Here is a 142,448-nt window from a genome sequence, read left to right as displayed (position 1 = left end):
ATAATACTCTCTAAAAACGTATAAAAAGTTTCTCCTCGTACAGCTCAAGAAACAAATTGATTAATTAAAAGTTATGCCTATGTATGAAATTAGAATCTATAAAATTAAAATGTCAAAAGATTCATAAATCAACAAATTAATTAAACATTTAACTGTTTTTATCGAAAAAAAAAAGGAGGAAAAAGCATTTAAATATTTACTATATTTTATTGATTTCTTTATTGAAATAATCAAATAGCTCAACCAATTGCATTTGGATTTTTTATTGGCTAAAATTCATATAAGCTTTGTGGTGAGAGTTAGGTCTTTACATAACTTTTTTTAAACTAATTTTTTACTTTGTGGATTCCACTAAAAGTTAAAATTTGAACTCATAAATTTAGTCTTTTAATCTCAACATCAATCTTTATTTCATTATGAAATTATTTGAAATCATTAACTTATATATATATATATATATACACTATATATATACACATAAACAATTGATTTTCCATTTTTAAAGACTACCAACTTATATTTGCTCCATCAATAAGCAATTTTGTATTGTAGTTAGCTTGACATCCAAGTAACGTCTACTCATCAAACGATTTTTGAATGTGTATAAGCATATGATCCTCGAAATATACAAAAAAAATGCTAATATGTATAATATATGACATGTATCTGCATCCAACATTCACACCCGACATAGGGATAGCTTTAACTAAAGACAGTTTCTGCCTCTTCATGCGGAAATATGGTATGATCACATTCGCCTTAATATCTCTTTCTTCAAAGGACTTTCTATGCATTTGCATTATGTTCATTTTTCCTTCTATTTGCAGCCATTTAGATAGAGCTGTTGAAACTTCGAAAAAGACTCGAGAAATAACCGAGGCCAAAACAAGTACAGGATTTATTTGGTTACCTGGACTCCTAGTTGAAACATGTTGATTCAATATGAGAATAATCATCTTCAGTTCGGGTGTTGTCGGAGGCAGCTTCGAGAAACTGCAGCAAATCTTCAATACATTTATAGTCACTTCTACATATGAGAGTCTTGCAAACTGATATCCTACCCGTGCGCGGTCCAGACACCCTGTTAATCTGCAACCCTTGCTTTCTTGTTACAATTGGGGCTGCTGCAAAACCATTGAGAATGACACATTCGGAAAATCAGGGCAGCACAAGCAAATGCAAGCACTGGTTGCTGTTCGGAAATGAACAGCAATGGCAGTTGTCATCGAGTTCTTCGTACTAATCACTATCATTCAGGAAACTTACTCAATAAACTAAATTTATATACAAATTAACAACATCGAACATTTCGGAGGAGGGGGGAAGGTAAAAATGTTGTGAACGAAGAATCATTGAACATCCTCAAATTGAATGGTAATGGATGTCCATGGCTCTCAAGAATTTCAAATGATTGATAACAATTCAGTACATCTCCATGAAAGAACGTGGAAAAATAGCCTCTAAAAGATATGGAAAAGTACTCCTATCGTTTACAATTATCGTAATGAAAATTAGGAACAAAAAACCTAAGATTGGCTGCTTTTAAGCCGAACTCATTCACTGAAATCACCAGTGTCTCCCTTGAGAACCGCCTCCCTTGTTCCTCCCAAAGAAGGCATTCTTGGGTTTTGGTAGCTCATGAATGTCCATAACCTGTACCGTTCTTTGCTTTTTGGCTTCAAAAAGCACAGAAAACCCGCAGATAATTGTATTTAGTATAAACCCAAAGTGAGGGATTTAAGATTAAATAAAAAGTGGAAGAGAAGAAAAAGCAACCATTTTCAGCTTCTTTGTAGCTTTCTTGAAGCCTTTTTCTTGCCGAAGCTAGCCGTTCGGCGTCAAAATTGGTTTCCTTTTGTTCTCTTTGTCTCTGCGAAATCCCAATAAAGGCAATGCAACAAATAGATGTGACAAAAGCTTATACCGAAATCAACTCTACCCAACTGAATTATTAAATCTAGGAAGCAAAACAACTACGAATTCTAGTTCCGTGAGAATCATAAGGCTTGACAGTAAAGGAATTTGTCAAAACGCCGATTTTGCAGTAATCAATCTTTTTCAAAGCATGTGCTTTTATATTTGGGACTAGACCTCGATATTGATCGAACAAACAATGATGGAATCATAGGCTCTAATTTGGTATGTACTTTATACCTGTACATTTTGTGGAGGAGTCAAGTGAGTAGCTCTTGACGGAGGATCTTTTCGAGGAGGGATCGGCTTTGGTTTCCTTTCAGGTTCCGAATTATTCTTTTCGGAACCAGAACCGCCATCTATCATTTGTCATCCAGAAGAAGCTGATTAATTTAATGCACATAAAGAAAGAAACAAATATCGAATCCAACTTGGAATCAGATTCAGTACTCACTGTGTGGATTCGGAGAGTATGCAAAATCAGGAACCTGTAACAAAGCATAATCTAAGAATTATAAAAGAAAAACAAATCTTCGAGAAACTTCCACATGAAAAAAAAAATGCATAATCCTTTTCACCTGCTGACGACCGTTTTGAGGCGGCTTTTGCTGCGGAGAATCTCCATCTGTTTTAAATTCAATGACATCAAATTTGGAAATATTTTCTCAGGAAACAAACAAGCTTCATGTTACAGTTCATAGAAATAGTTTTTACCCATAAGTGCAGCAGGCTCATGTTCTCCAGGTTGATTCACCCTTACCCATTCATCTACAATATCTTTCCATTTTCTAGAGAAACAAACAAACCAAAATTAATATAAAAAACTTTCTTTCAACAAACATTTATGAACACATAGAATTTCAAAAAAAAGCTTAATCAAAACCTGACAAGATGTTTCACTAATCTTCTAACATCATTTGATGAATGCTTCCTCAATTTGTTCACATGTCTTCCAATATCGGTCTCCTAAAATATAGAATCATATATCATGAAAAAAATGATAAAAGTTTAAAAATTAAAACCCAAAAATAATAAATTGGACCACATAATTATTACCTTGAGAGCTTGAAATGTTATATCCATATCTGCCAAACTTTGAAGCAAATCAACTAAAGTATCTTCTGACTGCAAAAAAATATACAAACTCATATTAAAATCCAAAAATAGACACAAAAAGAAACCAACAATACAATATGAATATATATAGATTGAAAGACCTGATCAGGTAGTTCAAGACGCTCTTTAATCTCAAGAACCCTTTTTTGCTCATCATCAAATAAGCCGCCATAAGGGTCAAAATCATCGTTTTCATTATCAGATTGAGGTGAAAAAGGTGACCCTTTAACACCTTCTTCTCCTCCTTCATGGGGATTGGATTCATTATTAAGTTGATATCCATTCGAACCCTCACCAAAATCACAGCTTTTACACTTGGTAACCATGGAAGTAGCATAAAGCCTTTCAACAATCCCATCCCTCCTTTGCTTCAACTCTTGACCATAATCCAAAGAAGCTACAAGGATTGCTGTATCAATGAAAGTCCAAACATCAACACCAGCTGTTTCAAGTACCGATCTGAAATCATCCAAATCCATTACTAAAAACTGAAAAACAAAAAAAAGAACAAAGGGATGATTTTTATTGCAAAATTTTTCAGGTGTCAAATCAATATTGGAACTTCAACATAACCAGATCTGATTGAAAACAGAATGACCCAAAGCTTGAATCTTGCAAAATTTTCTAACCCCCAAAAAGAAAACCAACTCTTTGAAGTCAAAGCAGAATTGAGTTTGGGGGTTTCTTTTTGTTGGTTTTTGAAGAAAGTTGATGGTTTTTTATTTTGTTAATGGAAGAGGATTTTATTGTGGAATATACCTAATTGAATTTTAATTTCTTTTATTTATATTTTTCCAAAAAAAAAACTACTTAATCCTTCTTTTTCAAACTTAATCTTTTCTAATTCATTATCTAGAAAAAAAATAATATTTTAATTTTTTTTCAATTTTTATTTTCTTTCACCTAAAATATAAAAAAAAGTAAAAAATCCTAAATTAAGCTTATGAAAAAAAATCAATTTTCATTTTTCAAGTCATTTATTAATTTTATTATTATAATAATAAAATAAAATATTAACAATATATAATTAAATATTTTATAATGGGACATGTAATTGAACTTTGAAACCTAACTCAACATGTAATTGAACTCCCAAACCTAATACCAAATTATGGATTATAATTTATTATTTTTGGACACTTAATTGAAATTAAGAGATTTTTATAAATATATTTATATAAATGAATAATGTTTTTCCTGCCAAAAACTCCCTTTAAAGTACTCAGGCTCTCTTTTTAATTCTTTTCACAATTTTATAAAGAAATAATGGTCTTCCGACTTTACAAAAAAATATTTTAATTTTTCATATAAATTTTTAATCTTTTTAACTTTTAAAATTGTATTATTTGTTAGATCAGTCTAAAATGAATAAAAAAATTAACGTTTAGCAATTTATTCGTATGTCATGTAAGCAATTAATTAATTTTAAAAAAATTAAAAATATTTTTGTAGCTTTTTATTTTTTAAAAAAATTTAAATTTAAATTAATTATTGATATGGCATGTCAGTGGTGATCCATTTGTATGCTTTGCAAAGTTAACAAACATTTTTTTTTGTGATTTTACAAACAGCGCAAGAGTAAGGACTAAAAGAAGTGAAAAATTAAACGGATTGTTAAATTGACTTTTTTTATAAAATTGGAGGATATAATAAGTAATTACACCTTTTATATATTTACAAGTATTCCACAATTTTTTTTATACAATTATAAAGATATCTTATTAATTCAATGATGATACATGAAATTTATATAGTAATGACAAAAGAAATACTATTTTTAATCCTCCTAAAAATGAAATAGTTTAATTTAATTTCTTCATAAATAATAAAATTACACTTTAGACTCTAAATATTAAAAATATTATTTAATATGTTAAAAACAATAAAATTACATTTTATTTTTTCTTTAAATTGCTATATGTAGTATTATTACAAGCTTGAGTAAAAGACTATACTAATCTCGAATAAAATATTTTTTTGTGAATTATAAAAAAATGATAAAATTTTAACAATAATATAACTAACGTAATTCGAATTCAAATTACATTTAAGACTATAAATATTCTAATCATTAGGCCAAGAGACGGGTGGATTCTGAGTAAAATATTATTAATCCATGATTTGGGAAATGAAATCATTACAAAATTTGGGGATAATATGGATTAAGTGCAACAAATGGTGCGTCAACACGCCAATCTCTTGCAAGGCAACGTCAAGACGCGTGCTTGTCCTATTTCTCCTACGTACCTTGTGATTGCCAGCAAGTACAACAAATGGGACAGCCTGCTTTTGAGCTGCAACCACCACCTGCTATCAAATTAGTGGTCTTCCTATATTTTAAATTTATTGAAGTTTAATCCTTAAAAGAGTCTAATCATAGCCATTAACAAGTAAAAACAACATTCCATTAAAAAAAAGTTAAGGAATTTAAAATCAACCAAATTTATGGTGTAATGCAAACCACTTCCACTGAGTGTTAATTTCTTTATCTATTTCACACATAGGTTCTTTTTCGTGATCTATTAGGGGTAATTAAGTGTCGTGTATGGCGATACGTTATCTTTTAAAGGTGACACATATCTTTAAGTGTTCTTGAGAGAATTTTAGTAAGAGTCGAATTTAGTTTGGAGTAGTCAATTTTGGTCTCAATTATTTCAGTTACTAATTGTTAAGTGCAGATTTCCGTTTATTTAATTAATTTTAATCTAAATCATTCAAGTTTTTAATTATTTGTGATAGTTGTGCCTGTAATACATGTATATGCATTTGTCCAAAGTATGATATATTGTCATCAGCTCATCATTACATTAGTATATAGAGTCACAATTTTCACATGCTTTTTCTTTTGTTTGGTGCATGTTATACCCAATTATTGAGGTTGTTTTTAATTAGTGTTTTGGGTTAGACTATTCAAACTACATGAATTTTGCATTTGAAGAGATAAGTTTGAAGATAGCTAAGCATTGTCTTTAATTATTGTTTTACAAAGGTTCTCTCCTATTAGGTATTAGTTTAATTCAACTTAAATAAAGAAATAAACGTGTCATAATTCAGACGGATAACTTTAAAGTAGTTCATGCCTTGAGCGATTTAAGATTAGAAGATTCAGAGATTATTGTACTTAGAAGGACTCAACGTATCATAAGATCTGAAGGGCAGTAGAGAATCAATCACATAACGAGATAGCAGAAATTGGTAGCGGATCAGCTTGCTAAACTTAACTTAAATTCAAAATCAACCTTACATGTCTTTAACAAAGCACCTAAGAAAATTTTAGAATTTTTACAAAAAGATAAACCCAATGATAATTTTATACATTTGATGTAATTCATCTTTTCTTTCCAAAAAAAATGACTTATTAATATTTATGTTATTTTGTGCTTGTTTAAAATATATTGATGTATATAATTTTTTAGACATTAACAACTTATTTCATATAAATTTTGGAATGTTCATGTATTCATGTCGTGTTCGTGTTATTTTTCGTTTTATATTGTGTCTAAACTCACTCTACATTTACATGGGCTATGTATTTTAATATTAACTTCAAATTTATTTACTCAAATTTATTTTATAACATGTATAGACCCATTCACAATATTTATGTCCGATCGGTTCATCTAGTTTAACTAAATAAATTATTAAAAATTCATATAATTTAAAAGATATTTAAAATATATAAAAAAAAGGTTGATTCAATCAATTTAACTCCTTTCTTCAAATAATACTCCAATTGATTTTCGGTTCAACCAATTTATTCGATGAAATTAAACAAAATTGGTTAAAACATAACTATCGAGTTCTTTTGTAATACATATAGATAGAGATGGGTAAAAGATTGCATTTTAATTTTTTAATTTAAAAAAATGATAATTTAGCTCCTATACGTTAGATGAGTGAGCAAAATAGTTCTTTCGTTAAAATTGTACCGTTAAATATTTATTTTGGTGTTTATATATGAGGTATAATAACAAATTTAACCCTCAACCTTTACACATTTATTCAATTTGACATCTACTCTTTTATTGAAATTTAGAATTTTTTTAAACTAATAAGGCTAAAGAATGATAAGAGCCTTAGTAACAAATTAAAAAATAATTAAACCATTTTAAAATTAAAAATTTATTTAAAAATCATAAAAATTATAAACAAAATTTATAAAAAAAATTAAAATTATAAAATTTTATTAAATAATAATAATATTAACCCAATAAAAGAGCAGGGTCAACTTTTTTTTTAAATCTTATAACCATTAGATTTTAATAAGTCAATAATCTTATTCTTTAATAAAAAATTTATAATTTCAAAATAACTTTGTTTATGATTTTTATGATTTTTTTGATAATATTTAAATTTTAAATTGACTTAATTAATTTTTTTTAAATTTGTTACTAAGGCCTTTTTTTATTTCAAAATTTGCTAATTTATTTCTAATAAAAATGGAAGGGTCAAATCGTATAAATGTATAAGGTTGAGGGCTAAATTTGTTATTATATCTTATATATAAACACTAAAACTTGATAGAGAGGTTGTTTTGCTCACTCATCTAACATGCAGGGCCTAATTTACCTATTTTTCAATAGAGGAGTTAAATTGTAATTCAAAGTATAGTATAAGGAGTTTTGTGATATTTCTACCGATAGAGGTCACGGGTCAAGTTAGGTAATTTTTTAAGTTTACATATTACTCATTTAAATGACTTATTTGATTGTTATACTCATTTAAATGACTTATTTGATTTTTTAAACTGTAAAATAAGTTGGGTCAAACTAGTTTTAAAGACTAAAAATTCTAAGCTTAAGCCCAACGTGTTTAATAAACACGTATCTTTTTTTATTAATATAATATTGGTTTGAGGTTAAAGGTGCATGGTGTTTAAACTCTGCCAAACAAGTGTTTCATACAAAAGTTAACCACCACTCCATATAAATTAAGAAAATTAATAAGCACTTCTAGGTATCTATATTTAGAGGTGAATAAAATTTAATTCGATTCGAAAAATTCGATAAAATCTTTAAATTTTGAATTTAATAGTTCGAGTTATTTGAGTTAATCAAGTTATTTGGATTAATTCGAATAAAAAATTAAGTTTTTCAGTTTAACTTGAATATAAATTATACAATTTGAGTTATCCGAAAATCCTTATGAGAAAAGACAAAACTAAGCAATTTTAATAAATGTTTACCTTTTGTGAAGTTAAAAGTCAAAATCATTAAGTTAAAAGACAAATCTATGTTATTTTGATAAATGTTTACTCATTAAATTAAAAGGCAAAACCATTATATTGTTTATGTAGTTAAATAATTTTATGCTTCGTTTACTAGTTAAATAATCGATTCATGTAAATGCAACATTGAGTATAAATAATAGGATTCGTTAACTCGACTCGACTTGACTCGATTCGATCTGATTCGAAAAAAATTCAAATTGAGTTCGGTTGCTAAAATAGGATTTGTCAACTCAACTAACTCGAAATTTTTTTGACTTAATTCGACTCGACTCGATCGAATACTCAGCCCTATTTATAATAGATATAAAGTGACTGCCTGAATTAGTATCATGAATCAACTCAACATCAATTTAATTGGGAAATTATTAAAATAGATTTACTTTAAAGTATAGTTAATATTATTACATGCTATTTTTAACTTTATACTTTTATATTTTTAGTATACCTAATGATGGATTGAGCCAGGCTAGGTTCAGGTTGGGCCAATGTAAAATTTTAAGTCCAAATCCGACCTGAAAAATGGACATAAATTTTTCTCAAGTTCGATCCAAATAAAAAATACTAAACCCGAACTCAGCTTAGACTGCTCATATTATTTTTTTATATAAAAATAAATTTAAAAAATATAATATATCAAATATACTAAAAATATTCAAATAAATGTTTTTCAACAAATTAAAATAATAACAAACAACATCAAAACAACGAAACAACGTTGAAAAAAGAATTCAGGTAAATTTAAGTAAGGACCGAACTAAAAATCTTACCCTAAGCCCAAACAATTTAAAAAATGGTTCTTATTCTTGTTGTTAAAATCCATTTTTAAGGTTTATATTTTTCACTAAACCCAATATTTTCCTTTTTTGGTAGAAAACAAATGAAACATATACCAACTAAAATACACGTATATATATAAGGAAAAAATTGAAAAAAAAACAAACATAACTTCACAATTCACAAACCAGATTTGTAGATAACACCAGCATCTGAAATCCACTTTCCACCATTAATGAACTCTTTGACAGTAAATTTCTTGGCTGCTTTATCACTAATATTCCTCAATCCTTTCCATTTAACCCTATCTTTCATCGAAGAACCAGGGCCAACGTTCTTATATTCCGAGTAAAATATGGTGCTCGGAGCAGTATTCCCTGTCCACGGCAGCCATCCGGTGGGATGTACGAGACTCCCGATTTGTGAATGCATGAAAACGGTCGTGGAGTAATTCTTCCATGGCCGACCGAGGTAAGTTTTCAACGAAGAACTCAAGTTCCCGTATGGTGAAATGGTGCAATTTTGGATTGAAATGACAGTGTTTTGGTTCGGGTCGACTTTTCCTTGGGCGGTGATGGTGTTCTGTTGGTTTGCCATCGGTTGCCGGGGGACGATGTTGCAGTTTTGGAAGACGACGGCGGAGTTACCGAACATGAAATCGACTGTTCCAATGATGTCGCATTCGCGGTAGAACTGGCGGTTCGAGTGTGCGTAAAGTGTGTCTTGGAAACCGTCGAATCGGCATCGGTGGAAGACTGATTGGTCGGCAGTTGACATTAAGGCGACTGCTTGATGTTTTTCCGGTCCGGCGGTGTTGACGAAGGCCATGTCTCTAGCAACAAAGCCTTTTCCAAAGACAGCTGTAATGGGAATCACCAAGTTAATTAGTACCTCGTCGACAACCGAGTTTCCAATAAATATATAGTGGATAAAACTTTGACACAGGGAGATCTATTATTCGAATTCACTTACCAAATGTTGCGGTTGAAAATGTTGGAGTGCCATCAACAACATTAAGTTTTCCGGTAACAATGGTGGAATTCATCCCATCACCAATCATCGTAACGTTCCATTTATTCTTCTCAACCTTGACATTTTCTTTATAAACTCCGTTCTTCACATATATTACTGTTCTTTTTTTCTTGCTTTTCTTTGGCACAGCTTTAATGGCTTCCATTATAGTTTTGAACTTACCCGAACCATCTTTCGCCACTATTATATCAGCTTTCTTCTTCAACTCATTCGAACTTTCAAGCAATACCCTTTCACGATGAGATCGCCATTGCTGCTCCTCTCGAGCTTCCAAGTTCATTAAACGTCGTCGCCTTAAGTTAAACGCTGTTTTAACCTTCGAAATCCATGTGATAATGGCGAGACAGTTGCTTGTAACTTCGGAAGAAAATTTCAGATGGGTATCAATATCGTCGCGGTTGATGACGCCGTTAAACTCTTCAAACCCATCAATGCAGGTTTGGTGGTAAGTCACGGCGGAGCTCAGCCATGTTCTGAGATCGTCGACGGAATCCGTCGAGGATGATAACGAGCTGTTGAGATGATCAATGGCTAAACCAAGCAGCTGACGACAATTCTCCATTGCTAAATTCGTTATATTGTCACCAATATTATTGAAGATAATAAAATACTGAGATGCTTTCAATATCTCGGAAACAGCGGCTTCCATTGATAATCTGAAGATAACTTCGGGTTCGAGCTCGGTGGAGTTAGCCATAGGAGAAAGGCTCTTATAACATGAATCTTTATACAACGTGACATCACAAACGGCTTTAATGGAGGTGGAGAGGGGCTGTGTTGGGGTGTTTCCGCCATTGTTGGAGTCTCCTTTAGAGCTCCGAGTACTTCCCAAAACGGCGGCGACAATGATGACAGCGAGAACTATGAAAGATAGGGAAATAATGGCGATTCTTTTCCTGGTTTTTCTACGAGCTTGGAGTTGGAGCATCATTGCTTGGTCGGATTCGTTGACTTTGCCATAAGATGTCAAGGTTGACATGGTTGAAAATTTGTGTGTTTCTGGTTTTTGGATTGTGATTTAGAACATAGATAGATTGATTATATATAAATATACGAAGTAATTTACGGAATGTCAAAAGGGGGGTTGAATGTGGGCAATTATGATATGGTAACGTGCTGCCCACTTTCATTACACGTTTTCAAGTTGTTATGCCACTCATGTTGGTGAATCAAACTTCAGCATTTTAAGGCCTGAATAAATTGTTTTCGCCTATGTCAAATAACTCCAATGGGAAGAAAAAAAAAGCTCTACCCTAAACACTCTAAAATACTTTTTCAAATCTACTCTCGTTTCGAGTTAAAAGATAGATAAATAGACACATCCCATTGCACTGATCGGGGATGTTCATAGTGACTGAGAGGGTCGAAGATTAAGAAGTGAACTATTTATCAGCTAAGCATTCTTCTTACGGCTAGACCCAATCTCTTAGTCACTGTGGAAAGAAAAAAGAATTTCAATCTCTTCCATTCGAGAAGGGAGGATTATTTTCGGCTATATCAAGATGAAATTGTTGATGCGGTATTAAACTATTGAGAAGAGATAATATCTATGTTCATACAATCTTTTTCTATCAAGTCTATTTTTTTTTAATTTAAATACTAAAAAATAATTAAATAAAAAACTACAATAAAGGCTCAATTTATTATATATCATCTCAAAAATTATTTAAAACATAGCGTGGAGTTAATGAGAAATGATGACATGATATATTTTATTATATACCATGTCAACAAATATTTAAAATTTAGATGATTTAGTGCAGCGATCTCATCATGATTATTTGTATATTTTTTAACTAATTTAACAAATAAAATTATCACATGCTCATTTAATAAATCTCTGTATGATTGTTTTTATTTGTTTTTGCATGAAAACAAAAAATATTTAAGTAAATATTAACTCTTTGGTTAGCTAAAGTTTGACTAAAGATTAGTTGTATTATATGGATGTATTATAGTTTGAAAAAAAAAACTTATATTAGTATATGTAATCTAAATTCACTACACCAAAACAGGTTTTTAGCGGCGTTTTTTTAGGCCTTTAGCGGCGCTTTTTAACGCCACTAAAGATATTTGCGGCGCTTCTTCAAGCGCCGGAAAAAATGCCGCTAACGAAAACGTCGCAAATGTTTGCAGCGTTTACAAACAAAAACGCCGTTAAAGACCATGTTCTTTAGCGGCGCGTAGAAAAAAACGCCGCTAAAGATCATGTTCTTTAGCGGCGCTTAGAAAAAAACGCCGCTAAAGAACATGTTCTTTAGCGGCGCTTAGGAAAAAACGCCGCTAAAGAACATGTTCTTTAGCGGCGCTTAAGGGAAAACGCCGCTAAAGAACATGTTCTTTAGCGGCGCTTAAGGTAAAACGCCGCTAAAGATCATGTTCTTTAGCGGCGTTTTTTTTCTAATCGCCGCTAAAGAACATGTTCTTTAGTGGCATTTTTTACAAACGCCGCAAAAGAACATGTTCTTTAGTGGCGCTTTTATACAAAAACGCCACTATTTTGGGGATTTTTTATTATTAAATTTTTCATTTTTTCTGCCCTCCTGTAGCAAAAATTCAAAAGCAACATTTCAAAAGCAACCAATAGCAATAAATTTATATAATATTATGCTTTAATATTACAACATAAGGGAATAAAATAATATTAATATCAATAAATAAAAGTGAATTCATATTGTTTTTGCAAAAAATGTTAAATGTTAAATGTTAAAATGATAAAAATATTTATGTCATACACTATGAAGGTGGAAGTTGCGACTTAAACATCTTCATCATAATCTGAAGCTGCTGCTGAAGTTCGTCGTACTTTTTGCTCTGCTCTGCTTCTCTTGCTGCAGCCTCCGCTTCCCTCGCTGCAGTCGCTGCTTCCCTCGCTTCCGCCTCTGCTTTAAGTTGTAGCTGGAGTTCTTCATATTTCCTTTGAACCTCAATTGTAGTCGCTTGCATCTGAGCCATTTGGTCTTTTAACCTCTGAACTTCAGCTTGAGCCTGACTCCCCGAAGCCATGTATTGGTGGGAGCTGGATCCAAAATATTAGGTTGGGCTAACAAAAGATCCTTGAAATCGAACCCGACCATACCTTTCAGGACCCAAAACTTCAGTAATAATCCGATTATCAATATCTTCAAGATGAACCGAACTATCACTAGAAGCAATTGCTTCGTACTCCGCCTTTTTATCATTTAGTTTTTCCTAATAAATATATCACATAGTTAGGAACACAATATTATATATTGAAAAACATATGCAACATAACAATAGTCGCATTAACTGCAATGAATTAAACCATTAGAAAATAAACACTATAAATAACTAAAATAAGTCAAATCGTATTAAGTAAACGTACCATTATTTCAGCAGCTTCAGGAGTCATGGGAGATCCATATTTCTTCCTATGTGTAATTTCAAAAAGTTGAAGGCGTCCAACTTTTTGACCGGACGACCGTTCCTACAATATAGTAGTATAAATATTATTTAATAGAAAGTTATACATATTCGACAACATTAAAAAATTTAAAAATACCTCCGCCTCAGCTACACATGCGAAACTTCTCGACCCGGCTGTGTGGGTGAATTTTTGTTTCTGCCTGCTGCTTATTCCAACTTGTTCACGATCCTACATTATGAAATTTTTTAGTACGTAAATAGAAAATACTATAAACCAAAATAATTACAATAGTTTAGAAGGACGTCAGACCTCGCCTTTATTCGAATGCCAAAATCTAACCGCATCTTCCCATTGGTACCTCAACATACCCGGCGGGACATTTTGCAATTTCTCATCGAGGGTTGTTTTTGTCTTATAATAATTTTTCTTCAAAGTACTTTTGTTGTCTCTCCATCTTTTTCCCAATGCCTTCTTTACATAAGCATCCGAGACCTCTAAAGCAAACCTCGCCTGCAAAAAACAAAAAACACAAGTTAATAAAATAAATATAAATGAAACTATTTCCCAAGCATTATAGATGACATTAACATTTTGTTACCTTAATATTATCGAGGGCTTGGTTTTTGTTGCTATCGGGCATTTGATGCCATGACTCGTAGTTTATAGGTAACATATTCGGATTTCGTGCTAAAATGCCCATGTATCCAGCTAAAAGTCGAGCTTCTGATCCAACAGGCTGACCAAAACTGTTTCGTCCAACTTTGACACGCTCGACTGAATCTAACTCGTACAACTCTCTAAGTAGCGTACGTCCTCGACCTCTGCGCGTCCCACCATTTTCAGCTACAAATGGTATATTATAATATAAGAATTTGAAAAATAAATCAACTATAACAAAAACACGCATGTAAATTAAATGAAAAATTACTTTGAACTTCTGTAGGATCCTCAGCTGTAATCGGAACATTTGAAGATCCAACTGCTGTCTGTTGTTCAGTACTATTAGTTTCTGTCGAGTTTGGATTATTTTGAACAATGCTTCCCCTTAGAATTTTTCTTCTAGGCATTTTATCTACAATACACATAAAATAGTTAATAACTTAATAGCTAATTACAACAATAACAGCACATATAAAACAGTTGAAACATATAATAAGACGAAGATTTAAATTATGATATTATATATAATTAAACAATCGTAAAATCTTACTACATCATTATTCGTAAATATCTTCATCGGTATCCTGACGAACCCATCCAAATTGTGCACTAGTACTAGGGATATTATCGTTTAAGTTTAGTTCTGGAAAGGGTAAAGTTACTGATCTATCTTCGATGTTATCTCTACTTCCACTGCCCATATCAAACAAGTCTCTAGGGATGTTACGGAGTACAACGTACCAACCCTCATCAGTTGGATCTTTTGAGTAAAAAACTTGTTTGACTTGAGATGAGAATACATACGGCTCATCTATCAGTTGTTGTCCTGTGTGAATCAATCGGTCAAAGTTCACCATTGTAAAACCAAATTGATCTTGCTTAATTCCACGAGCTGTATTAACATCGGCCCAATCACCACGAAATAAGACAACTTTCCATTTGCCGTAGTAATCCAACTCAATTATGTCAGTAAGTTGTCCGAAATATTCCACATTTCCCTCGACAGGATTATTGTCCCTAGCACTAGCATAACTCGTAATTGCAGAATTGACAACAATTCCACAATTTTGCGTTCTCCTCAACCTCTCGCGATATTTTGTATGAAATCTGAATCCGTTGATGAGGAACGCACTATATCTTTTAACCACTCCATTTGGACCTTGGGAGAGCCATTTAACATCGTCGTTTACGTTCTTCCCGCTCCAAACCTATTGAATGGAAAGTAAACTGAGTAATTCATTTGTTATGAGAAAACATTATTATTTGTAAGCGGAAGCTCGAACTGCATACCGTTTGGCTTAACCATTCATAAAATGATTCTGTAAACAACTTATTGATATCTCGATGTTGTGTTCTTCGGGAGCGCAAACGAGATCTCAATATTTGTTTGTACTCACTGTGTTAAAAAAATGTGATCTTTGTTAGAAGATAAACAATTATTAGTTTGATAAATATTTATCAAATTTGTAGAACTTACTTCCGTAAAGGTTCCAATAAATCGTGGTGAAACAGAACATATCGATGTGCTTGTACCCACGATAAATGATCTAATTCTGTAATTTCAACTTTTCCGATTGGTTCTCCAAAACTTTGGAACAAATAAGTATCGGCTAAGTTATGGTCCGTGAGTCCAGCATTCCTATTTGGTCTGTTTAACCTTATTTCAACATCTTCCAAATATCTTGAGCAGAAGGTCATACATTCTTCTGCCAAGTAGCCTTCAGCAATCGATCCTTCTGGATATCGCTTGTTGCGGCAGTAAGACTTTAATTTGGATAGAAACCTAAACATAATATACAACATTTCTTAATTATTGAAACTAAAGGCATAAAGGTGAATGAAGGAAAACCCTAAAAATTTTAATTAACACCTTTCTATGGGATACATCCATCGATAGAAAACGGGTCCGCCAAGAATTACTTCGTGCGGGAGATGGATTATCAAGTGAACCATAATGGTGAAGAAGGAAGGTGGGAAGATTTTCTCCATGTTGCATAAAATTAAAGCGGTTCGATCCTGTACCTTCTGAAGTTCTTGAACGTCCAAAACTTTGCCACAAATGGCTTTCATTATGTTGGATAGTTCAATTATACAAGACGTCACCTTCTTGGACATACAACATCGTAGAGCCACTGGCAGTAAATCTTGCATCAAGATGTGATAGTCATGTGATTTTAGCGAATATAATCTTCTATCTTTAACACTAACACATCGAGATATATTTGATGCATACGCATCTGGAACCTTTATATCCTTCAACACCGTGCAGAACAATTCTTTTTCCGTCTTTGACATTGAAAAAATAGAAGGCGGCAACCGATATTTCCCATTCGGAAGTGGATTGGGATGAAGATCAGGTCGGATTTCCATTTGGACTAAATCAAGTCGACTCTGAAGATTGTCTTTTGATTTTCCGTCGACATTCAAAATTGTACCCACAATGTTCTCACAGACATTTTTCTCAATGTGCATAACATCAAGATTGTGTCGTAGAAGGTGATGCTCCCAATAAGGTAACTGAAAAAAAATACTTCTTTTTTTCCACAACTCCGCCTCATTAGGATCGTCCTCTTCATCAGAGTCATCATCAGCTTCATCATTGGATCTTCTATTTCTTTGCGTGTTTGGCGGTTGGTTCATCTTCCCATAAATAAAATTCATATCTTCCAACATGAACAAGATTTCAGATCCACTGGTCTGCGAAGGAGCTTCTCTGAACTCTTCAGTACCGTCAAATACAGAACTCTGAAATCTAAATCTATGATTTTCCGGTAACCACCGACGATGCCCCATGTAAGAGAACTTCTTCCCATTGTATAACCATTGCGAACATGTTTGTGCAGCACAACAAGGACACGCATAACGACCCTTGGTACTCCAACCGGATAAATTGGCATAAGCGGGAAAGTCATTAATTGTCCACATTAAAGCTGCACGTAAATTAAAGTTCTCCTTTCTCAGCACATCGTATGTCTCAACACCAACCCACAATTGTTTTAACTCTTCAATAAGTGGCTGCAAATAAATGTCGATATCATTCCCGGGCCCTTTCTCTCCAGGGATAATCATAGATAAGATTAGGGAAGATTGCTTCATGCAAATCCATGGAGGCAGATTGTAAGGAACAAGCACTACTGGCCAAGTACTGTAGGCAGTGCTCATGATCTTGAAAGGATTAAATCCATCAGATGCTAGCCCAAGCCTCACACTCCTAGGATCGCTTGCGAAGCTTGTAAATTTATTGTCAAATGATTTCCAAGCTAAAGAATCTGCCGGATGCCTTAGTAATCCATCAACGGTTCGTCCATCATGGTGCCATGTCATTGACTCCGCTGTCTTCGACGATAAAAAAAGCCTTTGAAGCCTTGGTATCAACGGAAAATACCGTAAAATCTTGGCTGGCTTCTTCCGTGACTGTGCATCATTTTCATCGTTGTTCCCATCTTCTGTGTTTCTACTTGTCCAACGAGAGTGGCCGCATACATGACAGCACTGTTGGTTTCTCCGATCGCCCCAATACAACATGCAGTCATTTGGGCAACTATGGATTTTGTTATACCCAAGGCCTAAATCTTTTATCATCTTCTTCATATCTTTGCAGGACCGAGGGATTTTTGCAAACGGGAACATTTCTCTCAAAAACTCTAACAGCATCGTCAACGAGTTTCCCGTCCACCCTCCCAAACACTTTAATTGAAAAAGACGAACACAGAAGGACATCTTTGAAAATTTTGATCCCTCATACAGTTCTTCGTTCATGTCATTAAGTAGCGCGTAGAACTTCGCCGCTTCTCCATTCGGCTCTTCATGACGTACACTACTTCCCGGTTCGGTAAAAGTATTTCCACCAATATTACAATCATCAGAGGCCATAAAGTCCGCTGGGAATGATTCGACACCATGATTGTGCATATTAAATGCATCCCGCAACATACCTTCCATGTCATCCCCTCTACCAGACTGATGGTAAGCAGTATCAGGATAAGTTACATCCATACTTGAAGAGGAAGTAGTACGCGGGCATTCACCATGAAATAACCATTGTTTATAACCCCGAACAAACCCATCAACAATTAGATGCTCGTATACAACCTCACGATAATGCCAATTTATGTTGACACACTTCTTGCACGGGCAAAGAATCATGTTCTCTTGGCTTGCATATTGAAATGCAAAATTTAGAAAACTCTGCACCCCATTTCGATAACCGTCGCTTACCCTTGACAAATTCATCCAAGACCGGTCCATTTTTTAATTCTTGAAGTCTGACGTTGACAATAAATTGCACGGGTTTAGGATTTGACAACAAGATATACATTATGTAAGTTATGTAAGTTATGTAAGTTGTGTAAGTTGCGTAAGATGTGTATTATGAAACTTATGTAAGTTATGTAAGTTGTGTAAGTTGCGTAAGATGTGTATTATGAAACTTATGTAAGTTATGTCTTATGTTAGTTATGTAATTTTTGTATTATTTACACATGTAAGTTATGTCTTATGTAAGATGCGTAAGTTGTGTATTATGAAAGTTATGTAAGTTATGTCTTATGTTAGTTATGTAATTTTTGTATTATTTACACATGTAAGTTATGTCTTATGTAAGATGCGTAAGTTGTGTATTATGAAAGTTATGTAAGTTATGTCTTATGTTAGTTATGTAATTTTTGTATTATTTACACATGTAAGTTATGTCTTATGTAAGATGCGTAAGTTGTGTATTATGAAAGTTATGTAAGTTATGTGTTATGTAAATGAATATATGTATAATATTAAAAATATAGTAATACTTATTTAAGTTATAAATTTATTATTAATAAAATTTAAATATAGCTTATATAAGCAATCTTTGCTTTTAAACTAATCTTCCACTGAATAATTCGTGGAGAGGTATATGTGTCACTAATTTGACAACAAAATATGTTTAAATATTATTAATAAAATTTAAATATAGCTTACATACCTAAATGAATATATGTATAATATTAAAAAAATAGTAATACTTATTTAAGTTATAAATTTATTATTAATAAAATTTAAATATAGCTTACATAAGCAATCTTTATTATTAATTTATTATTAATAAAATTTAATAAAATTTAAATAATTGTTATGAGACAATATATATATTATTAATAAGTTAAATTAAATTGTAAAAATATATTTAAAAATATAAAAAATTGAAATGATAATATATTTAAACAAGTTATGTAAGTAATGTAATATATACTTAAATTTTAGTAAGTAATATATATTTAAGTAATGTATTTAAAATTTAAACCAATTTCAAACAATCAAATATTTAAGTAATTTATTTAATTAATATATTCAAGTAAATTTTAGTAAAAAATATGTTTTAGTAAGTAATGTAAGTCATGTAAAATATACTTAAAAATATATATTTAAGTAATCTAAGATATAAATTTCAAAAAATTATTACTTAACAATATATATATTTAATAAGTTAAATTAAATTGTAAGTAATATATTTAAGTAAAATATTAATTTGGACTTGAAATTAAATTTTGAATTACAAGTTTTAGTAAGTAATTTTTATTTCGTGGATTTTGTTTAAATAATACACATACCATTGATTGGAAGCATTATTTAAAATAAGACAATCATCAAAAATTGGATTTTGTGAGGCATAAGATATTATGTTTCAAATATATTAAGTTAAAACATAACATATCTTCCAATATGTTATAAAGGAATATTACAAAAAAACAGAACAATTGATCAAATGGCTGTTAAAACAATTTGCATTCGATACTACTCGCATACATTTGATGAGAAACTGTGAGATACCAACTTCTACAACAAATAAAATATGAAAGTATTATGTGCATAACTAAATAAACAAAGTCCACTTGCTTAAAACCATTTCGGGATTTGCATAATACATGACAGGCTGACCAAAATGCAACGGGTATATAACTACCACGAACAGCAAGATGATTAACTAAAGATGATTAACTAAAAACCTTTTATTTGCAACATAAAATTTGCCTTTACAAAATTTACCTCCACGCCAAAGAATATCCAAATTTGGCAGCAATGAAACGAGCTCCAACCCAGCAAGCTAAGAAAGCAACGCAGACAAAAACCAGATCCAGATTTCAGAACCAAAGCATAATTCAGAACATAACAACATAATCAAAAACAAATTATTTCAGACTCAAAAATTATTTCAAATCCAAAGCATATTTCAGAACATAACAACATAATCAAAAACAAATTATTTCAGACTCAGAAATTATTTCAAATCCAAAGCATATTTCAGAACATAACAACATAATCAAAAACAAATTATTTCAAATCCACTCAATTATTTCTGCACATAACAACATAATCTAATTCTAATTGACCAACCAATTCGGATTTTACATCCTCAAGAGAATCCATAGCAATTCATTTATTTATTTTTATCCATCCCTTCCAATTCATGTGCTTTAATCTAAATCGGAATATAAATTTTGCCACCCTCTCATGTGCTATAATCTAAATCGTAATAGTAAATTGATACCACAAATCAATATTGTGGCTGTAATATAAATTTTTTCAATACCACAAATCAATACCAGAAATCAGAATATGAAACTCAAATCCATAAGTGGCTGTAATAACAGAAACGCCTTACCTATTTAACAGAAACGCCTTACATATTTAATCGGAATAGTACATTGTTGAAGTTGTTTAATCGAAACCCTAAAACCCCAAATAACTATGACTGACCTAAAACCCTAAAAATTTAATCCAAAAATAACAGAAACGCCTTACCTATTTAATCGAAAAATCTCGCAGTTGTGCCAAACTTCTTTCAAGACCGACCCCAACCTTCTTTTTTCCTTTGTAAGAAGTCTGAAATTTGTTCCCTTTCGACACTTGAGGTCTGCAGTTAACTTTTCTGCAAATTCACTCTTCTGTTTTTGGAGGACGACAGAAGGGTATATTAAGTTAAATGTCCCCTTAAGAAACGACGCCGTTTAAGAAATTTTTAAGTCAGATTTGCGGCGCGTTGAGAACAAACGCCGTTATTGAGTCCACACTTGCGGCGTTTTAAATAAAAACGACACTAAAATTCCAAGTTCAGAATAAAACAGTGCCGTTTTCACTTATATACCGTAACATTTTTGCGGCGCATTAGTAAAAGCGCCACTAATAAAAATAGGAAACGACGCCGTTTCCTCAACTCGTTATAAATTTTTGTGGCGTTTTCCAAATGCGCCACTAAATGAAAACAAAAAACGGCACCGTGTCTTTGTTACACTTAAGGAAATGGGCGGCGTTTCTTCATAAAACGCCGGTAATACATCACCTTTAGCGGCGTCTTTTGCTCAAGCGCCGCTAATGCCTTCATCCAAGATTCAAGCCAAATTGATCCAAAATTAAAACAAAATTTATAAAATGAAATTATCAATTAATAAAAAATGGGAGAATAATGCATTTTTAAAAATTTATTTCATGATCTATAAAAATTTTTACATCAAAATATATTTTTATATTGAATAAATATAAATATTTATGTATGCAATATACGTAAATTAAAATGATGTTAATTATATCAATAATTGTGTTAATATTTTACAATATTTAGATCAAATTAAAGTTCATGTATACAATTGAACATTAAACTGTTGTTCATGCACGCTTTTAGGATTTAACCCTAAACCTCTAAACTTTTAAACCCTAAAATCTTAAGTTGCTAAATCGTTAAACCCTAAACCCTAAAACCAACAACCAGACCCCAAAATCCGAAACAATATTAACCTATTAACATGACTAAAGTAGCCTAAACCCCAAACTTTAAACCTTATACCCCAGACTCCTAAACCTTAAACCCTAAACACCCTAATACCCTAACCTTAAACCTACATCGTAAACCCTAAACTTTAAACTTTACACTGTAATCCAAAAATACTAAACATTATATAATGAACCCTAATACCCTATACCTAAACCAAATATGATAAACTAAATATATAGTAACCTACATTACATAATGCATGGTTAAAACCCAAAAATCTGTTAAGATATTTTGCGGCACTTTCAACAAAGCGACACTAATTTTAGTATAAATTAAGACCAAAACGTTGCGTTTTGTTTATGGTAAGTCGCGGCGCTATCAACAAATCGCCGCTAATACTATGCTTTAGCGGCGTTTTACCGAAATCGCCACTAAATCAAGTATACATCAAGACCAAAACGATGCGTTTTGGTTCAGATACTTGGTGGCGCTTTTATCTAAGCGCCGCTAATACTATGCTTTAACGGCGTTTCACTAAGCGCCACTAATTCTACTATACATCGAGGCCAAAATTATACGTTTTGGTTAAGATATTTTGCTGCTATTAATATTCTTTAGCGGCGGTTTACCGTAAGCGCCACTAATTTTATATACATTAAGATCAAAACACTGCGTTTTTGTTAAGATATTTTGCGGCGCTAGCTACAAATCGCCGCTAATACTATGCTTTAACGGCGTTTCACTAAGCGCCACTAATTCTACTATACATCGAGGCCAAAATTATGCGTTTTGGTTAAGATATTTTGCGGCGCTTCTCACAAAGCGCCGCTATTAATATTCTTTAGCGGCGGTTTACCGTAAGCGCCACTAATTTTATATACATTAAGATCAAAATGCTGCGTTTTTGTTAAGATATTTTGTGGCGCTAGCTACAAATCGCCGCTAATACTATTCTTTAGCGGCGTTTGACCATATGCGCCACTAGTTCTAGTATAAATCAAGACCAAAACGATGTGTTTCGCTTAAGATAGTTTGCGGCGCTTCCATAAAGCGTCGCTATTACTGTACTTTAACGGCGTTTTCCTATAAACGCCACTAATTCTAAGATACCTCAAGACCAAACTCTGCGTTTTGGTTAAGCTATTTTGCGGCGTTTCCAGAAAGCGCCGCTATTACTGTCCTTTAATGGCGTTTCGCGTAAACGCCACTACTTTTAAGATACATCAAGACGAAAACAGAGCGTTTTGGTTAAGAGATTTCGCGGCGCATTGTGGTAAACGCCGCTAATGATGTTCTTTTATGGCGTTTAGGTCTTTGCGCCGCTAATGATCGGTTTTTAGCGGCGTTTTTCGTCCAAGCGCCACAAAATATGCCGCTAAAGACCTGTTTTGGTGTAGTGATTGTTTGTAGTCGATAGAATTAAGTTGAGCAAATAATTCATTTCATGAATTATGTCGTCTATAAGTCCAATTGAGAAGATAACTTGTCTTGGCTATAAAGTTGGTTTGATCACTAAAGACATAGATGTGATTGTTGTTGGAAAAATCTGGTTAAGAAAAAGGTTTACAGTTACAATGGTAGTTTATGAATTTTGAAACCTGAGATGGATCTGTATTGTTCCCGACTTTCAACTGAACGACCTTCTTAGCTATCCTCGTATCTCAAATTGCGTTGAGTGTGAGTTTGAATAAGAACCAAACACAAAATCACATGTTTACCAAACTCATACCATATCAACATCGTTACTCAATTCGTATTAGTCATTTAGCCTGATGAACTTTAATAAATAAATTCGGATACGCGGGTACTATACCACACCAGAAAGCATTGTAGCATTATACGGAGGCACCGAAGTGCAAATCGATACAAGTGCGCAACTAAACCTATTAACATGCCAACTGTATCCTATTCTTTACTATGTTCACACGGGCATCACTTTAAACATATATCAACATCTCTTTTCAATTCAATCTAATCTCACCTTTTTTACCATTTTGTAAACCATTCAAAATATAATAAACATACATCCATTCACATTACAAGTATGTAACAATTAAAAATACACATGTATCATATTAACTTATCAAACAAAATCAGCAATTAACGAAACTTCGAGGATTAATCTGCTAAAATGCCTTTTCCGCGATTATCAACAGTTTGGTCCAAATCCCAATCTATAATAATAATTCATTTCAATTATCAATTGCAAGTACTTTATAATATTCTATTTTATGCATATGAAAGTTCAGTTTCAAATTTCTAATTGATCCTTAAACTTTTACATTTTATTAAGTTTAGTCCCTAAAATCGAAATAACTATAACTTTTAAATTTGAGCTTCGATTTCAAAACCAATCCCAATTACATCCTTCTATAGCCCTATATTAACAATAATTATAGTAAATTCATGCTAATTTCAAAATATTCTCATTTTAGTCCCTATGCTCAAAACTAACAAATTTTACTTCACAAATTAGTCTTTTATCACATCTAAGCTTACAAACTAATCATTTAACATAAAAAAATTTAAAAATCATCAATAGAAACTTTTGAAAACTTTAACAGTTTTACAAATTAGCACTCGGGCTAGCTAAATCAAGCTTCTAGGACTTAAAAAACATAAAATTTACAAGAAATGAATCAAAATTGCTTACCAAATAAAGATTTAGAGCTTGAAAGAAACCAATGGTTTTCTCCTCTCCTTCAATCGATTTTAGATGAAAAAAGATGAAGATAACTCTAATTAGTAGTAAGAGTGGCAGTAGGGTCGAGTCCACAAGGATTGGATGTTATAATCAACTTCCGTGTATAGCTTAATTATGATTAGATTGTTTGTCGTGTCGAAGGTCGTGGCAATAGTCGTGCCCACGACTCCAATCATACCTGCAAAAATTAGAAATAAAAGTAAATCGGGGGTTTTTGAAATGTTTAGAAACTAGATAATTGAAACAACATAAATAATTAATTAAATATATTAGAAAATAAATTCAGAATTTTGCAACAGATAAAATAAGCCTTAGCCTTAGACTCGGTAAATTTCATATCAAGAATCGATCCTCGAAAATTAATCTTCTCCTCTAAACGATAAGCTGGTTATAACAGTTAAGAACATTCTAACCACTAATTCCTCCTTTAGTAGCTGGTTCCGGTACGACCTGCAAACCAACCCTTATTGATTATCTAACCGAGATACACGCGTTCCCGATTCAAGATTCAGGCAGCATTGCGTTCTAAAGAACCCAACTCGAATTAACGGCTTCAACCGCGTGGGTCATTTAAATCCGATCACTTCTTCCTCGATTTGTTCTCGGATATCCGAATATAGCACAGCTGACTCATTCCTCCAACTGTCAGCTAACACGACTCCAACTCAACGTGCACTTTTTGACTTGTAATTGAGTTAACCTTAAGGGATGAGTTGCCAATCCCAATACTTAGGAAAAGAATGAATACCTTGGATAGACTTTAGCATGAATTCGTATCTCACGATTCTCGACTGGAAAGAACACCGGCCTGAAGTTAAGATGAAATTTAGTGAAGCATGAATTTATTCATGCTTGTAAGTTGTGGAAGGTGATTGAATTTGTATGATAATGGAAGAAATTGGGGGATAAAAGAGCTTGGAAAGCAATTAGATGAATTTAAAAAAAAATTGAAATGAAATGGACAAAATTCCCACGTCAAATTGGAATTGGATTATTCTCTCTTTTCGTATTTCTATTTGGAATTGATCCTTATTTTTTATTATTTTTTACTTATATACTTATGATTAGGTTTAGTTAATTATTAATTATTCTAATTAAGCTTAATTAACTTATCCATAAGCCAAATTAACTTAAGTTAGTGGGTTCCATAATCCACCACCACCGAATATACATTTTCTATTGGCCCAATTGCATAATTGATCCATTAGTTACCCAAAACCTTCATAGCAATTAACTTTTACAGTTTAATCCTTATACCTTAATTAATTATCAATACAATAAAATTACTAAACTAAAATTTAATATAATATTAAAATAGACTCTTGAAAATTAATAATAATATTTACGGACTCACCTATAAAAAACTGAAGTTCCGAAATCACTATTTTTGACATTATTGAAAAATGGTTGTTACAATACAAAGTTGTTCAATGCAAATATGTACTTAAAAATGAATTGTGATGGTGATTTTAGGAGTAGGAAAATTGGTTTGGGGTAATACCTATAATTTTTAAATGGGTATTTTAAACGCCCGGTACTCCATTAGCTTTTTTTTTTAATTAAGCCCAATTTTATGTGTATTTTATAGTTTTTTTTATCATAGAATAATAGAGTGAAAAACAATATAGAATCACTTCTGGTATTTTTTTTTATTAGATGGTGGTTTAGGTAATTTGGGAAAAGCTAACCCTAAGGAAGAAAAAGTGCAAAGCTATCTTGAGTTTTAGCGATTAAGGTAAGATTTCTAGGAATCTTTGTGTTTGAACTATCTTTCATAAAATTCATATATTTTATTTGGGTTAATTTAATAGTGTGCAAAATTTAGTGACTTTCCGGTGAGATTTGGATGAAATTGCTAGTGAGAAATGAAAGTTTACTTCAAGATCTTTTAAATAGTATGTGTGGCATTCATTTAGATTTAATAATTCAAGAGAATAATTTTTGAAGTTTTTGATGTGTGGGGTTATTGACAATTTCGAATAGCCAATTTTGACACACTCGAAATTTATCTTTAGATATTCATTTGTTTTAAAATTTAGATGTTTTTCATAGTATGAAGTTTGTGCTTTCATTTAGTATTGTTATATGGATCATATGAGTCTTGTGCTAAAAGATATGAGGCCCTAAAGTAGGTTAGTCGAAACTATTAACCTGTAAAATCTGGACAAATTGTGATGATTTCTTATATTTTGGTTTTCAAAATTTAAGTTTTTGATAATCAATTTTGACGAATCAAGCTTCAAAGTTTTAGTATTACATCTATTCTTTAAATTCATTATTTTACACTGCCTAAATACTAAGTAAATTTTAAGTTGGAACAACTTTAAATAAGCCAAACTATCATAAAATTTAGTATTTCATACTTTTGAAATTTCAATTTCAAGTAAGCCAAACAACTTCAAATAAGCCTAAATACATAGTATGGACTTAATGACCTCTTATTCAGTAAATTTTAATTAATTTTTGCTATGTAAATATTGAGCAATAATAAATTTTTTTTCACAATTTTAATTCTAAACTTTAATTATGAATAAAATAGTATTTTTTTCTGCTAAAAGGGAATTTTTATTTATAAAAAAATCCACTTTTTGAAAAATTTAGGATGCTAAAAGTTTGATTTAATTGAATTAAAAAATATATTTAAACTTTATTAATTACTGATTATTATATTTTTTATTTTTGTGTTAAAAAAATTTTAACTAAAAATAATAAAAATATAATTAATTATATATTATTATTAAATTAAATTATAATTTTCAATTAATATATTTAAGTTTATATTTAGAAAATCATCACGAGTAGTGCTAATTGCTTCAAGCACTAGTGAAGAATAAAGTAAAAAGTGCAAAAAAATAAAGAATACCATAAATGTTTACACAGTTTGGTTATCACTATCTTCTAAGGACATCAACCAAGCGACTCACTTGATTACTTACAAAATGTATTTTGAAAAGCAAGTTTTAAATAACAAAATAAGTGTTAAAAATTCTCCATACTACTTTACCTACACAAGCCTTTCAATATATAAGAATTTGATGCTTGATAAGATAAAGATCAATTACAATTTAAGTTTTCATCAAAATAGCAAGATAATCATCAAGGAAAATATCTTCAATGTGATCGCCATATGTCTTGAAATCTTTGGAATATCTTACTAAGTTACTCGATCCAATCTCCTAAAAATAGGAAGTCAATTTACTTAAGTCAATCCAAACCAATTGTCAAGATATATTTTACACACGTTCACATAATCACCATATATCACAACCCAAAGATTTGTTAAAAAAACATATCAACTCTATGTAAGGCAAATTATGACGTTGAGCAAAAACATAGTGAGCACTAGCCGTGACACTACACTAGGCACACTTCTCATAACTGCCTCAACAATAAAACCACTATCAAGGTTGATCCAATTTCACTCAGCTAACTTCAATCTACCATGATTTGCCTAAATCTCATCAAAACAATTACCTTTTATATAGGAATACAAATATCATAAAATTTAGCCCATATATTATATATAAGGTAAATAGATCACATAAAAATTCTTAAAAAAACTACCTTATTTGATTAAATCTCTTTTCCAATAATAAACCAAAAATTGTTTACACAAAATCCTCAAAAAAATATAAGAGGATACTCAAGATTAGACTTGTTCATGGGCCAGGCCACCTGGTTTGAAGGCTTGCCTAAAAAGTGAGAGGATTTTTGGTAAAAATGTAGGCTCGAAAAATGGGCTTAGGCAACAAAATAACAGGTTGGGTATTGGGTAAGGCTTTTTTTTGCCTGAGCCCAGCCAGACCCGAATATGCAAAAAATCTGCTGCTTTTTTTACTGTTTTGTTGCTATTTCTTGTTGTTGCTATTTATTTTCACTATTATCTTGCTACTATTTTGTTGTTATTGTTTGGATATTGTATAATTCTTGTTTTATTGTTAATTTTGTTACAATTTTAGAGGCATTTATTTGTTAAATTGCACCTATTTTAGTGTTATTTAAGCATACATATTTTTTAAAAATTTATTTTCAATTTGTATTATATTTTTAATACCGTATTTTTTAAGTATACCATATTTTAGAGCCATTTCACTATTATCCCGTATTTTTGATGTATTATATTTTTTTTAAAAAAAGTATATATAAAAAATTAATATGGGCGGGCTGGACCCAAGTTTTAGTATTTTTACCTAGGTCGGGTTTGGGTAAAATTTTAAGCCTATTTTTCGGGTCGGGCCAAGCCCGGGTCCAACAAATGAGCCTAAATTTTTTATTGGACCCTGTCGAAACCATTTTTTTGTATAAAGGGCGTCGACTTATTTAAAAACGAAAATGGAGTCGCCACCAATACTTTTTATTTAGGTGTGATTGGATCACCTAGAAATTTGGTCGTTTTAATAAAATATTTCGATTTATTAAAACAAATGATTTTGGTCTACGGAAATTGAGAAAACGAGTTTGGGAGTCGGTTACGCGCGAGGAAGGGTTAGCACTCTCGTCACGCCCAAAATTGGTACCTAATCGATTAATTAACATCTTAATGTCGAAAGTTGAAAAGATTCTAAAATAAATTTTAAAATACGATCCTTTTTTATGAATGCTAATTTTAAAATGCTTGAATTACGTTGAAACGAGCATCAAAGACTTACTCGTCCCGAGATAGTAAGGTGCCACATCCCGTAAGTTAGAACGCGACGTCTAAATCTTCGGGAGCAAGTTTTCCTTTAATCTTTATCGAAAATTTGTGTATTTTGAAATTTAAAATGATATTTGGCATTTTAGGTTTAACAAGAAAATCGAAACCCAGTAAGTTAGGGTACGATTTCTTGAATTCTCGAAACGCGAAATATTGCCTTACTTTGAATAAAACGAATGCGACATTTAGCAATGTACGTTTATTTTATTTAAAAAGAAACGGCCCATTTTTGGATAAATACATTTGAGGTTAATGTGTGATGTGATTTAAACGAAATGAAATAAAAAAGAATATAGAGCACAAATTAATAATACATGAAGTAAATGCAAGGTCAATGAATGTCAACAACATGGATATATTAACAAATAATTTCTAGAGCACATAATGAACATATTCGCATAATACACTATTTTAAGAGATCAACATTAATAATCACAAAAGAATGAAACGAAATAATATATAAAAAAATTTGAAGCGAATAAAACGGTTTAAAACAAATAACAAATAAAGAATATAAAAAAAGGTTTCAAATGTATAAAAACTTAACATAAATAATAAAAAGAGGTTTAAAAATATATAAAAATTTTAAAATGAATAACATATAAAACAGTTTAAATTAAATACTATACATGAAAATTTAGAATAGAATATATATAAAATAATCTAAAATAAAGAACATATTAAAATAAATAATATATGGGAAGTTTAAAAATAATAATAATTAAAATGAATTTTAAACGATTAAAATAGTGTAATATATAATAATTTAAAACAAATAACGTATAAAAATATTTCGAAATAAGTAATATGTATAGGAGTTAAAACAAATAATATATGTAAAATATTTAAACCAATTTAAAATACATAAGACGTAAAAAGGATTACAATAACTAATAATAAAATGGTTTAATATAAATAATGTAAGAAAAACAAACTTAAAATAAATAACAATAAAATAGTTCCTGAAAAGTTGAAATAATAAATAAATAAACAAATTAAATAGATTAGGACTAGGGTAAGATTGAATTAAAAAATTAAGGTGCAAATCGTAAATAACAGAAAATTAGCCATCAAGGACTGAGATGAAAAGCACTGAAACAATGAGGGACCGACTAGGAAATATCCCTATCCCTCATACGCTACGTTTCAAGATGAACCTATCTGAAGCGAATACAAAAATATGCGGCAAAATTAAAAAATAAAAGAAACGAACAAAGGCCACATTGCAAGGCGTCGCAAAAGTAGAGGGGCTACGCGCGAATTATCCCATTCATCATAAAAACATGCGTATCCTCAAGGAAAAAGGGGCGGGTCATGGGTCAGAGCTTAAAACGGCGCCGTTTTGGGGTTGTTGGACTTAACCCCAAACGACGTTGTTCCATGGGTTTATACAGCAATTTTTTTTTTAAATTTCATTTCACTAGTACCTAAAGAAAAAAGAGAGAGAGAGAGGGAGGGAGGTTCCTCTGGCCTAGGCAATTTCCGGCCACAGGACCATTGGCGACCGCCGCATACGGTGGTCCGATTACAAGAAGGGGTCTTTAAGGCCATTTTGCCTTCCCCAATCCCGATTCAAGGCCCAAAACCCCGATAGAAACGCCTCGAACGAGCAAAGGGCCTTTCAGCCTTTGACCACCCTTCATCGGGATGGTTCCCTCATCTCCTCTCCTCTTTCCGACGGTGTAAACGCGAAAGGTGAGGTTTTATTTTTTTTGTTTTATTATTATTATTTAAAATAAATTTACAAACAAAAATAATAAAGGAAACAAGAAACCAAAAGGCAAACGAAAAGAAAATCGAATCAACATTTTTTCTCTGTTTTTGCTCTTTGATTTCTTAATCTCTGTCTGTAAAAATTACATTTTTTGTGTTGTGGCTATATAGCCGAATACAAATTTTCTGCCTCTATTGCCCTTGCGTGTTGTGTTGTTTTATTTCTTTTTTTGGGTATGCTTGCAGGTCGGGGAAGGTCAACGAAGGAGGGGCTTCCGTTTTGGTGCAACGAGACAAGGGGAGCCGAGCCTTGGGCGTTGAACGTACCAACGAGGCACGTGGGTTTCTGAGCTGGTTTAGTCTCTTGGGCCTATGTGGGGTTTGGGTTAGGGTAGGCTGGGCTTAGTTGGTTTAATTAGGATTGTGTTTAGTTTGGTTTAATTGGGTTGATGATTTAGGTTTGAGTTTTGGGTTTGTAATTGGGTTTAGGTTTTGGATAGATAGTTGGGTTTAGGTTTAATACTAGGCATCATGTCAAAATTGGGCTGTACAGACTCAACTTATGAATACCTCTACTCAAAATATTTTGGTTAAATATGCCATTAAAGGTTGGGCAATGATCATGATCATGACAATTCTGACAACATTTTTTTTAACGATATTTATTTAAATACATATCAAAAGTTTTAAACTTAAAATTTAATTCAATTATATATTAACATTACAATGAATTTATTTTTATTTCCTGAGTTATTTTTAATTACTTAAAATTTTCATTAAAACATTTTATGTAATGATAATTAATTTTGAATAAAATAATTTAATAAATTTATTTTAAATTTAAAATATAATTGAATTAAATATAAATTTAAAATACTTAGTGAAATATAATTTAACAATAATTTAATTTTGTAGTATTTTTTTGTTCATACAATATTGGTGATATCGGTTCCGTTCGATTTAGTTTTTTATTATATATTATCATTCAGCTTGATTTTTAATTTTTTATATTAATTTTTAGTTTTGGATTTTTAAATTTATTTTCAAAAAATAAACTTTGTTTAAAATTTTTTAATATCATTTAAAAAAAAACTCAAACTAATAAAATTTCAAGAAATTTTAATTTAATTCACTATTTTAAATATGAAATATTTATTTTTACATAATGAAACATAAAATTAATTATATTTTAAATAGAAAATAGAATTCGATTTAATTTTAGATAACCTTTACTTTTAAATTTATATTTCATAAATCATTCAAACACCTTAATTCAAGTCGATTTTTAATTTTTTTTTATTTTCTTTCTCAGCCCTCAATGATAAAGAACAGCAGTAGCCATTACTCCAATCAAAGTGTTGCCACATTTATAATATTTTAATATAGGTTTAAAATAATTATTTATTTATTATTATTTTTTAATTAAAATTGAAAATCCTCATTTTACCCTTTAATTTGAAAGCCAATAGAGCAAGACAAGCAAGGTCATTTTTCTTAAAATACCCCTCTCCAATTCTTAATTTTTTCCTGTTAATTTTTAATTTTTAAATTTATTTTAACAAAATGAATTTTATTTTATAGTTTTTAAATAATATTTAGCAAAATCTTAAAGATATTTTTTAAATAAATAAAAATAATCAATAGCTTTTATATAACATTTTAAATAAAATATATTTTATATAAATTTTTAAATCATTCACTATTTTCAATATAAAATATTTATTTTTATACCATCAAAAATAAAATTAATTATAAATTAAATAAAAATAAAACTTAATATTTTATAAACGGATCAAATACTTTAAATTTAGGGCTAGGTTAATAATACTTCTATAGAAAATTTTTTGAGAAAAAATAATTTTTTGAAATAAAAATATTATTAAATAAAACATTTCTAATAAAAAACTTTTAAATATTTTTTATTTAAAAAATATTTATTAAAAATATTGTTAAACTAAGTCTTAATCGAACCATTGATTTATTTTCGAGATCTAGATTTTTCTTACTCAACCCTACCAACCAACCCAAACAATAAAGTAAAAGCCATGTATACACCAACATGCTCAAAAATTCCCTCACAAAAAGAACACCAATTTCTTTAAGTCCCTTTCTCTTTCTCTCTCACTTTCACTCTCACTCATTTGACTGTCCAAATCTTCTGTTATTTCACTTCTTCTCCTCTCTTTCCTTCAGTCAGGGAGAGGAAGAGAGAAAAATTGTACAAAATCATGGAAGATAAATTTCTAATTTTATTTGAAAAAAAAACATTTTTTTTGGCTACATTTTCTCTTCCCTCCCCACTAGTTATATTTTTTGGGTTTGATCAGTCATTTCTGGCTCTAACATCGAGAACCCATTTGGTTTCCTTCTTTTTAAATTTTTTTTAGGGTTTTAGTGTTTCAAAATTTATTTGTTTTAGGGTCTCAGAAAATTCAGAAGAAACCAAAGACATTTCAGGTAATTTATTTTTTAAGTCTTATGGGCCTAAATTTATGATTTTTCCTTCTTTAACGTTTGGGTACTTAGAAACTGAAGCAAAGGCGAAGAAAATGGAGAAAAAGATGACAAACTTTTTTTTTGGGTATTCTTTTCCCAAAGTAAACACAATTTTTGAGTTAGAGTTTTTATTTGGTTTTTTGGTCTGTTACTGGAAATGTTAGACTGTTTCTTTTCTTCATTTTATCAGGAACCAAAAAAAGTTTTAATTTTTAGGCTTTTTTTAACTCTTTGCCTAAAACCCATTTCTTGGGTTTCGTTGTTTTTTCAGGGTCATTTCATTTAGGTAGACTAAAAAGACGAAATTTTCGAGGTAATATGCTTTTTACCCTTTTACTTCTACTTCTTGTTTTACCCCCTTTCTTGCATGTGATCTTTGCTGAGACAGTTGATTTAAAAAAAAAAAAGAGAAGAGTGCAAGGAATTTGGCCTTTTGTGTTTTGTTAGTCAACTTCAGTTTGGTTTTCAATTTTGGTTATAAGTTATGCATGTCTATGGTCTTGCATTTTCTTTGTCCATCTTGCCGAAGTAGAGAGTTCCTTGTGTAGTTGACCTTTATCAAGGCGAGTCTTTTCATATTCCAGATATAAGAGGAAAAAAATCACCCTTAATCTCTTTGCTGTTTACCCGGCATGATGACTTTGTGAAGTTAGGTGGCTAAAATTTCTTGTTTTTGGCTGTTGATTCTCATCATTATGGTTCAGGCCACTAGTTCATTAACAGAAAAAGCATAATATATATTTATAACATAAATGTAGCTACTATTTTATGATCGTCCATGCCTATGTTACTTGGACTTAAGTGTGAGTGTTGGCATGCGTCCGACACGGATGGGTATGTTCAATTTTTTTTTTCTTTTTTAAAGTTTGGGGGTGGGTGGTTTCATATATCCAGTCTCTTGTCTGTAAATGAGTTATACATAGGTGTTGGAGAGGGGTATTTTAAGAAAAATGAAGAGAGGGAATAATGCAGGTCTATGCTTCTTGGGTTTGAAATGGTTAGTTTTTAGTCCCCTTCAAATTAGTATATTCTATATTACTAAATGAATTGTGGTTTTACTGATTTTGTTAGTTGGTGGTTTTACTTATAAATTAATGTGTAGTTACTGTATTACTTTGCGTTTTTTTTTTGGGAATTAAGCTTAATTGACTGAACTTGCTATGTTGAACAACCACTTCCTTTCGTGATATGTACTGTGTGCTGGAATTTTCTTACGTCTTCTTCTTCTCTTGTCGACTTCTCTGTCATTCGTGTAATTAAATGTTATTCATGGAGAACTTGCAACTCGTTTTTAGCACATTGGCTCTGCTCTGATTTGTTCAGTTGCTATAGTAGTCTGGGAGTGATTATGCTCAGGCCATGTTACTTTGGCTTTTAATTTTCCTTGAAATACTATGTATGAAACATATTAAGACATGGATATGGAGGTATGACCCTCTAAAGAGTTGAGCATATACATCTCAAACACATACGAATATCCTACATGCATCCCTAGTCTGACTAACATAGGTATTAGGTTATAGCTATTCAACCTTAAACTAAGGTGGATTTGTAAAACAATTCATTTTGTCCTTATCATTAGTATCTAGGATGACCATATGATACTGGATGGGTTTTGGTGTCCAACTTATTTGAAAAGCATTCAAATGTAGTTAGAGGGAGAAAGTTGCCACTGGTTTTAAACTTTTAATATCATTAGCGATAGCTTTTTCTTTTCCCCCTGCATCGTGTGGCCTTTTTTTTTTGGTAATATTATTCCCCTTATCATTATACTTATTGGATGTTTATTTGCACAGTTTTGTCTTATAGTTTAAAGCGAGAGACATGGAGGAAAATTCTTCGTCAGTTATTTTAGATGGTGAGATAGTTGGTATAAAGTTCTGTTTGGCAAGCCCTAAAGAAATTGTGAGTTGAAATCTGTCTTTCTCATTTATTTGCTCATTAGTTTGTTTCTCTATGGCAATAATCTTCCCCTCTTGGTCTTTTGTCATTTGTATGACTGCAAAATGGTTTTTGGATGTTCCACTTATTTTAATGCTGTCTTCACCTCCTATTCGATTCCTGCAAAGGAGTTAACTCTGGTATCTATATTTGCTTCTTGGAACTAGTTTTAGCATCTACAACTGGGAAGTCGAATCATTTAACAACAATGTTTTCTGTGAACACTAATTTTGATTGATTAGGGTTTATCATTGATAATTACTTACCCTCAAATTAATAGTGTTGATGATGGACTACATTCTCTTATTTTTTATGCAATAGTTCATTCTTTGATGCTAATTGACTTTGTTCATCTTCCAAAATTTATTCACAGCTTACAGCATCAGTCAGTGGCTTTCCTATTAACCATGTTAGTCAACTCTCGAATTCCTACCTTGGTTTGCCCCTCGAATTTGGTAAATGTAGTGCATGTGGTACATCAGAACCTGGACAATGTGAAGGTGCTTACTTCTATTCTTGCCAATGGATAAAAGTTGAAAGCTAGAAAAACAAGAGAAAATTGCCAAACTTCTCATTTTTGTTGCTGCTTTCAGGTCATTTTGGATATATTGAATTACCAATTCCAATATACCATCCTAGCCATATCAGTGAATTAAAGCGACTGTTGAGTTTGCTTTGCTTGAAGTGCCTAAAATTGAAGAACAAGGTACTACCTTGTTAACTATTGCATTATCTATTATAAATGATCTTGTTTTGAAGTCACTTGTACAGAAAGCGGCTCTGATCTCTTTGGCTCTTTTTCATTAGTTGAGGAAGATCGATGAAAGGTCTTGTCAAAGGATGCTTAGCTTTTTTGGTTGAAATGTATATCAATCTTCCATGCTTCATTAGGGACAGATTAAATCTTGGGATACCGGGGTATAAACCTTGCAGGATATTACCTCTTATATCTAAAAATGTTTAGCAAATTATAAGCCTGGAAGCTCATCAAAAAGAGATATCACAATAAATAATGGTTTGACTCGTAAGAATATCATAAATATTGTTACCTTTTTGACTGCAGGAAAAAGTTTAAAGTCTTAAATATAACTATTCATCTCTTCAAAGTAAAATAAAGTAATCCGATGAATGGCTTACTTGTTGAGAGCTAAAACAGGATTAAAATCTTGCCAGTGGTTAAAGTGATTGAAGGTTTCTATTTCCTCACTGCTCCTAGATGGATGCACCTTCCCTTATTTCTCTCCATTTCAAGTTACTTTTCTTCCTCCATTTTACCAAATTTCTCTGTCTAGAACTAAGATCAGCAAGTAACTTATTGTACTTTGTTTAGCTTATATCATCCTGTTATTTGCACAAATCTTGAGTTGGCATTTAAATGCATAAACAATGTATTTGTAAGAAAATGTTTAATCATGTGGAAGTTTCTAGAAATGCCTTGATTTTTCCTCTGGAGAATTTGAAATTCAGTGCTCAATGCCCTGCAGTTTTAAATGATAATATTCCTTAATTTTTATGTAACATCATTTGTGAAAGGTTGGACTCTTAATTCTATACTTCTCACTAAATAGCAGGCTGATAAATCTGTTGATGTATTTACATGCTTGGTAGTTATTAGTGTTTCACATTTCAGTTTCAGATGAAAAGTGGCAGTGTCGCTGAAAGATTGCTATCGTCCTGTTGTGAGGTGAGTTTGATGTGCCTAACATTTTTTGCTTGTTTGATTTGCAGTACGAGTGTTCACTAATTGCAGTTTATCATTTCTGATGATGTTTACTATTTTGCATGTGATTGCCCAAACAAACAGTTTTCTGTCCCCAATTGAACTGTATGGTCATGATGGAGGGGATGGGGTTGTTTTCAGAGCCTACTCCTTCGGATGAAGGAGAGGCAAAATAGTGGGATTATGGTAATCGATTTTAATTTAAGGGCAACTTTTGGAGATATTTACATGGACTAACAATTGATATCGTGTAAATTGTGCATGATGGGGTTTCTAGTATAATACCTGATTTGTTAAATGAGAATTATTTCTCGAAATTAGCTGAAATTGGACTTATTTGTATATGTATTTGTTCTCTTTAATTTTTTTTGGAGGTGTGTTATTCTTTGTTTTCTTATCCTTTTCTCTCTTGATTTTCATAGAATACTCCACAAGTTTCAATCAAAGAGGTTAAGACAACAGATGGTGCTTGTTATTTGGAGTTGAAGCAGCCATCTAGACAATCAAAAACTAACTGGAATTTTTTAGAGAGATATGGTTTTCGCTATGGTGATCATCATACTCGAACTCTTCTGCCTTGTGAGGTTTGTCTTCAACTTCTCTCTTTTTTTGGTGTTTGACCTTGGCTTTCATATGTTCGTGTTTGTTGAGATTTGATGCTGAGTCATTGTGTGCTATTCTCTTTTTCCCAATTTTTTCATGATTTGATGTTTTATTTTGAGCTTTACATATGTAGCTTATTATTTTATTTTTATTATGCACAGTACATGATTACGCACCCATACATGTATTGACTTGTATTAGTATCATAAAGTTCAGTATAGTAGTAGTCTTTTAAAGCAGACAGTAGTGCGTTTGAGTTTGGCTGATTTTTTGTTCATATTTCTTGGTTTCAAGCATAATCTTATTATTTTTAAAGTTATTAATTAGTCTCTGAAATAATACCAAATGCGTCAGTTTTAAAAAAATTTTAGTTCCTGATACAAGCTGATATGAGAGTTGATTTGTTGGATGATTCTAAATTTTACTGAATCTAGAACAATTATCATCAGGAAAGCATTAGGTTTCCTGAACTGTTATTTGGCCTTGATATGAATATCTGTTTGATATTGTATCTTTGGTGAAATAACAATGGTTCAGGGCTAAGTTTTATTTATTTGAAAACGGTAACAGGTGGTGGAAATACTCAAGAGAATTCCTGCACAGACAAGACGGAAACTTTCTGGGAAAGGGTTCTTCCCACAAGAGGGATATATTTTGCAGTATTTGCCTGTTCCCCCAAATTGTTTATCTGTCCCGGACGTTTCGGACGGCGTTAGCGTCATGTCCTCGGTAAGTGTATTATGAACAAATGAGGTTGCTTATCTTGATTTTCATGTTGGATCATATTAGTGTTATCTCTTTCGTGGTTGACCTTTTTCTTTTGTCAGGATCTTTCTACATCAATGCTGAGAAAGGTTCTGAAGCAAGTTGAGATCATCAAAAGTTCAAGGTCTGGTACCCCAAATTTTGAATCGCATGAAGTAGAAGCTAACGATTTGCAATCAGCAGTTGAGCAATATCTTCAAGTTAGGGGTACTGTTAAAGCATCCCGCAGCATAGATGCACGATACGGGGTTAACAAAGATGCTAGTGATTCGTCAACGAAAGCATGGCTAGAGAAAATGAGAACACTGTTTATTAGAAAGGGTTCAGGGTTTTCTTCACGCAGTGTGATTACTGGTGATCCATACAAAAAGGTGAATGAGATTGGTATTCCATCTGAAATTGCTCAGAGAATTACTTTCGAGGAAAGGGTTCACATGCACAACATGAGATATTTGCAAAATCTGGTGGATAACAAGTTGTGTTTGACCTACAGAGATGGTGGTTCTACATATTCATTGAGGGAGGGGTCAAAGGGGCATACGTTTTTGAGACCTGGTCAGGTGGTACATAGGCGAATTATGGATGGAGATATTGTTTTCATAAATAGGCCACCGACGACACATAAGCATTCATTGCAGGCACTTTCAGTATATGTACATGATGATCATACAGTGAAGATAAATCCCCTAATTTGTGGGCCATTAAGTGCTGATTTTGATGGAGATTGTATTCACTTGTTCTATCCGCAGTCTTTATCAGCAAAAGCAGAGGTTTATGAGCTCTTTTCAGTGGAGAAGCAGTTGCTTAGCTCCCATAGTGGCAACCTAAATTTGCAGTTGGCGACTGATTCATTGTTGTCACTCAGAGTTATGCTTAAGACATTTTTGTTTAAAAAGGCAGATGCTCAACAATTGTCTATGTTTCTCTCTTCAGCTTTGCCAGAACCTGCTTTTTTAAAGGGTAATCATGTTGCTCCATGTTGGACAGCCTTCCAAATTCTGCAGACCGCTTTTCCTGCATGCCTAGATTGCTCCAGTGATAGATACTTAATTGGAAAAAGTGATATATTGAAAGTTGATTTCAATAAGGACCTTATGCAGTCTGTCATCAATGAAGTTGTGGCATCTATTTTCTATGAGAAGGGTCCAAAAGAGGTTCTTAACTTCTTTGATTCTTTACAACCTTTATTGATGGAGAATATTTTTGCAGAGGGCTTCACTGTTTGTCTAGAAGATTTTTCCGTCTCCAGGGAAGTTATAGAAAATATTCAGAAGGATATTCAGGTTATATCTCCCCTGCTTTATCAGTTAAGGTCAACTTATAATGAATTGGTTGAGTTGCAAATGGAGAATCACATTCGAGTAGCCAAAGCGCCAATAGCTGATTTCATACTAAAAACATCCTCTTTGGGTAATTTAATTGACTCTAGGAGTGATTCTGCTGTCAATAAGGTTGTTCAGCAGATTGGATTCCTGGGAATGCAACTTTCTGATAAAGGAAAATTCTACTCAAAGACTTTGGTTGAAGATGTGGCTCACCAATTTCAAAGCATATATCCTTCAGATGCAATCGATTATCCTTCTGCTGAGTTTGGACTGATTAAAAGTTGCTTTTTCCGTGGGCTTGATCCGTATGAGGGCATTGTACATTCAATATCTACAAGAGAAGTAATGGTTCGCTCTACTAGAGGATTGTCTGAACCTGGGACCTTGTTTAAGAATTTGATGGCCATCCTTCGTGATGTTGTTATTTGTTATGATGGCACAGTTAGAAATGTCAGTAGCAATTCAATAATACAATTTCAATATGGGCTAAGTGCTAGAACTAGACCTCAATTCCCCGCTGGTGAACCTGTGGGTGTCTTAGCTGCTACTGCAATGTCAAATCCAGCATATAAAGCAGTTCTTGATTCATCTCCTAGTAGCAATTCTTCTTGGGAACTGATGAAGGTAATCCACTATGGATTGTGTAGAATGAAATGATTAGATAGTAGTGCTTAAGCATGTCTGTTTTGTATATCACTTACCATTACTTTGTGATTTTCTTATTTTCAGGAAATATTGCTTTGCAAAGTAAGTTTCAAAAATGACCCAATTGACCGCCGTGTAATTCTGTATTTGAAAGATTGTGATTGTGGGAGAAAGTATTGCCAAGAAAATGCAGCATATCTTGTTAAGAATCATTTGAGAAGAGTCAAACTTAAAGATATTGCAGTAGATTTCATCATTGAGTATGTTCAATCTCATAATCACTCCGCTTTCTGGGGTTCCATCCCCCCCCTTCCCAATATTTTGTTTGTTGAAAAGGGGATATATACATATATGATTACTGATGAGCTTGAGTAATGCAGTAGTATAAGGCCTAACTGTAGCGCATTGCTTACAGATACCAGCAGCAGCAAATTGTGTCAGAAATAGAGGCAGGCCTTGTTGGGCATATCCTTCTCAATAAGGTTACTGTACTTAGCCTAACATTATTGTTTCTTTTGGGGTACATTTAAGACTTTAAATTGCATCCATGTTGCTTCTTTTAATATATCTCATATTAGAGGTGGTGAAAAACACAGGATCTTTTGAAGGAGTTGAGTGTTAGTGTGCAAGAGATTCATATGAAGTGCCAAGAAACTATTAACTCCTTTTGTAAGAAGAAAAAAACTGCTGAAACTTTTAAGAGGACAGATTTGTTTGTCAGGTTAGTTTTCTACAATGGAATTTGTTATGGCGGACTAAATGTGTTTTCTTTATTGTAGTTAATAGTTACTGCCAGAAGTTTGCTAAAATTTATTGTAGTTCCTCTGATTTGAAAAACAAATATATATTGGTGCGACTCTTAGCATTATGTTCTTTAACGGATGTCTAGGCAGTATATAACTTTTCAGTAATAACATCGGTATGTGAAATAGATACCAAATTCTTCTGCTTTACTGTACTCATTTCAAAATTTGACTAAGTGCCAACTATCAACAATCCAAATTCTTCTGATTACTGATCTCATGCCAAAATCGGACTAAGCACCAACTATTGGCAATCAACTATTAGTTAAAGTGTTCTTAGAAAATATTCCAATTTTACCACTTGTGCTTTTTCTCTGTGTTCTGGGGTCCTAAAATTGCTTATGCTTTTAATTACAGTTTAATTTAAAAACCTCTTAACAATTGGGCCTTAGCTTAATCAGTAATGGTGGGTGTGAGACATGGATAGAAATCCTAGGTTTGAGCTGTAGTGCTCTTCCTTTTAACAAAAACATAAAAAGAAGCCTCATACTTCATCTTTCAGCTGGTCAATCTAGAAGTAGTAGAGTTTGATATTCTCCCTCTATTGACCAACTGTGCTAGAACCCTTACAGTGTGTGATCTGTTTCTGTTATAACATTTATCTGGTTGCAATGGGACAAAGTACTGGTAAAACTCTTGCATGATAAGAATCACTGCTGATGTTGACCTTTTCTCGGGAAGGAACCTGATAGGTCACTAGGTTGCCACCAAAAAAGAACTTGGGAGGCTGTTTGGCATTCGGTTTAGCTTGCTTTGTCTGCTTTTATCTATTTCATTTTATCTGATTTCTACTTATTGTGACTTTCTCTTTGGTTGCATGTCTTATCATCGAGAATCTCTATTATTTCTTGATCCACTGCACTGTTCTGTTGCTATGTACATAAATTCTCCTCTCTTTGAACTTTTTGGCAGTGAAAGTTGTTCCATTCAGCAATCCTGTGTGGACAAATGGCTTGACATGCCATGCTTGATGTTCTTTTTTCGAAATACAAATGATGATAATCTAGATAGTGCGATACAAATCCTGGCTGACATCATCTACCCTGTTCTTCTACAAACAGTGATCAAGGGTATTGCCATATACTTTGTGATTTTTGGTTTCTCTTTTGATGAAATGTTATGTACGAATCCTACATATTGCTGAACAGATAAGGGTGACAGTGTGATTAGCTTTCTTTTTAAAAATTTTTAATATGTAATTATTATGTTAACAAGTTAAGGTTGCCAAGCTGTAGATATAGTCTCTTCCAATCTCTGTTCATACTTTTTGAATATTTTAATTTCTTTTTGTTACGCATATAGTAGCAGTGTATAAGGTCCAGAAAATGCTAGGCAACAAAACTCATATAGATATCCACACAATTATTGTTAGTTGTATCATTAATTTTCAACTTTGTACAACTCTCAAGTTGTTTGCTTTTCCAAACCTTATGATAGTTGGCCTTGAATACTTTCTCTGTCTCAATTATATTTAGCTTGTAATCTGAGAAACTGGTTATGATGGTTGCTTTCCGACAATGTTTGCATTTTGATATTTACTGTTTTGGTATCTTTAATGGACAGGTGACCCTCGTATCTGTTCAGCAAAAATTATCTGGGTTAACCCTGATGCAACAACTTGGATAAGAAATCCAAGTAAGACTCAGAAGGGTGAATTGGCTTTGGAAGTTGTTTTGGAGAAATCTGCTGTGAAGCAGAACGGTGATGCCTGGAGGACTGTCATCGATTGTTGTCTTCCAGTGCTAAATATAATTGACACCCATAGGTCTATACCTTATGCCATAAAGCAAGTTGAGCAACTGCTCGGAATTTCTTGTGCTTTTGAACAAGCAGTGCAGGTATATTTCAACCAAACATCAAGTGTAGAGTAGGGTTTGATGGTTGTTTAGACGTGCAGACTTTTCATTTTTGGCTTGCATTTTTTGCACACATGGCATCTACTATAACATAACTTACTTTTTCTTACTGTTAATGGATGAATATAGCAGCTCATATATATTTTTATCCTAACAAATAATCTTAAAGCTTCATTGTTTCATTCTCTGTTACTGAAAATGCTCACTTTTTGCGACATTTACAGCGTCTCTCCACTTCTGTGTCAATGGTGACAAGAGGTGTTCTAAAGGAACACCTCATGCTCTTAGCTAACAGCATGACATGTTGTGGAAATTTAATTGGCTTCAACTCTGGTGGTTATAAGACACTATCTCGCTCATTGAATATTCAAGTGCCATTTACTGAGGCAACACTGTTTGTAAGTATTTTGTTATTCTTTCTAAGTTGAGAAAGTACAAGAAGTCCCTTCTTGGATAAACCATTGTTCCTTTGAATTAATTAGCTATTGTATGGTTGCACAGACACCAAGAAAGTGCTTTGAAAGGGCTGCTGAGAAATGCTATGACGATTCCTTGTCGAGCATAGTTGCATCCTGTTCTTGGGGTAAACGTGTGGCTGTTGGAACAGGATCACGGTTTGACCTCCTGTGGAATCAGGAGGTATGTCATATTTGGAGTTACACTTTTTAATGATATTCCTAACTCTTATCCTCGATTGTTGCTTGAACTTGGTATTTTTGGTGGAATTTGGTGTCAACACGACTTGTCACGAACATGGTATGGGATCTGTGATGGTTTCAGCTGGAGATATCTGAATCCACCAAATTAGACCAAGTTGCTGCCCTAACCAGAATTAGTTTCTTCAGTTCCATACCCTTTCAGGTTTTAATTGCTATAGATCTTCATGCCACACAATAAGCTGACAATTTAGACTCAGTTACAGTAACGAGATACGAAGCTTGATGATCTGATGTCATCTTTGTTTTCTTGGTTCCTCTCTCTTCCTCCATCTTGGGTTATTACTGCCAACGCCCTTGCCCTTTTCATCTGTCCCATTTAGGTTCATTTACTAAGATCTTAATATTTTTACTTGACCAAAAAAAGGGGTCTTAATATTTTATTTTGGTTAAAGAATCCATAGAACTTTTTCCTCGTTTTGAACCGTCTATAACTGAATTGGCATGTGTTCTATTTCATGTGGTTGGCATGTCAAGCACTTAGATGCATACCTGCAGTTGACACCTGCAATTGAGTTCAAGTAACTAACTTCTTATTGGCTTTCATTGATTTCTAGTGTAGCATTTTCTCATTATCTTTTTTCTTTCCCAGTCTGGATCTGATCAAATGAGTGGAATGGATGTGTACAACTTTCTGCACATGGTTTGTGGTGCTGGTGGAAGCAATTCTAATACTGCTTGCCTGGGAGAAGAAGTTGATGATTTAATGGATGAGTGGTGCTTGTCTCCAGACCATAGCACTGGTTTAGATAAGCCGGTGTTTGAGGACGCAGCTGAATTTGAGAATAATTTAGACGGTCAGTCAGCTAGTGCAAATTGGGAAAAAGATGTGTCTTTGGACAAGGTGTCAGATGTTGGTTGGGATGCATCTGGATGGAATAAAAATGTTGAGGATGTTGACAAATTTGCTGCAGCTGCGACCAGTTCGGAGAAGCAAAATGAGTGGTCTGGTTGGGGTGCGAGCAAATCTAACTCTCAAGTTGTCTCTCCAAAAGTGGATGTTGGTTGGGATGCTTTGTCTGGATGGAATAAAAATGCGGAGGAAGGTGACAAATTTGCAGCTGCTGCAACCAGTTCGAAGAAGAAAAATGAGTGTTCTGATTGGGGGGCGAGGAAATCTAAATCACAAGATGTTGTCTCTCCAAAAGTGGATGTTGGTTGGGATGCCTTGTCTGCATGGAATAAAAATGCAGAGGATGGTGACAATTTTGCAGCAGCTGCATCCAGTTCAAAGAAGCAAAGCGAGTGGTCTGATTGGGGGATGAGCAAATCTAAATCACAAGATGTCTCTTCAAAAACGGATGGAACTTGTATGAAAGAGAAAACTGAATTGTCTGGTTGGGGGATGAAAAAGTTTGATACACGAGATGTCCTTCCTGTGGAAGAGAGAGCCTCCAAGCCCAATGGTTGGGATTCTGGTGCTAGTTGGGGAATAATGAGCAAAGAATCTGAAGAACTTGATGCTAGTGCTGCAGCGCCATGGTCTGGTTGGGGGACAAAAGATTCCACCCCTAAAAAATCTTTGGACGAAACTTCCAAATCTAGTAGCTGGGATACTGTTTCTTCTTGGGGAAAGAAGATTGCTGCAGTTCATGAATCTGGCTTCACTGGAAATGATAACCAGCCGGACCAAGGGAGAATTGAAAATGAATGGGATAATAAAGCAAGTCATGTAAAGCCGGTGCAGTCAGCATCTGGTTGGAATAACAAAGTGACAGAGGAAAAGGTAGTTCAACCGACATCTAGTTGGGATGAAAAAGCTTCTTGGGAAAAGCCAGTTCAGTCAATGTCTGGTTGGGTTTCCTCATCTGTTGCAGGCTCAGATGAGTCACCTACAAAAGGCTGGAGTAAGAATAGTGCTTGGGACCAACAAAAGTCACAGACAATGAATAATGCTTGGGACCAACAAAAGTCACCTGCAACAAATAGTTCCTGGGATCGGCAAAAATCATCTACGGCAAATAATTCTTGGGACCAGCAAAAGCCACCAGCAAATAGTTCTTGGGACCAAGAAAAGTCACCTACAATGAATAATTCATGGGACCAACAAAAGTCACCTGAATGTTCACAGGGTTGGGGCACCCTTAATGACTTAAACCAACCTGCAAGTTCTAGTGGCTGGGATATGCCACAGGGTGAGGATAACACTCAAAATGAAAAACAGCATCAGTGGGGACAGAGTAAGGGCTCACGTCGTTGGGCTTCAGATGCTAATAAGAAGAATCGTCCTGTGAAGCCAGCTCGAATGATGAATGATGATTCCAGTATGGCTGCAATGTACACTGTTACAAGACAAAGACTAGACATGTTTACTTCTGAGGAGAAAGATATTCTGTCGGATGTTGAGCCACTCATGCAGTCAATCAGAAAAATAATGCACCAGACTGGGTAAATTTTCACTTTTTCTCTTGAAATTTTTTGACAATGTTTTTAGTTACATCACAAAGTAGAAAGTAATTTCTTTATGTTGTTAATTGACATGGATCTGCATAAGTTAGGAAATTCTGGGAAATTAGATGCCCTTACATTTGATGATCTATTTGTATGGCATTATATGTTTTTAATCACCTTACAAGTGGGAAACAATTTGGGTTTTGCAAGAACAATCTTTGCTATCATAGTTCATGTCAAAAATTTCATGATTCTTTTAAGCATTAGGGTTCGCTCAAGTTTTATTAGATACATATGTAACAAAGCAGACACTTCCTATGACCTAGCCTACATTTATTCTCGGAGTCTAATTATTGTACTGCTTAATCTTTTTTTCTACTTTCCCATTCCCCAACACTGCAATCAATAGTTTCTGCTTTAAACTGCATGTTTTTATCTTATGCGAGTTTTCTCAATTGAAAATTCATATTTGAAGGTACAACGATGGGGATCCGCTGTCTGCCGATGATCAGACGTTTGTTCTTGATAATGTTTTAGCTCATCATCCAGACAAAGCTGTAAAAATGGGTGCTGGTATTGATTATGTCATGGTATGGCTTCTCTATCCAATTTTTTTCCCACTTTGCCTTTGAATGGTGTTCCTATCGTTTGTGATACATGGAAGAATTTTAGGCCATGGCTTGGCATCTGTGATTTGTGAGCCTTTAATAAGTGGACAAAGACATCCATGTAAACACATTCTCTTAATGGTTGGAGTTCTCCATTAGAGACATGAGTCACTCACTATTCATCTCTCATATTGGCTCGTACTTTGCATGTGTTTACATGTTACTGCCAAGTTCCAATTTCACCAATGATAAGATGTTTGCCTTGTTCTGAGGTGTCGGCTCTGACATTTTATCTCTTTGTAGTTTAAGTTCTTTGTTTAGTGATAGCATCAAATTCTCAGGCCTTTTAAAGTACTCTGGAAGTATTAGACGAAGGTGCCTTCAGCTTAGGGTGATGTTTTCTTGTTCTTTATTCACTTAAAGAACAAAATTCCCTTGATACAGCTTGTGTTGTTTTGGACTGTGCATTATGTATGCATGTTAACTCTTCCTGATATTCAGTGCACTTCTGTGACATCTAGATCCTATGCTGTCTGGTCACGTAAATTCGTCCCATGCTTCCTGGCCCTTGCCTTAGATTGGTTTTGTTAAGCATTGAACCTAAAACCGATTGGTAATAGGTGGAGAGGCACAATTTGAATGTAAAAGCACAAGAAATCCGAGACTTAATAGATGTCAGAAAACACACTTAACATGCTTAAAATTTCTTGTATGTTAGATATTTTAAAAGACTCGGGGAAAACATGATTGCATATAGTCATCAGCATAGGGTGAAGTGATCTTTTTATTTTTTTGGTCAGTTAACAGTTCCAATTTCAGTCTATATAAGATCGGTTCTGAATTTGCTTTTGATGCTTGATTTTGGAATGTGTTACCTATGAATGACGGTGTGCAATTTTATACTGATTTTAATATATTTTTGGGTACATAGTATTTATGGATTTTAATTATATTTTCTTTCAAAGAAGAAAAGAAAGGACTAATCAATTATTTGTTGTGTATCACCATTTGATGCAAAACAGGTAAACAAGCACAGCCTTTTCCTGGATACCAGGTGCCTCTATGTTGTCACAACCGATGGTCATAAGCAAGATTTCTCTTATCTCAAGTGTCTGGAGAACATGATCAAGGGGAAATATCCTGATTTGGCTGAAGCTTTTGTTGCAAAATATTTCCGAAAATCTCGAGGGAACCGTGAGCGAGGTGTTGCTCCAGAGAATTCTCAAGGGAACCGCGACCAAAGTGTTACTCAAGATGATAACTCTCAAGGGAACCGTGACCAAAGTGTTGCTCAAGACGATAATGAGGGGGAGGTTAAGCAGTAGGCATCTGTCTCTCCAAGTGTTAATATCATTCAGAGAGGTCTAGTTAGGTATTTTGTTCATTCCTGATATGAATCTTTTGATATGTACATGTAAAGCAGATGTTAGTGTGTTTATCCCCCTCAAAAATTATACTTTCATAGATCCCAATATGAACTGCCCTCTTTTAGACGCCACACATTAGCAGTTACATGTATTCTGGTTAAAGTGGTTTAAATTATGTTGCTTCATACTCTTTTCTTTTTTACCAAAGGAGGCAAATGCCTTAAAAACTAGTGAAATCAAATTACACAGTCCCGAGCATAGGTAAAATGGGGCCTAACAAACATATACAGGCCTCATCTTAGTTGAGTTGAACCCATCCTTCATTTGGAGCCTGCCATTCAATTTGCTGCACTTATCTACCAGGGTTTTTTTTGGGTATAACTCACACCATAAGAGCAAGTTATTGCTATCACGTGTAAACACCACAAGCAGACAATCCTTGCTGTTCAAAACCACGACGTGAATTTTGTAGGATGAATGTATCATTGCCAACATATGTGCGCTGGCAATCTCTGCGATTGAAACTCCTGATGTGAGTTGTAGGGTGAGTAACAAGTAGGCAATCTATATGATTTAAACCCATTGTAGGGTGAACGCTTGTAAAATAAAAGTTCCTGTTCAAAAGACCAAATCCACCAGGTTTGCTCCTCTTAAAATATCTCACAACTCAGCAATGCAATAGTCACCATTATTGAAAATAACTACATTCCTTTGTTTCCTGAGGTTCTAACAAATTATGCCAGAGATTTCTTCGCTGAATATTACCAATTTCACGGATACGACCATTCACTCGGATGGTTGGGGTTTCTTTTTGGATAAACTATACTCCTGTTGGTTAGATGACTTTCATAAATTTTCATTTTGGGTATCGAAAATTAAAAAAAAATTATAAATTGGACACTATTGTTAACAATAATTTTCATTTTAGTTACCTAACTTTAATAAATTTTCATTTTAGTCATCTAATTTTAATAAGTTTTTATTTTGGTTTTACCTCTTTATATTAATATTATTGTATAGTCATTTCAATCACCAAACTTTAATAAGTTTTGATTTTGGTCTTTTGTTTCATTTAAAAAAATTAATTATATTTTTTAGAATTAATTATATTTTTTTAATAAAAGGGAAAAACTTGAGGTTTTATAGGGAATTAACTTAGATTTTTACCCGAAAAAAATCTTTTTAATTTTCTTTATTTTCTCCCTTTTCAGGAATAATTTTACTTTTTTTTTCTAGTAAAAGGAAAAAAGCATGAGATTTTATAGGAATTATAAAGAAAACCAATTTATCTTTGTAATGTCCTTTAATTTCTCTTTTTTAAAGCTTGAGTTTTTTTTTTATATAAAGAATTGAGTTACAACTGAATAACTCAATTTTATGTAAAAACTTAATTTATTTTGGAGAAAATAAAATAATATTTTGAAAAGATGAAATAAGTGCCGAAATAAAAATTTATTGAAATTAATAACATTAAATTAACAACGGGTGGTCAAATAAAAACTTATTAAAGTTGAGTTAGTAAAATGAAAATGGTTGTCAATGGTAGTGCCCAATTTACAAATTTTTTATTTCTAATTCCCAGGATGAAACTTATGAAAGTTGGGTGATTAAGTGTAATTTACCCTTTCTTTTTCAGGTTTCAAGTAGATTTAATGAAAACTAATAGTTAATATCATTAGTTAATTATGAATTTTTATCTGATCAATTTTAAAAATAAAATTAAACATTAAAAAAGTTCGTGTATAATTTTTCGCCAACTACATGTACTATATTCAATTAAAAAAAAATCCAAATTCCATATTAAAAAATGGTGTCAAATTTGAATACTAAAAGACAGAGGACGGTGGTTGAGGTATATGCTAACCAATTTTTTTTTAAAATTTTAATTATACCCAGAATTTAAAAAAAAAATTAATTAAGCCTTATAATTTTAAAAAATTCTCATCAAATTTTTTTTTAAAAAATTCAATTAAACTCTTGAAATTTTTTTAGAATATTCATTAAAACTCTTAAAATTTTTAAAATTTCAATTAAACTCCTAAAACTTAATGGGACAGATGTGCTAAAGCCATATTTTTTCCCCTCTAAACAGCTGAGAAAAAAATAAGTTAAGAAGGATAATATTGGTCGGTCCGTACAACCTTTTTGTTCTGCAAGCAGCAAGTTAAAAAACGTGTCATAAGTGGCAATTAATAGGACAACATTGTCATATAATACCAAAACTCATCAGATAATATCTCTAAAAAAAGCAATAAATTTTCAGTATTTCACTTCACAGTCTGGTGTCTGCTGAAAAGTGAAAAAGAAAAATGGCTTCTTTGATATTAAGTCAACTTGTTTTTCCATCAGAAAATGGTTACAAAGTGTGGGAAGATCAATCTTTTATTAAGTGGAGAAAAAGGGACCCTCATGTTACTTTGCATTGCCATGAATCTGTTGAAGGTAGTTTCTTTTTCTTTGATCAAATTATTGATTTATTTTATTTTAATTTTTGGGTTTGACTCGATTTAGTATTTCATTAACATCTGCTTTTTAAAAATACATATTTTGATCTTTTTTTTTCCCTGAAGTTTTGACTTTTGACTCAGATTTATTGCTTTGGGTACTTTGCATGTACTAATACTGTGTTCGTGATTGTTTCCATTAAAATCTGCTACTTGGGTATGCTTTGTAGTATCTTTATCTTTTTTCTTTTACGATTAGATGTTGATGATTTTATACTGGCTTCATTTTTAGTAATTAGCACTTAATCATTATTAATATTTTTTATTGTGTTTTTTTTCTAGTTTTGGTTTTTAATTCTGATTTTATGATTTGGGTTCCATTGATTTTGAATTACAATTGAATGATTGGTGGGAGTGAGCTACTATAATTCAGTGGGAAATTGATTTGAATATTCTTGATTGATTTCAGATTTTCTTTTCATTCAGACTGTGTTTTTCTTATTAGTTTCTTTAGGTATGCAATTCAAGCTGTTGAGTGTGGAATTTAGTTTTAGATTGATCAAAGTTGATACTGTTAATCTTTGTAAGGATCTATTTTTCTCTCTTCAGATTTTTTCTTTTTTCTTTTGTTGATTATTGGATGTTAGCAAGTGTTCGGGATGGCAAAACTCGATCCGTGGTTGTATGAATCCACTTAGAATGGATTTTATTTTTATTTTAAGTGGATGCACGCAGTTTTGGTAAATGCTTGTTCATGTATATTTGTGTTATATACAAGCAAGATATATACTAAAATCACATGTATATGAATTTATATGTACTTTATATCTAGTATATTATACATGTGAAAGAATTATATATGCTGTAATTATGTTCATGAATGAATTATAATATATATTTACGATAGTAAATAGTACAAAAGTAAGGTGGAGTGGCATGAAGCCGGATGTTTTCAATCATTCATATAAGAGTGGGGAAGAGGTAAATAAGGCAATCCTCACCCTTGCCGTTCCCTTGTGATCCCTTAGTGGTTGCCAAAGGACTATAGCTTCTTGTGAACTTGTTTCCTTTTCTTGCAGAAGTGTTGGCCCAATCCATTGTAAATGGTTGAAGTTACTAAGTATAATTTAGTCTGCTGTTCTGCAAATTCAATTTACTTAATGAAAATATTGTTGTTTACATGGACATATGACCTGATATTCTATTAGTAAGTTAATTCAGCACTTTCAATTTCTAAATTATGTTCTCTCATACAATGTTGTATCTATAGGATCTCTTAAATACTGGTATGAACGCAATAAAGTGGACCTTTCAGTATCCAAATCGGCAGTTTGGAATGATGATGCTGTTCAGAGTGCACTTGACAGTGCGGCTTTTTGGGTCAAAGGCTTGCCTTTCGTCAAGTCTTTGTCTGGTTATTGGAAATTTTTATTGGCTTCCAATCCTGCTGCTGTTCCGAAAAATTTCTATGAAAGTGCATTTCAGGATTCCGATTGGGAAACTTTGCCGGGTAAGATTGTTAATACATATGTTATATATTTGCAAACTTTTCTTGCTTCACTCTCACTTTTCAACTTTAGTTATGTGTTTCAAGACTTTTGCTTTAATTAGCAAGGTTATTTATTATTTTGAAATAATTTGAGAAACATGCCAAAATCTATCTCTTTATAACATTCATCAATATACACGATGTAAACCCGAGTTTACCCTTTTTCTGGTGTCTAGTTATGCAAACTTTTAGGTTTCTCGTTCATAATTATTGACATAATCATATAAGCATTTGCATTACATTTCATTTGAACCTATAACTTTTGGCTGTCATAAAGTGTAAGTTATGGAACTTGGCCGTTGAAATCAAAGTGCTAACGATGTATGTATATCATACGCATTCAGGGATGACTAATATTCAAAATAAGCGGTTCAATATTCATTTGTTTGATAAGCATTGCTTACTGATTATTGTATATTTATCATCTATTTTATTTTGTGATCCTTCTTGTTATTATTCTGAAGCTTCATAATTTTACTTCATCTTTAGTGTTATTTCTTGATTCTAGTTTGTCTTTTAATTTTTAAATATAATCAGTTCGACATTTTTCCCGTAAACAATGTTTTCTAACAAAGGTCTATCTTTTGCAATTGAAACAGTTCCTTCCAATTGGCAAATGCATGGATATGATCGGCCTATTTATACCAACATTGTGTATCCGTTTCCGCTTGATCCTCCTCATGTTCCTACAGATAACCCTACAGGCTGTTACAGGACATACTTTCACATTCCTAAAGAATGGAAGGGTATGACCTAGTCAAATGTGTTCCTAATTTAGATGGTCTATATTCTGCTAATATGATTTGATTGTTACTTTCTTCTTTGATTTTGTTTGTACTTCTAGATTCACATGCAGTGATTAAACTGTTGTAGTTTTCTTTTTTCACTTCCACATCTTTTATTTCTTCTTTTCTTCTTTTACTTTTTCCTTCATATAAATGTATGCTTTCCATATATTTATGTTTCTCAGACTTAGGTTGGGGATATGTGTCCAACACGACCATGTTCATTTTTTCGTGATTTGTCCTAGTAATTAGTGTTTTTGTAGGGTTATTGTTATGGTCCGCACTGATGGATCTTGTCACAGGACAATTTACAAGCAAACCGTCTGTCTTAGCAGGGCTTTTTCCCCGATTTCCACTTCTTCCTTGGGAATGACTTATGATGAACAAGTGGAACTCGTCGAAGGGAATTCCAAACCTTAGACTTGTTAAGAGAGAGTCTTAAACCTCTTAAAATTGAATTAATATGACTTACTTTTATTGCTACCAATCAGCCTCTTAAATAGAGGTTACATAGGTTTAGTTATTTGAATAAAATATCTATAAGCTAAGAACTCTAAATAAAGAAAGATTCCTAATACCATAAAGAGACTTTTAAATAAAGAAGATCTCCTAATAAAATTAAGCTAATATCTATCTAAATATAATAATTAACTGCTTCAATGCTAGGATACTGATTGACATCTAATTGTTACATCCACATGCCTATATCTGAAAATGTGCCAGAGGCAAGTACTTCTAGAAAAATGAAGACTTGGAACAACATAGGTTCTCATGTTTGCTATATGCTTTGCCAATTCAAATTCTACTATAACAAACTTAAAATAACATATTTTTTAACATTTGGCAGGTCGCCGGATTTTGTTGCACTTCGAAGCTGTTGATTCTGCCTTCTGTGCTTGGGTAAACGGAGTCCCTATTGGATACAGGTATGTAATGCATAGCTGCAATATATATATATATAAATTGTATGGAAAAGTTTTCACATTTATAGAAATGTTGTCAACCCAGTTTGAGTACCCTTTGGGTGTGTTCAGCATTGCTTTTCAAAAGAACTTTTCAATCCAAACTGGCTTTCAAGTCATAAGCAATGTTAAACACATAGCTTTTCAAGCCAAACCAGTTTTTCTAACTGACTTTCCCAAAAGCTGAAAGTTTCTAGCTTATGGCTTTCTAAAAGTCAAATTAGGTGCCAAATTATAAATTTGCTCCTCATTTATATTAACTATAAATTATAAATATGATTTATATATTCAAATTAAATTTTACAAACAATTTATACTAATTTAGTATTTAAAATTGATATGTTAATTGAATATCATTTAAATTAACTTATTTTTCAGTTTACAATATCATACCTAAAATGGATATTTTAACTTTTCACAATAGTTTTTGATAGCAATGCTAAACTCATGAAATCTTAAACCACATTTCTCAAAATTATTTTTCATAGTACTTTTCAAAAACAAAGTTCAACTAACCCTTAATCTTTTGACTCTAAAGGTGATGGAGTATTGAGAATTGGGGGCATATTTGTTATAAATGATTAAGATATTTCTAGTTAAAGTAAAAATGTTGGGAGTAGGTACTCTTCTTAGAAGATAAAATTTAGTTATACCATGCACAATCTATGAGTTGGTTGCTATTTCTTGGGACTTGGTCATGTGTAATATAATATTTAATTTATTAATAACTTTCCCAAATATACATATTTGTGAAATTTTAATCTCCATCATTTTCTACATCTCACAAGTTATATGAGTATTGTTGGTAGAAAAATAGTTGCTCTTTAATTGAAGCCTTCTATATGATCAAGGATGAAAAACAAAAATGCATTATTAATGTTCGTAGAAATCAATTGTGGAAAGAAAAAAAAAAAAGAAACATAGACAGATACACAAACAAGCTTGTTGGAGAACCTTGTTTTATTCATACAGGAATGTCATGTGAAGCAGCTTCCAAATATATATTTATCTATGTTACTTGGACTCGGGTGTGAGTGTATGTTTATTATTATTATTATTATTTTAAATTTTGAGGGTCTTTGGAAGGTCATATCCCCATATCTCATGTCTGAATATGTGTCAGACATAGGTACTTCATGAAAATGAATAATCATAGCAACTTAGAATTTTATAGTAACCTTTTGAAAGTTTATCTTCCACAGTGAGCAGCTTCTTACAGTGATAACCTTTAGTAGAGCGTTTGAATTGGTATTGTGAGTTTGACCTATTATTAAATTCTTTTCCATTGTGTTAGTTCAGTCAGGATAGTAGATTGCCTGCTGAGTTTGAAATAACAGATTATTGCTATTCATGTGACTCGGACAAGAAGAACGTTCTATCCGTTCAAGTATTTAGGTGGAGTGATGGATCTTACCTTGAAGATCAAGATCATTGGTGGTTATCCGGTATTCACCGTGATGTGCTTCTCCTTTCTAAACCACAGGTTATACTCTCTCATTTCTTACATTTTTTACTTTTTTAGCTGTTATGGCTAGTTACTGGACAGCAAATTTTGTGGAGAAGCACTGGAAGATATATTTTTATATGTATATCTATGTATGTGTGTGTGTGTGTGTGTGCGTGTGCGTGTGCTTGCACACGTCTCTGTGTGTCTGTGTCCTGTTCTTGTATGTTTATATTCAAATTCCTCTGTTTTCCCCCCTCTTTTCTGATATCCCATAACTTTGGCGCATTTGATGTCCTTTCATATATACTTGCATCATTAAAATGGACCTAACTTTTATGCAGGTCTTCATTGCAGATTACTTTTTCAAATCAAACCTTGCTGACAACTTTTCTTATGCAGATATACAGGTAAGAGTTGCTTACTTCAAGAGTTTACTTGGCAATTTTCAGAGTTTTAATTGCAAAAATTATACATGTTTTGTTTCAATTGCAGTTAAACTAAGATAAAACCTGAGGCGTAATAGCCATATTTAAAGATTCTGTTTGAATTTGCATAAACTACTATAGTTGTTGATGTACCTAATCAATACCCTTGTTGATTTTGTTAGCTTACAACATGTTATTTATTTTGTTTCTATTATAAAAAATTGTTATATACTAAAGTTGTGATATATATTGCATCATACACATTACTCAGCTTGAAGTGAAAATAGATTGCTTGAGAGAAACATCTAAAGATATAGTGCTTACGGACTTTATCATAGAAGCTGCATTATATGATGCTGGGAGCTGGTACAACTGTGATGGAAATGTTGATCTGCTGTCATCGAATGTGGCTAACATAGAGCTCAACCGCTTTCCCCCTCAAACTCTAGGATTTCATGGTTATATGCTTAAGGGGAAACTAGAAAAGCCCAAGTTATGGTCAGCAGAACATGTGAGATTCTCAGTCAATTCAATTTCATTTTCAGTTTAAGCTATATATGTTTGGTTGAGCTTAAAAGAACTAGTACGCCCCTTCCCCTATTTTTATCTCTCTTGCTATTTTGGGTTCCTAGGATTGTACTTCCATTGTTCTCCTTTCTCATGCCTTATAGGTCTTCAATATCATTATTTTCTCTCTTTTTATGAGATAACACTGGTTATAAGTTATAATATGCTCAAATTTTTCCATGATTTCAATGTATTTGGAAGGTCTTTTGAGGGTCATGTACCCATACCTATAGTATTGATACGGATGTCAGGCACATGTATTTCAAGAAAAATAAAGAATTGGAGCAACATAGTCTTTATTCTGATTTCATCTGAATTGTTTATTGCTTGCTTGTTTCCATTTTGTGCAGCCAAATTTGTACACACTGGTTATCATACTTAAGGATGCATCTGGCAAAATAGTCGACTGTGAATCATGCCTAGTTGGTATAAGACAAGTATCGAAAGCCCCAAAGCAGCTACTTGTTAACGGGCATCCTGTTGTAATAAGAGGTGTGAACAGGCATGAGCATCATCCGCGTTTGGGGAAGACAAACATAGAGGCTTGCATGGTTAAGGTAATGACACCTTAAGTTGTCAATTGTTATCTCTTAGTGGCAAGTTGTTGCAGCTTATGTTGATAACTGAATTGGACCTATGGATTATATATTCATTCTTTTTTCTTACAGGATTTGGTTGTAATGAAGCAAAACAATATCAATGCTGTGAGAAACAGCCACTATCCTCAACATCCCCGTTGGTATGAGTTGTGTGACCTGTTTGGAATGTATATGATAGATGAAGCCAATATTGAAACACATGGTTTTGATCTTTCTGGACATCTGAAGCATCCTACTCAGGAACCTAGTTGGGCTGCTGCGATGATGGACCGTGTTATAGGCATGGTTGAAAGGGACAAAAATCATGCATGCATTTTTTCGTGGTCCTTGGGAAATGAGGCTGGATATGGACCTAATCATTCTGCTTCAGCTGGTAATGCGTTCTGATATATACTTGCCATTAAATTTGCTATTGCTGGAAGCAACTATTATGAGGTTTTCCTGCGTTGGATTCTTTTACTATCTTGATCCTCATAATCATGACTTGCCAAGTATCTCTGCTAGTGAAATGTTTACTAGAAACGATATTCTTTTAAAAAAAAAATGCTTTAGATGTTTGTAAACTACATTTTGTTATCATGTTCTAGGTAGGAAGTTCGTCGACTTTCAGAATTTATGCCACAAGAAGCACGATCAAGTTTCTCATTTGACTTTTCATACTTCATTTTTTAGTTTTACTTATAATGTTAACCATATCTGACGAATATGCTTTCATTATTTCTCCTTTTATATTATTTCTTCTCTCATCATTTATTAATTTTGAGACTTGACTTAGGATGGATTCGTGGGAGAGATACTTCACGAGTAGTACATTATGAAGGTGGTGGATCTAGAACCCCATCCACCGATATTGTATGCCCAATGTATATGCGTGTATGGGACATAGTGAAGATTGCAAAAGATCCAAATGAAGCTCGTCCTTTGATATTGTGCGAGTATGTAACCATTCATCTCTATTAACACGTTTCTTTTTCATCTTTATTCATTTCCTTTTCTGGCAGAATTTATTTTCACGGCCCTGGCATTCTATTAATCTGAGGGTCTTCTATTGCAATGATGTCAGGTATTCACATGCCATGGGAAACAGCTGTGGAAATATACATGAATATTGGGAAGCAATTGATAACATTTTTGGCCTTCAAGGTGGCTTTATATGGGATTGGGTTGACCAGGTTGAGAATCCTTATTTATTTTTAAGGCCCTTTAAGGATATTGAGAATTCTTTGTCGTGCCATGATTAAATTATTAACTTTATAGTGTCTATTTCATATAATTTCTTCTGTAAAATGTAAAGTGAATCAGCTTACATTGAAAATATGTGGCCATATTCTAAGAAGTCTTTGCTCTAACCTAATGTCTCCTCTTGTACTGAAGTGTTCCTTGTAATATGCACTGAATTTCATCTCCTTTTTGACTCTTTACCCTTTGTTTCTTTTGGCCCTTGTTTTACTGGTGAAGTTTAGACAGGACTAAATGTATTGCATTTTTCTTTCAGGCCCTATTGAAGGACAATGGAAATGGTAGCAAATACTGGGCTTATGGTGGTGACTTTGGGGATTCTCCCAATGATTTAAACTTCTGCTTGAATGGCATTACATGGCCAGATCGAACTCCTCATCCCACCTTACACGGTACCCTATATCAATTTCATATTTCTAATGTACTAAAAACTTTTCTGTTTACGGTGATATCCATATTTCTGTTGTGTTTGCACTGCCACTTATAAGCTTGATTGCTGTTTCAGAGGTTAAGTATGTCTATCAACCCATCAAGGTTTATCTAAGGGAAAGCACGGTTAAGGTACTGTCATATTTTTGTCTTTCCTGTTTCTGTGTGGTCTGTTTTTAACATCTAGTTGAAATTTAACTTGGCAGATAAAGAACACTAATTTTTATGAGACAACAGAAGGAGTGGTGTTTGAATGGGCTGTTCTTGGGGATGGCAGTGAACTTGGATGTGGAATTCTCTCCCTTCCTGTGATTGAACCTCAGAGCAGCTATGATATCGAATGGAAGTCTGGCCCATGGTATCCTCTATGGGCTTCCTCAGATGCCGAAGAAATATTTTTAACAATCACTACTAAACTTTTGCACTCCAAGAGGTGGGTGGAAGCCGGTCATGTGGTTTCATCGACACAAGTCCAGTTGCCTTCCAAAAGAGATATTGTACCTCATGTAAGTTCTCTTCTATTCCTTTTTCTTGTTTTGTTTAAGGCTATTTTACTCAGACTGGGCATGAGTGTTAGATACAGAGTATGTGTCCAACAAAAGTATTGTTAAAGTTTCTATATGAATTTGGAGGTTCTTAGGATGGTCATACTACCAATCGGACACAAATGTTGGACATGCTTAATGTTTACTATTATTCTGAATCAGCTTAGTGTTCTACTTTTGAGCTTTTCAGATCATCAAAACAAAAGACGATGTCCTTTCCACCGAAATTCTTGGGGATAATATCATTATTAGCCAGTCAAAGTTGTGGGAGATTACATTTAATACAAAAACCGGAAGTCTCGATAGTTGGAAGGTAATCTAAGCCTATGGCTTTTCTTAAATTTTCCGTTTTTATGTTAGCTTTTTCTTAAAATTGCAAAAAGAAGGCAATAAAGCAAGCCCAGCCTTGTATCTTGTAAACTAAAATATTTTTCAAAAATTGTAAATTTTCATTTTTGAACTAAAGCATATAAAGACAATATTGTAATTTCTAATTTCAGAGAAATTGGTGGTAAGTTGCAGGTTGAAGGTGTCCCTATAATGAAAAATGGCCTGTTCCCATGCTTTTGGCGAGCACCAACAGACAATGACAAAGGGGGAGGTCCGAGCAGTTATCAGGCTAAGTGGAAAGCTGCCTGCATTGATGAGATAGTTTTTCTTACTGAAAGCTATTCCATACAAAATAAGACAGACAATGTTGTGAAAATAGCGGTTGTTTACCTTGGTTTCATTAAGGGTGAGGATGGCACTTTAGATGAGCCAAAAAAAGCAACTGCTTTATTCAAAGTTGACATGCTTTACACAATCCATGCGTCCGGTGACATCGTAATTGAATCCAATGTAAAACCAAGTTCTGGTCTTCCTCCTTTACCACGTGTTGGAGTTGAATTCCACTTGGAAAAGTCGGTGGACCAAGTGAAATGGTATGGAAGAGGGCCATTTGAGTGTTACCCAGATCGAAAAGCAGCAGCAAATGTTGGGGTTTATGAGCAATCTGTAGAAGGGATGCATGTTCCTTATATAGTTCCAGGGGAGTCCGGAGGTAGAGCGGATGTCAGATGGGTGACATTTCAAAACAAGGATGGCTGTGGAATTTATGCTTCAACATACGGAAAATCTCCACCTATGCAATTAAATGCAAGTTATTTTAGCACCGCTGAGCTTGATCGGGCAGTGCGCAATGAAGAACTTATCAAAGGGGATTTCATTGAGGTAAATTTTCGAGTTAACAATGCTTTCCTTTTCTCTTATGTGCTATGCACATGCACATTTGCCCCTCTTCACTTTTATGATCTGAAGCTAATCCCTGCACCGTTCATCCCCTTTAACGGGTTTACTTATACTGGATATGAAAGTGTATAATTGGCCTGTTGCCAGGATCCGCCCTCATAAAAAAGTGGTAAAGAACCATGACCATGATGAAAATCCAGATGAAGTGCCAAAAGAATGGCCGGTTCTATTTTCTCTAAAACGGGAAACTGTCCAGAACGGATCCATTAAGATTATGGTCACTTGAAACCTTAGCTTTATCCGTGCCGGAATGTGACTTTATCAAAATCAGTTTACTTCTGAGAAACTAACCCTTTTCCCACTACGTACAAGCATACATACGAACATATGCATGCACATGCCAAATTGGTACCAAATGAATGAATGTCTGGAGTCGCAGATCTTGATTCTGGTTTCATCTTCACTTTAATGTGAGCTTTATTATGTTATTGTTTTGTTGTTATTGTTTTACAGGTCCATCTTGACCACAAGCACATGGGTATCGGTGGAGATGATAGCTGGACACCCTGCGTACACGAGAACTATCTGGTTCCAGCCGTGCCGTACTCGTTCTCAATCCGGTTATGTCCCGTAACTTCAGCTACTTCTGGCCAAAATCTCTACAGGTCCCAACTTCAAAACTGAGTTCATTCTCATTGTGTTTTATTTGCAAGATATGAGGGATGCCCTTAGTTTGACACTGTAATAAGGCGTTCCCATTGAACTTTCTTTTCATGTGGATTCAAACGTGGCTTTATGTTAATAAATAAATAAAATAAAATCTTATTTCCATACCCCAAAATATCTTGTAATTTTGGATAGAATATGAAAATGCTGTACAAATTTGGCAATGGCTCTGATGGTTTTAAGCCTAATTGGCTCCATCTGATGAGTTAAATTCTTCATTTCCAGCTGAGCTTCAACAGTGAATGCTATCTTGTTTGAATAGGAGAGAGACTTTTCTTGCAATCACTGTTTCTCCTGTATATTATGAATGTATGTTTAATGATAAGCTTAATCTATGTTTAATGTTACTGTTCACATTAGTTAAAGAGGTTGATAATAGGATTTAGGCTCACTTAATTAATTATTTAACTATGTATTTGATTAAAAGGGAAGTAAAAAAAATGTTATTTTAATTGAAGGAATTAATAACACGTTTTAGCGAATAATTAAAATTTTAAAATTTGAAAAATATAGGAAGTAAAATTGATTAAATTGAAGAACAATAATTAATTTTATAACTTATACATAGTATGAAACTAGAAATAGAATTTGATTAAATCGATTTAATTGTTATTGTTTTGGCATGAGTATCAAATTAGAGTATAAAAACTATAATAACATAATTTAATAATAATATATATTTTTAAAACTATGAACATTATTTACCACTAAGTTGAATGACCAAATGCGGCTACCTTCCACAAATATATAATTGGAAAAGTAAATGCAAATATAAATGAGCATTTTACTTTAAGAATATGAACACTATTTACCACTAATTTCAATGACCAAATGCCATTACTTTCCACAAATATATTATAGGAAAAGTAAATGTAATTATAAATGAGAATTTTTTGTTGAGAATATGCCAAAAGGAAGCAATATAGTTGCAAATGCCAATGGCATTATTTTCTACTTCGTTTCTTTTCCCAGATTATTGCTTGAGTTAGTCAGTAAAGCTTATTTTGCTTATTATTTCAGAGTCTTCTGCTATCTTTCTTTTCCCACATTAAAGATATGTTAATGCATATGGCTTGCATTACAAGGTCTATAGTCAATCACTTGTGGACCCTCACCAGAAACAATACTTTTCTTTGCTTACTTCTCATAGAAAGACTGGCTCATCGAACATCATGTGCCATTGTTTCTTATCTTTGATCATCCTGAATACATCCACAGTTGTTTGTTCAGTTTCCAGTTGTTCATATCCATCGCTGTTTCTTTGGTTGCTAAATTCTTCTTCAGTTTCCCATGTTGTTTTGCTGCTTGTGAAATTCAAGGAGAGAGTGGAGATGGCGGACTCACTTGTTTCAGCTCTTTTGAATACCATATTCGACAACTTGAACTCCTTGTCTCGGGAGGGGATTCGACTTGCTGGGAGCCTCAAAACTGAAGTTCAGACTCTAGAGAGTACTCTGACTACCATCCAAGCTGTGCTCCATGATGCTGAGCAGAAGCAGTGGAAGAGTAAAGCTATCCAGAATTGGCTTGGAAAGCTCAAACAAGCAGCTTATGATCTGGAAGATGTGCTTGATGACTTCAACGCAGAAGCTCTAAGGCAAAGGGATGCAAGAAGCAACGTGACCGTTTTCTTTTCTCCTCAGAACCCACTTCTGTTTCGCTTGAATATGGCACATAAACTTAAGGATGCAAGAGAGAAATTAGATGCCATTGCCGAGGAGAGAAGCAAGTTCCACTTAAGAGAGGGTGTGGCAGAAGCTGAAACTGGGCGGAACAGAGACAGGATAACCAGCTCCCTCGTGAATGAATCAGAAGTAATTGGCAGAGGAGATGAGAAGGCAGAGATAGTTAGCATGTTACTTAAAAATGTGAATCACCATGATGACCTCTCTGTTAATGCCATATGCGGCATGGGAGGTCTTGGAAAGACAACAATTGCTCAGTTGGTTTACAATGATGAAAATGTGACAAAAGTCTTTGATTTGAGAGCTTGGGTGTGCGTATCTGACGATTTTGATATAGCAAGCCTGACTAAAGCTATTGTGGAATCCATTGAACAAGGGAACGCATGCAATATCCAACAGCTAGATCCCTTGCAACGGTGCTTATTGGAGAAGCTTGCTGGAAAACGATTTTTGCTTGTCTTGGATGATGTGTGGAACGAACATGAAGACAAGTGGGACGGACTGAAGAAAGCGCTTCTCTCTGGACAAAGAGGGAGTACAGTCATTGTCACTACTCGGCTCAAGAAAGTTGCTCTTATGATGGCTACGATTCCTGTTCATGACTTGGTGTGTTTGTCAGATGATGATTCTTGGTCCTTATTCAAGCAAAGAGCCTTTGGGATGGGAATGGATGAAGGCAATGTGAACTTGGAAAGAATTGGGAGGCAGATAGTGCAGAGATGTGGAGGGTTACCCTTGGCAATTAAGGCCACAGGAAGCATATTGCGTTTCAAAAGCCAGGAAAGGGAATGGTTACGTGTCAAAGAAAGCGAGATATGGGATTTGGAAGATGAGGGAAGAAGAATCTTAGGTGTATTGAGGTTAAGTTATAAGCATCTTCCACCATATATGAGACATGTTTTTCGTTTTGCTCAATATTTCCCAAAGATTATGTCATGCAAAAGGACAAGCTGATAGGACTATGGATGGCAAATGGATTTATTCCTTCACGAGGACATATGGATTTGCATGATGCGGGTTGTGAAATATTATCTGACTTAACTTGGAGGTCCTTTCTCCAGGACGTCAAAGAGGATGTTCATGGAACTGTTACATGTAAAATGCATGATTTAGTTCATGACTTGGCAACATCTATGATGGACGAATGCTATGTGATTGAGCCCAGTGAGAGGTTGAAAATACCAAAAACTGCTCGTCACTTGTTTGTTCATAGTAGTAGTTTTTCGAGGAACACTCTAGACTTATCGGAATTGCAACCATTGCTTTCTTTGATCCTTGGGAACAAGTTCACCTTTCGTGGTATTGCTAATCTCTATAATCCTTCCCATTTCATCAGTAAACAAAAGCATCTAAAGGTGTTGGATTTGGGTTATAATTTTTGCAATATTGCATTTAAAAGTTTGAACCATCTGAGGTATTTGTGCCTACATGATGGTAATATGAAAACTCTACCTGAATCAACAAGCTCCCTTCATAACTTGCAGACACTGAATCTCCGTTCTTGTGACAATCTTCAAATGTTACCAACAGGCATGAAGCACTTGGAAAATCTTAGGTACCTGGACCTTAGAGAGTGCTATAAACTAAGTTCTATGCCTATTGGATTAGGACAATTGTCAAGCTTGCGCAAGCTCAACAAGTTTGTTGTGGGAAAGGACAATGACAGTGGTGGCATTGATGAGTTGAAAGAGTTGGACATAGAGGGGGAATTGAGCATCACAGGACTTGGCAACGTGAAGAGTGCAACAGAAGCTAAAAACTCCAATTTGATAAATAAGCAAAATTTAAGATCATTAAGCTTATCTTGGAGAAGAGACAGCAATGAGACCTCTCAACATGGAAATGATGAAGAGATTCTTAATGCTCTCCAACCTCATTCATGCTTGAAGAAGTTGTACATATATGGTTACCAAGGTGTTAGGTTTCCGTATTGGATGATGGATATGCTTCTACCAAACCTTGTTCAAATCTCATTAGAATATTGCAACAGATGCGATCAACTTCCACCTCTAGGGAAATTACGCTTCTTGAAGGTCCTTACTATTTTTGGAATGGGTGCTCTCAAGTATATTGACAGTAACTTCAACGGAGATATGGAGAGTTCTTTTTCATCACTCGAGGTTCTCAAAATACTTTGGGCACCATGTTTGGAGGAATGGACGGCAGATAATGGTAGACAGCATTTTCCTATCTTAACTTCATCAACTATCATAGGTTGTCCTATGTTGGTTAAACTGCCCATGCTTCAGTCTCTAAAGGAGCTAGATATCAGAGGAAGTAGTGTTACTTTACTCAAATCTTCGATGATGAATGCCACTGTTCTTATAACTCTCCATATTTGGGAGTTCTACGAGTTAAGGGATTTATCTGATTTGCTGGATAACACTTGAATCTTAAAAGTTGCTCACAACTTGAAAGCTTGCATGCAGGGCTACAAAACCTCAGCTCTTTAGAAACTTTGGAATTAAGTCATTGCAACAGCCTTGTATCCCTTCCGGTAAATGGATTGCGAGAATTAACGTCCTTGTCTACACTACGCATTGAAATGTGTAAGAAATTAGCCTCTATGTCTGAGGGGGTGCGATATTTGACTTCACTCCAAAACTTGCATATCAGAAAATGTCCAGAGTTAACCTCATTGCCGGAGTGCATCCAACATCTTTCTTCTCTTCGATTTCTTAATATTAAGGAGTGTAAGGGATTAGTTTCTCTCCCAAGCGAGATACAACACCTCACCTTGCTTTCAAGATTGGAGATTTTGAATTGTCCTAATTTGATGTCATTGCCCCAAGGGGTACGAAACCTCATGGCAGTAGAAACCTTGTGGATCGAAGAATGCCCACATCTGGAAAGACGGAGTCAAGAAGAGAGAGGAGAAGATTGGCCCAACATAGCACACATTCCTAACATATATATCAAGTAACCGAGTGTTGTTCTATTTATATGATTGAAAAGTTATATAATTAACTATTTTTTTCTTATCATGCCATGCACGGATTGGTCATGTGTATTAATTAAAATATATTAAAATATTTTTATTTATTAAATTAAAGCCTAAAAAACATGAAACTTGAGGCTTCTTCTATCTTATGATCTTTCCATCCCTAGAACTACAACCATGTATGGTGGTCTAATTTGATGTCCACTTTCCAATTCTTCAGAAGGATGACATCAATCTTTTGCTAGTATATTAGATACACATTCAAAGTCTAACAACTTCATGAGTAACACAAATATATTGTTTGATTTAGATATATGACTTGTTTTGAGCTATAAATTAAGTTTAATTTAAGAATGGCTTATATGTCCCCCTAGTGGTGTTTGCTTCTCTCCTGCTTTTATCAAGATCTGCTTTGTTGAATTAATGCTTTTTTAGTGTAAGAAATATAGTGACTTAATAAAGTTGATAAAAAATATTTTCAGAAATCACCATTTCACTTCTTTATTTGTCTTATGTTTTTTATATAATTCATCAAAAACTTGGGATCTCTTCTATCCAAATACACTCACCTCGATGGCAGCGTCGACAAGACATGGCAGTGGCGATGACTTTAACTTGAGCCTTGAGAACACTAAAGAGAAGAAGAGTAGGGCCTAAGAAAACTACCCAACTAGTTTCAACTTTCAACAACCATGGTTTACCTTTTTTTACAATCTCCAAAACTCAGGTTCAACATCTAACCCTTTAAAGGGTTACAGATTGTGAAAGATTATTTATTAGGTTCATTCTAATAGATACTTTAAAAGAAATTAACCTTTAGACTTTTGTTTTTATTCATTTTCTTTACTTCTTTTGGTTGGGTTGGGCTAAACTTATATAGGTCGAGCTAAAGCCCAAATTTAAAAAAAAAATTCAAATTTGTGCTTGAGTTTAGTCTGACCAAATAACTCATATCAATAATTAAAAATAATAAATAATAAAATAAAAATACAAGACATTTAAAATTTATTTAATTTAAATTTAAGTTAACTTAAGGGACAATCAACTCGATTGGTAAACTACTCGGCCCATAGATAGATTTAGGTTTGATATATTGGTTTAGTTTTAAGTAAATTGGGCTGGTTTCAACCTAAAATTAATTGGATTTTAGTTTTTATTTTTTCTAGATTTTGGATTAGAAAATTTGAGTCCAAAATATAAAAATTAATTCAACTGATTTTTTACAATCCATCCAATTGTCGGGTTCATGATCCAAATGTAGTTCTCAATCAACCGATTATTTATCTCTTATCGGACTGTTGGAAATATTATTTTGTGAAAAGCGATTTAATGTCACAACAGAACTTTTAAAATTTTTCATAAAACTAAACTTTTAATTGTAATATTTATAGTGATAAATCTCACTAAATCTAATACATGTGTTTTCGAATTAGAAAGTCTAGCTGAATCTTTGATTTCGCAATTAAATCCTTTTAGCTTTCGATCGAATGATGTTATTTTGATGTTTACGAATCGTGTGTTATTGAAGAGATGGATGAGGTTCTGAACCTCGTAAAGAAGACATGGGTAGTGATGCTGCATGATATTTGTTTCTTGTGGAACCATAATGTGGCAACTGACCAAGTGAAAGGTGATTTTTTGTTGGCTACTAATAATCTTTTAATGGAAGTTGAAAAGGCAATGATGAATCCAGATCATTCAAACATAATAAGTTCTTGCAATTCTAGGCTGGGCTGAGAAAAGGCTACTTGCCTATCACAATTATCTTCGTACTATATATCATAGGAAAAGGAAAGGAAATTGATGTCGCTTGTGAGCGAGTTTACAAATGGTGATTTTTTTAAAAAATATTCTTTTTGAAAATTGATAAATTTCGTAAATGTTCGGGGTTAATTTATTGAATTTTTTTTAGAATTTGAATTAAAATGACAATATATAATTTGTTGAATTTTTTATATTTAAAATCAAATTGATAGAATGTATAAATATTAAAAGGCTAAATTTATTATCATATCAATAAAAAAGCTCACATCATCTTTTTGTTAGATTTATCTATGGGTTGGGTCATTTGACTCAGCTCAAAGACCTAAAGTGGAAGGATTTGGACAAAAATATAAGACTGAAAATAGGCTTGGGTAAAAAATAAGGCCAGTTTAAAAACGGGCCGAGCCTTAAATAAGGTTTTTTGGTCTCTACCCGGCCCGGATACATGCCTAAAAGTTTTAATACCCTTAATAAAGTATCAATACTTTTACAAAAGTATCGCTACCATTTTAAGGTTCGATAATTTGGAAATTAAAGAAAAATTGTTTGAGTATCAATACCTTCCTCAAGGTGTCAATACCTCATAGCCAGATATATTCCCTATTGTATTGATACTATAGGCTTTAATACGGACCGGGTCGATTTGGGCTTGAGTTTAGCATATATAATATGTGTTGGGTTTGGGTAAAAATTTAGATCTATTTTTTGGTCGGGTCTAAGTTATTAATTGCGCCAAAAATTTTGTTGGAACTCGTCCAGGTCTATGGATAACTTTACTTTTCGTCACTCATCTAAGGACAACTAATTGGAGGGTGACTAGAATATTTAATTTAAAAAATGTTTAATTACTAAATCGAAAAAATTAATAGTTGAGTCACCAAAATAAAACTAAAAGCATAGTTGGGTAATATTTTTGTAGTTTACGAATGAGCAAATGTGAATATTTGAGTAGCTTAACCCCAAACAAATGACATCTACATGACTAACAAAAAAGGTTTTAGGTTGGCCCAATTTTGCAGTTCATTCATATAATAAATATCTTATCCAGAAACGAAAATGAACAGGAATCATAAAGCAGCTTACATTACCTGTCTTGCAATTTTCCGGTAAAGCAGTGAGCTTTCCGTAATGGGTATGGTTCATTTTTCTCAGTTCCTCTTGAATTCTGGGTTTTTGAGTGTTCATTTCTCTTCATGAACTCTGATATTTGATGATATTTAGCTGTTTTAAAAATTTTGTTTGGTATTTTCGTTCATTAATCCGCGGTAGAATCGAGAGAAAAGGGGCCATGGAATTTTTGTTAAATCCGTTCCCTACCCAAACTTACTTAAAACCCTTAATTTTCATGCCAAAGCAAGTTCATAATCTTTCATTAGTGAAATTAAGAGGTGGGCTTGAGTTTCCTAGAAGAAACTTTGCAAGTTTGGGTAAAAATTCTAGTATTAGTACTGGGAATAGTGTTAATGATGATGAAATGGAAGATTGGGAATTGGAGTTTGTTGGAGAGATTGATCCATTTAGTTATCAAGCACCCAAGAAGAGGAAAAAGCAAGAGAAATCTAGGGTTCTTAATGATGAAGAAGGGACGGATTGGTGTTTAAAGGCTAGAAAAATGGCACTCAAATCTATTGAATCTAGGGGATTGGCTCATAAAGTTGAGGATTTGATTAAAAAGAAGAAAAAGAAGAAGAAAAGATTAGCAAAAAAAGATAAGATTAGTAAAGAAGTAGAGGAAATTGAAGTGGGTTTCGATTTTGAGCAAGATATTGGCAATGAGGGTTTCGATAACCAGATCGATGATAATGTGAGTCGACTTCGAGATACGGTGAGTTCAATGGGGGATGGGATGTTTTTAGAGAAGAAGAAGGCAATGGAAGAGTTAGTTCAGAAATTAGCTCAATTTTCAGGGCCGTCTGATCGTAGAAAAGAAGTTAACTTGAACAAAGATATAATTCAATCACAAACTGCAGAAGAAATATTGGAGATTACATCTGAGATGATAATGGCTGTTGGGAAAGGTTTAAGCCCTTCGCCACTTTCACCTTTGAATATTGCTACTGCACTTCGTAGAATTGCTAAGAGCATGGAGAAAGTATCGATGCCAAGCACTCGCAGGTTGGCATTCACTCGACAAAGAGAAATGTCAATGCTTATTGGTATTGCAATGACTGCTCTTCCAGAATGCTCGGCACAAGGTGTGTCGAACGTTGCGTGGGCACTGTCCAAGATTGGAGGGGACATGTTGTTTTTGTCCGAAATGGATCGAGTTGCAGAGGTGGCATTGGCTAAGGTTACAGAGTTCAATTCTCAGAATGTTGCTAACATTGCCGGTGCATTCGCTACAATGCGGCATTCTGCCCCGGATCTGTTTGAAGGGTTGGCAAAGAGGGCAGCGGCCATAATTCACTCGTTCCATGAACAAGAGCTTGCACAGATGTTATGGGCGTTTGCATCTCTATATGAGCCTGCAGACACCTTGCTTCAAGCTATCGACACTGTTTTCAACAATGCCAACCAAATTAAATGCTGCTTAAGCCATGAAACTGTAAAAGATGATGAAGAAACTGGTGTGGAGAACAGTAGAGATATCAAATTTGGAGGAATTCCAGATCCTCCTGTGCTCACCTTAAGCAGATACCAGCTTGGGAATATAGCTTGGTCCTATGCAGTTTTCGGACAGCTTGATCGAATGTTCTTTTCTCATGTATGGAAAACATTGAACAGTTTTGAGGAGCAACGGATTTCAGAACAATATAGAGGGGATGTTATGTTTGCTTCACAGGTTCATCTGGTGAACCAATGCTTAAAGCTCGAGTATTCACATCTTCAGCTATCCATTGATGGTGAACTCGAGTCAAAAATCGTTCGTGCTGGGAAAACAAAGAGGTTCAACCAAAAGACAACATCATCTTTCCAAAAGGAAGTTGGTCGTCTTCTTGTGAGCACTGGCCTTGATTGGGTTAGGGAGCACCCTACGGACTGCTACACCATTGATGCTGTTCTTGTTGATCAAAAGGTTGCTTTGGAGATTGATGGACCAACACATTTCTCAAGGAATACTGGTAAGTATTTTCAACAATTCGTATATTCCATGTCGTGTTAGTATATTTTATTGTGTCACATCATGTTTAAGGTGTTGGTCATCTTTTATCATGCATATGAGATTAGTTGAGCTTAATCGAGCAAACTTGATTAGTTCAATCTTAATCTTGAACAGAACTCGAGCTTTAACAGTAAAAACAATCTAGCTTGAGGTTCTTCTGGCTTGTGCTTGGTTTGGCTCGATTACACCCTTGGATTAAATCACTTAGTTTTATGATGTCTAAATTACATTTTTGACTATAATATGACTGTTTATATACCTTAACCTGATTTTGATGAAGCTGAAGTAAGTATAATAACTTGATGCATCCAATGATATTCTTCTGAATCTCTGCAGGAACACCATTAGGGCATACCATTTTAAAACGTCGTCATATTGCCGCTTCTGGTTGGAGATTTGTATCATTGTCTTATCAAGAGGTGGGTCCTTGTCTTTTATTTCATATGCATTCAAGACTTGAATCACTGCTTAGAGTACTCATGTCATGATTGTAGACGTTTTCTCAATGGATTCTAACTTTTAAGCAGGTTTTTGGTATTCATAAGCTATGTTATCTGGACTTTTTTATTTTTCCTAAGGTACTTGTATCTGGCATCTATGTCCGGTACATATTTGGACATGATTATGAGTATGAGTGTTAAATACGGATATGTTTGTCATTTTCAAGATTTTTACATATTTGGAAGGTCTTTGGAGGATCATATTCCTATATATGTGTCTGGATATGCTTTGGACACGAATGTCAAATATGGATACTCCAAGAAAAATCCAAGAATAGGAGTACTATATCACCAAGTTCAGATAGCATAGCTTGTAAATTGTAATTAATATTAGGAATTTCTTTTGATGCCAAAGGTAATGGCCTTTTTTTTTTCTCTTCTTATTTGTAGTGGGAGGAACATGAAGGGGAAGTAGAGCAGCTTGAGTACCTGAGGAAAATTCTGAAAGATCACCTGGGCTGAATTGATTTGAGGCAGCCTCAATAGTGTTTATCTACTTATTTTCAGTGAGATTAGTCAAAATGTATGTATATTTACAATTACATGATAATTAAATGTCAATCCACTTGCTTAATGAAGAAGGGGGAATTTTTATTAGATACATTGATGTGTCTACATATCAGGTTAGATTGAGTTCGGGTTACAAATCATTTTTCCTTTTTAAATTCTTATCCAAAAACTTGGTCCGATGACCGAATTCACCTCTATTTTACCTTGACTTTTTTTTTTCTTCCTTTTTTAGACTTGAGAATTATATTAGATTCCGATTAAATTAAGATTTAAATTGAATTAAATTAGATTAATTTTTGAAAGAGCTGTTTTCTTTTATCAAAAAATCTAAACATAAGTGATTAATATCTTATTTTAGGAGACTAAGTTTTTTACCACTTGATCAAACATGCATTGATATCTCGGTTGATGATTTTTTTTTTCTATCTTTTCGTTTCCTTTAATTATATTAACTTTTTGACCTTGAAATTTAAATTGGTATAATAATAATTTTAACCCTCAACATTTATATATTGTGTCAATTTAGTAATGATTTTGAAAAAGCTAACACTCAACTAGACCTGTTTTATGGGTCGGGCCACCTAGCTCAGCCTGAAGGCCCTCCCGAAATGTGATAGGTTTTGGGTAAAAATATAGGCTTAAAAAAGGGCTTAGACAAAAAAAGGGCCAGTTTAAAAATGGGCTGGGCCTCGAGTAAGGTATTTTTGGATTGACCTAGGCCCGAATTCACTAAAGGACAAAAAAACTTATTTTTTTGTTTTTTAATATTATTTTCTTATTTCTCCCTATTTTGCAACCATTTTACTATTATACTACTATTTTGTTGTTATTGTTTAGATATTGTATAAAACTTATTTTATTGCTAATTTTGTTATTATTTTAAAGACATTTATTAATTTTGTTATTATTTTAGAGGCATTTGCTTGTTAAGTTGTATCTATGTTAGTGTTATTTAAGTATACATATTTTTTTAAATTTATTTTTAATTGGTTGGGAAATATTTATTTTGATATTTTTAGTATTTTTGATGTTTTATATATTTTTTAAAATTATATAAAATAATATAAAATTTAATATGGGCGGGATGGGTTGGACCCGATTTTAACATTTTTATCTCAGTTGGGCTTGAGCAAAATTTTAGGCCCATTTTTTAGCCTGGGCCTAAATTTTTAGTTGAGCCCGACTCGACTCGACTTGGCCCATGCACACCTCTACTCTCAACATTTCCAAATAGACAATTTAGTCATTTTTTTTTTACATTTTTTGCGACCCTTTTACCTAAAAAGTTGAATTTTTATATATAAAAATATATAAAAATAGAAACACTAAAAAATTTAAAATAATAATTTTTATTTTTTTAATTCTTTTAAAATTAATTTTTTTTGTAAGAAAAGCAAGATTAAAAGAAATATCAAATTACACAATGTATAAATGTTGATGATTAAATTTCATTAAAATCAAGAAAATTTGATTGTTGGATGAAAAAAAATTTGACTAATACTTAAGTGACTGACGGTGAAATTTACCCTTAAATTTTAAGAACTAAAAGCAATGATTTAACCCGATTTATACATTGTTGTTTACCGCTATAAAGCATATTGAAGTGCCAACCAGCTGAAAATAGTAGAAAAACGAAAGAACATAAAAAAACATGAATCTTTCCATTGTCATCTCAGCTTCTATTGCCATTTTCCTTTCCGTTTTCTTTTTTCCATTGTTCAACTCCACTTGTAAGTAGAGCCTAATCCTTTTATTGCCTCAAATTCTTCTCATTTTCCACTTCCTTCTACAATTTATCAATTTGGGTACTCCTTAAAATTCTACTGCTTAACTTCACTTTTTTTTCCCAGATTGGTTGAAATGGAGAGCTTCACTGATTCCATCAACTAAGTTTGGTGCTGATTTGATAGTTAAAAATGGGGTCATTTTTACTAGTGACCCTTCTTTTCCTTTTGCTAATTCCATGGCCATTCGTGACGGTAGAATTCTTCGCATTGGCAACTATTCATCTCTTCAGGTTGTTCCTCTTTCTTTTCTTTTTTCATTTTAAGCCCATTTTTGTATCTGAATTTTGAATTTTGGATGTGGTTTTTTTTTTCTTTCACTACTGGTTGTTCTGTTTTCTTTTCTGAAAATGTGAACTGGGTTATTCATTGCCATTATAGTGACTTGAGTTCCATTAATGGAGTTTTATTTTGTTTTCTTTTTATTAAGCTTGCTTAGCTGCTTTTCTTGTTGAATACTAGTAGCATTTTCAACTTGAGGGTTTTTTTCTGTTTCGGATAGTACTATCCATTTGAAATGATGAAAAGAAATGCAAACGTGAGTGCAGGATTTGTCAGGATATGGCACTAAAGAGCTGAATCTAGAAGGAAAGGTTGTAGTGCCTGGATTTATTGATTCTCACGTCCACTTGATTTCTGCAGGACTTCAGGTTTTAGAATTCCATCTACTTTTTTTTTTTTTTTTTAGCAATTGAAATATGTTTTCACTTTCACTGAGCTGATATTATGAACAGTATAGGTTACTATTTTGTTAAATCCGGGTTGCAAATAAAGCACGGATGCTTCTGTCGGCAGAGTGTCCAAGTTTTGGACATGTGTTCAACACGGTAGAATAAGCGCAGACATGCATGGACATGCCAATAATAAAATAAAATAAAAGTTGGACACTGTGGAAACAAGGTGTCTCGATACAGAAAAGTCTCAACAGTAAGCATGATTTAACTACGGATCATGTGGGAAAGTCTAGGATTGAGGCAATGTTCCTCTTCTTTTGTAGTTTTGTTTCATAGGATAAATTTAGAGAACTTTTTTCAGTTTGTTGTTGATTAAGGATGCAATAGAAGCCTTGTGACTTGGAGGATTGTATTGTGGACTAGCGTTTTTGGGAGGCAAAATGTGGGATTTTCAAGTGATTGTAACACTTTAATTTGGAGTTCAAATTTAGGTTCTTGAGATGCCTTTTCTATTGATTTTCCTGTATCAGTCAATGTTTGTTGGTATTTCTGGAGCTTTTTGATAGTATTTCATATCTTTACATCTGAATATTCTGTTAGTGTGCTCTTCTATAAGAAATCTCGTTTGGAAAAGCTCACTGTCAGAGTGTTTCTTAATGAGTTTTTTATGTGTCAAAAGATTGTGGGTGAATATCTAATTCCGATAGCCAACATGAAAGTGTGTGCATCACTCGTTTGTAGCCTACTGCTGCTACATAGAACTAATGTGGAGTTCAGCAGCATTGGATCATAATCAGTTACTTATTTTGAGAACCCTTGAGTTTTCTCATAGGTCAGTTAGCTGTCATGCTGGTGTTAAAACAATGACAGAGTAAGAGTTCATTATTCTTTCATGGCATGTGCCTTTAGGTTTATGAACTCCTTTCTGTATCGAACATTAACCATAGATAAAGAACAGGGGTCCATTTGATATCCCTTTCATTGTCAAACATATCAATTCTCTGGACAGATTCCCCAAAACAAGCCTCTAGATTTTTAAAAGCTCGTTTTTACTTTTGACATTATCTTTGTTTCTACTAGTGAGTGTATCTGCTTTCGTTTCCTGTAGTTGTAATCGGTATATACCTATGCAAAGTTGAGATTTTCTTGTGTACGACAGATGGCACGTGTGCAGGTCGAAGGTGTAAATCGGAAAGATGAAATTGTGAGAAGAGTGAAAGAAGCTGTACTAAGTATCTTCTTTCTCTTTAATTATGTTTTTTGATGTTTCATCCTTCCTAGTTTTTTTCCAGATAACAGTAAAATGTCAGTTTATTTTGTTATTCAATCTACATCAATGCTGAAAGTATGTGCTTAACATAATTTCTGAAAAGTTTTTATTTTATACTTTACTCAGTTTATAAGTATGGAGGATTAGCTGCTGTACCCTATTAGTTCTTTGCTTATCTATGACCATGATCATTCACGGTTTCTGTTCATTTTGGTATAACTGGTATCTCTTAATTTTATGATTTTTAAAATATTTTTCCTTTTTTGAATGTTTTATGAGTTTCTTAATTATTGTTAGTTTCTTTTTTTTACATTGTGGTTGAACTAGATGTCCAACCGGTTCGACCTCCAATTCGGTCTTTCTTTGTGTATAATTAGATTGACTTACTTTCGCTGTTTTTGCTTCTTACATGCTTTTCTAAATCTCATTGAACTTTTTCACTTGCCTTGTTCTTATGAACAATTATAGATGCCAAAAGGGGTTCGTGGATTCTGGGTGGTGGATGGAACAATGATCTTTGGGGAGGGGAACTGCCAATGGCATCTTGGATAGATGAGGTCACACCAGATAATCCCGTAAGAAGCTGAAGTTTGATTGAGAATTGCTATTTATATCAACATAAGGGAACTCTATATCAAGCATGGTAGTGATATCTTATTTTGCAGGTTTGGCTAACAAGGATGGATGGTCATATGGGCTTGGCTAACTCAGTGGCACTAAAGTTGGCTGGAGTCACTAATTTAACTAAAGATCCAAACGGTGGAACAATTATGCAAACTGCTGATGGAGGTATGTATATTCTTATTTAGTTGCTTCCAGTTTTAGGGTTGATATTGCCTAGTGGAACACATACAACCATTTCTCTCTTGATAGCTAAATAAAATTTAAATATTGTCTAAATCTATGTCACTCCATCTCATGTTTCTTTAAATGCCTGTATCTGGCATATATCAGGTATGCAGATAGGACCCTCCAAACTACATCTCCAACACTTCCCATATCCAATGCTCTTACTTGAGTCTTAGTAACATAGGATATAACTATGCTCATGGTTTACAAATGTGTTGCTTATATTAGATTGTCTTCTTGACCATGCAGAACCTACTGGTCTGCTGATTGATGCTGCAATGGAACTTATTCTTTCCTGGATTCCGGAGGTCTCCGTGGATGAAAGGAGGGAAGCCATGCTTAGAGCTAGTAGTTTTGCCTTGACAAGGGGTGTCACAACTGTCGTTGATGTCGGCAGATATTTTCCTGGGTCATCAGTTGAGCATTCCTGGCAGGACTTTTCAGGTTTTACTCAAAATAGTTTTCCTGGTCAATGTAAATAACAAATAAATGAATCTATTAATTGTGTTCTATGTTGCTTCAACTCTTCATATATCCGACACTCTAATCTGAGTCTGAGTAACATAGAGTGTATTTCCTGTTCGACATATTATTCAAAGTAATTTAGCTCATTATGTGTATTATCTCATGCCATTTCATTAAGATAAAGACCTGTTTTCAAATTGTTTGTGGAAAGAATAAAAAATCAGTTGAAATGATGTTTAATAAAATTCAAATGCTATTGAAATGCTGGATATGATATAATGAAATCGATAGACAAAGTATTCTTTGTAAAAAAAATTTCTTTATCTCTTCCTGGATTTGGAATTGATGTTTTGTTTGTTTGAATTGAAAAATTGCTCTAAGAAACCTTTGAAAATGTATCACTTTTTTACCAAACCATAAAAGTCTTCTAATCATTTGTACAGATGTGTATCAATGGGCTGATTCTTCAGGGAAGATGAAAATCAGAGTGTGCTTATTTTTCCCAATCGAGACTTGGTCAAGGTTATATGTACGACCTCTTATTTATTTCTCTCTTCAACATGTAACACAGATATTTTACTTTCATTTCTAATTGCGTCAAAAGACATCTAGGTTAGATATACATATAAATATACATGTACATATTCATATATAAAAAAAATATTTTTGTGTGCCGCCACTTTTTCTTTATGTTTACCATTGCATGTTTTCTTGATTTTAGTGTTCTTGATATCCTGTTTTGCTATACACAGAATTTTTTTCTTGATTTCGGTTTATTTATAAGGTTTCTTTGTCATATCAGGGTGTAATTCATAGGGCAGGTCGTGCTTTGAGTAATTGGATTTACCTTGGAGGTGTTAAAGCTTTTGCCGATGGCTCTCTCGGTTCAAATAGTGCTCTCTTCCATGAGGTAAGAGCCAACCATACAGCTTGTGCTCTCTGACCTTCCATAAATTATAGATATATGGTCCGGAAGTCATCTATTTATCTAGTAGGAAATGTATTTCAAGTCCTTTTTTAATTAGTTTTTGGGCTTATCATCTTCAGCTATGTTACTCTCATTTTTTCTTGAGGTAACATATATCAGCGCATGCGTATGGGGATATCACCCTCCAAAGACCTCTCCAAAACATGGAAAAACTTAAAAAGGATTTCAACATACCCATGTCGGTCATATACCCATATCCTAACTCAATCTCGAGTCTGAGTAACATAGAATTTATCAATCCCTTCGTACTTATTTCTTGGCAAGATCTCTCTGCTTTGCTCAAGCTTCCTTCACATTAAGTTAGTGTCAAGGGAAATGACTTTCCAATATCTTGAGGAACTAAAGAACAATTTTTCCCTTTTTTTTTGGGGGGGGGGGGGTCAATGTTAATATAGAGAATGAAACAATGCCTAGAAATAAGGCATTTCCAAAGTTACTTCTGATAATAAACTCGATCATCAAAATGTACCATTTGGTAAAACCCATTACCAGCATGATAATATCTAATGCTTTATGGTTCTCTTATATTGTAGCCATATTTTGATGACCCTCACAACTATGGCTTACAAGTTGTGGAATTCGAAAGTCTTTTCAACATGACAATTGCTTCAGACTTGTCCGGGCTTCAGGTCACCCATGGTTAATACTTTATAGCACTCCCACTTGCATCTGTTATAGAAGCTTACTTCACTTTTAATATATGTCAGGTTGCCATCCATGCTATAGGTGATAAAGCGACTGACTTGATCCTTGATATGTATGAATCCGTTGCCTTAAAAAATGGAAAGAGAGATCGGAGATTTAGGGTAATGGTCGAAATCTCGAGAATTGTTCTCCCTACATGCGTGTTCATAAGTTCAGCATGAATGGGTTTCTTGTTTCTAATTATGATTTCAGATTGAGCATGCTCAGCATTTGGCCCCTGGCACAGCAGATCGATTTGGCCAACAAGGGATTGTTGCTTCAGTACAGGTTTCAATATTTTTTTCAGTGCTTCATTTAGATGTTGATTTATACCAAGATGCTGCTAATGAAATGTAAACGCATCTTTGCTTGGTTTTTTAACTCCAGGGATGGATTCATGTTTGAACCATGAATTTGGGATTCCGTCTTCTCTTTTGCATCTGTTCTATCATTTGCTAAAAAACTTGATATTGTTGATATATCCATGTGAGGGTGATCTTAGATACTTAGATACTCTTATGGAATTATACTGGAAATTATTTCGGTTTGATGATACTTGAATGTTGTTGCCAACAGCCTGATCACTTGCTCGATGATGCTGATGTGGCGATCAGAAAGCTTGGGGTGGATAGGGCTCAAAAGGGGTCTTATCTTTTCCGGTCACTTCTATCAAGCAATGCATTGTTGGCTCTCGGTTCTGACTGGCCCGTAAGCATTTTCTTCCTATTAATACTAGTTTCTAGTTTCTACCTATGTTATCCAGACTCCTTATTCTTCCTAAAGTATGTGTTTGACATCTATGTCCTAAACATATTAGGACATAAATAATGGGGGTTTTTGATTCTTTAAATATATGGAAAAACCCAGAAAAAATTGAGCAGATGCATGTCGAACTTGTGCCTAAATTGAAACTCATCCCAAGTCTGGATAAGATAGGTTTCTACCTGTCTTTAAGCCTCATTCCTTATTTGTTGCTCCAGGTTACAAGTACTTATCCTTTGCGTGCTATAAGAACAGCAATGAATAGAATTCCTCCTGGTTGGGACACTGCTTGGATACCATCCGAGCGCCTTTCGCTAAATGATGCATTAATCGCGTAAGCAACACTACAACTACATTTTCTCTGAGTCTTCAATGTATACTTGTTTATTCTTGATATATATAACTGCTTGCCGTGCACTGCTTGTATAGTAGTTGCTAAACGTAACTGGATTCTTATCATCATGGAACTGGACACATTCATTATTCAAATCTTTGTGCTTGATTAGCATTCCTACGATTCTCTTCGGATTTTGCATCAGCTTTTCATCAAAGTATTCTTACTGTATCATGATTAGCTTCTGTCTGCTCTGACTTGAAATGTTTGTACCCGGATTTCAATTGGTGTTGGATTTACATATATGATTGGCATGGGTATGCTCAAATTATTTTTTAAATTATTTACTATATTCAAGGATTATACATCCATATCCATGTCTGGTATGTACCAGACACCGACATTGGTGTTGGACATAGGTACTTTTAACTGATGCTTTCCTGTTTTGATCATGACAGGCACACGATTTCAGCTGCTCGGGCATGCTTTCGGGAGAACGAAATAGGATCATTATTAACTGGAAAATTGGCTGATTTCGTCATACTATCATCTGATTCATGGGATGAGTTTGCCACAGGAGGATCTACATCAGTTAATGCAACATATGTTGGTGGTATCCAAGCCTATCCCTGAAAGCTTTTGATTTTAAAACTGTCTTAACTGTTTCCAGACAGTTCACTAGTTTTCGGTTCTGGTTGCACTGATCATAACTGTTCATCACTCGAGTCAGGCCTAGTTTCCGAAAATTACCAGGCAGTTTGTATCGAGTAGCTCATGTTATTCTGACTTTTTGTGCTCGACATTCATGTCCAATACATAGCTGAACAACTGAACACTATTACGAAGATATAATTTTTTAAGAATGCTTTGAAAACTTAGAAAATTAAATACATTTTTGTTGGATATATAACCGTACTTGACATTGATACAGAATCCAAGTTAACATAGATGAAATCCATGTTATGCAGATAATGTGTTTGTAACTTTCTATGATATCTAATTTAGAAAATTTGGATCGAACTATATAATTGTAATAGCCGATATTGGTCATATTGCTTAATACACATCGTTTCGATCCTCAATCGATATCAAGTAATCTTGGGTTTGTTTTAGTCGGTAGGTTTTAGTGGTTTTGGTGTTACGGCTTATTTTGATCAATACTAGTTTGTATAGGTATATATCAATTTTGTTGAGGATTAATTCAAAGTAGTGGGTTGTTTAGTTGACCAAGTATCTCGTAGAATCTTTGTTAGCTCTAGATTTTCAGTTTAATTGAATAAGTTGCTAGCTGTTTTTGTGTTAAGGTAGTTTCTTTGTAAGCCTATAAATATAGGCATTTATGTTTTGTTTTATCAATTCAGTGTTCGTCAATAATAGAATAACTTTGATGCATATTGTAATTATCTCTTTCACGTTTCCTTCTTCAACAAATTTGGCATCGGAGCAAGGTTCGATCTTTTAGGCAATTGAGTGAAAGTTAGGTTTGGGTTCACTGGGTATTTGAGAGAAACACATTTTTGGGTCTTTGGGAAACATGAGAGAAGAGAGTTTGTGTCCTTGGAATGGCATCAGCTGGTTTTTCTTCCTCTCAACCACTCATTCCCATTTTCAATGGTGAGAAATATGAGTGGTGAAGCATTAAAGTGAAGACATTGCTCGGATCACAAGAGCTATGGGACTTGGTTTAGTATGGATTTGCTGACATACTTGAACCTGATGAAGAAGAAGAAAAGAGATTGAAAGAAACCAAGAAAAACGATGCTAAGGCATTGTTCATTATCCAGCAAGTGGTTAATGACTATTTTCTCACAAATTGTTGCAGCAACCACATCGAATGAAGCATGATCAATTTTGTAGAAACAGTATCAAGGTGATTCAAAGGTTATAGTGGTGAAATTACAATCATTACAACGTGATTTTGAAACCTTGATGATAAAGAATAGTGAATCAATTACTTATTTTTTGTCACGAACAAGGACAATAGTCGGCCAATTGTGCTTTTACGGCGAACAAATTTTAGACGAGTTAATTGTAGCAAAAGTTTTGCGAAGCTTGACGACAAAATTTGATCATGTAGTGGCTGTTATAGAAGAATCCAAAGACCTATCAGTTCTCTCCATTGATGAACTGATGGGGTCTTTTCAATTTCATGAGGCGAGAATCAACAGATCAGCAGAAAAGAGCGAAGAGCAGGCATTTCAAATGAAGGAGACATTCACAAATCAAGGCGACAATGACTGTTCAATAAACAATGATCGAGGAAGAGGAAGATTTCGTGGTGGTTGAGACTGTAGTTATGGTAAAGGCAGAGGAATGAATGATGGACAGAGGCAATACAATGAGCAAGGTAACATAAAATATGGCATAAAATGTTATCATTGTAACAGATATGGGCATATAAAAGCTGATTGCTAGTATAAGGATAAAAAAATTAACTTTGCAGCAGAAAGTGATGAGGAAAACAAGCTTTTTACGGCTTGTATTAATGTTTACCATAAGCTAAATGATTTGTTATTTGTGGTTTGTGGATAGTGGCTGTTTGAATCATATGACAGGCACCAAATCCTTGTTTAAGGTGTTTGATGAGTCACAAAAGATAAAGGTGCAACTTGGGAACAAAAGGGAGATGCAAGTTGAAGGAAAAAGCACGGTAAAATTTTTTACTAGCCATGAAGAAGGAAAAATTTTGGACAATGTTCAATTTGTTCTTGATTTAAGATACAATTTATTGAGTGTTGGACAAATAATGGCTAGTGTGTAACACTTTTTACTCGTATTCAACACCAGAACATGGTACGAGGTATTATCGGACTTTCATTGCAAGCGAACATTTAATTCGAGTCATAAATTTTCGTCCTAATTAAAAACTATTTGTATTCAATTATAAAGCCCCTAATTCGAGCCTTCGAGGCCTAAAACATGCTTTGGAAATGGTTCGAGGCTAAATCGAGAACTTAGGAAATTTTTACGAAATTTAAATTTTTTTTGCTATGTACAGGGGTCACATGCTCTTGTGGTTTGGGACACGCCCATGTGGTCACACACGCCCATGTCCCTAACTCATGTAACTCTCTGACTTGCAAGTCATGAACAAATTTGAGTCACACGGCCAAGTCACAGGCTCGTGTGCTAGGCCGTATGACGAATTTTTATTTTCGAAATTAGGTGCAGTTTTCACACGGCCGTGTAACATGCCCGAGTTCAAGGCCGTGTCAACTACACGATTGAGACACAATCCCGTGTCTCTGCCCGTGTGCTCAATTCTGAGCATTCTGTTTCTCATTTTTAAGATGCAGGGGACACACGGTCGAACCACATGCCCATGGGATAAGTCGTGTGTCACACACGACCAAGACACATGCTCGTGTGCCTACCCACGTGGACAAAATAAATTCATTTTCTAGCCTCATTTGTCACCCCAAAACTCACCATTTTCTTGTACCAAAACTAACTAACATATATAACCACCAATCGAAACATAACAACCACATACAAATAGCCATCAACCATGTTGAAACTTTTCATGTACTCATGAGCATAACTTACTCTTGTCATAACTTATATACTTAATATAATTTCATCAAACTAATACACAATAGGAACTTATGTGTTTACCAAAACATAACTTGCAAGATAGCTAAAATAGATTATCACTAGCCACTCCAATGGCTAGATTACAAAACAACAATTACAAACCATCTTAAACCAAATAAGCTTATACATGCCATTGTACCAAAATGAGATTTCTATTTACACCAAAATAAGACAGTGGATAGTGTGATGATTTGTAACACTCCTAACTCGTATTCGTTGCTGGAGTAAGGTTACGAGCATTACTGATCAAATCACAACATACAACATATATTTCTCAAACATAAATCCATTATCACATAAACATCAATCAACCATAACCACATTGTCCCTTATAAGGCTCTACGAGACCTTAAAACATGTTTGGAAGAGGTTCGGGGCTAAACCGATAACATTTGAAAATTTTGGGAAACTTATAAAATTTTCATGCATACAGAGATCACATGCCCGTGTGAACAGGCCGTGTGCCTCACACGGTCACCAGACACGCCCATGTCACAAGCAGTGTGGAAACAGGGCACACATACTGACTTACATCACATTATCAAACTCAAAATATAGCCATTTGAACAGCTATAATACCTTAATCACATTTATACCAAAACATATCAAAATAAGCCATCACACATAGCTATCTATACAATTCAAAACATAAACATTTATAAGCCAAATCTCATGGCTATATTCACAACCAAAGTACATTAACTAGCCTATATAGGCTATATACCATATATACATAACTCAAAAGTACCAATTTAGGTGTTTGATAGTGCGATGATGTTCCCGACGACTCCTGGATCCGAGTTAGCTTTGATACACTATAAAACATAGAAAAATAACACAAAGTAAGCTTCATAGCTTAGTAAGTTCGTAGGTATATAACTCAATTCATCAAATAAATATAATTCAACCAAATATACATGGAAAAATCATATAACATCATCTACAGACCTTTCTCATGTCTCAAAACATGATCCAATACCATCTCATTGAACTTTCTCTATTCAATACTCAAATAGATTTTGTCCATACCTATGTTGTCTTGTACTGAGAAATTTACATATTATGCACTTAAATAGGTTGAAATAAACAATCATTAAATTAAAGAAATCAGTCGAATTAAGATTTTTTTTCACTCAAACATTAAATCTTTAAGAGCGGTTAACTATATATGCCACGGAGGGAGGATTGGATGAAACGGTTACGCCACGTCATCTATGTCCCTTCCCAATCAATTAATGACATGTCAGCTATTTTTTACATGTCATTTACACCTCATTTAATTAGATTTTTAATCATTTAATGACATGTCAATTAATTTTTACATCTCATTTATACATCATTTAATTAGATTTTTTAATCATAAATCCCTAAAATCCCAATTACAAATTACTCAACCCTAATTAAATGTTCTATCTTCGCGTCTCTACTGCTGCTTCACGTCCCTGCTGTTATATTTTTCCAGCAACTGTATTGTTGCTGCAATCCCTGTTGATTTCCTTTGGTTTTTCTGCGTGGCTGCTGCAATTTATTTTACAGGTGAGTTTTTTTTTTCTATTATGCTAAAATAGATAGGAGAGCAAGAAAGTCAATGCTAGTTCCTAACAATTAAATGAATAGTTTAAACTATTCTTGAGCAGAAAACAAAGATCTAATCTTTAGGCAACTTTTCATGTAATATAATATAATTAAATAGTTTTAGATAAAATTAGTGAATTCTAGCATTATGCTCAATTGGATCAACATGTTAGGTTATTCAAGGCTGGTTGGGTGATTTAGTTTGGGATGTTATTTGCACTTTATTTTCATTTGTTTGAAATACAGTTCTATTTAGATTCTTTGAAATAATTGTGATTTTTAATAATAATGACTTAGCGTATTGAAAAAAAATTATATGATTTTTGAGCCGTGTTTTTTTAGATTTTAATTGTTCTTTTACAATTTTTAACGATTTCTTGTTTTATCATGATTTTTTATTATATATTAAAATTTATTCTCAGGCCACCGTGCAGGGTGGCCGGCGCCGGCGCCGATGATGGTCCGGTGACGGACTGGTGCTCTCCCCCCACCGGAAATCCCTCTCTCCTTTCTCCCCTCTCTCTTTTTTTTTCTTTTTTTTCTCTTCTGCTGTTACAAATGAAATTTTTTAAAATTTTTTTGGCTTTTATAGGGACCAAAACGCACCGTTTTGGTCCCCCTCCCCGATTTAATGAAAACGACGTCGTTTTGGCCCCGGGTCGGGTCGAGTCGACCTAACCTGCTCCGAGCAGGATCCGAGTTTTTTTAAGGGTGGGGTTATTTGCGCGTTTAACCCCTCTGCTTTTTAAACGTTTTGCAATTAAGTCTTTTGTCATTTTTTAATTCGGCCCCATAATTTTCCATGGTTTTCAATTTAGTCCCCATAATACTGTGCGTTTTGATCGAAGGGGTTTATTTCATTTTTAGTCCCCCAACTATTTGCGCGCGTTGAAATAGGTTGTTCTCTTTTCTTTTTTTTATTCTAGATTTTGTCTAAACTTTGTTTTTAATTCGAATTTAGTCCTTTTTGTCCTTTTTGCTCTCAAATTAAATCTGTAATATTAATTTTATTTAATATTAATATTATATTTACTATTATTATTTTTAAATATTAGTGTACTTTGTATGTATATATTATTATTATGTATATTTTTAGTATGTATATATATTTATGAAGTATTATTACTAGTTGTTTATAACATTATTCTTTAATATATTATGCATATATTTTAACACTATATTATATATATACATTCTTTATACTACGTATACATACTTTTAATATCATATTTCATATGTATACTCTTAACATCATATTATATATATCATGTATATATTTCTTATTTTTTATATTACTAGTTATATATTTTTTATATTACTTCATGTATATATTTTTATATTATCCTTGTTATTATTATTAATCTTAGTATATGTTTTATTATATATATATATCTTTAATGTATATATAGGCATATCTTTATGTAATATTAGTATTGTTATTAATATTAAGTATGTTTCTTTAACATTATAATTATGTGTGTATATATTATGTAAATGTTTTAATATTATACATACGTTTTTATATATTACGAATGTATATACCTTTTTAACCTTGTATTTGTATGTGTTATGTATATATTTTTCAATATTGTTGTTTAAATTATTGTATATATTTTCAATATTCTTAGTTATATTTTATATACTATTTCCATGTATATATTTTAATACCATATTAGTTATGTTTTTTGTACTATCTTATGCATACATCTTAAGGACTATATCATGCATGTATTTTAAACACCTTATTTATATATATGTTGTGTACATTTTCTAATATTTTACCACATATGCGTATATACATCTTTATTGTATTATGTACATGTTATTATTATATCTATTTTACCCTATTATACTTATTATTAATATTAGTACATATATTTTACTATACGTGTATATATATTGTTATATAGCGTTATTTTATTATGCTCATTAATATATTTATTATTTTCCATATTGCCACTTATTATATTGTTGGGTGTTATTTGGTATACATATATCTTTCTATTATTACTATTATTACTATTATTTGTGTGTGTCTATTATATATGTATATCGTATGTGTTCATTTTAAATATGTCATGCATATATATATTATGTACCTATATTTAGTATTATTATGTAAATATTTTTCACTCCCATATTACGTACATACTCCTAACATCATCATTATGTATATGCATTCATTGTTTCTATTTCGTGTTCAATTCTAGTATTATGTTTAATATCACCTATATCTTTGTTATTTTAAGATTATTGTCACACTTGTATTTGCTTCAATATATTTCTAGCTCTGTCATTTATTTATTTGCTTTGCATTAGTTCGAAAATCTTATTCTTGTTTTCTAATTAATTTCAATACATGAGGCAACGTATCGGTTAATGCTAAGTCGTCGATTTCATCGCTATGTTGGATGAACATCAATCGACTCGTGTTAAAACGATATGCCCTTCTAAAAAAGAAAAAAAAAACAAAAACAAAAAAAATAAAATTCCTCGTCTTTTCAACCGGATCATGATTTAATCTTACATTGAATCCGTATTTTTGAAAATCAAGACAACGCGTGTTTTACAAGATACCGATTTTGGGCGTCGCGAGTGTACTAATACCTTCCTCGCGCGTAACCGACTCCCGAACCCTACTTTTTCTCTAGATTTTGATGTAGACCTAAACTCGACCTTCTTTTTTGTTTTAAAAATAAATTTATTAGGTGTCCGATCACACCTATAAAAAGGATCGGTGGCGACTCTCCCTTTTATATCAAAATCAAACTTCAATTTTCAAGTTTTTACTAAATCGCCACAATTAGCGACCGAAAGCAAAATTTTTACGTCGCTACAATTGTTTTCATAATATTTTATGTAAATATTTTCTTTTAAATTTATTATGTATATATTTTCTTTAAAATTTATTTATGTATAATTTGGCTTTCTTTTTAAGATCTTATTTTAAATTGAATATTTTATTCATTTCGAATATTTTAGTATCTTTGTATATGTATTATTGATTTTTTTTTCATTTCCTTACATGCATCATTAATCACATCAATATGTTTTACTTGAAATTATGTTATACTTTATTTATTTCGAATCTCTTCTTGTATATTATATGCTTTAATAGTTGTTTATATATTATCAGTTTTTATATACATATAAGTTATGTCGAATTTTAACATGTGTTACTCCTTGGTATATTTTTCATACGGGTTTTTGAATTGTTTTGCGATGGTTCCTAGTTTTCATATGGTCTTATGTATTATGAGTTTTTTTTTCCTCCATATTTTATTGTTTTATACATATAATTATATTTTTATTGCTGCATTGTGATTATAATTCCCATATCTGCTTAATATTGATTGTCCTTTAAACAGATCAAGCAAGTATACTTTGACTCGGTTTTTGTAATTGCTTATTTGAAATTTCACAAATCAAGACAATGTTTCGTGTTTAGAAATTCAGGAAATCGTGCCCTAACGTGTTGGGTTTCGATTTTTCCGTTTGGCCAAATAACAGAATACCCTTTTAAGAATTCGTTGCGTGTTTTGGAAATTATGAGGTGATATCAATTTTTGGAGGCTTAAAGTATCATGTCTTAACGTGCTGGATGTGGTATTTTATTTTTTTGGAGCAAGTGAACCTTAAAATCCAATTCGAATTGTTCATACATTTTTAAAGGAATCGTATTTTAATTTTTTTTCCAAAATTTCAACAATAGGACATTCAGTAATCAATTGGTACCAATTTTGGGCGTTACGGGGGTGTTAACCCTTCCTCGTGCGTAACCGACTCCCGAACCCTTTTTCTCAATTTTTGTAGACCTAAAATTATTATTTTAATAAATCAAATGTTTTATTAGAATGATCAACCTCAAGGTGATCTGATTACACCTCAAAAAAGGTAAGTGGCGACTCCATAGTTCGTTTTTTAAAATCGATCCTTATTTTTTTCCAAAACTTAAAAAAAATAGTTTCGACAAGTATAATTTGGTTTGTGCTCCATTTATCGGAATCAACAATCACTGGAATACTATTTTGTTCGTTTGTGCCTTTTTATCGAATGAAACCACTAAATCATTTTCTTGGCTATTTGAAACATTTTTAGAAGCCATGGGCCAACGACAACCGAAGAGTATTTTTACTGATCAAGATCAAGCGATGATAAAAGCAATAGAGATTGTCCTCCCAGAATCTTCTTATAGATTATGCATGTGGCATATTTCAAATAATGCTAAACAACATCTTGCTAGTCGTTTTGTCAATGCCGAGTTCAAAGCACAATTTAATAAATGCTTTTATGGATGTGAAATTGAAATAGAGTTTGAATCAAGTTGGGCTACCATGATTGAAAATTTTGAACTTCAAGATCATGCTTGGCTTAAGAGACTATATGAGCTTAGCGTAAAATGGTGCCCTGCCTTTAGGATAGATATTTTTTTGGCTCGAATTAGATCCACTCAAAAAAGCGAGAGTATGAATAGCATATTACATCAGATTATGAATAGCTCTCTATCTCTTATTCAAGTTATACAATATTGTGAGGAAAAGGCAAAATAATTTCACTAGATAGAGTTAAATCAAGATTTTCGATGTAAAAATGGAGCACCAAACAAAGTTAATGGACGTGGAATTTTGAAGCATGCATCCAATGTTTACACTCTTGCTATGTTTAAAAGGTTTGAAGAGTAGTTGATAGATTGCATAGGCTTGAATTGTGTTGAATTTAGTAACATCAAAAATATTTCTTTATATCACGTGACTGAAGATGGACGTGAAAGAATTTACTGTGTGGAGTTTGATGTTCCAAATAGCATTGTCTCATGTAGTTATAATATGTTTGAAAGTCTTGATTACTTTGTCATCATGCTTTACGGGTTTTTCTTATGAATAACATTAAAGAGATACCCAAAAAATATATACTTAGGAGATGGACAAAAAAAGTAAAGTCGTTGTTGGCAAGTGATTTTAGAGCCTCATTAGTACATGAAGAAAAATCTAGTTGTTTATTGCGCCTCAGTGAGTTGAATCATATCGGTTACAACCTTTTTAACAAAGGTTCATTGACTCCTAAGTGTACTCAAATTGTCAAAGAAAAACTATTTGAGGCATTGCACTTAGTTGAAAAGGAGATGGCAACTATGTAAGAAGCTAATGATTCGGAAATTTCAAAGCATACATCTTTTCAAGATGCTATCACTGATGGCAATGGGAGATCAAGTGAAAAATTAATGTTTGATCCTATATGTGTCAAAACAAAGGGTTAAAGAAATTCTCGAATGAAAAGCCAATTTGAGAAAAATTAAAAGAAAAAAAAAACAAGGCAATGCTCTCTCAAGTTTCAAAAGATAAGAAGAAAATATCAAGTGAGTATGCTTTCTTTTATTATTATATTTGCATCTATTTGTTATGTTATTTAATTAATTTATGTCTTGAATTTAACAATTAATTTTTATTTTGACCAAGGGAAACAAAACAAATCACTTATGCAGGAAGATTCTCCAGTAGTGCCTTTCCCAATGGAGTCTCAAACTCATGGTTATTCTTCCTATCATCAAATCCCAATGTTAATGACTCCAAACTATCATAATCAATTTTTTCATCCTCTACAAGCATTGATTGAATGCATTATTCTTTTTAAATGTCAAAAGTCATAAATATTTAAGTACATGTTTTGTAAAAATATTTTTATGTAGGATTTTTCTTCAAATTGGAGGTTCAATTCTTCATCTAACATGAGTTATACTAAATTGCTGGAAGAGAATGATCCATAGTTATTCAAGACTCAAGTAATATGTTTTTACTTATATTATCATAAATTATTATATATATAATTCAAGGGTTTATCTAACAGTATAATACTTTTAATGCAAGAACATTTCTCAAATGGTTTAGAATCTCAAAAAGACCGATGATAATTCATGAGAAAGACTTCAATTTTATTATTATTTGTAATTCTTTTATAATGTTTTGAGAATAATACTATTATATGGTTTTTATAGTGTTATATTGTATTTTAGTTTAGTTATTATTTAATATGGAATAAATTCAATCAATATTTTTGTAAGTATATTGTTTTGGTAATTCGATGTTAGTTTTGGAAATGACACAACTAGAAACTTTAATTTTTTTGATACTTTGCAAAAAAAGATTCTCAAAAACAATAAAATCATATATAATATACATTTGTTTTGTGTCATCTGCTACATCCATTGCTGCAAAATTTACAATTAAGTTGTAAACAATGTAAATAACAGTAACCAAAGACAACACCATATGTGTCGAACTTTCATAAAATCAAACATACTTGCTTCAGGAGCAATGTAAAACAACTATAATGCTTTCTCTCAGCGAATGTTGAATTTTACGCATCAGACAAACCGCATAAATGACAAGGTTACATTATTATTTGGTTAATATACTCCAAAATAAATATATATATATGTACTCATCCTGTAGAATTCATGTTACTATGAAACATTGAAAAGCAAAAATAACAAAATCGATTCCCGAATATAAGTTTTCATCTAACGATTCTCTGGACAAACAATTTAAGAATAAAAAATGGATATCATCAACTAAAACAGGTGGCACACACTTATTCAATATTGTAATCTGAAGTTTTAAGTTTGATTTTAAATTTTCAACTAAATCAAGCAAATTATAGGACATTGCAACAATCTTCTCCAAATAATCACACAAAAGGGAGGAGAGCGATTTGGCCTCTCTCTTCACCCCATCATTCACAACACTACAACAACCCGAAATCTGACTTCATTTCGAATTTTTCTAAGCGAGATAATTGTCTCTTCAACATAGCTGCATCTCTTTTCGGAAGACGGTTGAGCGTTCCGAGGTGTGAAGTGGGAGAGAGAGGATTTCATAATTGGGGTTTTGAATAAGACGACATTTTGAAATCGTTTGCCCTGCACCCACCCCCGATATTGAGATCGGCTAAAATAAGGCGAATACCCTCTTTAACTTCTATTCTGATGGACTCACCTTCACCAATCGAGTCGCAGGTATCTAAGATTGGATGCAGTTACTAATTCATTATCTGGATCATCATGTTCAACGCTTCGATCATCACCATCATCGTACCTCGAAGCTGAACTACCCAAACTAAGGCAATTGGTCAAAAGTCTCTCGAGACTAGTCCCACAAAGAAAACCGAAATCCTCCATCCGCAACAACCCGATGTCACCCTTCCCTGAATATCCATCCATGACTGGAAAAAACTCACTTGTAAAATAAATTGCAGCAGCCACGCAGAAAAACCAAAGCAAATCAACAGGGATTGCAGCAGCAATGCAGTTGCTAGAAAAATATACTTAGCAGGGACGTGAAGCAGCAGCAGAGACGTGAAGATAGAACATTTAATTAGGGTTGAGTAATTTGTAATTGGGATTTTAGGGATTTATGATTAAAAAATCTAATTAAATGACGTGTAAATGAGATGTAAAAATTAATTGACTTGTCATTAAATGATTAAAAATCTAATTAAATAAGGTGTAAAAAATAGCTAACATGTCATTAATTGATTGGGAAGGGACATGGATGACGTGGCGTAACCGTTTCATCCAATCCTCCCTCATATGCCACGTTATATTTGCACTTTCATTTTGGTTACGCTTTCATTTTAGTCACCCAAAAATATATATTTTTAAGTACTGATTGGGTAAAAAATTAATAAATAAAAAATTTCAAAATAATTTATTTAATTTATTTCGATATTTTGAAATTATTTTAAAAGAATTATCAATGAAAATTATTGCTTTTAATAGTTGTCTACGGAACCCAATTTCTTTTAATTATATGGTCTTGTAATTAATTTTATTTTTCATTCCTAACAAGACTTATAATTTTTTCATCATTTTTTTACCCAAACGAAAAATAAGCAGTTAATTAATTTTAATATTATAGTAACAAATCGGTTAACATTATTTATAGATAAAAAAACTTTTAACAATTTATTCAATTTATTTTGATGTTTTGAAAATTAAAATTTTAATATTAGAAAAAAGAAATTTAGAATTTCGATAATGGAATAAACAAGTATAATCTAACAATGTTTGTATATTATTTTAATTTCTATCACTTTTTCACTTAAATCTTTGAATTTTTTTACCCCAATCAATACTTAAAAGAAAAATTTTGAGTGACCAAAATAAAAGCGTAACCAAAATGAAGTTGTAAATATAACGTGCCATGTATAGTTAACCTCCGTTAGAGATATAGCTCTTGGGCAACTAAAATGAAAACATCCTAAGTTGGATGACTAAATTATAAGAATTTCATTTTAGATGACCAAAATAAAAATATCTTAAAAATTGGGTGACGAACTAAAATAATTTACCCTAAAAAGAAACAGAGATTTTATTTGATTTTTCACCTCGAAATCGTTAAATATCCAAATTATCATTAAAAAACAAACGAGCAGACAAAAATATCTGTTAGATTCCGTTTTTCAACCATGGATGCTAGAGAGATATTTTGCAGATTCTATAATATTTGTACTCTCATCTGTATTACTCACTCACTCTCTTTGTTTTGTCGCCATTAACAAAGCAGCAACAATGAGTCCATCTTCTTCGTTAACCGCCGCTTCTTCATCATCGTCTCTTTGGATTCTCAAACCTTCTCCTGCTTTTAAATCCTCCAGATTCCAATCAATTCCTCCTTCCCTTCCTCCGTCATCTCCGCCGTGTTTCCGTCTCCTCCGCCGTGCTGCATCCCTTCCGCACGCTTCTGCTACTGATTTTGACTTCGCCTTACATGATGCTCTCGAATCCTCTGGAATCAACACCTCTCACGCTAGAGTACTGCTATTTTATCTCCTCTACCGTAGTTTTTGTGATTGATCTTTTTCTTTTTGGAAATTTTTATACGCATTTCTGTTTTTGCCTTTAATCTCTTTGTAAAAAGTGTACGATTGTAGAAGTTATGCTTGGATTCCGAAATTCAGTTTGGAAAATGTTAGATTGAGTTTGATTTAATGATGTTCGAGTAAATTCAATTGATTTTATGATGGAACTTACTTTTTTAAATTTATTTAAGTGTTCTAATCAATGTTGATCGAACTTTAATTCTTTGAACTTGATTTGGAAAACTTAGATGTGATGTTTTTGCCTCCTTATTGGGTTTGAAGAATCTTCAGTCATGGAAATTTGATATTTTATTATTATTTTTAGTTTAAAGGATCATCTATCAAGAATTGATATTGTTATGGTGAATTTTGTGCTTGGTGGCATGAATCAATTTGTGTTTGTTACTAAATTTTTGAGCCTTTTCAGTTTCTTGTTTTGAGGGAAATTAAATGAACTTTCCATCCTGATGTGCCATGAAATAATAAGAGAAAAAATCGCTTGGCAAATAAAACAAATTTCTGAAAGTGTCTTGATTTTATAATCTCTGTATTTAAGGACATGCCAACAATTAGGACCCCGAACTTTCAATTTGAATGCTTCTTTTTTTTTTTTTTTTAAATCTTGTGAAGGATAGAGGTTGAGATTTATGTTGCAGTTTTTCATTCAAGTCCAATGGAGTTTCAAATATCCAAAATTAGGAAACACCATAGTTAAGTTCAATGGCAATTTTAATGATATATCAAGTTTGATCTAGTTAGTTACTTGTTTAAGTTTAAATCTGAAATTTTAATTTTTTTTTAATTGATTTTTGAGCAGGAGGCGAGGAAGGGTTTTATTTCGCAAATTAATGAATTATCCGATGTCGAGAGAGAAACAAGTATTAGCATAAATAGGCGTGTTGATCTTGGAAGAGCAGCTCTTTACATAGCAGCAGAGGATGATTCTCTCATTTCGCACTCCTCTGTTCCTTTACCAGTGGATGCTTTTCTTGAAAGATTGGATGATCTTTCCTTGGGCTATTGCTCTCACTATAACTCATTGTCTAGGTCGTCACGGGAGAATTTTCTGGAGAGCATAGAGAAATATCTATATGTCAAAAAGGTATAAAACTTTTAATTGCTTATAACATAATGCCTTGCTGCTGTTAATGTTATTTATGTCGTTTTCAAGTCTTTTGACTATAACAAAGTTATTCTTATTTCTACTAACTAATATTAACTCTATTGAATTCAAGGAATTGTATGTGGTAATGAACAGTGTAGCCTCTATGCTTCTTTAGTTTTACTTTTATATTTGAAATAAAGATTTATGTTTTTTAGTTGCTTAGTTTCTTAACTATTAATGCGATAGTCTACTCTATTTTTTCTAATTGGTCAATCCATTAACTTCTTCATAGGGCTTCCGAAGATCTAGTGCCAAGAACCTTGCAGAGCCACGAGCCCTTTATCTTCACTCAGTATGAAAGATAGCCTTCTATATTATTATTTTATATTCTCTTCTGAAGGGCATATCATTTTGTAGGGATATTTTTTTGTTAATTAATCTTAAGCTTTGAGCAGGTTTTGACACATCGTTCAGGTTCTGCATTAATGCTTTCGCTCATACATAGTGAGATCCTGAAAATGTTTCGCTTGTGGGGCCTTTTGGATTTTGATGTAGAGATTTTTTTTCCACATGATCATTATGGTCTTCCGAGAGCCTATGATAAGCAAAAGAGCAAAGAATCTGATCAGCCACACATAATGACCGTACAAATGCTATTGGAGAAGGTGACATTTATACTCTTGGCCGTTTGGCTCCTTAAATTTCTATGTACTAAATCCTATCTAAGCGAATTTAAAGAAAACCTGCTAGAGAATGATGTATACAATAAGTTTTGACTGCATCTCTGTTTTTCCCCCTTTTTTCTTTTTTTTTTTTGGCTTTTGATAATTTAGTATCAAGTCTGGGCAAGTTCAAAATGAGTTGAAAAAATGGATGATAACTTGGATATAAGCTTTCAACTTTGTCTGCATGGGCTTTTTACAGTACAAAGAAAAGAAGAAACTAATATGTAAAATGATAGCTAATTATTTTATAAAATTATATCCTTTCTCTTACTATTCCTTTTTTTTTTTTATGTTTCATGAAAGTCAATGGTGCTGTCTTAGATTTCAACTTCATTTATGTGATGTCATAACTGGTGTTGTAGTTTGCTATGTTGCTCCAAGTTTTCATTTTCTTTGAAGTGTTGTGTCCTGCACCCATATCCAACACATTCAGACATGGATACAAGCATATGGTTCCCCAAATATATTTAAAATTTTAGAAAATAATTGAACATACCTATGTCGGAGTTAGACTTGTATTTGACACTCACAGGTAGCCTGGTTTAGATGTGGATATAAGCTTTCTACTTTGTCTGCATGGGCTTTTCACAGTACAAAGAAAAGAAGAAACTGACAAGTAAAACGATTGCTAATTATTTGATTAATTATGTACTTTCTCTTTCACTATTCTTTTTCTCCTATGTTCCATGAGAAGTCAATGGTGCCGTTTTAGATTCAACTTCGTTTATGTGATGTCATAACTGGCGTTGTAGTTTGCAATGTTGCTCAGACTTTTCAGTTTCTTTGAAGTGTGTTGGGCCCAACACCCATATCCAACACATTGAGAAATGGATACGAGGATATGGTTCCCCAAATATATTTTAAAAATTAGAAAAGAGAATATTGAACATACCTATGTAGGACTTAGACTTGTATTTGACACTTACAGGTAGCTTGGTTTAAACTTTGTTTATATTCTTTACAAGAAGTTCTAATATGGCATTGGTCTTTTGAGTTTTGGGCAATTGTGGGAGATTTAGCTTCAATTTAGTCACCTTTGGCTTTCTTTTCTATTTTCGGTTTTTCTCAAATACTTTCATGATTACAGGTTTTAAGAAACTTGAAGGCTGCTTTCTGGCCATTTCAACATGATCATGTTGATAGTTTATTCTTAAGGGCAGCCCATGCTGCCAATTGTGTAGATGACCCTAATGGCAGTCAAGAGAGGTATGTAATCTGTATTGCAATTTAATGTTGTTTTTGTATCTACTTTTGAAGTTTTAGGTTATAATTTCGTATTTGGTTTCTTGTAGTGCCTATCAGCTTGCATCTGCAAAGGCTGCTCAACATAGGCTAGAACGGGGTGTTTGGACCAGTGTACGTTTTGGGGATATGAGGCGTGCTTTATCTGGTACGAATGTAGAAGATGTTGCATGAGTATATTTCCATTTCCCTAGTATTATGATAAGATCAAATTGCAGAAAGTAGGGAGAAAACAGAAAGCAAGAGCAGAGAGGAAGAGAAGAAAGCAAACTTTTCATTCAATAACTGAATTCGATGATCCATTCTTCCCCTCTCCTCTGCTGTTAAATGCACGAGAGAGAGAGGTCACAGCTGGTTTGAATTTTAATTAGAAGCTATTATGGCCAGCTGTAGACTTGAAACTCACCGTTTCATTAAACTGTGACATTCTACCCTAGGCCAATATGCCCCGTTTCTGCCTTAAACCCAGAACACACCGTTTCATTAAACTAAGTCCCTAAACAATGCGATTTACTAACTACAATAACAGAAACAAAACAAAGAAAGAAACATAACCGAAATAACAGAAATTTGAATCCAATTACAGCAACAAAATTATCCCTTAACAAGTACTCCCCTGTTTGAAGAGATCCTTGTCCTCAAGGATCAAAAGCTGGATACCCTTGTTGCAACTCATGTAAGACCTCCCATGTAGCATCTTTAGGGAAGGTATTAACCCATTCAATTAACACCTCAGTGACAACCTGGTTATCTCTCTTCACCATGTGACAATTGAGGATGCGAATGGGCTCCTTAGGTATCATGCCATCATGGCCTTCAAGAGGTAAGGTGGATTGGACCGGTTGTTTGCCAACATGGCGCTTGAGCTGGGATACATGGAAAGTAGGATGTATCCTAGACTCAGTTGACAACTGGAGGGTATAGGCCACGGTTCCCACCTTAGCCTTAACCAGGAAAGGGCCAAAAAATTAGGGGGAGAGCTTCTGGTTGATTAGCTTCCTCAGTGAGTGTTGCCTATAGGGCTGCAGTTTCAGATAGACCCAATCGCCCACCTGGAAAGTACGGTCACTCCTCTGATCAGCAAAGTGTTTCATCCGGTCTTGAGCCCTTTTAAGATGGTATCGCAGGAGGTGCTTGGCTGCTTCTCGTTGTTGTAAGCTGCGATCCACACAATCCACAATGGAAGAGCCTGTCAAGTAAGGCAAATGTTGCGGTGGAGCTTGGCCATACAAAGCCTCATAAGAGGTCATCTGGATAGCAGAATGAAAGGTGGATTTATACCACCATTCTGCCAAAGAGAGACAACAAAACCAGTCCCCTGGCCTTTATCTTGTCATGCAGCGTAGGTAACCCTCCAAACACCTATTAAGCACCTCAGTCTAGCCATTACTCTCTGGATGGTAAGCTATGGATAGGTGCAACCAGGCTCCCAGTTTCCTGAAAAGTTCCTGCCAAAAAGAACTAATAAAAACTTTATCCCTATCAGAGACTATTGAATCTGGGAGGCCATGAAGCTTATAGATGTTATCAATTTAAGCTTGAGCCACAATCATAGCAGAAAAAGGGTGGGACAGTTCCACAACCACCAGAATTGTGTCATTTCCCTTGGAAGAAGGGAGGTCTTCTATGAAGTTCATGCTAACTTCAGACCAAGCCTTGGTAGGAATGATTAAGGGTTGGAGAAGGCCTAGATGAGCTGAAGTTTCATACTTGCACCTTTCACCCATTGTTTAAGAGCAGAATTCAGTCCCTTCCAATAAACCAAACTGGCCAGCCTGTTGCAAGTAGCATGGATGCCCGAGTGCCCTCTTGCAACACTCTCATGGAAGTATGAGAATAATACCTGTTGGAGTTCTCGATCATTTCCCACCACTAACTTCCCTTTTCTTCTCAAGAATCAACCATCCCATGTGTACTTAGGAGGAGAGGAGGGTCGGTGTTGGAGCTCGAGACATAACTTGCTGAGCTTGGGATCATTTTGCCAAGAAAGCTGCACTGAGTCAACAGCCTAGAGATAACTAAGCTACCTACCATCTGAAGTAATTGGCCCCCTAAACTGCTAGGCTGTCTTGAGAGGGCATCAACCACCACATTAGTGTTGCCCCTTCTGTATATCACTTAAAAGCCATAGCCCAACATCTTGGCTACCCATTTCTGCTGGAAAGGTGAGATGGCGTGCTGGTCAGAAAGGAGCCTCAGGCTTTGACAATCTGTCTGATGCGAAATCGGCGGCCCACCAAGTAGGGATGCCACTTCTTGACAGCCAAAAGGGCTTCCGGCATCTCCTTCTCATAGATAAACAATGATTGGTGCCTCATTCCAAGGGCCTTACAAAAAAAGGCAATAGGGTGCCCTTGTTGATGAAGGACAGGTCCCACCCCCAAACTGCTGGCATCAGCATCAATGCAGAAGTCAAGTTGAAAATCAGGCAAGGAAAGGACTGGGCAGTGCTTAGAGCACATTTCAGTGCCAGAAAGTCTTTGTCTGCCTGCAGTGACCAGCCCACTCACCCTTTTTAAGGAGATCAGTCAAGGGCTTTGCCTAGGGTGCCATAGTCTTTAATGAACCTCTTATGGTAACCTAAAAGCCCCAAAAACCCTCTGAGCTCCTTAACTGATTGAGGAGTCTGCCAAGACATGGCATTCTCCACCTTAGAATGATCCATGGCCGCCTTCCCATGGGAAATGACATGTTCCAAATATTCAATTCGAGTAGAGCCAAATGGACACTTACTCCTCTTGGCAAACATTTGCTGGCTTCTCAAGATATCAAAAACTCTTCTAAGGTGTAACAAATGATCTTGCCAAGACTTTGATACACCAAAATATCATCAAAGAAAACCAAAACAAATTTCCTCAGCAAGGGCTTGAAGATTGAATTCACCAGGGCCTGAAAATTGGAGGGTGCATTGGTTAGGCCAAAGGGCATGACCAAAAACTGATAGTACCCTTCATGTGTCCTGAAAGCGGTCTTATGGATGTTAGGCTCCCACATTTTGATTTGGTGGTAGCCTGACCTAAGGTTCAACTTGGAAAAAAAACTGCTTAACCCAATTCATCCAAAAGCTTTTCAATGATAGGGATAGGAAACTTATCCTTGATGGTCAATTGATTCAGTTGTCTGTAGTCCACACGCAGCCTCCAACTACCATCCTTTTTCTTAACCATCACAATGGGGGAAGCAAAAGAGCTATTTTTGTTCGGATAATCCCTACCTGCAACATTTCTTGAATCAATTTCTTCATCTCATTTTTATGCACAGTAGGGTACCTATAGGGTCTAATATTGACCACTGAGGTTTCATCCTTTAAGGGTATTTTGTGGTCTTGTAAATGAGAGGATGGTAGGCCTGTAGGTTTCTGGAAAATATCCCCATACTCCAATAATAATTGCAGCTCATCAGAGGTGGAAGTAGCTCTCATTAACAATGCTGACTGTAGTGATGCCTGCACTGGTGTAGTCAGCACCATTGCACAAGGTCCCAAAGTTTGGCCAACCACAGAAAAATATTTGGTGGACTGAGTTTCCTCCAGGAGTTGGATAGTTCCAGGCTGTATCCCTTTCAACACACATTGCTGCCCTTCATATACAAACTGCATGGTCAAAGAACTAAATTCCCAAGTAATGGTCCCTAAAGAAAGTAACCTTTGAACAACTAGTACCAAATCACAGCCCTTCAAAGGAAGCACAAAGGACTCAGTATGGAAACTAGTGGTTTGAGTCCTCCAATTCACCCCTCTACAGATTCCATAAGCAGATAGCAACTGTAACTTTCAGCCTACTCATTTAACTCATTGGCAAAGACAACTGTCTCACTAACTTACCACTAATAAAGTTGTGAGTGCTACTTGAATCAACCAAGATGATAACCTCGGCATTTCCAAAGCATGCTACCACTCTCATAGTGTTGAGCCCTTGGGATCCTTGGATGGCATGCAAGGATAGTAGTGGCCCTTGAGCAGTCTCCTCAGCTAGGGTGGGATCCTCAAGTTGATCAAGGCACTCTTGGAACTTTTCCCCTTCTCCCTCTATGCATGGATCCAACAAGAGTTGATAGAGTTGAGGCTTCACACTTTTATGGCCAATATTATATTTGGCTCCACACCAAAAGCACAGGTCATTTCTCTTCCTGGGCTCAGTTTCAACTAAAGACAAGGATCTAGTTGGTCCCTTAGTCTGGCCCTCAAAGCTTACAGTACCATTGGTCTGAGTGATAGGAATTGTTGCCACAGAAGCCTTGGAAGCACTAGAACTCGAGGCAGATAAGGGAGGTGCTCAAGAAGATACTCCCCATCCAGACAAGAGCCCATGCTTGGAAGTCTTGTTGAGGATGTTTTCCACCTACCTAGCTATCCAAAAATCCTCCACTAGAGACTTGGGTTTAAAAAGTTGTAGGTACTGCCCAATTTTAGCCTTCATATTGTTGATGAATATGCTTAAAGCATAAGTCTCTGGTAGGTGCAGTTGATTCAAAAGGCTGACTAATGTGTCATGATATTGATCCACTGAACCCACTTGCCTCAAAGACACTAGGTCTGTTATTGGATCCTGGAAGACACTTGACCCAAAACGTTTTCGTAGGCTTTAGGCATAAGAATCCCAGGTTAACATGTGAAAACCTCCCTGGCGTTGAGTGTAAAAGTGATGCCAGTCAAGGGTCTTACCCTCCAAAGGCAACATAACTGTTCTGACTCGAGTGTTGGCAGCAATTCCCTCAGCCTCAAAGTACTGCTCCAACTTGGCCCACCAAGCACGAAAATCATATCCATCAAATCGAAGGCACTCCAAACTTTTAAGCTTTTGAAACGGTCTTCATACTGTCTGAATGGTGGGAAGGGCTCAAACTGCCTATATACACCGTAGGAGAAGTTGGCAAAGACTCCTTAGGGGGAAAGCCTGTTGGAGGTCCACCCAAGATCCCCTTGCCCTTGTTTGATGACTGACCAGCCACAGAAGAACCAGCCAAACAACCCAGGTATTGCTCGAATAGCCCTTGAAATTCTGACTTGAGCTCCCCTAAAAAATCTTCCTTCAGTTCCTTGAAACACCCCTCCATACAAGTCATCGAGAAAACTCAGTCTGAAGCTTGGCCATCTCCTGCTGAAGATGGGTAACTTCCTTCTGCAATCAGGTGGAGATCCCCTAATCGGCCGTAGAGAATCGCTAATCTCTGATACCTTTGATAAGATCAAACTCCAGAAAGTAGGGAGAAAACAGAAAACAGAAAACAAAAGTAGAAAGGGAGAGAAGAAAGCAAACTTTTAATTCAATAACTGAATTTGATGATCCATTCTTCCCCTCTCCTCTGCTGTTAAACACGAGAGAGAGAGGCCACAGCTGGTTTGAAATTCAGTTAGAAATCGTTATGGCCAGTTGTAGGCTTGAACCGCACCGTTTCTTTTAACGGTGACATTTTACCCTCATCAATATGCCCCATTTCAACCTTAAACCCAAAACACATAGTTTCATTAAATTAGGTCCCTAAACAATGCGTTTTACTAACTACAAAAGCAACATAACCGAAATAACAGAAATTTGAATCCAATTACAGCAACAAAATTACCCCTTAACATAATATACATTAACACATGATAGTCTAGAGGTGGCAAAAGCTAACCCAATTTTTTTTACCCTTAACTTGACCCAACCTAACTGAAATTTAACTTAATAACTGAATGATCTGACCCGATTTTTCCCTCCACATATCATTCCAACTTAGAATGATTTTGTATTAGGATGGAAAATAATCATCTCTTTCATTTTCTTGCATCTCACATTTTTTTCTTATAAAACACTCCCAATTTCTTTTTTCCATTTCTTCTCATTTTACTTGTCAGTCATGTTGCTCCGACACTTATTTTCTCTTGAAGTACTCATGTCCAACCCATATAAGGATATGGATATGAGTCTATGGGGATATGAACTTCCGAGGATCCATCAAATACGTTGAAAAACCTAGAAAAAAATTGAAAATACCCATTTCCAACATATTTCCATATCCGAAACACACTTGAGTCCGAACAATATAGTTTGTCAGCTCAAGGTTCTGCTTAGCTGTTACCTTTCTTTGTCCTTCCCTATGCTTTTGGATTACTTTGCTCCAACCTGCTTTAAGCAAAACTTCTTTGCTTTCCCCCTCAAATGTCTTTTCCTCCTAAACTTGTTTGCCTGTATACGTTTGAAATGCAATATTGCGGTTAATGTACTTATGCTTCATTAATACAAAATTGTTACTCTCATTGCAGCATGTGAACGTCTCATTCTTCTAAAAACCGATCCAAAAGAAATTAGAGATTACAGCATTCTCCTCTACCATTGTGGATTATACCAGCAGTCTCTGAAATACCTCAGGTTGTACCAAGATGCAAAGGTAAAATTCAGTGTGATATAAATATATGACTTTTAATTTCGATTTTTAAAGACTGAGATAAAGAAGTTCAATAAACTTATTGCAGAGTCCTTCCTCCTCACAAAGTAGGTCAACAAATTCAGTTAGCATTCTAGAAGAGGAAGCTGTTCAGAAATTGTTTGTGCGTCTGAATCTCATTGCAATGGAGGAAGACTGGTGCCAACCAATTTATGGCCGTAATTTTCTTGGCAACAACTCCGAGCCATGGTAATGCCATACTACGAATCTTTTCCTTACCAATCTTGCCTAAGTTGATTGAGAGACATTAAGTTCACATATCCACGAAGAGTTTTGGATCTCTAAAACGATCCTATCGCGTGCCTCAGATCAGGTAATTAAATAGAGAGATAAGTTATGATCGTTATTTTACGATTTCGACTCGGTCATCAATCCGCCACCGTAACAAATGCGATGAGACTGAAAATGTGTCCGTGGTCGCAATTGGTCCGATGTTAGAAAATCAACATAAGCGTTTAGCTCTTGAATTTTCGGACATGAGTGGAAGATCACATCAAATAGTATAAGCTAGTAGATATTTGCACTTGATTTAGGGTTTATCTCTGTACATCACCGAAAGTTTTGTTCTCATAAATCTTTCTAAATCACACTATCATTTGATCCTATTTATATTTTATAATAAAATGTTGATTTCTGGCAATTCGTGTATGTATATTCGTATTATTTCTTCTGTATTGTGTTGTGCTTTCTATTATTTTTTATGTTTTACAGATTTTCAAAATTGAAATAATTAAATCTATAATTATAGTAATTTGTTTTCTCAAAATTGATATTCTTTTAATTAAATAACTTTTGAAGTTTAAAGGAGATAACGGGGTAAATAAGGCTCAAACGAAGAAAATTTTGTTCATGTTTGTTTGTTTATGTTTGAAGCTGTTTATGTTGGGTTCGTGTCTCGTTAAGTTTTTGACATCATGTTTGAACTCAGTTCGATTATTATTTGATATGTTCAGGTTTAGTTCGATTAATGTTCGTGAGCATATTCGATTAATATTTTTTATAGAAAAATATTATATTTAAAAAAATAGTTTATAAATGAGCTAATGAGCAAATCTACAAAGAAGTTTGTACTTAAACATAAATGAACATAAATTATTTATCCCTACTCATTTATTTAACTTAATAAATGTATTATTTGAACCGTTGACTATCACAAGCGTTCATTTATAGCTATATAATAACAATCTTCTTTTTACTTTTTCCGAGTTTATTATATATAATTGCAATTGGCTATTTTTAAATTATTATTTTTAAAATCATTAACAATGTGTTTTTGTTATATTAAACCCTACATAATAAGGAAATAAAAAAGACTATAGTGATTAATTGGGATACTCGTTTAACCTGTACAAAGATTTAAAAATTCAAGTCAGGTTAGAGTTATTATTTAATTATATAATTTTTTATTTAAATTAAAAAAATAAGACGAGGCATTGAATTGATCCAGTACCTTAAATTTAATTGATGTTTGGCATGGGAGAAAATTTAATTTATGTTTGGCAATTAAAAATAAATAAAAATCTAGCCATTAAAAAATTTGGCATTAAAAAATTTGGCATGTGTTGGGGACCACGTCAGCTCCCATTTTCCCAATGCAATTCCAAATGCCATAAATATGATAAATAATAAACGGCGGATTCGAGTATCATTTACTTTTTTAAATTAACTGTTTATAATTATATATTATTTTGAAAATTATCTTTGGGATCTAATTGGAATGAATATAAAATTTTCAGTACTGTACCAATTAAATACACAAGGTAAGTTGTTTATAATATAAAATAGGATAAACTAAATTAATAGTCATTTTTGTTTGTTTCAAATTACATTTTAGATATTTATATTTGAAATATTACGTTTTAGTCATTTACATTATCTTTTTGTTACGAAGTGGTTACTCTACCGTTAAGCTTCGTTATCTCCCTAACAGCAATCCTATGTGGCTGTCTAAATGGGTTTTAAATGCTGACTTGAATGTCCTACATGGCAATCCAAATTAAATTTATTTAATTAAAAACCTATTTTTATCCCAATAATTGGACATCTAAGTTGGCATTTAAAACTTATTTGAACTGCCATTAGAGAGGTAACGGTAGAGTGACCACTTTGTAACAAAACGGTAACGTAAATGACTAAAACGTAACATTTCAAACATAAGTGACTAAAATGTAATCTACTATTTTTGTAGTTAACCTTATAAAATAAGAGTGTGTTTGGAGATCACGAGATAATTGCATGAAAGTATAATTATTATATTTGATAATACAATTAGTAATAAAATTAATAAGAAAAATACATATTCTATACGATTTTATTTAATTATTCTATCTTTTTATATTTGTTGGGATATTCTTTCTCTGACATTAAACATATAGTCTTGTTATTCTTGATTAGCCCAAGTAAAAATAATTAATAATAAATATTATGTAATTTAATTCATTATTTAGTAGGTTAAAATGTGAATAAAATATTTAATTTTTAAAATATATAGTTGAAAATTAAAATATTATTATTGTATAAAAATGAATTTTTAAAGTTAAATCATGGGTATGTCTAGAAAGAGATATAGTAATTGTTAGTAATTACTTGTATAACTACTCTAATTCTCATCGTCTCTCTAAGATTTGTATGGTATGGTTGGAATGCTCCAACTCCAGTCAATTTAGTGAGGCCTACTAATTATTATGTGGTTTTTCAAACACGTTCTAATCATATATATATATATATGTACACTATAACAATACGAGGCTAAAAAAAAGGAAATAATAGTCATGTTGACATTATAGTTTTTTTTTTTGACACACGAAAACCATTAGAAGTACTAATTTATAAATTGGATAAATTACTATTTTACTCCTTGTCTTTTAATTTTTAAAATTATTCCATGGCTTTTTTTAATTTTTTTATAATTTTTTATATGTTATATATATATATTGGGTAAATTACTCTTTTAAAATTTTTAAGTTATCACATACATTTTGTTTAAATTTTTTATATGTCAAATATAAAGTTGATTTTAAAAAAATTATCTCTTTATTTTAAGATTTTATTTAATTGAATTAACTTTCAATGATATAATGTTAAAGTTAATAAATATTAAATTTGTTTAACTTAAAATATAGTTAAAAAAAAGCACATATTAATAACATTTATCAAATTAAATTTTTATTTTTAAATATAATAAGAATTAATTAAATTTATTGATTAAAGTAAAAAAAGATAAATATAAAAATACAACAACTAAATTTTAGCATTAAAATAAATTAATTTAACAATGGATATAAAATAAATAATTTGTAAGAAATTATTAATAATATTCTTTAAATTCTAATATATTAATATTCAAACCGTAATGAATTTTTATATAGTTTTAAAGAAGATTATTTGTACATTATCATAAGGCAGAGCCAGGGGGGTTGGCATGGGCCCCGGCCCCCCAAAATGTAAATTTATTCTTTTGGCCCTTAAAATTTTTTAAAAATTTTAAATTAATAAAGATAAAATTACACTTTGGCCCTCTTAAAATTATAAAATTTTGATTTAATCATTTACAAATCATAAAGATATAAACTATAAAAACTTAAAATTTTATCTGCCCCCCAACAATTTGTTCTGGCTTCGCCCCTACATTATCAGAAGAGTTTTTAAACTATACAAACAAAGTCAGGGGTTGACAAGAGTTCTATAAGGATATAATAAAATATTTTTTAAAAAAAGACATGTCAATTTTTTAAGGATTTTTGTGGAATAAAAAAAATTCTCACTCTTATTTCAATATTCAATATTTTCTTTTTAATTTAAATCACATTAGTATAACTCTTTTTAAATTAATTAAATATTTTTAAAAGTATTTTATAATTACATTACTTTTTTAATTCATTAATATATTTTTATAAATTTATTATATTTAAAAACAATATTATAAATTTAATATATACAACCGACTCATCTATAATATGTAAATACAAACTAATTATTATAATACATAGAGCAAGTTAAAGTTTATTTATTTATTTATTATTTTTAATATAATTTAAGAACATTTTACAACTTTTTCACAATGCTTGAGAAGTTTTATACAAAATAATTATTTAATATAAAATATATTTTTCCATGCAAACATATTTTTGCTTTGCTTTTCGTCCATTTATATAATTATTATTTAAAAAAAAGGAAAAAAATATAAAACTACTCTTAGAAGTGGGTAATATTTATAGTTTTTATCCTAAAGAAAGAAAAATAAAATAACTATTTTTAGGGGAAAAAATAAAATAACTTAAACTATAATAAATAAATAAATCAATTCCACTAAAAAAATTGTAAGCAAATTTTCCAATTTCCATAAATAAATAAAAAAGAAGTAAAATTTCCTCATCCTTTTAATGAATTCACACTAATATTCATGGATTCCATTCCATATATGATTATTATCAATCTTCTAATTTCCAACTTTCCTTTTTCTTTCATCTTCAATTTTCTCACTTGCCAATCATAACTTAAATTTACACCCCACCATTGACCAACCCCTCCTTCACCTCCACAAGACTTCAACTTTTCACTTTACAAAATCTCCCTCAGACAACTGTAAGATTTTCTCTTTCTAACATGGAAAAAAGCAATAGTGTAATCAACAAGCTTGGTTTTTTTTTTCCCATGTTTTAATGGTTTATGCCATGTAAAATTTCTTTAAACAAACAACATGGGTTTTAAGCTAATAAGCTTTTAAAAATACATTTCCAAAGTTCTTAACTTGCATCTGGGTTTTTCTTATTTACCTTGTTTTTGCATTAAAAACCATTCCTTTGCTCTCTTTTTTCTTCTCACAAATCGAAGTTCTTAAAACTTCAATTTTTTTATTCATTTATTCATCTTTATTTATTTGTCTGTTTGTTTGACTTTTTATTTAGTAAACGTTTTTGAATTGTATTAACTAGTGGCAAGTTTTATATATATTTTATTCACTTATTTTGTTTTTGATCTCAAAATTCTGACAAGGTTGCCTGTAAATGGGGGTTTTTCTTTAACTTCAAACCTTGCGAATTGACTCTCTTGTTTTGACTTTCTTATTTGGTTCTTGATTAGGTCTCAAGATTTCCTTGATCTCCATCCTTTCTGGGTATGTTTTGAATTCCTTTTTGTCTGAAACTTGTAAAAAACAGTGTTTGCTTTTACCAATTGCATTGGTTTCTTGATTGATTTTCATGGAAATTGAATGGTGTTGTTTGGTTTTATTGAAATATGGATCCCTTTTTGTTCATTCTTTCTGTATGTCTTCGATTCTTATATGGCTCCAACTCTTCTTTTTCTTGAAATATTCGTGTTCGACATGTTTTTAGACATGGGTTCGGGGTATCGAACATTTATACCCGAATCTGAGCAACATAGCTTTGATGTGCCTGTGATAATATTTTGTCTGTTTTATGTAGATTTTCTGAATAGTCTTTCTATTTTTAGTTGCAACATATTCTTGCTTGATTTTCGATATTCCGTGGACTTTGTTGTTCGGTTCTTGATTGGCGTCAACTTCGTTTTGCAGTAATTCTTGGAGCTGCATTCTCCTGTTAGTGTACTCCAACTAATTGTGTAGTGGCTTTTTTCCATTGTCAACCGGTGTGGGCGTTTTTGCGGTGTAGAGCTTGTTTTTAAGCAGTTTGGACTTTGGAGGATCGGAGATCGTGGTCGATGATATCGAGAAAGAACATGGGAAGTGTTTCGCCGCTCCTTCTCATTACATTAGTTCTTGGTGTTTGCTTTGCCACATATAATCTTGTAACAATGGTAATGCACAATAGATCTATTTCAAAACCGACAATCTATTATAACTCCGATGGTGGAATATTTGTTGATCCCATCATTGAGATGCCCGAAAGTGTGAGGAAATTGAAGCGTGCCAAAATGCCTTTCCATGTTGCCTTAACTGCCACTGATGCTCCCTACAGCAAATGGCAGTGTCGTATCATGTACTATTGGTATAAGAAGCAGAAGGACTTACCTGGGTCGGAGATGGGAGGTTTCACTCGTATTTTACACTCTGGGAATCCTGACAATTTGATGAACGAGATTCCTACCGTCATAGTCGATCCTCTTCCAGCAGGGCTTGATCGGGTGAGTTTTGTTGTGATACCATATTTTTGGTTACCACTAGTCGCTGTCACTTTTTCTATGTATGTTTACAGGCTCAGAAAGGTCTTAGAGTTTTGTTTTATTTGTTTAAGCCATCGATCTAGACAAAGCGAACTAATTTGTCTTTCAAGAAGTCGGATTAGATTTCTTCTTATCGGTTATCATGAGCCTTAATAACATTGAAACAATTATAGATTGATATAGCTTGAAAGAATGCATTCTTTGTATTTGTCAGGGATACATCGTCTTAAATCGACCATGGGCTTTTGTGCAATGGCTGGAAAAGGCTACAATTGAAGAAGAGTGAGTGCTTTTACATATCATGATTTCGTTATCAGTTTCATAGTACCTTAATCCGTTACTTGGGTTCGGGTATGAGTGCAATTTTTCCATGTATTTGGGGTTCCTCAGAAGGTACTATCCTCATATCCGAATATGTGTCGGACATGGGTAACTTCGAGAACAATGAGAAGTCAAAGCAATATAGGTTTCTAAAGCTTGTTTAACCATTTTTCTCGATGCAGATACGTATTGATGGCAGAGCCTGACCACATTTTTGTCACTCCCCTACCTAATCTAGCACATGGAGGATACCCGGCTGCATTCCCCTTTTTCTACATTAAGCCGGATCAGAACGAAAAGTTGTTAAGGAAGTTTTTCCCGGAGGAGATGGGACCGGTGACAAATATAGATCCAATCGGCAATTCACCCGTCATTATCAAGAAGGTAAAAAAAACTCCTATTAACTGATTTATAGGTTAGGCTCGATGCAGAGTTGTCTGACAATTAAGCGTTGATTTTCATTATTAGATCCAAGTTCTCGGATGACTGTATTTGTTCCTCCATTGTCACCCTTGACGGCATTCCTTTTATGTTGTCATTATTTTTTGTCAATTGTCATGGATTTGGATTCGAGTCTATTAAAACGTTTTGGGTTAAGGGGAGATGCTTCTATATATTGAAGGACTTTTCTTATACAGGAATTATTGGAAAAAATCGCTCCTACTTGGATGAATGTTTCTTTAAAAATGAAGGACGATCCCGAGACTGATAAAACTTTTGGATGGGTGCTAGAAATGTAAGTATTGGCTATCTTACTCAGACTTTGGCAAGATTGTCGGATATGAGTATCTGTCCGACATGAGCATGCTCAAATTTCTTTTAATCTTTCTATATATATCTCCATGCCCTGTCCGAATATGTGTAGGTATTGACATGTTTTCTGAACTTAAAGGTATGCTTATGCTGTGGCATCGGCTTTGCATGGCGTGCAACATATACTTCAAAAAGACTTCATGCTTCAGGTTTGGCACCTTTTTTTTTAAAGGTTTTCTCTTTTTGGCATATGTTTCCTTTTCTGTATAGTTTTCATTGATACGTCTCGTTGTGTTTTTATTATCTGTTCGTAAATCAGCCACCGTGGGATCTGGAAATAGGGAAAAAGTACATAATTCATTACACCTATGGATGTGACTACAACATGAAGGTAAACTGTTTTTAGTCGTTTTATGATAGGTTCTCGGCTTGTTGCTATTCCAAACGCAACTACAGACTTGTTTTATTTTAAATTTTAACATGTTTCAAGATTGCCTTCATTTTACATTCAGGGTGAATTAACATATGGTAAAATCGGTGAGTGGCGATTTGACAAGAGATCGTTTCTACGAGGACCACCACCACGAAATCTCCCCTTGCCTCCTCCAGGGGTCCCAGAAAGTGTGGTACGTATTTACAAATATCAGTATTAAGAAATGGTACAGACCAATCTTAGGGACCAATATTGCGGTGTCTGTATAGTGTTTCTGTTAGGTTTGAGACGGTCTTTGTTTTGTTGGTTACTCTGGTTCGTTCAGCCGAGCCAAGTCATACAGCATTCTTTTTTGAGCTTGACTCAGCTGAAACAAGTTGAGACATACGTAGCACATTTGGGTTCAACTTTTCATCTCCGGTTTCATGCACTCGAATTATTGTGTCTGCAGGTGACGCTTGTGAAGATGGTGAACGAAGCAACGGCTAACATTCCAAACTGGGACGCGGAATAAACGTCCGATAATGGGTTAAGGAAGGAAAATTGAAGTAGGAATATACCCTTTAGCTGAATTGAAACATGAAAGAAATATGAAGTTGTAATAGTGTGATAAAGCATTCAACAAAATTATTTTTGAAGAGTAAAAGAGTTGAATATCAATACGGTTTGTGAAATAGAGATGACAAAAACTCTTTGCTACATGAATTAAGTTTGAACTTTAAAAATAAAACATGATGGAATTCCAGCTTCTACTCTTTTACCCTTTGATTCCATTAGCTTTGAATGGTCTTTGATGGATTGGATTCTGGGCTTTCTCATAAGCTTCATAACTGGGCTAAAAATTATAATCTGGGCTTTCTCATAAACTTCACAACAGGCCAGGAAAAACTATGAATAAAAAAATTCCAATAAATGCTAATACCTATCAGAAATCTAGAACTTTAACTCAACAAATAATGTGGTTTTAGGGGATTCTTTTAGTTCAAATTCTCTTAAGTTGTCTTTACTTTCGAATGAGAATTGATAAAGAAAATTCCTTAAGACACCAACATAAAGCGAAGGAAAACACAAAAGACAAAAAAACATGAATTGAATAGAAGAGCCATAAGAAAGCGATAACATATCAAGTGTTTGGGTAAATATTTTTAAAATATTCTATAACTCTGAATGAAATAATTTCAAATGAGAGAAAAACTTCTATTTATAGTTTAACTCTTCTGATCCAACGGTTTAGTTTAAAATAATCAGCGACTAAAATTGTTTACAAATTGAGATTCTTGAGGGATTTTTCAAGAACCTCTAAGGTTATAAAATGTTCTCTCTAATAAAATATAAGTTTATATATTTACCAAGCTAAGTAAGTGGGCCTTCAATCTTTTCCAAACAATAGATCAATTCTATTGAGCCAAATGATCTCCTATGAAAAAAATGGATCATCCAATTGTGTCTTGATCACGGATAGATCACATAACCAACTAAACTATCAAACACTTATTTAGTTTTGAAATATAAAACTACTTTAGGTGTTGTATGAAACTATAACTAGAACCATACATGTGTCATGTTTCATTATTTGTGTAATAAGCGAATAGCATAAATAAATATGATAAAAAATGGTTAAAATATGCTATAGGTCTCTATACTTATTGTAACAATCCGTTTTTTTAATAGTATCGGAAATAGTGATTTTGGGATCACAAATTCAATGAGTAAGTCCGTAAATATTATTATTTAATATTAATGTGTCAAATATTGTATTATATTTGATTTTGATATGGCAATTTATGTTATTTGAATGAATAGTCAAGTTTAAGTGGTGTGTCCCTAAAGTCAAGTGAATTTAGAAAATGAGGTAATGAGACCTTGTTTTAATAAACCGAGTCTATAGATTTTTATAAAATATTTACAGAGTGTCCTTAGGGCTATATTAAAAATTGGTTAAGAAATTTTAACGTTTAAATAATTAATTAAGGAAAAAGGACTAAATTGTGATAGATGTAAAATTTAATCACTATAGTATTAATTGTATTAAATGGATATAAAAGCATGAAATAAGGGCTAATTTTACCTATTTTAAGAATAATGGATGATCATGGCTTGGCATTTGATGAAATTTGGTTTAAAATTAAAGGGTAAAGTGGTAATTAATAAATTATTATGGTTCAAATAAAAGAATTAGTCAAATTAAATGATATGAGAGCTAATACTAATGTTGTTATCTAGTTAATGGAATTGTATATATATGTGAGATATCTTTAGTTATTTATATAATAATAAGAATTACAAGTATTATACATATATATATGAAATTAAGAAGAGATTGTTAATAGTAATTCTTGGATTTGAAATAAATTATATGTGGATGTAACGAGTTCTATTGTATATGGAAATGCAATAATGTCCCTGTTCGCACATCGGTGCCCTTGAATACATTTTGGTATCTCTATTTGCACATCTGTGCCCCTATTCGCACTTCGGTGCCCTGTATACACTTCAGTGTCTTTATTTGCACGTCTGTGCTCTTGTTCTCACTTTGGTGCCCCTGTATACACTTTGGTGTCCCTTTGCACGTATGTGCCCCTGTTCACACTTTGGTGCCCCTGGCTGCATGTATGTGCCCCTATTCTGCATCTATGATGTCCTTAAAAATGGAGTAATTGTAATACCCCCTACCCGTATCCATTACCGGAATAGAGTACGAGGCATTACCGATGAGTACGAAACACTTACAGATAATTTAAATATATTTTCATAACAACTTGTCTCGATTTCATATTATTTCATTTCGTACATCATCACATCCATATCATGAACTCTTTTTCATACCTTTCCAAGTTTCGACTCATCATAAACACATTCTTACTCAGACACCTTAGTTTCACTTTCAACAATTTCTAAAATAACTCGATTGAAAAATATTTCTGTCTATAAGTAAAACAAAAATTAGATCGGATCATACATATCACTTTATCACAGATTTATATGGCATGTATTTCTAAATACTTTACACATCTCATTCGATCCGAGAATTGGCTAAACCGAAGCTCTGATACAAAAAATGTAACACCCCATACTCGTATCCATTGCCAAAATAGAGTACGAGGCATTATCGAGGAGTACGAAACATTTATAGATAATTTAAACATATTTTCATAACAACTTGTCTCGATTTCATATTATTTCATATTTAAGCTTTACTCATCAAAGTATTTGAAATGTCATCTTTATGCAAATAGCACACATGAGGTACATAATTCCATAATTATGAATGAACACATTTATCAAACACATTCCATATTCATATATCAATGTCTCATGTCTCCATATATCAATAATCGTCATTTTTCTTGTTTTTCAGATAAATATGTGTAACCATTCATAAGCATGCAATTTCACTATTTCTTCCTATCAATCACAATTTCAAATGACAAATTCATGTGAATGAGCTCAACCTCATTAGCTGTTTAAATTCTGTCACTTTGATTCACATACTCAAAATTTACTAACATAACTTGTCAAACACAATCTCTGAATGATGAAATCACATAATTGAGCTCAATTTCAGTGTTCACTAAAATCTTTCATATAAATTCAAATAACAATTACCAAAACTTTGTCAAATTGGAGAACGTCTTACGTTCATTGGTCTGCACCGGTATGCACTGAATTTCATTGATAATCACTGATGCCGTAACATAACTATAGTCTTTTCACTAAAATACCATAGCTCAGCTATGGTCTTACATTTTCACTATCATTATGCCATGGTGAAACTATGGACTTATCCATCAATTCATCACTTTTTACTAAAATGCCATAGCCCAACCATGGTCTTACATGAAAATCACTTGTCACTTGTAGCCGAAGTTATCGCTATTCACTGATCAAGTAGCCGGAGCTACCACTTCTCACTGATCAGGTAGCTGGAGCTACCACTTCTCACTAATCAAATTACTTATTATCAAATTAGGAAACGTCTTACGAAATTGAGTATGTCGTTGCTCAGTGCCACGATTCACAACTCAGTATTGTCTTCCTCATTGAAATATCATACCTACATTTCACAACTCGGTATGGGAAATGCCATACCTACGTTTCTTAACTCAGTATGGATAATACCATACCTATGTTTCACAACTCAGTATGGTTAATACCATACCTACGTTTCACAACTCGGTATGGATGATACCATACCTACGTTTCACAACTCCATATGGTTAATACCATACCTACGTTTCACAACTCAGTATGGTTAATGCCATACCTACATTTCACACTTTGTCGTGGGCCAACCATGATATTTTCCGTCAATTCATCTTGTCACTGAATTGAAGTGCTCAATTTGATCATTTATTCAATTTTCATGCTTTTACATTATTCACGATTTTATCATCAATACATATGAAATAACACATTATGAAATTCATAAAATTAACAAATGGTCACTAAAATTTAGTTATATAAACTCACAAGTCCGGTTTTTGTATTATAGCGATAATCATAATTTCATAATAAATATTCCAAATAAAACATTATATCATTTCTAATTCAACATTTATCGATTATAATAGGGCATGTGATCAATTTATACACATGTCATTCATATATATATTTTTCCTCCTCCTCCTCTCCATCCACATCCTTAGTATAAATAACACACTTGTAAGTAACATCATCCATAATTTTCACTATTTACTTCTGTGAATATTCAAGCTATCCATCATTGTCATAGTCACTAAATTATTTTTATCTTGAGCTAAAAAACTCCAAATTAAGATACGCTAATTTTATCTGAAACTAGACTCACGTATATTCTTACCATAAAATTTTCATAATTTTTGGTTTAACCAATAAGTACAGTTTATTCTTTAAAGTCACCCCTTTTCTGCTGTCTAACAGTTCCGACCCTTCTTCACTAAAAAATTAATTATCTCATCGTACAAGATTCGAATGATGTTTCTGTTTATTTATCTTGAAAATAGACTCATTCAGGATTCTAAAAATATAAATTTAAGCCCCTAATTATTTTTCTCCAATTTTTTATGATTTTCCAAAGTCAAAACAGGCGAACCTGAAATCATCCTGACCTTATTTCACAAAATTTATTATATCTCATGATTTACAATTTCATTGCTTACATCGTTTCTTCTATAAGAAACTAGACTCAATAAGCTTTAATTTAATATTTTATTCATCCTCTAATTAGATTTTTACAATTTTTAGTGATTTTTCAAAGTTAGACTACTGTTGCTGTCCAAAATAGTTTAGTGCAAAATGTTGATTTCCATCTTGCCCCAAATTTCACAGTTCATACAATTCAGTCCTTGTTCAATTAACCCCTCAATTGAGCTAATTTTTATCAATTAATACTTTATTCTATCATTTTAAACTACTTCATAACCCTTGAAATTTAGAACTTTAGCACTAAACCTTATTTCCAAACTCTTTCACAATTAGGTCCTAAAATCAATTTCTATCAATTTTACTTGATAAAATCATCATATATCAAAATTAAATATTCAATTATATGTTTATTCATCATATTATTCCATAAATCATCCATAAAAACTTTAAAAATTAGCCATGGAATCAAAAACTAATGAAATAGTAAGTTGGACCCAATTGTAAAAGTCCAAAAATGTAAAAATTTTAAGGAGAAAGCAAGAATTAAGCTTACATGAAGTTAGAGTATGAAAAACAGCTTGAACCCTCTTTCATGGCTGTTTTTCAGCTGATGAATATGAATATAAATGAAGAGAATTCTAGATATTCCAATTTAGTCCCATTTTTATTTAGCTAATTTTGGCAATTTTTCAATTTTGTCCTTATTTCACGCATTTCCTGATTTTTCTCAGTTATTGCTGCCCAAAGTATCTCCTTTGGGCTTATTTTCACTTTATGTCCTTCCTCATTTGACAATTGAGCTATTTAATCCTTTTAGCAACTTTTACACCTTTTTCAATTTAGTCCTTTTTATTTAATTAATCACCCAAACGTCAAAATTTTCGAACAAAATTTTAATACTACCTCACTAACACTCCATAAATATTTCTAAAAATATTTATGGCTGGGCTTATGAAGTCGAGGTCTCAATACCTCATTCTCGACCCAATTTACCTAATTAATTCTTTTAAATCACCAAATTCACTAATTCAAAAATACTTTTATATTCACATTTGACTCATAGATATTAATTTATTAAATTTTCAACTCACTCATCGGATTTAGTGATCTCAAATCTCTATTCCCGACACCACTGAAAATTAGGTTGTTACAGTAATGACCGAGTATGTGAACCAAGTACTAATGATTTAGACTACATGATATGGATTGTTACATGGAATCGGTCTAGTTACTCTAGTATTCTAGTTAATTTACTAGTTCATCGGGCTATGAAATAATTGAATTACAATCTATTTATGTGCTTATATATATTGTGGCATATTTATAGTATTGGTAAGTGAAATATATTGTAATGAGTTTCTTAGTTACAAGTATAGTTTGTTACCTTAAGTAAATGTGATTTATGATATGGAAAAGTCCTTTGAAATGGACTTTGTATTGATGTGTTTGGATTGGAAAGGTAACATTTGAATTATGTGGATGAATAATTTATATAGTAAAATTCTTTTCATGATATGAACGAGTTAAAGTTTTACAGAGTATTTAACCATATGAAATGATCTATGATTTAAAGTAATAGTATGGAACATATGATAAGCATAGTTAAAAGAAAATGAAGGTATACAGTAGTCATATGATAGATGAATGGTTTGAAATTGAAATGCTTGATATGTTATATGCCTTGACTTGGTTGGAATTGTATGCGTATTTCTTCACCTGCTAACCTTGTGAGGTTTGGTGTATAAGAAAAGGGAAATATGATTTATGGCTAAATGGAATTACTCATAGTTGATTAATTTATTACAACTGGTGAGTTTAACTCTTTTTATATGAGCTTACTAAGCATTAGTTGTTTATATAGTTGTTTTCTTTGTTTTGTAGATAATCAGAAAGCTCGAACGGTTAGAAACTTTGTCGAAGTATGATCACACTATCCATCGAATTAATTTGGTAGCTTTTGAACATATTGAAATGGTTATAGGTGGCATGTATAGGGTTGTGTGCCATTTTGGTATGATTTGAATGTAATAAGGTTTTAAGTGTTATTTTGGAGATTAGTTTCTTTTTGAATGGTGCGAAGTTCATTTTGGCTTATGTCTTTTGATGAAGGCTTGTAAATGATGTGTATTCATATGAGATAACAGTAGCTATACATACTCTCATGTGAGTAGAAAGAAGAAGGTTGTTTGATATGTTTGTGATATGGTCATTTGATATGCATAAAGTATGCTAAATGATGGAAACTATATTGTTGAATAGGTTCAAAATTGATTGTAATTGTGGTACTTATTGTTGGTACATTGGTTAGAACGTATAGGATGATTGATTTAGTATATTATGAGCAAGTTTGGAATGAGTTTTGGTCTTATGAATGCTTGTAGAAATGATGTGTTTTAAATGTGTAAGTATTGGCTTGATTTTTAGCTTATTTAAGGGGTTAATTTGGAAGCACACGGCTTGGGACACGGTCTGTCACACGGCCATATGTGCTCTATTAGTTTTGGTACAGGTTTCACATGGTCTGAGACACGAGCTGAGACATGGCCGTGTGTCTCAAGTCAGTGAGTTACATGGTCTATGATACGGGCCTAGATACGACTATGTGTCCCTACTTCAAATGCTCACATGGTTTGAGATGCATCACACGGCCTAGCCACACAGCCGTGTGACCATTGTTTTACCTATTTTTCAAGTTTTTCCTAAAATTTTCTAATTTATTCAAAATGATTCCTAATCATTTTTAAATTGTTTTTAAGGCCCCAAAAGCTCTTTTTAAGGCCCAAATGTGTATGTTTGCTATAATTGGAATAAATTATTGGAAATTTATACTTAAGTTGAATTATTATTTTACTTTGTACAGTAACACTCTGTAACCTTAATATGGTAAGGGAAACGGGTTAAGGGTGTTATACTTTTCATAAATTTGGAATTTAATATTTGTATTTTTATTTTCATGAACTTAGTTCTACTTTTCAAATTTTAGAATTCAAGTTCAATTGTTAACATCATTAATTTTTTTCTGTTAAATTTATCGGTGTGACATTTTGAAATAAAGCTTATACTTGCTTGGTAGACATATAATAAACCTAAGTTTAACAACAAAATTTTAACCCTCTTAATAACTAGAACCCTAACCCGTATCCGCTGCCAGAACAGGGTTTCAGAGCATTACTACCATCTGCAGATCACTTAAAAAAAATTAAAATACTTACCGATTCAATGCATCATATAAAATAAATATATTACCATTCAATCAACAGTTTGGCACTTGTATAAGCATCAGACAACAACATTGTTAGTATACTTGCACATATCTCATATAAATTCAACATTGATATATCTATTTTCTCGACATGTCGCACTTGAGTTTAATAATAGTCTCAATTACATAATTTCCTTGTATCAACATATCAAAGATAATCATATATGTACATGTCATGAAACATATCATGCTCTTACCGTTTCTTCACAAGCATATATCATTCATTTCATTATATCAATATTTTATGCTTCATCATTTCCATATATTTTATGTATATTTATTCTGGTAATAGCTTATATCAAACTTAACATAAATTATATTCCATGTACTTATACTTATTTCGTTTATCCATTTTCATAATTATTTCATATAACACTTTTGTACATATATTTCCATATGACCAGTTCTTGTAAACATTTCACACAACCATTTCATATAACCATTCGTCATCTGATACATTTTACCTGAATATCAATTGTTCAATAGATGTTATAGCATCTCCCATCCACGGTCTTATTTATCTTTGACGTGATGCCATAGTGTCTTTCAACTATGGTCTTACTCATTTTCTGTCATGTTGCCATGGTATCTTTCAACCATGGTCTTATTCTTTTCATGTCACGTTGCCATGGTATCTTTCAACCATGGTCTTACACATCTCATATCAGGTTGCCATGGTATCTTTCAACCATGGTCTTACACATTTCATATCAGGTTGCCATGGTATCTTGCAACCATGGTCTTACACACAGGTTGCCATGGTATCTTTCAACCATGGTCTTACACATTTCATATCAGGTTGCCATGGTATCTTTCAACCATGGTCTTACACACAGGTTGCCATGGTATCTTTCAACCATGGTCTTACACATTTCATATCAGAGAGCACAATCCCGGGAACCTCATCCTTACAGTGGGATTACCAGTCCAGGCTAAATCCCCTGTAATATAAACTCATAGAGTATTGTCGGGATTACCAGTCCAGGCTAAATTCCCTGCAACGACAATTACTCTAATGAGCTTGGATCTGAATTACCAGTCCAGGCTAAATTCAGACTCTAATTCGGATTACCCGTTCGGGCTAAATCCGTTTTAGACATATTCTTCGGGAGGGCTATATCAGGATAGGATCACCCGTCCGGGCTAGATCCTTTTTACCGTCAATTCCTTTTCAGAGATCCATTGAATTTTCCTTTCATTCAACCGGGATTTCTTCTCCTTTTATCAAATTTATCAATGTTTCATAAATTTTCATACAATGAACATTCAAATCATATTCACATAAATAACATACAATCTCAAGCATTTAAGAATATAATTCAAGTTACACGAACTTCCCTCATTGCTTGTTTGTGTTTATAATTTCATTAATCTGATATCTTTTCTTTTCCATGATCAAGTCTCATATTTGAGTCGTCCGGATCTTTATAAATAAATTTGATCATCATTTTCATTCATTTCATATTCTAATGCATTTAATTAATGCTCTAGGCAAAATTACCATTTTGCCCCTAAACTTTTAATTAATGAAGATTTCATCCTTAGGGTCAGGAAAATAAAATTCTTGCAATTTAATCCTTATTTCCAACTATTATTCTCTTATATATTGATAACAATCCATGAATTCTATAAAATATCATAATTTTTCATAATTTCAACACTTTTCAATTTAATCCCTAAAACATGTTTTCCCCCGATCTTGAACTAAATTAATAATTTCATTCAATTTTGTAATTTAAATAATAAAATAATCCATTTCATACAATTTGGTCATTTCTGACATGTTTACAAAATTGCCCATAAAGTTTTACTTTTATTCAATTTAGTCCCTGAGCCTAAAATATGCAAATTAGCCATGCTAGATGAATATTCATACATATTTTTTCCTCCTCCTCCTCTCCATTCCACATCCTTAATGTAGATAACACACTTGTAAGTAACATTATCCATAATTTTTATTATTTACTTTTATGAATATTCAAACTGTCTATCTGCATCATAGTCACTAAATTATTTATATCTGGATCTATAGAACTAAAAATTAATATCAGATAATTTTCCCTGAATCTAGACTCATATATATTCTTACCATAAAAATTTCAGAATTTTTGGTTTAGCCAATAAGTACAGTTTATTCTTTAAAGTTACCCCTGTTCTGCTGTCTGACAGTTCTGACCCCTCTTCACCAAAAATTAATTATCTCCTCATACAGGATTCAAATGGTGTTCTTGTTTGTTTCTCTTAAAAATGTACTCATTCAGAATTTTATAAATATAAATTTAAGCCCCTAATTATTTTTATTTAATTTTTTATGATTTTTCAAATTCAGAATAGGGGAACCCGAATTCATTCTGACCTTGTCTCACAAAATTCATTATATCTCAAAATTTACAAATCCATTGCTTACACTATTTCTTCTATGAGAAACTATACTCAATAATATTTAATTCCATATTTTTTTCATCTTCTAATTCGATTTCTACAATTTATGGTGATTTTTCAAAGTTAGTCTACTGCTGCTGTCCAAACTGTTTTTGTGCAAGCTATTAATTACCATGTTATAACACCCATATTTTCTTCTTCTACACCATTTCTCATCACTTTCTCTTATTTTCTCTTCACTAACATATCAAAAACATAGGACCTTATGTAAGAAAACTCTACTATAACATTATTTCCATGCTTTGTCAATAATAACAAACTTAAAAACATATTGAAACCTTGATATACTTACCTTGTTCTATTGATACTAATCTTTAACTTGATTTTCTCTCTCCTCCATCTTCTATTTCTTGAATCCAACTTGATATTCTAACTCCCCATGCTCTCCTTAACATTTTTGTCTCTTGGTAGCTATGGAAATTCATTTGATTTTTGGGTGAAAATGGTGAATTTTTGGTAAAATGACCAAATTGTAAAGAAAGCAAAACTTTCTTTCTTCCTCTCTTTCTCTCACGTTAGTGCATGGGAAAATATGGATGAGAATTTCTCATCTTTCTTTCTTTATATACTAATAAAATAATAATAAAATATCTTATTAAAGTATTAATAAAATAATATTTATCTAATTAAATAATTATAAAATATCAAAATATCTCTAGCATCATTATTACTTTCTAGATTTCTCTCTCTTCCAATTGACCATTTTGCCCTTCATTATCTTTTAAAATTCCATCATTGAGTCATCATTTAATTTGGTAAAATTGTAATTTAGTCCCTCATAGTTCTTCATCTATTCAATTTGGTCCTAATTCATCCATTTTCCTTAGTTTCTAGATCATTCCACTCTTAAATTATTTACACTATTGGTCCTTCAACTTTTTTATATTTACACTTTAACCCCTCAAATTATGAATATTTACTCTTGTGCAACAAAACTTTTCTCACTTTTACAATTTAGTCCTTTCTTGAATTAATATATCATAATATACTTCTCAATATTGACATAACTCAAAATTTCCCTTTTTGTCACTTTATTTCCTTATTTTACTATATCAAGAATAATATCTTACTGTAAAAATTTTCAGGATATTACAAGACTTGAATTTTTAAATTAAAAAACTAAATTCCTTAAAATAAAAATATAAAGTCTAAATTTCAAATGTATAAAAAATACAAAAATGTGTATCATATTTTAAACCATAAAAGATTTATACAAGAATACAAATATGTGTCATTATAACTAGTGATTGGAAGTAAAAAGAAATCAATATATTATATAATAATTTTAATATTTAAATAAAAGGTTTAACATTCCTTCAAATCCCATTGTTTGGTTTATTTTCTAAAACTGTTTACTTTTATATTCATATGTGCAATCAAATCACAAGAATTGGTTAACAATGGTGTATATACCTTTGATTTCCTCATAATTTTTTTTTCGAATTTCGAATTAATCAAATTAAGTTATTTAATATTTTTAAATTAATTTAAATAAGTAGTTCAATTTTTTCAGTTCGAGTCAAGTTAAAATTTATAACTTGAATAATTCGAATTACTCAAATAAAAATTTGATATAAATATCCATCAAGCCCCTGACAGTTTTGAAAACGTGAAAATTGGTACCCTAAAAAAATTCAAAATAATCTTCAAAAATTCATAATTTGTATTAAATTAATTTTTCCAAAATTTTATAATATATAAATTTAAAATTTAAGGTCATTAATGTCTATATATAAATGCTAAATTATAATTTTTTAGGGCATAATGATCAATTTAGCCCTTAAGGTTTAATGTTTTAGTTAATATTTTCATTAAAAAATCAATTCAACTATTTTAAAATTTTAATGATAAAATTTGACTCTTTTTAAAAAGTTAAGGGCTAAAATTAGTTAAAAAAATAATAAGAGCCAAATTAATAAAATATGTAACATTAATGGCTAAATTTTTCGTTATGCCTTTTCTAGAAAAGGGCTAATTGGAAATATAAGTCTCTGAATTTTGGCGAAAAAATTTAATTAAGCTCATCTGTGAAAAGCACATTCAATTAAGCCCGCAAACTCACAAATTGCATAAATTAAGTCCTTTAATCAATGTTTTCCGTCTTTAATTGTTAGAATGCTAATGTGGTCATTAACAACATTGATATGGTACTCCACATCAGCGACAATTGCCAACGTCAACAAAACGAAAATCAAAATGAGTTTATATCTTAAATACAAATAAATTACAGTGTTGTTTATATTTTTCCTACTATAATTCATAATGATCAAGAGATGTTAAAATTAAAATTGTATTTTATGATTAAAACAAAATATTAAGGAAATCGCATATAATATGCGACAACATGCAAAATTAATTAGTTATTAAATTTTAATTTGATAAAAATAAAAAAAAAGAATAAATAAATTATTTATATTTGACAAATAAGTAAATGAGTTGCAAATAATTAAATTCAAAGTTAAATATAATTACATTGCAAATATTAATTAAGAGGATAGACTTATGGTTTAAGGGTAAATTTGGTTGAGGGTTCTATTCTCGTTCTAGGTATGGAACAGTTTAAAAATTTGTGGTTAGTATCTACTCTTTAATGAGCATGATTATTTACTGTGCTCGCTCCTGTAGATACCTTGAGAAATAAAAAAATAAAAAAAATGTAAAATAAAAAGCATTCAAAGGAAAAATTGGTACAAAGTAATATCTCTTAAAAAAATCTTTACATTATTAAGGAAGAAGTTGTAGAGAGGCCTGAAACCCAATATCGGAAGAAAGAACAAACTTTATTAAGTGACTCATTGCGACAATATAAATTTATTATTGATTCAACATAATAAATTAGTTTTCTATGTAATTTCATTTATGTGAAAGGACTAATAGTAAAAATAAAAATAGAAAACATCACTCTAATGAAAGTAAATTTGAGGCTACTAATAACACTATAAAAATATAGAAAAATAAATATAAAATTTCAGTTTAGTAAAAGGACTAATACCAGAATTTAGCCTTTTTTAACCAGTGCAGCAGGCAGCCCACGACCCGATTCGAAATTGAACCGGTTCGAACTCGGCCCATGTACAGATCAAATTTACATAAACTTCTTTTCACCATTGTCTCTCTTTGCTCTCTCTAGCATCAGACAAGGTTAGTCTCTTCTCTACGCTTTTCTTTTTGTTTGAAATCGCTCCATTTTTTGGGTTCTTTTATTTATTTAGTATTATTTATTTTCTATAGGTGAGGGAAAAAACAAGAGGATCTGATGTACTTGCCTGTGGATCTTAATTATAGACAAGATCATGATGGCCCTTGAAAATAAAGGTTATATTTTTATTCTTAAGAATTCTTTTTTTTTTGTTTAAAGTTTGGAACTTTGATCTGCTTTGAGTTGTGGGTTTCTGTTTTTTAGATTGACTATATATGTATAAATTATTTCTGTGGTGTTTTCATTAATGGGGTTTATAACAAATGTGATATTTTTAGCATTGTCTTGATGGGTTTTTTATTTGTATTTTTTAATCTAGTTCTTTTTATTGCTCTGGGTTGCTTCAGTTTTGAGTGTTATTTGAATGATTATAATCGAATTTAGGATCCAATAGATGCCTGATATGTTTCACAGTCGACTGGTTTGAGATATGGCATTTTAAATTTGAAGGCTTTATTGAATTTTTGTTCTGCCATTGATTATATAGCTAATGCCGAATGCGATAAACTGGAAGTATTTATTATACTGTGTTGTCTAAGTAGTATTTTGGATACCTGTGATACCTCGTATTGGATAATGAAGAACTATTGAATAGCTTACTGGCTAAACTGTTTGATAAGGTTGGCGTGTTTGATCCTAAAATGGATGTATAAATTGACTCTTGTTTGTTTATTGGAATGGTTGGAAGAGAATTATGTAAATGTTGCTGGTCAGATTTTGTTCTAAGCTGTCTTTTAAGCAAGCAGTGATTATGCAGACAAGCTTTAGGTGGCTTGTTGGATTATTTCTAGATATTTTGAAATATTTAGCCGGTTATACTCTTTTGAAGCTATTTTGACCTAATTCTTCCTTTTTCTCGTATCCGTATCAGATACATTTTAGACATAGATATGGGGAGATGACTCTCCAAGGACCCTTTAAATACATAGAATAACTCAGAAAAAAATGGCATATACCCATGATGGACGCATACTCGTATCTGACACTCACATGCTAGTTCGAGTAACATAGTTTTCGTGGTACCCTATTTTGTTGCATAGCCTCATTGGCATACACATCCATCACAGTGGAGTTACTCTTTCTGTATTCAATGAGCTGCCTCTTGTGTTTAGATTCCCAAAAGGCTGTTGGAAACACTTTGTGCCTGGAGTACTGATTGAAGTAGATTTTATTGATCCTCTTTTAGCTTAGTTTCACTAGCAATCAAGTGTAAATTTAGGGTTGGTCCTATTGGAAGGTAGCTTTAGCATCTTAAATGGCCTAGCTTTGACTCTTTACTTTTCTTGAATTACTTGTGTCCGACACTTATCTAGACATGGGTATGGAGATATGAGCTTGAAGGATCCTCTAAATGCATGGGGAAACTTAGAAAAAAAATTAACAAGCCTGTGTCAGACACATTTTTATTGACACTCACACCCTAGTCCAAGTAGCATAGTCTAACTTGACTTACGCCCTAGTCCAAATGAATTGTGTAATTGATGTTTAATGTGCTTAAGCTAATGTAAGTATTAAATTTGAGCTAAACGAGAATAAGAGAAATAAAGCCTTGGCATCATACTAGGTATTCATGCCTAGCATAGTGCATCACTGGCATTGTGTTTCCTTCAAACTTTTCAATGATGTTTTGAAACGAGTTATTTGGAGGGTTATCAGAGATTTGTATGAACTGATGAATTTCATGATTTGCATCTGTTATCTTTTCTATTAGAATGCTTTGATATTTTAGTTTGGTATTAGCATTTAGGAAAGCAACTTCATTGCTGATCTTGGGAAAGTTATGGCAGCTTGAATATTGACCTTATGGATATATTTTGGCATCTAAGAAGGTCCTTTTATTGATATGCTTGGTCAATTACTGGCCACTTGAATTTCAGCCTGTGGAGATAGATGGAGATGTTGATGGAGATATTGACCTTGCATCTTCTTAGCCATGTCTTTCACGTTAAAATTAGAAGTTTGATGGAGGAATATATGGGGTGGGATCCTTATCTTTGAGGGTCCTAAGTTTTATAGTTTCATTTTCATTTCTTTAATCCTATTTAGGCCACCATTTTCTTGCATATTGTTAAAGATATATGTTGGCTCCACTATGGGAGTGAAAGATGAAGGGGTGTCACTGAAGGCAGTGATGCTTGCTATGCCTATCAATTGAATATATGATATTATTGTGTGAAGCATGCCGGTGAGTTAAAGCCTTTTAAGACATGCTACAGGTTCCCTTCTTTATGTCTGTCTTTGTGGGGAGCTTCACCCATCTATGTTACTTGGACTTGGGGTAAGTGTTGGATATTAGTATGCTTAGTTATTTCTAAGTTTTTTTGCTATATTCCCATGCTCATGTCTGAATATGTATGTGACATGGGTGTTAGACACAGGTACATACAAGAAAATGAAGAGTCGGAGTAACATAGACCCCTATTGCTACTTGCTACTGATTTGTCTGTCAAAAGAACCACATATAGAGTTTCCTTATACTTCTTTGTGCTATCAAATGTGTGGGTTCCCTTCTAGTTTTAGGAAACATATTTTATTGTCTGAAAACCCAATACTGGACTCATGCATCACAATTCAAAACATATCTTGAACTTTCTGTTTATTCAATTTTTACTCTTTTTTCTTTGTTTTTTTTTTCTTTTTTCATTTTGCACTTTGTCGTTGTGTCAATAGTTGGCATTTATTTTTTTGTTCTTGATTCCTATGAATTAGTATGGGTTTATTGGTGATACATATATCAAGATTGATATTATTCTGATGTTTTTGCTTTTATTTTTGTAGAAACAATGCAGAACTGTGAGGCAACCTTAAAATGCCTCCAGACAAAGGGGTTCCCGTACAACCTGCAATGTAACAGGAATTCAGTTGAAGGCATTCCAGAGCTTAAACATGAATTCGGTACTCATCCGGGCAGAGATGTTGTAGAACCAGTTTGCTCTTTGAGTGGAGAGTTTGTGGAACTTCCGAATGAATTTTACCACAAACCTACACTCCACCACGAATGTGGCTCATGGTCGACCTTCTATCCTGACTCTCATAAGTTGCAGGCATACCAGTTGAATGCTTTTGGGGGCCAAGTTTACCACTTTCCTGTGGATAACCGATTTCATTATGCCCCATTTAATGTGATCACTCATGGATACCCTTGTGAATTCCAGTTCCAAGATTTTCAGTACTTTGTGGTCATAGATTTTGAGGCTACCTGTGACAAGGAGAGAAACCCACATCCACAGGAGATAATCGAGTTTCCATCTGTTATTGTGAGTAGTGTTACTGGGCAGCTGGAAGCTTGTTTTCAGACATACGTCCGACCAACTTGCAACCAACTCCTGAGTGATTTCTGCAAGGATCTGACTGGCATCCAACAAATTCAGGTTAGTTCCAAATCTCTTATGTCTCTACCAAGATAGGAAAGGTAACATGAATTTGAGTTGGTTATTTTAGTGGACTCGGAAGTAGTATCTATTTGATTTTTAGACTATAGCGTCTATTGAATTGTGTTTGGATAGAATTCAAACAAGATAGACGATATAAGATGGAATCTGTGGGGGAATCTTCTTGTTAGGCTTCATTTTGACAAGGGTTCTCGATAGCAAGTTAGATTGGGATATTTGAATGGGGTTTCTTGCTCTTTTCTCGGTAATTTTTCTGGTATGACTTGTGAGCCCGTATTCTAAATATGCACATATGTGTTCTAGGTAGATAGAGGTGTTACTTTGAGTGAAGCTCTCCTTAGGCATGATAAATGGCTCGAGAAGAAGGGCATAAAGAACACTAACTTTGCTGTGGTGACATGGTCGAACTGGGATTGTCGGGTTATGCTGGAATCTGAGTGCCGGTTCAAGAAGATCCGTAAACCTCCTTACTTTAACCGGTAAATAGTTTAGATATGTGCTTGTTCAATTTTTTTCTTCAATAGATCATATAATTGACATGATATATATTTTTCCTGTTTGGCAGATGGATTAACTTAAAAGTTCCGTTCCGTAAGGTTTTCGGTGGCATGAGATGCAATCTGAAGGAGGCAGTTGAGATGGCCGGTCTAGCCTGGCAGGGCCGTGCCCATTGCGGCCTCGATGATGCCAAAAACACTGCTCACTTACTTACCCTCATGATGCGCAAAGGTTTTAAATTTGCGATCACGAACTCACTGATGTGGCAGGCTAGTGATGGTCCATTGATGTGGAACCCGGTCCCCGAGAACATGGCCTTCTTTCCACATCACCCCCACAAGCCAAAGGATCAGCAAATGCCCCTATTCCATTACCACCCTTACTGTTTCTGTGGGGTGAAGAGTAGCAAAGGAATGGTTCGGGAGCCCGGACTGAAGCAAGGAAGTGTGTTCTTTGGTTGTGGAAACTGGACTGTCAACCGAGGTGCCCGCTGCCACTACTTCGAGTGGGCTTCGTCCTGAAACTGAATTTGCAACAACATATCCATCTCTCATGATGGCATCTTAAACCCTTAATGTAAAAAAAAAAAGGTTAAAAAAAGAAGAAAAAAACGGTAGTGGGTTGTCTCCTCATTGAAGCACATGCAGTACTTGGTAAGGCTTCTGCATCTTGAAAAACATGTGTTCATACTTGGCATAGTTGCTCCGGAAGCGGGCATGCACCGTAAACATCAGTTGATTTCCAAGGTACGAGAGCTTCAACCTTTATAATTCGGACTTGTTGAATTGAGAACAAATCAGGAATATGAGGATTTGGGTAGTTAGGATGATGCATTTACATGTTTAAACGTGCTAAGTTTATCATAATAATATTAACGAGATAGGGAAAGCTTTGATTTCCTATGCATTTCTAATGGGGAATCAGCAATGTTTGCTTGCACCTTACTTCTTTAGTTTCCTCTCTTAACTAAAAAACTTGTTGCTACAATTTTCATTTTTCTTGAAACATCGGTGTTCAATATCTATGTCCGATGCACATTCGGACATGGATATAGAGATATGTTTTTCCAAAGACTCCAAATCTATGCAAGTCTTGGAAAAATTCGACCTCTCGTGCTGGACACGTACTCTGATCTGACACACTAGAGATAGAGTATTATCTAATAACCATTCCATACTTAAAAAGCTCCACTTCTAACCATGTAATCTAATCATGGTTATTGGAACCTGATCAAACTGGCTAGTTAAGACTGCGAACCGGTTGATATATTGGCCCAGACAAAAGGGTTGAATTGGTTTTTGAGCGAATTGTTCATAACTGGTTATTTTTTGAATTTGTTAATACTCCATTAATTAACAAAATCTAAGATTAGTGATGATGGTATAAAGATTATAAGTGATAAAAGTAGGATTGTGTTAAGTAGATTTGATAATTTGTATATTCATGTGTATTGGTGTTGAAGGCAATTTTGTATTTGTATAAATTATGATATCTCATTAAAAAGATGTGATGATGATGTTGTATTTATATCATGTTTATGTCATATCGTATTTTAATTACTCTTTAGTATCATGCTCATGTTGTGTGTAAGCAATTATTAGCAAAACACTATCAAGTATTATTTGATATTAATGTGTATTTTTTTAAAGCTAGAAATGATATTTGTATTTATTTGTTTATAAGTCCTTCAAATTCATATTTATACAAAATTTGTATGTTCATAATTTATGTTTTATATATTTTGTTTTTTGGAATCTTAACTAAAATGAAAATAATTTAAAGGACCAATGAGAAAAGCTTGAATGAACCTTTTGCAAGTTTAAACTCTTATTCGAACTAATTGTATTCTTGTGGAAGGTGTGTGGCAACGGAGACTAAAATGAATCATAAATTTTTGAAGGTCAAAAGATAATTTTGTTATTATACTAATTTATAATTTTATAATTTTTAAGGATCTAAAAAAAATTTTGCCATTTAACGATATGAAGGGCAATGCTTGTTCCCCTTTAGGTTTGTTCTTGATCGCTATAAAGTAGAAACCGACAAGGAGATCATTCAACGTGACAATGCTGTACTTTTTTTTATGTAATTTTTTTTTTGTTTTTTTACGAAATTTGATTTTGTAAGAGTCATATGTTTGGGGGGGTTTATTTGTAAGAATTTAATCCTCCAATATGGAGTCGATCATCAAATCCTTTAACGGTTGCAAAGAGAGGATTTAAAGAACATAGAGGCAAGAAGTTTTTATTCTCTTGTACTTCTGTGGGAAAATTTAGAAAGCAAGAAACAAGATTTGTTTTCGAACATACAAATCCGAGTCCATATTGTTAGGGATCAATTCATATAAACAATGAAAGAGAAAAATAGAGAAGATCAAGAAGATAAATTTTACGTGGAAAACTCTTCTAAAGAGGATTAAAAACTAGCAGACTTCGAGTTTTCACTAAGTGAGTAAGCAAACAAGAGTATAATATAGAAAAAATAAATCCAAGCCCCAAAAACAAAGTCCTAACTCGAACACAAATTTCTCTTCAGAGCTACCACGAAAACTCTCACCAAAACTCATCTACGACAATATTTTGTTACTGCTAGAAGAAAAGCTCTGTAGTACTACATCTTTAATTGCTTCATCAAAATAGGGATACAAGACCCCTTTAATTAGGTTAAGTTTAAAGGGCTAAAGCGACTAAAATATCCCTAAAGTAATCAAAGCTTGACTAGGAGAAGAAATCTTATATGACTGTCAAAACGCAGCTGTACTACTTGAGAAATACATCGTGTCGTCACGATGTTCGTGTCTTCCACGTCGTGCCTATTTCGACTCTACCTTTATTAAGTGCTTGCAAACTGTCCGATAAATATAAAGCACACCCTCACAGAACACTTAAATCAGAACACTTGAATCGATAAATATTCCAATTATTATTATTATTAAAAAGGACGGGCATTATTTGAAACTTCTTAACACTTATAGAAAGTAGAGAAAACAATTGCTTTAGCGGAGCTGCTATTATAAGGGATAATAATAATTTGGTAATGGTTTGTAAAAGATTGCAATTCCAAGCTAGAATCCTACTCAGGGTAGGCCCCTTAAAACAGAAAATTACTGTTTTAATCCCTCAAAATTTATACAATTTTAAATTAATATAAAGTAAAATTATAAGTTTAACCCCAAAATGCTAAAATTTTGAATTATTCTTTTTGAAAATCATAAAAATATAAATTAGTATAATCGTGAAATTACATTTTAACTCTCATAAAATTATATAACTTAATTTCTATAAATTAGTATAATCGTGAAATTACATTTTAACTCTCATAAAATTATATAACTTAATTTCGATCCCTAAAAAGATTTTTGATTTTGTTGAGTGTTTTCTCTATCTCCTTTGAATGGTGATATTTGTCTATTTATATGATAAGTGTACTGTTCATTGATATAACGTACTAGGTAGGTTCTATGCATATAACCATATATTCTACCCTAGACTTAACACATATTTATACAATCTCATGTATGATTTCTCGTGAAAACATAAATACCCATTCTGCGAATTCAACTTACAATATCGATGTACGAACTCAATAGAAACCGATCCATCCAACCTGAATCCATTCGAATCTTGGGCTGATGATAACATAACCAATTTCATCCCTAATCGTACTCTTAATGCGAGAACAAGGAGTAATACAAAAAATTTGACAGTCAATATCGTACCACGTGCCCATAAATCTAAATAATTATGCCGTATTCAAGTTTACAATTTCTTGGAGTTTTGGCATCACACGTAAGTTGAACACAAGATAAATGTACCTGCACAATTCGACAAAAATGTGGTCCATAATTGTATCATGGATATAGTTTATATTCAAATTCATTTTATAGTATGAATAATAATTAAAATATTTAAATTTAAGGTAAATTCCTTAATTTTTATAAATTTTCATTTTAAGGACAAAAAATAAAAGAAATTGGAAATTGCCTTTACTAATTATTTTTTTATTTCAGTCATCTAATTTTACCCATTGTTAATTTAATGTTATTGTGCATTCAATTTAGTCACCCGACTTAAATAAATTTTTATTTTGATCAATTATTTTATATTTTTTAGAATTAATTTTAATTTTTTTAGTAAAAGGAAAAACATGAGGTTTTATAGGAAAAACTTGGATCTTTACAAAAAAACCATTTCATCTTTCTAATTTCCTTTATTTTTTCCCTTTTTTTTGGATTTAATTTTAGTTTTTTACAGTAAAAAGTAAAAACATGAAACTATCTTGATTTTTATACGAAAATCCTATTTATTTTTTAAATTTAATTTTCTTAGAATTAATTTCGGTAAAAAAAATAACTTGGAGTTTTATGAAAAATTACTTAGGGGCTTTTTACAAGGAAAAACCATTTTGCCTTTTTTCTTTTCTTTTCTTTTTTCCTTTGTAGAACTAATTTTTAGGTTTTTTCCAACAAAAAGTGAAAAACACGGGTTTCCTTAGGAGAAAACCTATTTATTTACCGAGAATTGAGTTAAAAGAAAAAAATTTGGTTTTATCTCTACAGTTGAATAATTCAATTTCTTGTAAAAATATAGTTTATTTTTTTGGAGAAAAATAAAATTAATTTTTAAAAGGTAAATGATTGACCAAAATGAAAACTTTTTAAAGTTGGGAGACTAAATTGAGTGAGCAATAACATTGTGGCAAAAATGAAAACTTATTAAAGTTGGATAGCTAAAATGGAAAGGATTGTTAACAACGATGCCCAAATTGCAATTTATTTTATTTTTAATGCCTAAAATAAAAATTTATGAAAATTAGATAACCAACTCTGTAATTTACCCTTAAATTTGATCGGATATTTTTGTAAATATATGAATTCGTACTATCCTTTTTCTGAGTTTTATCATCACATGTAAGTAAACACAAGAAAAATGTGCTTATGTCGTCATCCAAAAGTGTTCGACAAAATTGTGGTACTTTATTATTATTTAAAACTTATTTGTTTATGAATTGGATTGTTTAATCTTAAGATTGCAGTGGTAATGTTGTGAGATCCAAGTTAAAATTAGACGTGTTACGTAATTTTTTTTTATAATATATATTATATATGTAAATTATACTAAAAAGGTTAGATAAAAATTTTGTTCCACGTTATATTTCTAGATGTATATGGATCCAATTCAACAATGAGAAAAATATAAAAATAAATAAATGAAACTATGATTGTTGGAGTTTGAATCAAGTTAAACACAAAATAATTTATTTAAAAAATAATGAATCAATTCAAACAACAAAGAATCAAGTCAAAATAGTAAACAATCAATTTAAAAAGTAGAGAATCGATTTAAAATAACAAATAATCGATTCAAAAACAACAATGAAACTAACATTGAGCAGCATACAGACTTGCTGCAACATGTATGTAAACTAGATGCTGTAACACTCCAAACCTGGCTTAGGCATCTAGACCAAGTCTGAAGAGTTACATTAATGTTATTAGGAAAAGTAACTTTTATAAGCACAATTAAAACCATTTGACAATTCATAGCAACCATAAAATCCGACCAATAGTTCAACAATCCTAGAAAAGTCGTAGTACTAAGAATTATTGAAACTACATAATAATATAGATAACGGGGTCATAAAGTAGATTGACCAAGCTTCCATTACGCCGACCTAATCAAGCCTGTAAGTTATCTGAAATCCAGTCAACAATACAATGAGTAGAGAACTTAGTATATAGCCAATATAGATTTAGTTAGAAGCATGATTACAATAATGAACTCTCAAGTCTCAAGTTCCCATTAGAATCAAAGAATATCTAGTACAGATTTAATGTATCAGTTATATGACAGAACAATTCCAATTCAGAAACAAAACATATTAGAAATATATGCAGTTATTCTTATCCCATTTGCTACACACCATCTCCGACCATCCCAACACACCGTTAAGGGTATTTAATACCTATCCAGCCCTACACACCATATAGTGTCGATCCGACACGTTCAATGCGATGCAGACTAGTTGTCAAATCGAATTGAGATATAACGCCAAATTCACATATAAATCGTGGCTTAGCCACTGAATCAAAACAGATTACTTCGTCTTTCACATAATACCCATCCAATGCAAATGCAGATTACATATATCAAGAATATATATACAGTCATTCAGATTCAATTCATAGTTAGGTGATACGGATCAATATCATCAATAGTCATCACAATCAATATACATTTGTGCGTTCAATGTATTAGTCTCAGAGCATCAGATAACACTCATACGATCTACTTCAGATAATAAATACACTACGGAAGGCCTACGATCACATTGTACGACGCTTGCGGCTTTAGAAATAATTTCCAGACCTTACCCACACGCCCGTCTAGTTCCACATGACCGGCCACACGTCCGTGTGTCTACCTATGTGTCTCACACAGCTTGGACACACGCCCGTGTCTCTCGCTCGTGTGGTCTCTAAAAGCAACAGTGAGTTACACGGCTTGGACACATGTCTGTGTCCCTAACCCGTACGATCCTTACATTGTACTCAGTGAGTTACACGGCCTAGACACACGCCTGTGTCTTTAGCCTGTGTAAACCTTGCACTAACCCGACCACACACGGCCTGGACACACGTTTGTGTCCCTTACTCGTGTGGCTCGTATTTGATATACAGTGAGTTACATGGCCTACCACATGGACTGACACACGACTATGTGGCGTCGACAGCCATGTTTTTTGGGGTCCGAAATTCACAAAAAACTCAGGTTGGTATGCACCTGAATTAGATTCTGACGTAGAAGCAACATAGTGGAATCCTGAACCCTAAAATGACTATCCAAAAACCATTTCAACAACTATTCCCTATGAATCACAAGAATTAGTGCACAACTAACTCTTATATCGAAAACTTTGACACAACCTGCCCGCTCAAATTTCAACACTCACCTCGCTCGTGATCACAGAATGGAATTAATGCGTTGGCAAAACGATTCCTGCACGATCCTTGCCTAAAGAGGAAGTCAAACGTATGCTTAAAACAGAAAATTCGAGCAATAACACAATTTCACCGAAAAGAAACAAAACAACTGAAACTCACAAAAATGAAAAGCTTACACAGAGATCCTCCAACGACACAGCGAAAAATGTAAAACCCTCAACTAGTTTCGGTAGCCACTTTACAGACGCAGTTAAAAGAAAAAAATAAAATAAATTAAGAACAAAAAAGCGAAAAAGAAAGGAAGGGAAAGAGAATGGAAAAGAAAAGAAAAAAGGAAACATTAAATTCTATATTAACCACCAATAAAATTCCTAAAATTTAGCAAAATAATCCTTAATACATACACCAAGACTCAAACATAGAACCATTGATACAAACAAATGCTTAACCACTGAACCAGCAAACTCATCATTGATATAATTTACATAGGATTAAGTTTAAGTCAGTGACCCAAAAGCAGATGTTATTAAAAGTAAATTAGCAAAACTTCTAAAGACGCGACTCAAACTTCCAACCTTAAACACATAAGTAAAGCACATAACCACAAATACAGAGACTTAATTACTACAAAATCCTACAAATAAACATTCAAAATTTTAGGTGTTACACATGCACTCAACAAAAATCATTCAACAACATGGTTGACCATTTTTCAACAATCACATTTTGCAAATCATTACCAAAAGCAACCAAGTAAGCAACCATGACAAATAGTAATTTCAGTTGTTTCATTAATTATGAAGCACGACAACAACATATAACTAACTAGCATCTAAAAAATATTGAACTTTTACATGCAATTTGATTTCCCAATTTTCACTAATAAACTATCGAGACATTTAAATACCTCTTTCCTATTAAGAGATGGCACACTGGTCGGTTGAAGGTATATCCCTAGACGGCTTGACTGATGAAAATGCCAGTATCGAGACCCTACAAAGCTCAAAACTTGTATTTACTCCTCAATAGTCAAGAAAGTAAGACAAATAAAGGGTGAAAAAAATATGAAAGAAACCGTGGAAGTTCCAATTTTTACTCCCAAATTTGGTTTCTTCAATAATATTTTTCCTTTGTTTTTATCAAGAATAATTTTTTAATATTATTTTTAATACTAAAAAAATATTGCGGGACCTAGTTTTATTTTTGGAAATAATTTTTTAATATTATTTTTAATACTAAAAAAATATTACGGGACCTAGTTTTATTTTTGGGGGCCATGCCCCCTGGGTCTCTTAGTGGATCTTCATTGCTTACATGATATTCGGGAGAGATGGATTTAAATAAATAAAAGTTAGACTCATTTAAAATATAAATCAAGTTTAAGTTCCAACATTTGAATTCCAACTAGTTTGATCTGTATTTTGATTATGCAATATATTGTTATTTGTTTTAATGTATAATGTAATTTATATACCACGTAAAAATTAATTCTATAATGAGATACAATATTGTCTTGACTTGAATGTAATAATGATTAAAGCTCTTGTCAGAGCCACCTGTTTGACATAGGTTCAATTTGTATGACCCTTGTCTCCTACCCCGAATATTGTATATAAAAAAGATACAATATTATAACGAAAACATTAAAAAAAATATTTCAAGCTATCTATATTTAAAATTTTAATAAAAGAAAAAAAATTATATTGAATTAAAAATAAAAAAGTTTGTAAAAAAATTAAAATAATATTGAGGAGTCTAAAATAAGCTTGAATTAATTATTTATAAATATAAACAAATTTAAGCAAAATTTAATACTTTTATTTCAAATCAGATTAACTTGGGTAATCATGAAATATATTATACATAAACTCGATTTAACTTATAAACACCTTTGCTTATATAGGCATCCACTTCAAATTTATTATGGATAGTAATTAAAGTATTTGATTATGTAATGTTAGAATCGAAAAAGAAAAGAGTTTGGATTATTTGCAAACATCTAAATCCCGAGTATCAATAATTATCTTAAAGCTATACATTATTCCAAAATTTTGTTTAGAAATCAGAGTGGATTGAGATAACCGAGAAGGGTTGAAAATGCAGTTTTTTTTTTCATTTAACCAAAGCTAAAAAAACTCAAATTAAAGATTATAATTTGCAGGAGGGACTAAAAAGAAAATTACCGATTTAGTCGAGAAGAGCCAAGCTCTTGCTTGTAGGGGTGTAAACGAGCTGAGTCGAACTTGAATATTGTCAAGCTTGAGCTATTCATTCAGAATTTGGAGCTTGATACTTGACGCAAACTCGATTGAACATCTATTTCTAAGCTCAAGTTTGGCTTGAGATATAATCGAGCTACTGGAGCGCAAGCTCAATTAATCTCATTTACCAAATTTTGCACTCAAGCTCGAACTCGAACTTGAGCTCAACTCGATAATTGAACTTAGGATTATTAATATATATACATGATTGGCAGGTGGTCATTAAGCAAATTCTAAGAGAAGAGAACTTTGTCCCCCATATCCTGGCTAGTCTGGTGAAAGAGTTTCCGTTTGGGCCCCGTGTGTTTCATGTTGCCCATACTAGAGTTGCTAATCAGATCCTATTAGATAATACTTTTATACCATCTAATTCTAATGTTGTCTTTGGTTGATTGTAATTGGCTTTAGGGAGGTATAGAGGGGTAACGGTACATCTGACCAATCGAGGATTCTGTGATCCAAGTTGTCGAGAATCCTCGACAATTGGCCAATAAATGTCTTGATTTTGTGTTCTTTTGTCAAGCGCTGGGTCATGGGTTTAGTGGCATTATATGATGCCACTTAATGTGCACAACATACTCTAGTTGGTTCATCTGTCATCTTAAGCTATTTATTTGAGTATTTTAGGTGGGCGTAGTCCCTGTTTTACTCTCTTTTTTTTGCATGCTCTCTCACATCCCCACACTCCCCGGAATCCAAAAAAGGTGTAGGGGAGTGTGGTCGAGAGAGAGAGTGTGAGGTAACCCCCCCCCGAGAAAAATAGAAAAATATGAAAAGCTCGGTAATGCTCGCGAGCCATTTGAGTTGAATATTATTAAGCTCAAATTCGGCTTAATTAATAGCCCAAACTGCTTGAGTTTGACTTCGGCCTAATAATTATCAAAATAAGTTTGAATTTAAGTCAAACTCGAGTAGCTTACTAGAACCAATTTCTCATTTACTCTTCTAAATATCATTATACCAAATAATCATAATTATTTAGTTATAATATATATTGTGGATAGGAATAGATTTATCACCTCCAAGTTCAACACAACAAAAATGTGACTATATATAATATATAGTCCACAATAAGACAAAGATATTAATAAATTTTAATATGCCCAAAAGATAAAAAACCAAGTGGTCCCTTTATATTCATATTATTATATCATTTGGTTTTCCCTAAAATAAACTTGAAAGTTGGTATAAAAATCCTAGCATTGGAATGTTGAAGGCATGCAAAGCAACCCTGATATACTTTCAAGAAAATAATATCAAATCTCCTTCTCCTCCCCCTCCTGCTCCTTCTTCTTCTTCTTCTTCTTGTTCATTGAGTTGAGTGTTGTAAGAAAACATGGGTATTAAGCAATTTATAGGTTATGCTTTAGTTGTGTTTGCAAGCTTGGTGGTGTCAGCTCAGGGCTCCGATTTTGCATTTTATAAACTGAGTCTGATATGGCCGACTTCTGCATGTTATCCACTCTCCAACTGTAAGACTCCATTACCTACTTTCTTCACCATCCATGGGTTATGGCCAACATTTGCCAATGACACCGCAGTTCCTGCTTATGGGCCTAATAATAGATGCAATGCCAATCCTGTTGGTCCCGATGCTGCTGTGGTAACCTCTTTATTTTTATTGTTCATGTGTTTAGCTTAGATAACATGAATTGGTGGTGTTGTGTTAATTTTGTTTTATTGTAAAAATGGCAGGCTAGACTAACACCCATTCAAGACAGACTAAACCAAAGGTGGCCAAACCTTAGGGCAGGGGTCGAAAACTCTGTTTTTTGGAGACATGAATGGCAAAACCATGGGATATGCTCTGATTATCCTCAAGATCCTTTGAGTTATTTTAATGATACCTTAAATCTTGCAACTTCCACCAAATTCGACCCTTTCAAAGGTAATTATTATTACTATTAATTCTAAAAAGAGGTAAATTCAATTACACTATACTTAACCCTGTTCTAGTCTATGCCAAAAACAAATTTGTATTATATAATTTCTTATTTCAAAAATTTATTATAAAAAATGATTAAACCCCATAAATTAACAGAATTAAGTGATTGATTATTGTTTTTCTTTTTCATTGTTGAAATTGCAGCTTTGGGAGTTCAACCATCAAACACTCCCTATCTTTTAAACACATTGCTACAAAATGTGTACAAGAACGTGGGAGCCTATCCTCAAATCTCATGCAGTCAACGATCAGGAGGCGCACTTTATCTGAAAGAGATCCGTTTCTGCCTCACAAGGACCAAGAAAACGCCACCTTCGGTGGTTCAAAGCTGCCCCACCAGAGTTGCCGGTGGATGTAAAGACCCTCTCACCAACAATGTTCACTTTCCCCCTGCCAGTTAGTGCTTTATAATGTTCACATTCGCTATTTCGTGTATTTTTATTGTGCTTTGTATTATGGACTATGGTTTTGTTCCTCCTACTAATTTGAGGGGGAACAAGTTCTTGGTATCCCAAAAATTTAAATAAATAAAATATATTATAAATTAATATATAATAAAATTTCACTTTAATCTACCTAAAAATAAAAAAGTTTCTGTTTAATCTCTTAAAAATAATAAATTTATAAATTGATACATAATAAACTTATATTTGGATCTGTAAAAAATTATAATTAAATATCAGTCCTTGCTAAAAGATTTTCTTAATTTGCCATTGCCTACCACTAAATGTGCACTTCACATACCTAATCTGATCGTTGAGTCCAAGTAGGAGACACTACATTCGTTGCCGGAGCAACTTAAACTAATTTCCATTTTGATTAACATTATGAACATAAAAAATTAACAACTTATATAAGCACATTCACATTGATTTAAAATCAATTTTAAGTCATTGAAAACAATTTAAAAACATTTTAAAACGAATTTTAGGTGTTCAGAGTGATTGAGACTAAATTCAGATTTCTAATGATCAAAACAACTCAAAACAAAAGAGTGACCTGTCTAAATAGTCTAAAAACTCAATCGTTTGTTGTTTAAAAGATATTTAGAGTAAAATACATTTACCTATAACCCCTTAGGGTTTTAAAGAGTATCTCATAAAACCTCTTAACATTTATTTATTTATGAAAGTAAATTTTAATAAGAATATAATTATACCCTTGTTATTATTTATTATGTATTTATTATTTATTTTATTCAGTTTTCTCCATTTTTATTTATAGAATATGAAAGTTTAAGCACTTTAAAATTGGGAATAAAGTTAATTTAGCCCTCAATATTTATATCTTTTGTCAATTTGATCTTTATTTTTTCTTAAGCTAAAATTGGCCCTCAACCTTTAAAAAATAGTCGAATTTGACCATTAACTTTTCAAAAAAAAAATCAAATTATTGTGTTTTTATAGAAAAGCTAATTAATATATTAAAATTTTAAACATGGCAACCTGCATGACAATCCACATGTATTTTATGCTAATATTTTTGAATTTTTATTAGCATTTTATATTTTTTTTGAATTTTGAATTTTTTGAATTATATATTTTAAATTATTTGTTGACATGACATATAAGACAAACAATGTTATGTCAACATGGAGTACATGTAGACTGTCAGGTTGCCATGCCAGCTTCATTAAAAATTAATGTTTTAGTCAACATTTTTGTTTAATAAAAGTAATTTGATTTTTTTTAGAAGGTTAATGGTCAAATTTAGCTCAAAAAAGAATAAGAGCCAAATTGACAAAAGATGTAAACATCAAAGGCTAAAATTGACATTAAAATTATATTAAAGTATTATAAAATTAAATTATATTTGGCTTCCGTACAAATATGTATTTTAAATTTATATTTAATTCAATTATATATTAACTTTGATATTAATTCATTAATTATTTTTATTTAAAATTAATTATCATTATTTAAAAAAGATTTATTAGAAAATAAGTTGATTAAAACATAAAAACAAAGAAATTAAGGAGAAAAGTGAAGTCATTTCATAGTTAATAGATTTGCAATATATATAATTATTATTTGCTACAACTTTTAAAATAATTTTATTTTTATACTAATTTATAATTTTATAATTTTTAAAAGGATCTAAAAATAATTTTGCCATTTAACGATATGAAGGGCAATTCTTGTTGCCCTTTAGGTTTGTTCTAAAGGTGTTCATGGGTCGGGCCGGGCTCGAGTCGAGCTCAACTAAAAAATCATGCCCATTTATTGGGCTCGGGCAGGGCCGAGCCCAAAAAATGGGTCTAAAATTTTGCCCAAGCCTAACCCGGATAAAAATACTAAAACCCGGGCCCAGCCCGGCCCGCCCGTATTAATTTTTATATTATTTTTATTATTTTTAAATATATATAATACATTAAAAATACTAAAAATATCAAAATAAATATTTCCCAATAAATTGAAAATAAAATTTGAAAAATATGTAGACTTAAATAACACTAAGATAAATGCAACTTAACAAGCAAATGCTTCTAAAATAATAAAAAGATTAACAAATGCCTTTAAAATAATAAGAAAATTAACAATAAAATAAATTTTATACAATATCCAAACAATAACAACAAAATAATAGCAACATAATAGTAAAATGGTAGCAAAAAATGGAGAAAACAACAAGAAAATAACATTCAAAAATAAAAAAAAGTAGATTTTTTTGTCTTTTAGTGAATTCAGGCCAGGCCCGGGCTAAAAATACCTTACCCGAGGCTCGACCCATTTTTTAAATGG

The 142,448-nt window shown here is 32.9% G+C and overlaps 12 protein-coding genes and 1 long non-coding RNA gene across 14 annotated transcripts; 11 read left to right on the top strand and 2 right to left on the bottom strand.

Annotated features, from left to right (window-relative positions):
* Positions 1-1,262: 1,262 nt before the first annotated feature.
* LOC107928114 (probable mediator of RNA polymerase II transcription subunit 26c) lies at positions 1,263-3,782 on the bottom strand. The gene is made up of 9 exons (XM_016859289.2): positions 3,132-3,782; positions 2,971-3,039; positions 2,798-2,880; positions 2,629-2,702; positions 2,493-2,539; positions 2,369-2,402; positions 2,155-2,273; positions 1,777-1,870; positions 1,263-1,676 (listed from the first exon to the last, which is right to left on the bottom strand). The coding sequence occupies exons 1-9, from the start codon at positions 3,507-3,509 to the stop codon at positions 1,567-1,569; spliced, it is 1,008 nt and encodes a 335-aa protein (XP_016714778.2). The 5' UTR covers positions 3,510-3,782; the 3' UTR covers positions 1,263-1,566.
* A 5,268-nt stretch (positions 3,783-9,050) lies between these two features.
* On the bottom strand, positions 9,051-11,062 carry LOC107928082 (putative pectinesterase/pectinesterase inhibitor 24). The gene is made up of 2 exons (XM_016859232.2): positions 10,007-11,062; positions 9,051-9,894 (listed from the first exon to the last, which is right to left on the bottom strand). The coding sequence occupies exons 1-2, from the start codon at positions 11,043-11,045 to the stop codon at positions 9,215-9,217; spliced, it is 1,719 nt and encodes a 572-aa protein (XP_016714721.2). The 5' UTR covers positions 11,046-11,062; the 3' UTR covers positions 9,051-9,214.
* Positions 11,063-30,496: 19,434 nt separating this feature from the next.
* Positions 30,497-31,588, top strand: LOC107928040 (uncharacterized). Its single transcript, XR_001692550.2, has 2 exons — positions 30,497-30,953; positions 31,218-31,588. It is a non-coding gene; the product is annotated as an uncharacterized lncRNA (long non-coding RNA).
* Positions 31,589-32,951: 1,363 nt separating this feature from the next.
* LOC107928093 (DNA-directed RNA polymerase V subunit 1) lies at positions 32,952-48,392 on the top strand. Its single transcript, XM_016859240.2, has 19 exons — positions 32,952-33,428; positions 33,739-33,780; positions 35,264-35,372; positions 35,782-35,908; positions 36,002-36,114; positions 37,039-37,092; positions 37,551-37,712; positions 38,302-38,460; positions 38,559-40,445; positions 40,551-40,726; positions 40,882-40,948; positions 41,063-41,187; positions 42,182-42,339; positions 42,833-43,107; positions 43,350-43,523; positions 43,627-43,764; positions 44,434-46,229; positions 46,708-46,822; positions 47,863-48,392. Exons 3-19 carry the CDS (start codon positions 35,292-35,294, stop codon positions 48,163-48,165), a joined length of 5,910 nt encoding a protein of 1,969 aa, XP_016714729.2. The 5' UTR covers positions 32,952-33,428; positions 33,739-33,780; positions 35,264-35,291; the 3' UTR covers positions 48,166-48,392.
* A 1,897-nt stretch (positions 48,393-50,289) lies between these two features.
* Positions 50,290-61,261, top strand: LOC107928099 (beta-galactosidase). The gene is made up of 17 exons (XM_016859265.2): positions 50,290-50,649; positions 51,922-52,161; positions 52,800-52,946; positions 53,833-53,911; positions 55,247-55,430; positions 55,736-55,801; positions 56,091-56,330; positions 56,737-56,943; positions 57,055-57,358; positions 57,761-57,920; positions 58,049-58,157; positions 58,481-58,616; positions 58,730-58,785; positions 58,860-59,159; positions 59,389-59,511; positions 59,721-60,410; positions 60,942-61,261. The coding sequence occupies exons 1-17, from the start codon at positions 50,517-50,519 to the stop codon at positions 61,110-61,112; spliced, it is 3,345 nt and encodes a 1,114-aa protein (XP_016714754.1). The 5' UTR covers positions 50,290-50,516; the 3' UTR covers positions 61,113-61,261.
* Positions 61,262-62,206: 945 nt separating this feature from the next.
* LOC107928041 (putative disease resistance protein RGA3) lies at positions 62,207-63,795 on the top strand. The gene has a single exon (XM_041116188.1). It carries the CDS (start codon positions 62,327-62,329, stop codon positions 63,791-63,793), a length of 1,467 nt encoding a protein of 488 aa, XP_040972122.1. The 5' UTR covers positions 62,207-62,326; the 3' UTR covers positions 63,794-63,795.
* Positions 63,796-63,804: 9 nt separating this feature from the next.
* Positions 63,805-65,229, top strand: LOC121230565 (putative disease resistance protein RGA3). Its single transcript, XM_041115475.1, has one exon. It carries the CDS (start codon positions 63,805-63,807, stop codon positions 65,227-65,229), a length of 1,425 nt encoding a protein of 474 aa, XP_040971409.1.
* Positions 65,230-68,521: 3,292 nt separating this feature from the next.
* Positions 68,522-71,748, top strand: LOC107928108 (RAP domain-containing protein, chloroplastic). The gene is made up of 3 exons (XM_016859282.2): positions 68,522-70,606; positions 70,984-71,066; positions 71,538-71,748. Exons 1-3 carry the CDS (start codon positions 68,755-68,757, stop codon positions 71,607-71,609), a joined length of 2,007 nt encoding a protein of 668 aa, XP_016714771.1. The 5' UTR covers positions 68,522-68,754; the 3' UTR covers positions 71,610-71,748.
* Positions 71,749-73,215: 1,467 nt separating this feature from the next.
* On the top strand, positions 73,216-80,355 carry LOC107928029 (protein LONG AFTER FAR-RED 3). Its single transcript, XM_016859182.2, has 15 exons — positions 73,216-73,387; positions 73,508-73,674; positions 73,990-74,091; positions 75,275-75,347; positions 75,854-75,960; positions 76,051-76,174; positions 76,484-76,678; positions 77,143-77,228; positions 77,502-77,609; positions 78,221-78,316; positions 78,395-78,493; positions 78,585-78,659; positions 78,948-79,079; positions 79,352-79,467; positions 79,926-80,355. The coding sequence occupies exons 1-15, from the start codon at positions 73,309-73,311 to the stop codon at positions 80,098-80,100; spliced, it is 1,734 nt and encodes a 577-aa protein (XP_016714671.2). The 5' UTR covers positions 73,216-73,308; the 3' UTR covers positions 80,101-80,355.
* A 12,681-nt stretch (positions 80,356-93,036) lies between these two features.
* Positions 93,037-103,630, top strand: LOC107928112 (uncharacterized). The gene is made up of 8 exons (XM_016859287.2): positions 93,037-93,445; positions 94,310-94,594; positions 94,890-94,949; positions 95,053-95,262; positions 96,410-96,528; positions 96,615-96,712; positions 102,809-102,933; positions 103,019-103,630. The coding sequence occupies exons 1-8, from the start codon at positions 93,104-93,106 to the stop codon at positions 103,181-103,183; spliced, it is 1,404 nt and encodes a 467-aa protein (XP_016714776.2). The 5' UTR covers positions 93,037-93,103; the 3' UTR covers positions 103,184-103,630.
* Positions 103,631-107,363: 3,733 nt separating this feature from the next.
* On the top strand, positions 107,364-111,391 carry LOC107928113 (hydroxyproline O-arabinosyltransferase RDN2). Of its 2 annotated transcripts, XM_041116186.1 has the most exons (10): positions 107,364-107,574; positions 108,073-108,106; positions 108,527-109,095; positions 109,349-109,416; positions 109,638-109,839; positions 110,094-110,191; positions 110,348-110,417; positions 110,528-110,599; positions 110,721-110,834; positions 111,093-111,391. In XM_041116186.1, the coding sequence occupies exons 3-10, from the start codon at positions 108,673-108,675 to the stop codon at positions 111,153-111,155; spliced, it is 1,110 nt and encodes a 369-aa protein (XP_040972120.1). In that variant the 5' UTR covers positions 107,364-107,574; positions 108,073-108,106; positions 108,527-108,672; the 3' UTR covers positions 111,156-111,391. The 2 variants fall into 2 exon arrangements, with proteins under 2 accessions (XP_040972120.1, XP_040972119.1); XM_041116185.1 differs by lacking the exon at positions 108,073-108,106 and having other exon boundaries at positions 107,411-107,574.
* A 13,163-nt stretch (positions 111,392-124,554) lies between these two features.
* On the top strand, positions 124,555-129,497 carry LOC107928109 (3'-5' exoribonuclease 1). The gene is made up of 5 exons (XM_016859283.2): positions 124,555-124,610; positions 124,701-124,784; positions 127,447-128,039; positions 128,364-128,539; positions 128,626-129,497. Exons 2-5 carry the CDS (start codon positions 124,763-124,765, stop codon positions 129,077-129,079), a joined length of 1,245 nt encoding a protein of 414 aa, XP_016714772.1. The 5' UTR covers positions 124,555-124,610; positions 124,701-124,762; the 3' UTR covers positions 129,080-129,497.
* Positions 129,498-138,890: 9,393 nt separating this feature from the next.
* On the top strand, positions 138,891-140,142 carry LOC107928049 (ribonuclease 1). Its single transcript, XM_016859204.2, has 3 exons — positions 138,891-139,365; positions 139,458-139,650; positions 139,852-140,142. The coding sequence occupies exons 1-3, from the start codon at positions 139,099-139,101 to the stop codon at positions 140,106-140,108; spliced, it is 717 nt and encodes a 238-aa protein (XP_016714693.2). The 5' UTR covers positions 138,891-139,098; the 3' UTR covers positions 140,109-140,142.
* The last annotated feature ends 2,306 nt before the right edge of the window (positions 140,143-142,448 follow it).

The sequence above is a fragment of the Gossypium hirsutum genome, chromosome A06 (assembly GCF_007990345.1).
Source record: "Gossypium hirsutum isolate 1008001.06 chromosome A06, Gossypium_hirsutum_v2.1, whole genome shotgun sequence".
Taxonomy (NCBI): Eukaryota; Viridiplantae; Streptophyta; class Magnoliopsida; order Malvales; family Malvaceae; genus Gossypium; species Gossypium hirsutum.
Note: the sequence above shows the minus strand (reverse complement) of the source record. Positions and strands in the feature narration are given on the sequence as shown.

Bases quoted from the DNA above. Each gene is read 5' to 3' on its own strand.
- LOC107928114 (XM_016859289.2), bottom strand. From the start codon at position 3,509: ATGGATTTGGATGATTTCAGATCGGTACTTGAAACAGCTGGTGTTGAT. The intron at 3,040-3,131 runs GTCTTTCAATCT...ATTTTTTTGCAG, and splicing joins GTCTTGAACTACCTGATCAG to TCAGAAGATACTTTAGTTGA. The intron at 2,540-2,628 runs GTAAAAACTATT...AATTTAAAACAG, and splicing joins TGAGCCTGCTGCACTTATGG to ATGGAGATTCTCCGCAGCAA.
- LOC107928082 (XM_016859232.2), bottom strand. From the start codon at position 11,045: ATGTCAACCTTGACATCTTATGGCAAAGTCAACGAATCCGACCAAGCA. The intron at 9,895-10,006 runs GTAAGTGAATTC...TTCCCATTACAG, and splicing joins ATTTTCAACCGCAACATTTG to CTGTCTTTGGAAAAGGCTTT.
- LOC107928093 (XM_016859240.2), top strand. From the start codon at position 35,292: ATGGAGGAAAATTCTTCGTCAGTTATTTTAGATGGTGAGATAGTTGGT. The intron at 35,909-36,001 runs GTGCTTACTTCT...TGCTGCTTTCAG, and splicing joins AGAACCTGGACAATGTGAAG to GTCATTTTGGATATATTGAA. The intron at 43,765-44,433 runs GTATGTCATATT...TTTCTTTCCCAG, and splicing joins ACCTCCTGTGGAATCAGGAG to TCTGGATCTGATCAAATGAG.
- LOC107928099 (XM_016859265.2), top strand. From the start codon at position 50,517: ATGGCTTCTTTGATATTAAGTCAACTTGTTTTTCCATCAGAAAATGGT. The intron at 55,802-56,090 runs GTAAGAGTTGCT...CACATTACTCAG, and splicing joins TTTCTTATGCAGATATACAG to CTTGAAGTGAAAATAGATTG. The intron at 56,944-57,054 runs GTAATGACACCT...TTTTTCTTACAG, and splicing joins TAGAGGCTTGCATGGTTAAG to GATTTGGTTGTAATGAAGCA.
- LOC107928041 (XM_041116188.1), top strand. From the start codon at position 62,327: ATGTGCCATTGTTTCTTATCTTTGATCATCCTGAATACATCCACAGTT.
- LOC121230565 (XM_041115475.1), top strand. From the start codon at position 63,805: ATGGCAAATGGATTTATTCCTTCACGAGGACATATGGATTTGCATGAT.
- LOC107928108 (XM_016859282.2), top strand. From the start codon at position 68,755: ATGATATTTAGCTGTTTTAAAAATTTTGTTTGGTATTTTCGTTCATTA. The intron at 70,607-70,983 runs GTAAGTATTTTC...GAATCTCTGCAG, and splicing joins ACATTTCTCAAGGAATACTG to GAACACCATTAGGGCATACC. The intron at 71,067-71,537 runs GTGGGTCCTTGT...TCTTATTTGTAG, and splicing joins TATCATTGTCTTATCAAGAG to TGGGAGGAACATGAAGGGGA.
- LOC107928029 (XM_016859182.2), top strand. From the start codon at position 73,309: ATGAATCTTTCCATTGTCATCTCAGCTTCTATTGCCATTTTCCTTTCC. The intron at 78,317-78,394 runs GTCACCCATGGT...AATATATGTCAG, and splicing joins CAGACTTGTCCGGGCTTCAG to GTTGCCATCCATGCTATAGG. The intron at 79,468-79,925 runs GTAAGCAACACT...TGATCATGACAG, and splicing joins CTAAATGATGCATTAATCGC to GCACACGATTTCAGCTGCTC.
- LOC107928112 (XM_016859287.2), top strand. From the start codon at position 93,104: ATGCTAGAGAGATATTTTGCAGATTCTATAATATTTGTACTCTCATCT. The intron at 94,595-94,889 runs GTATAAAACTTT...ACTTCTTCATAG, and splicing joins AATATCTATATGTCAAAAAG to GGCTTCCGAAGATCTAGTGC. The intron at 96,529-96,614 runs GTATGTAATCTG...GGTTTCTTGTAG, and splicing joins CCTAATGGCAGTCAAGAGAG to TGCCTATCAGCTTGCATCTG.
- LOC107928113 (XM_041116186.1), top strand. From the start codon at position 108,673: ATGATATCGAGAAAGAACATGGGAAGTGTTTCGCCGCTCCTTCTCATT. The intron at 109,096-109,348 runs GTGAGTTTTGTT...TGTATTTGTCAG, and splicing joins TTCCAGCAGGGCTTGATCGG to GGATACATCGTCTTAAATCG. The intron at 110,600-110,720 runs GTAAACTGTTTT...TTTTACATTCAG, and splicing joins GATGTGACTACAACATGAAG to GGTGAATTAACATATGGTAA.
- LOC107928109 (XM_016859283.2), top strand. From the start codon at position 124,763: ATGATGGCCCTTGAAAATAAAG. The intron at 124,785-127,446 runs GTTATATTTTTA...TTATTTTTGTAG, and splicing joins GATGGCCCTTGAAAATAAAG to AAACAATGCAGAACTGTGAG. The intron at 128,540-128,625 runs GTAAATAGTTTA...CCTGTTTGGCAG, and splicing joins AAACCTCCTTACTTTAACCG to ATGGATTAACTTAAAAGTTC.
- LOC107928049 (XM_016859204.2), top strand. From the start codon at position 139,099: ATGGGTATTAAGCAATTTATAGGTTATGCTTTAGTTGTGTTTGCAAGC. The intron at 139,366-139,457 runs GTAACCTCTTTA...TAAAAATGGCAG, and splicing joins TTGGTCCCGATGCTGCTGTG to GCTAGACTAACACCCATTCA. The intron at 139,651-139,851 runs GTAATTATTATT...TTGAAATTGCAG, and splicing joins CAAATTCGACCCTTTCAAAG to CTTTGGGAGTTCAACCATCA.